General features: G+C 46.1%; 1 protein-coding gene and 5 long non-coding RNA genes across 13 annotated transcripts; 4 read left to right on the top strand and 2 right to left on the bottom strand.

The window, feature by feature from the left end:
• Window positions 1-11,249: 11,249 nt before the first annotated feature.
• LMO2 (LIM domain only 2) lies at window positions 11,250-41,756 on the bottom strand. Of its 3 annotated transcripts, XM_040638936.1 has the most exons (5): window positions 41,619-41,756; window positions 33,310-33,405; window positions 21,742-21,967; window positions 17,235-17,450; window positions 11,250-12,247 (listed from the first exon to the last, which is right to left on the bottom strand). In XM_040638936.1, the coding sequence occupies exons 3-5, from the start codon at window positions 21,780-21,782 to the stop codon at window positions 12,028-12,030; spliced, it is 477 nt and encodes a 158-aa protein (XP_040494870.1). In that variant the 5' UTR covers window positions 21,783-21,967; window positions 33,310-33,405; window positions 41,619-41,756; the 3' UTR covers window positions 11,250-12,027. The 3 variants fall into 3 exon arrangements, with proteins under 3 accessions (XP_040494870.1, XP_040494869.1, XP_040494868.1); XM_040638935.1 differs by lacking the exon at window positions 41,619-41,756 and having other exon boundaries at window positions 33,310-33,621; XM_040638934.1 differs by lacking the exons at window positions 33,310-33,405; window positions 41,619-41,756 and adding an exon at window positions 22,090-22,140.
• On the top strand, window positions 36,370-39,606 carry LOC121104756. Its single transcript, XR_005837076.1, has 2 exons — window positions 36,370-37,840; window positions 39,012-39,606. It is a non-coding gene; the product is annotated as an uncharacterized LOC121104756 (long non-coding RNA).
• Window positions 41,757-42,206: 450 nt separating the features above from the next.
• Window positions 42,207-47,469, top strand: LOC121104755. Its single transcript, XR_005837075.1, has 3 exons — window positions 42,207-42,345; window positions 42,725-43,596; window positions 46,975-47,469. It is a non-coding gene; the product is annotated as an uncharacterized LOC121104755 (long non-coding RNA).
• A 1,505-nt stretch (window positions 47,470-48,974) lies between these two features.
• Window positions 48,975-54,350, top strand: LOC103659330. Its single transcript, XR_567461.2, has 3 exons — window positions 48,975-49,234; window positions 49,382-49,496; window positions 53,570-54,350. It is a non-coding gene; the product is annotated as an uncharacterized LOC103659330 (long non-coding RNA).
• A 614-nt stretch (window positions 54,351-54,964) lies between these two features.
• On the top strand, window positions 54,965-68,567 carry LOC103659331. Of its 5 annotated transcripts, none has more exons than XR_005837078.1 (5): window positions 54,965-55,196; window positions 56,288-56,468; window positions 59,039-59,193; window positions 62,403-64,904; window positions 68,213-68,567. It is a non-coding gene; the product is annotated as an uncharacterized LOC103659331 (long non-coding RNA). The 5 variants fall into 5 exon arrangements; XR_005837080.1 differs by lacking the exon at window positions 68,213-68,567 and adding an exon at window positions 65,211-66,067; XR_005837079.1 differs by lacking the exon at window positions 68,213-68,567 and having other exon boundaries at window positions 62,403-63,826; window positions 64,632-66,067.
• A 4,045-nt stretch (window positions 68,568-72,612) lies between these two features.
• LOC103659332 lies at window positions 72,613-75,758 on the bottom strand. 2 transcript variants are annotated; one of them, XR_567465.2, is made up of 3 exons: window positions 75,449-75,758; window positions 74,740-74,939; window positions 72,613-73,850 (listed from the first exon to the last, which is right to left on the bottom strand). It is a non-coding gene; the product is annotated as an uncharacterized LOC103659332 (long non-coding RNA). The 2 variants fall into 2 exon arrangements; XR_567464.2 differs by lacking the exon at window positions 75,449-75,758 and having other exon boundaries at window positions 74,740-75,382.
• Window positions 75,759-143,816: the final 68,058 nt, after the last annotated feature.

Here is a 143,816-nt window from a genome sequence, read left to right on the forward strand (position 1 = left end):
GAACTGAGATTCTGCGTCCTTAACAAGCTCCTGGTGATGCCCTGATCCTAGGTGCTTGCAGTAGCAAGGGTCTAGATTTCTTCTATGATTTGGAGAATTACTATAAATATGAAGTACCAAAGCTGGGTGAAAATGTGTAATTGAAATTGACTGATGAGCATTATTAAAGAATTTTAGACATTCTTCATCAATGTATAAAAACTAACAATCTAAAATTACCTTTTTAAAAGCTACTACCTCCCACCAAAATATTGCAATGTTTTGTGACAATAATTTACTGGATCCATTTTCAAATAACTGAAATTTTCAAGGTACAATTAATTTTGCCAATATCAATATCGGTGAAGAAAGTGGCATCTCGAAATTAAATGTGTTAAAACCAAGGTGAAGTCCACAATTCCATAAGAATGACTACCCATCTGATCATTTCTATAAAATATGAGCTATAAAAAAATAATCATTGGAACTGTCAAAAACAGTTATTTCTTCCAAGGCAAGATGTCTATTTTATGACAGATTATTAGATCCAAGTGACTTTAAGCTTCAATCATTTACTTGTGTAATTTACATAGAATAACTTTCTCTTTAGTAATTGTTACTGTTGAGAAATAATTAATATAACTTTTTTTAAAAAGTTAACTCTACCTTCAATGTGGGGATCGAACTCATGACCCTGAGATCAAGAGTGGCATGCTCTACCAACTAAGACAGCCAGGTGCCCCTTAATATAACTTTTTTGAACTTGAAGAAGGGGTAGCTTTTTCGAACTTGTACAAAATGCCGTAGGACCAGGTGGGGGCCCTGCTTTGGACAGTGTACTTAATAAAGAATAAAATAATAGGCGAAACCCATTTGCCCGGTTCAAGGTTTTATAGCCTGAGATTCCGGTCTTGTGCAGTTAAAAGAATCAAAACATAATCTGGCCTCCACATAGGTGGTCATAAGGATACCCATGATACGAAGGAAACAGGATTCTTGGCCATGGGTCTGTCTCCCAGATACCCAGGAAGACCAACCACCAAGACCTCATGGGGAAAATAGGAATTGTGAGCCTGCATGGCATAGAATCCTAGAATGGAAAGCTAGTTCGGGACTTGGGCAGCTCCGGGTATCAAGTTTCTCGATTCCCTTTCCAGCCGACCACACTCCAGCCATGCGAGTAACTCATTCTTTGCCTCTCTCCTTCCTCTTTTTCTTCTTCTGCTGTTGCTACTTTCTCTGTATGGGTCAGTTCAAGGGAGAGAATCTGATGGGACTAATGCGGTCACTGCTGGTCCTGCAGGACACAGCTTCTGACCTAGAACCCCAGACTTGTGCTTGGAGAGCCCCCTCCTGGCAGCTCTTCCATGCAGGGGGCTTCCAGGCCGACTGTGCAGTGAAGCTTTTGGAAACAGTCGTTTTGTTTAAAAAACACCCTTGATTGAAATGTTCTCTATATGCAGCATTTATTTTCCTGAATATAAAAGTCATACCTATTTCTTTTAGAAAATGTAGGAAAAGATAAAGAAGAAAAAAATAATCAGTTAATTTTGATGTCTTTTCTTCGAGTTAACTACGTACGTAGGTCTACCTACATGCATATATGAAACATACATAAGATTCAGAATTATACAAATTATATTTTTTGAATTTCTATTGTAAGATTTTTCCTAAGTCACAAAAGAAATATTTTCAAAAACAGGGAAGCCTGGATGGCTCAGTTGGTGAAGAGTCTGCCTTCGGCTCAGGTCATGATCCCAGGGTCCTGGAATCAAGTCCCGCGTGGGGCTCCTTGCTCGGCGGGAAGCCTGCTTCTCCCTCTGCCTGTCGCTCCCCCTGCTTGTGCTCTCTCTCTCTCTCTGACAAATAAATAAATACAATCTTTAAGGAAAAAACCCCCCACGCTTGCTAATGGCTCCCTCATATCCCAACAAGGCATGAGGCCATCATCAGCCGCTTCACTATTCTAGGACAGTTGTTCATTTTAGCCAGATTCTATCTGTATGAAAATGCTGGAAAGGTGGCTGTGGGGACAGTTCAGTGCGCTGTGGGCTGACCCAGGCAACAGAGCCGGCTTCGGTCTCTAGACCAGCACTGGCAGCCCGGACTCCATCTGCCCGAACAGAAGCTCAAAGAGGTAGAAGACCTCGCCCGGGTTTTTTTTGGGGGGGAGGGGGGCACACATCGATGGGAGGGAGCTGGTGGTAAAGGGTTACAGGATTAGAGAGCTAAGCTGAAGGGCCGCACCTGGAGGCAGTCCTGCACGCTGAATTTACAACAGGAGCCTGGGAGTCGTATAAATGAGTAATGCTTCATGATGCTCTTTTCCAAGCGAGCTGCAAAAATTGGCAGGGGCCCTTCAGTGTGCTGTCGATGTGTCTGGAATTCAAATAATTTGATTCAGAGATACAATGACAATGGGAAGCAAGGCATTACCTTGACAGGATGATGGCCGAGACAGCTGCTGCAACCCATATTCATGGAAGATGTTGTGCTAACAACTGTTCTCCGTCCTGAAATCTCTGTCCCGCCCCGGTGCCGTTGCCCTTACTCAAGGGCATTAAATTAAAAAGTCATGTAGCTGGTAATTCTCCCCCCCACCCCTGCCATTTCCCTAGTCCAGGCACTGAAGAATGGGGAAAGTGAAATAAAAGCCTTGACTGAAACGGATATGTCTCTTTAAAAACATGATGCTGACATTAGACACAGCTCCGAGGAGCACATTTGAATATCGGTGGCCGTGCAAGCAGAACTTGCTGCTGCCTCTTTTGAATCTGTCTTTGTTGGCTGAACACGTTCGTGTCTTTCCAACGTATAATAGCTGGGAGGATTCCGTCAGGAATCACAGGCGATCTGGTGAGCTGGGGCCCGTTACCTTTCAAACCACAAGGCATCTTGCTGGTGCCCGTTGTCGTTTCCGTTCCGGGAACCGACCGGCAGGTTCGGACTTTATTGGCCCCAATACAGCGCTCACACTGCCTCTTGTGTGTAGTGGGTTTGGCTTTTCTGAAGCACTTTTTTAAAAAGCCTTTTTACCCATGGCTGAGCATTCTGGAGAGGAACCCCGGACAGCGACCATGAGCTATTTGTCAGGATTTCAGGTTTGCCATTGTAGCCTTTCTTTCTCTGGTTTTCCTTTTCTCCATCTAGAATAGGAAAGTGTTGGTCTTGCCCTCTAGGTCCCCAGTTCCCGGATCCTAGTACCTCATTTGACCACTTATTACTAATAGGAGGATGGACCGTTCCCAGGTATCTTGACTCCACATTTCCTACACCTACAAAAATCATACTCCTTTAAGATGAATTTGGCAAATTTATCACTTTGACTGTTTATTAATTTAATAACTAGTTCTCAGAATGTGAACATGTAAATAATAATTGCAGCCATTTACGTAGCATTTGCTATGTGACAGGTACTGTTCTAATTTATTTTCACAGCCCCGTGATGTAGCTAGGTGGGAATTTTATTGTTCCAATTTTACAATTGGAAGAAATAATTTAAAATATACCTTGTTTCTTTTTTTTTTTTAAGGATTTTATTTGTTTATTGAGGGGGGGGCGGGGAGGGGGGAGGTGGAGAGGGAGAGAGAGAATCCCAAACAGGATCCATGCTGAGCACTGAGCCTAATGCAGACTCAATCGGAAGACCTGAGATCATGGCCTGAGTGGAAATCAAGAGTCGGAGGCTGAGCCATCCAGGCACCCCTATCTTGTACATCGGACAGTCACAAAGCGGTAACGAATGGATAAAAGTTTATCAATACATTGGTGGGTTTGCCTTCTCTCACTTAAAGCAATGCTTTTGAAAAAATAAACGCTTTTGAGACCCATTCACATGGCATATATCAGTAACTACTTACTGCTGAGTCGTCTTGCATTGTATACCTTCTTTAGCGAGTGTCTATTCAAATCTTTTTCCCATTTTAGTTGAGTTGTCCTGTATTTTTGAATTGAAAGAGTTCTGTATATATTCAGGATACAAGTCCTTTATCAGATACATGTTTTGCAAGTATTTTTCTCCCAGTGTGTACCTTGCCTTTTCATTTTCTTAATGGTATCTTTGGATACCAAAGCAAAATTTTAAAATGTCGATAAAATTCAATTTGTCAATTTTTTATTGTATGATTCATGCTGTTTATATTACACCTAAGTAATCATTGCCCACCCCCAGATTGCAAGATTTTCTCTTATGTTGTCTTACAGAAGTTGTATATTTTTATGGGTTACATTTAGGTCTATGATTCATTTTGAGTTTGTATGGCATGAAGGATTGAGACATCTCTCTCTCTCTCTTTTTTGCATATAGATTTCCAATGATTACACCACCATTTGAATTACCCTAATGAATCACCTTGGCATTTTTGTCAAAAATCAAATGACCATATACGTATATCTATTTCTGGGCTGTCTACGTTGTTCCATTGTATCCTTACACCAATATCGTACTGTTGGTGAGTGCGTACGTATGAGTAGGTGAGTCCCCGGTTTTGTTTTTTTCCAGGATTCTTTTTTATTTAGATGCTTTGCGTTTTATGCAACTTTTAGAACTACTTTGGAATTCCTATCCTCTGAAAAGCTTCCTGGGATCTTGACTGGGATTGTGTTGACTGTATACACCAATTCGGGGAGAGTTGACATCTTAACAATATTAAATCTTCAGATCCATGAACATGGTATTGCGCTCTGCATCTACCTGCGTCTTCCTTAATTATTCTCAGCAATGTCTGGCAGTTTTCAGAGTGTAGGTTTTGGACATTTTGTTAAATCTATCCTCAAGTGTTTAATATTGTTATGCTATTTTAAATGGTATTTAAAATTATTGTCAATTTCTCATTGCTCTTTGCTAGCGTATGTAAATACTGTTGATTTTTGTACTCTGTTACCTTGCTAAATTTATTAATTCTAGTTGGGTTTTTTTCTTCCTTTCTTCTTCTCCTCTTCCTCTTCCTTCTTTTTCCTGGACACTCCTTCAAATTTTCTACGTAAACAGTCATTCCATTTATGAAAAGACAATTTTACTTCTTTTCTGGTCTATATGCTTTCTATGTCTTTTCTCTTGCCTTACATCATTGGTTAGAAGCTCCAGTACAATGTCGAATAGAAGTTATGATAGTAGGCGTCCTTGACGTGTTCCCAAACTTAAAGTATTCAGTCTCTGACCACATGGACCTGCTCGTGGGGCTATTCGAACATCTTCACGGCATCACAGCTGGCTTTCTCCACAGCAAGTGAACCAAGAGACTGCATGGTAGAAGTCACAAAGTCTTTTATGACGTAACCTCAGAAGTCACACTCCGTCATTTCTGCAACCTCCTGTTGGTTAGACAGGTTAGCCCTACGTGATGCAGAATGAGACAACCTAAGCGAGAGTCATTGGGGGGCATTTTGGAGACTGGCTATTCCGAACCCTTAATCCCAATGTCCATACTTAACAGTCTGTAAATCACATCTTGAGTAGCAGCTTCCGAGAGATAATCTACAGTAAGTCCCTTGTTGTGCAAATGAGGAAACTGAGGTCTGTTTAAAGACATACCCTTCATTAGAGGCAAAATCAGATTTTTAGTGTCCCATTTCTGTGTTCTTTCTATCGCATTATATTACCTTGATATCTGTTTTACCTACTATATATCTAAGGGGTGGGCATTTATTTGCCTTGGGCTGCCATTAAGTAATGAGATGAATGGGGTGGGGTGGAAAGGCTGGGACACACAGAAGCTGCTGCTGGGGGTTTTCTTAGGATCCCCACAAAGCCATCTTCAAGGCAGCCATCAAATAGGATAATTCAGCGAGCGCAGTTCAAAAGCTCCACAATGTGACAATGGAAATTGACTTGATTTAGCTTCAAAGATTCTATTAACTCAGAGAAATGATGATTTTATGGGAGAATTAATGCATAGCTACTGGGAGAGAACGGAAGTGACCTTACTGCTTTGAAACTTCTTTTAACTCAATTCTTAGATCTGTGTACAAAACATTACAGCTTAGCTTCCTGGTCCTATCATACACACAGTTCAGAGCCAGATGATTAAATCTTGATCCTAATTACAAAGGAAATGCAGAATCTGTAGTAAGCTCATTTCAGAAGGTTGAGAAATAACCTGTTTCCGAAATTGGCATGAAGTGAATCCTTCTACACATATCATTCACATTGTATGTGTGTGTTTGGGGTCATTGCTTGCTTGAGACGCACGACCTTTATTTCTAAGGTCAAAAGTACATTAAAATTGTGACAAATGGATATAGTATATCACTGACTTTAAAATCTCTTTTTCCTCTCTTTATCTCTCCTATTCTTCTCCTAATTGAACCAAAAGCCCCAAACAAATAAAGGTTAAATTCCCGAGTTTTTTTTTTTTTTTTTTAAGATTTTATTTATTTATTCGACAGAGATAGAGACAGCCAGCGAGAGAGGGAACACAAGCAGGGGGAGTGGGAGAGGAAGAAGCAGGCTCCCAGCAGAGGAGCCTGATGTGGGGCTCGATCCCATAACGCCAGGATCACGCCCTGAGCCAAAGGCAGACGCTTAACCGCTGTGCCACCCAGGCGCCCCTAAATTCCCGAGTTTTTTTTTTAAAAACTTTTTACTTGTAAATAATATAAAACTTATAGAGAAGTTGCAAAAATACTATGCATGTATATCTTTTATGTATATTCGCCTGTTAACATTTCACCCCATTTGCTTTACTATTTATTCACCCCCCCATACGCACATATATATTTTTCTCAATCACTTGAGAATAAGTTACATCATCACCCTTTACCCCTAAACATTTCAGTGTGTATTTCCTAATAGTAGGGGTATTCTTTTACATAAGCACAGTATAATTATCACATGAGTAAATTTAATATTTGTGCAATACTTTGAACTAACCTACACTTTCATATTCCAATTTTTATCAGTTGACCCAATGATGTCCTTCAGAGTGTTTTTTCCCTCTAGGACTGGATTCAGTAAAGGGCCACGTATCAGATTTAGTTGTCAGGTGTCCTTAGCGTTCTTGAATCTGGGACATTGCCACACCCTTTCTTTGTCTTTTATGACATTGGTATTTTTGAGGATAGAGTCCACCTCTGCACCCGCCTTTTTTTTAGAGAGAGAGAGAGCAAGCATGAGCAAGGGGGGAGGAGCAGAGGGAGAAGGAGAGACTCTTTTTTCTTTTTTTAAAGACTTTATTTATTTATTTATTTGACAGAGAGAGAGAGAGCCAGTGAGAGAGGGAACACAAGCAAGGGGAGTAGGAGAGGAAGAAGCAGGCTCCTAGCGGAGGAGCCTGATGCGGGGCTCCATCCCAGAACGCCAGGATCACGCCCTGAGCCGAAGGCAGACGCTTAACATTGAGTCACCTAAGCGCCCCAAGAGGGAGAGACTCTTAAGCAGACTCCATGCTGCGCGCAGAGCTGGCTCCCTCTCACAACCCTGAGGTCAAGACTTGAGCCTCAGTCAGGAGTCCGATGCTTAACCGACTGAGTCACCCAGGTGCCCCTTTCTTCCCCCACCTTTTAAAAAAATACATTGTTCATCATTTTGAGTTTGTGTGATAATGTGTCTCATAATTTATTTTTTTATTTTTTATTTTTATTTATTTATTTATTTGACAGAGAGAGAGAGACAGCCAGCGAGAGAGGGAACACAAGCAGGGGAGTGGGAGAGGAAGAAGCAGGCTCCCAGCGGAGGAGCCTGATGTGGGACTCGATCCCAGAACGTCGGGATCACGCCCTGAGCCGAAGGCAGACGCTCAACCGCTGCGCCACCCCGGCGCCCCGTGTCTCATAATTTAATTCAGGTTACGCATTCTTGATCGGAGTACTAAAATGAGTGATGTGTCCCTTACAGAGAATCACATCTGGAGGCACATTGTCCATCTGCCCCTCACTGATCACCTGGTCAAGGTGTTACCCAATTTCTCCACTGTGTTATTACTGGTTTTTTTCCTTGCAACTAATAAATATATGGGAAGGCACTTCAGGACCATGCAAATATCCTGCTCTTTCTCTGTTGAAATTCAGCAACTGTTAGTGATTCTTGTTTGAACCTTCCAACTCCCATATAGTCTTCACATTTACTAGCTGGCACTCAAGATTCTGCTGTGAGCAAGTCTTCCCTTTTCTCTATTTACTTACTATTGGTATGAACTCACAGATTATTATTTTCCCCCCAGTGGTTTATAACTCATTACTGTCCTTAAGTATTTTGTTAGTCAAATTGTCCCAGATTTGGCCACTGATAGCTGCTTCCACCTGGCTTCTTCGTGCTTGTGACTTTCCTATATCCGCCCTCCCCATTTTTTTAGTACTTCCTTGCTTGCTGGCATAATGAGATGTTCCAGGCCCATCTTGCTCCCCCCCCCCGGGTTCCTTGGTTTTGATTTTGATTTGCCACTCGTTCTCAAAATTGCAAAAAAACTCATCTCTTCTATTTATTTCCCCCTGGGCCCCAGTCCATCTCCAGACAAAGCCTACCACCACCCTGAAAACTCAGCTTACCTGCCTACTTGCCCTGCAAGATCAAGGTCTCTGAGTCTTTGCTCTTGCCTTGTCACCCCCTTCCTGGTCCAGGGTCATTTCAAATGTGATTTCCTCTGGACTCCAGATAGCCACCCCTGGGCTGATTTAATTGTTTCCTTATCTCTGTTTCTGTAGCACTTTTTGCATATCTTTATTGTGATGCTAATCTTATACCATTATGCTTTGGTTACATTTCTAGCTAGACTGAACTCAAATACTTTCAAATAGCCCAGGGAGAAGGGTATTAATTTTCCCTATTTTGCAGGGGAGAAACTTGAGTTTCAGGGCGGTGAGCCTAAGAAAGAGGCAGCAGCGCACAGGGTGACAGTCCTCGGTTGCAACCTACTCCCGTCATTTATTTGAGGTCGGACTGTGGGCAAGTTACTAAACCTGTCTATGCTTCGGTTTCCCTGGCAGTAAAATATAGGGGATAATAAATAGAAACTACCACGTAGGGCTGTTGTGTGGATTAAAAGAGTTAATATTTGTAAAGCACCTAGAATAGTGCCTGGCACATGGTAAGTGGTATGAAAGTGTTTGTTAGGGAAATAAAGTCATGTCACTGCAGTTCAAATCCTAGTCCTCAGATGATAAAGCTCCTAGTCACTGCTCTATTTTAACTTGGTAGGATTCCAGGATTCCCTGAGAAGCAGTGGTTCTATTAGCAATAAAAGGAAGCTGGCTCAGGACATAAGACATTCATGAGGTGAGAGGAAGCAAAATATTCCTGCGAACAGCTGAATGAAGGCAGAGACCAGGGAAGGGAGCAGGTGTTCGGTTCTCCTGACTCTGAGTCTAGGGCACACGGGTTACACAGTCAGGCAAGGACCACAGGTAGGCTCCAGGAGCTGGTCCCTCATGAGGTCTCTCTACGTGTTTTTCCTCTCAAGTCCACTGTGGGTTAGACATTGAGGCCCTTGGGCTGACTTGCCACAAAGACTCTGCCTGTGCATTCACAGTTCTGCAAGATTGTGCCATCGACACATGGAAAATACGCATTGTTGCTTTATTGAGGATGGCAAAGCTATTGGCTGGGGTTTGAATCTCGTGTTGTACTACAATGGGGATTAAGAATAAAGTTTACATTTCCAAAGCAAGAGTCATTTTTATTTTGCCCTAAGAACTGCCCACAAGATGGGGCACTTGGGTGGTTCAGTCGGTTAAGGGGTCTGTCTTCGGCTCAGGTCGTGATCCTGGGGTCCTGGGATCGAGCCCCCCTTTGGGCTCCCTGCTCAGCGGGGTGTCTGCTTCTCCCTCTCCCTCTGCTGCTCCCCCTGCTTGTGTGCTCTCTGTCAAATAAACTTAAAAAAAGTAAAGAAAAAAATTAACTGTCCACAAGATAGAGACATGGCTGATATATATTATTATTGTTATTATAATGAATGTCGATATGGTTAAAAATGGTGGATTGCATTATAATCGATCAGGTAGAAGACAGTTGTTAGCTGAGTGACAAAATTATGTATAACTTTTCAGTTTAGGGACCATGAGTAGACAGTGCTTGTCTACGTGTGGAAAAGTTACTGATTAACCTTTATGTCTAATATTAACTATTAACAACCTAAGAGCTCATGATCTGTCTTACTGTGGAATGTTTGAGAATAGCCATTCTCAAACTTGAGTGTGAGGCAGAATCATCTTTAGGGCTTGTTAAAGCCCAGATTGCTGAGCCCTTTCTCCAAAGTTTCGGATTCACTCTGTTTGAGGCAGAACCCGTGAATCTTCATTTTTAATTAATAACTTTTAATAAAGTTTAATCTTTTAATTTAAAAAAATTTTAGTAAATCACTTCATTTCAAGTGATGCTGATACGGTTGGTTCAGGGACCACAATTCGAAAACCACATCCCTTTTTGTTGACTTAGAACATCTCCTCGCTGGCAGCAAGTTACCACCACCTGAGTTGCAATGCGATATAATTAGATTTCTTTTAAATAGGCCACCTTAAGCAAATTTCCCAGCCACTTTTAGTATTTGATAGACCAAGAGCCGTCCCTTAATTATTTCTCTAGAAGAAAAAAAACCCCATACAAACCTTAGTGATGGAGGTTTTAAAGGAATACCACGGCTAATGAACTGTAGCATAAGATGCATATTTCTGATGTCTTGATAATTAAACACGTTAAGACTTCTTGGTGCTCGCCAATAATTTTATGAAACAATTGAGAAGTATATCCATCTAGGTTTGGGACCGGCTTGAACTAGCGAGCGGAGAGCGGCAGGTGGCGCTCTGAGTCAGTTCATGGGGGCCCGAATAGGGTGGAAGGCGAAGGCACAAACCAAGATGGCCTGCTTTAAATCCTCAAAGTAAGGTCCTCTTAACCACTTGTCATAAAATACCCTGAGACACACGTCTTGGAAAATCGAAGTGTCAAGCTCAGCATCTTTGCCACATTTCAAGCTAGGTAATTACCTTCTCTCCCAAAGGGAATCTGTTTTATGTATTTGTGTCCTTTCTAGGTTACAGGTTTCCCAAAGGCAATGATCTTGCCTTCCGTTCATTCTATACAACGCAGAAGTGAAATGCACATTTTACAATAACAATTTAATTATTCCACATCCCTCTGAGGTACACGATGACCTGTTATATAATTGCTAGTAATACAGAAATGTGCCTGCCTCGTATAAACCCTAGCAATAAATGGAAGCTTTTATTTGACCTCAAAGTAAATAGCTTATTTACTTCTCCTTTACAGTATGAAAAAAAGCCATTTTCCTGCCATCCCAAATTAGGAGTTCTAATCAAGTAAACAACACTTCATTTCAGTCTGTCATTTTTATTGTCCTCAGAGGGTTTTTTTTTTTTTAACTACACACAACAAATACTTTGATATAATCTAAGATAATAAAATAGTTGAACAACTTTTGCTTTTAGATTTACATTTGTATAGAAACAATCTGTGGAACTCCTCACCTCCCAACCAGGGTGTCTACAAACAGCGATTCATTAGCATTGCTTTAAATAATTGTTTGGTTAAAAGTTGCCATTTCCATTCTCAACTGAAATGTGTCTCCATGCAGTTTCCCTTGGGTCCAAAGCTGAAGGCCTTGGGAAGGTGGCCAAGGAAAAAGGATGGCCGCTCTCCTCTCTGTCCTTCCTTTGTGTGGAGGACAGTGATTGGAGCAGGGTTGTCATAAAAGCCAGGAAGAAAAGAAATCAATTGCACATCTCTAGTTTTCAAGGGTCAAGGTCCTAAGGGGTCTTTACACAAGTCCCTCTCTGTAGATGTGGGGTTCTAGGATGAAGGCAAGCGCCCGCCTGCCCCCCAACACTCCTTTCCTTCACGAACTGTGGCAGTTACTATGGCTAGGCTGTGGCCATTGTCCATAAGGTCTCCCTAAAGGCTGTCAGATTTAAGTCTTGTCCCTTGCATTTTGTCATTTGGATGCCGGGTCTTGGTGCCCAGGGAGGTTCCACCATCCCCTAAGAAATGCCTCATCCCACCCTCATATCCCCAGAGTGCCCAAGAGTGAAGACCCCACGGAGACAGTGACTTCAGTGAGATACGCACCCCCCCCCCAAGAGATGCTGGGGGACTCTGGCCTAGATGATTCCATTGATCTTAGTCCACTCGTAGATGTCCTGTTCACACACTATGTCGGAGTTGATGAGGAGGTATCTGTCGCCCACACAGAAATGCTTCTGACAGGCGGCGCATTTGAAACATTCCAGGTGATACACTTTGTCTTTCACCCGCATCGTCATCTCGTAGGCCCGGATCCGCTTGTCACAGGACGCGCAGAGACCGTCTTGGCCAAAAAGCCTGGGGGAGAAACGGAAAGAAAAGCTAAGAAGACATTGGCAGAGGGGCGCCTGGATGGCACAGTGGTTAAGCGCCTGCCTTTGGCTCAGGGCGTGATCCTGGTGTTATGGGATCGAGCCCCACATCAGGCTCCTCCACTGGGAGCCTGCTTCTTCCTCTCCCACTCCCCCTGCTTGTGCTCCCTCTCTCGCTGGCTGTCTCTCTCTGTCAAATAAATAAATAAAAAATCTTTTTTTTTTTTTTAAAAAGAAGACATTGGCAGAAACAAAACTGGAAGAAAGGGCTCAAGGATGGGTTCCATAAGGGAGGCTCCCTGCCAGCCTGTCAGGAAACAAGGGAGAGGTGGGTCCAGGGAGGCTGGCGGAATCTTTCCTAGAGGGAAGGGGCTCCTCTGGGATGAGGCCGTAACCCGTGGCATCTGTATTTGCACAACCTGCCCCTTTGCTGAGCTCTCCTTGCTCTAGGCTGCCCTGGGGCCCCTCGTCTGTGAAGACGTGACTTCGCTGAAGTGATGTGAATTAAGAGGTTAAGCATGTACTGTGTGTCCCCTCCCAGGGGAGCTTTCATTTTAGAAGAAGAGCTGGAGTAAATCTCTGGGGGCCCTCTGAGGGGGAGCTGAGCAGGAATGCGGTGAAATGGGCACCTTTCTGAGGTTCCCAGATTCTTTTTTTTTTTTTTAAGATTTTTTATTTACTTATTTGACAGAGATAGAGACAGCCAGCGAGAGAGGGAACACAAGCAGGGGAAGTGGGGGAAGAAGAAGCAGGCTCATAGCAGAGGAGCCTGATGTGGGGCTCGATCCCATAACGTTGGGATCACGCCCTGAGCCGAAGGCAGATGCTTAACCGCTGTGCCACCCAGGCGCCCCCGAGGTTCCCAGATTCTATCATGGCGACAGCCACTGCTCCCACCCGTGGGGAGGGCTGGTCTCCAAGTCCTCCACAAGCTGCAACGGCCACCCCCATATGACTGTTGGTTGGGGCCCCAGCTTCTAGGAGACAAGGGATTTGACAGAAGACACTCGGTGCCGTGAACCGTGCCTCAGAGATCTGGGAGACCAACAGCATCTCTCCACATTGAACGGAAGGGTTTACTTCAAGGTCCTTGGCTGCCCCATTGGCGTGAGTCTCAGGAGAAAGTTCTCTTTTGACACTGAAATCAAGAATCCCCTGTCTCAGTCAGTCACTTATTTCAAGCAATATTCTGTGTCAAGGTGGGAGAGGCAACTCGGTGGGGCCCAGCGCGGTGATGGTTAAGCTTCGGTCCTGGGACCAGCAGCATTTGCACACCTGGGGGCTTGCTAGAAATGCACATTCTCAGGCCTCCCGGTTGAGACACTCTGGCGGTGAGGCCGGTGTGTGAAGCAGCACTTCCAGGTGAGTCCAATGCACGCTGAAGTTTTGCAATCAGCTTGCCAGAGTGGAATCATGCACGACCAGGACTAGCCCTGAGGACGGAGTGAGCACGGTGGGACCTCGGGCTCCTCTGAGCTTCTGGAGTGGCAGTGATCATAGCAGCTACGTCACGGGGCCACGAGAAGGATCAAACGGAGCATTGTCAAAGCGCCGACCATCAAAGGCTAAGCCAACACTGGCTGTGTTCCAGCACAGGTCAGGTGCACTCGCTACAGGAATGCACTTTCACACGTGCCTGACAACACGTCCCTTCCACATCGAACCTTTAGGACAGTTTTAGGTTAATGCTGCTTCTTATTGGAAGTTCTTATTTACCTCAGGATAGCAGAGAATCGATGGGAACATTCTGAGAGGCTGGAGGGGAGACAGGGGCCGCTGACAAATTTGGAAACATCTGGGCAGAGTTAACGGAATCAAGAAGAAGCCATCTGTGGATAGAGGGCTGACAGTGAGAGCCAGGGCCAGCGAATTTCTGATTCCTGCTTTGCCTTTGCGGATCTCTCAGTGTTTTCGAGGCAACACCTGGGAGCAAACTCATTGGGGGGGGGGCATTTTGTCCCAACCTAGCAGATGGAGTAGCTGTAGGAAGCTGCCACCTTGGAGGTCACAGAGGCGAAAGCCCCTTCTGGTTTCCCGACTGCTCAGTAAGTTGAGTTTGGGACCGAGCAAGGATAAATGACTCAATGAAACAGTGTGCATGGCTTGGAGCCAACACATGGGGTGTGTGACCCTTAAGGAAGGAGAGCATTTATTAAAGAGAAGTTGGGGGTAAATTACAATGCACGTCAGCCAGTTAATGAGGGGAAGGACTTTGGGGGGCAAGTTCAGGTCCCTCTAACTAGCCAGGTACCCCGGAGCAAATGACATCCTCCCTTCGGATTCTGTATCGTAAGCTGTACAGCACGGAAGCTGGGAGAAAAGGCCCCCTGCAGCCCCTCCCAGCTCTACTATCCTGAGATTCTCCTAAGGGGAAAAATCAGCCAGGGCTTGACATCTAATTTCAGCATTCACCTCTGGCACCAGGAGTTGGTGCCGTAGGCTGGAGATTCCCGAAGCAGACCATGAAGAGAGGAATTATTAAGGATATATTCTCAGGGGAAGCCGGTGAGAGGCAAGGGAAGCTGGATGGAAGGGGAGGAAGGCAAGCAAAGTTGCCATCTGCAGCAGAGGCCCTCAGAGGGGAGCGCGGGGAGGGTGGCACAGGGCCTCGGAGGCGTGTGTAAGTTACGTCTCCTCCAAGCCCGCTTGGCTCCGGGCAAGGCTGCAAGGCTTTGGTGCTCCTACAGTGCCAATCATCGGTCATTGGTCAATGTTAAGGTCCGCTGGCAGTGTGGGGGCAGTGGGCACACTTCATCTCCAACAGATGCAGGTGTTGGCTGTTGCAACTAAAACCACTGGGAGGTAGGGTGCACTGCGCACAAAAATTGGTAGAAAGGGATCCGATGGAATCTGGGGGCCCTGGACTGACATGAACAGCTACTGTTAGGTTCCCAGTAACACAATCCAGCAGCAGTGAGCAGCAGGCTTTAGATTCTGCACTGGGATCTCATGAATATTTGAGTCTGAAAAGGACTATAATGGGCGGGTCAGCCGTGGGCAATCCTCAGGAGAAGTTCCCTGAGGGTGGGGGAGAAGGACTGAACCCCATCAGAGGACCCCCCATTTATTCACTATCGCCTTTTTAAAAGATGCTGCCAGATATGTTAAGAATGTAAGTAAGCAACTCCATTGCTAAAGGACCATCCCTGAAGCAACACACACACACACACACACACACACACACACAACGGTTTTTCTCCTCTGTCAAGAGGTGTCAATGTCTTAAGCTTTCTCCTGCCCATTTTAATAACAATAATATAAATATTAAAGGATGGCTGGAAACGCCTGCACTAACACAGAGTTAATTAACATGTTGCCTAGGAATGTAGCAAGGAGAAGAATTATTTCATGTCACCAAGACGCAAGTTAATTAACACTGGGTTCTCCCAGACAATTTTTTTCTCTTTCTTTTTAAAAATGCAAAAGATGAACAAGACCAGGCGGCAGCGGGTTTATTCCTGAACGTTATATAAAACCATAGAGGTAGGGAGAAGCCGGGCTCTTCTGACCTTACTCTATCTGCACTTCATTTAATAAGATTCAAATGATTTGACAGGGATGTAGTCAGGGGGCCCAATGGGAATCATTTACCCGTCTGCTTTCTGCATGGACTTGGCAAACTGGTAGCCAGCAAAATCAGGTCTCTATTTATCCCAGTTCCATTTTCTTGTAACTTAATAAAAAATGGACCAAAATTATAATCATGATCATTGAAAACTCTACTTATTTTCTCTGAACCAACAAATTTGCAAGGACTTTATCAGAGAATTTGGTGGGGGGGGAGGCGTATTCTATCTGTCTCTGGGTAAACAGATAAGCTTCCTTCACCGTGGAATTGCCTTCATTTTTTTTTTAATGTAAAAATGCTCTGAGGGCAGGTTTGGGAGGAAGAAGCAGCCTGGCAGCCAAGGGCACTGAAGTCTAAACAAGCTTCCCTGGGTTGGGTGGTCCTAATGCATTAGGGCTGCATGCTCGACAGACCCTCTGCCACAGGAAGATGGCAAAACACTGACAGCTCTACAGCTGAGCAGATCTGACAGTAGAGGGCACAGAGTTACCTCCGCAGCAGCTAATATGAAACTGGAAATGCTAGATCATTCCGGGCAAAGGCACTCGTTGAGCGCCGGAAAATTCACATGGCCAACAGTATGACCCGGAGCATCAGACATGTCCTCAGCTGCTGTCTCATGGGGTGTTGTAGCATTCCTATTTTTTTCCTTCCGTTCTTCCATATCCTTGTTCATTAGGTGGGAAACGACTTAATGATAATGTCAGGAAGGTTAGTGACAAGGGCAGCTAACATCTAACTGGTGGTAACGCACCAAGCCAAGTAGTTTCCATGTGTTACCCCATCAAGCCCTCACCTCCTCATTGGAGGCAGGTGCTGTTATTAACCCCATTTTTATAGGGGAGGAAATCAAGGCTGAGGAAGGCTAAGGAATTTGCCCAAGGTCACAGAGCGAAGAAAGCTATGGTGCTGGGACTCCAACCCACAGCTGACTTCAGAGTCAAAAGCTTGGGCCTTTTAAATCACAGAATATTAGATTCCTACAAGAGAATCTTTTATAACCTATATGTAGGTTTTGAAGCATTAAGTGCGCACCTAAGAACCCACCGTCCAACTGGTCAACTCCAACGTTCCTGGTTCCTCTGGAGCGCCCAGTGTATCCCTCCCCAGCCCCCTCCCCTCGTGGCTGCCCCCCCAACTACTCTTCTGAATTTTGTGTTTATCACTCTGTCATCTCTAAGAACTTAGTATTTGACCACAAGGGAATGTGTCCCTGAGAATACGCCCTCTCATACAGGAAGAGATGCCAACTACTTCTCTGCAGGTGGCAGCTGAGACGCAACCTCCCGCCTGGACATCTGGGCAGGTGGCAGGAGCGGAAGGGCTAGACGGAGACCCTGCTATCTCGCCGACCCCAGCCTGTCCCCCTCCCTGCTCAGGGCCCCGGGGCGTGGAGGGGGGCTACCTGAGATAGTCCCTCCGGCAGAGCTTCCGGCCCAGCTTGTAGTAGAGGCGCCTTCCCACCTCGCCCAGCCGGCACCCGCAGAGGTCACAGCTGAGGCAGTCCTCGTGCCAGTACTGGTCGATGGCCTTCAGGAAGTAGCGGTCCCCGATGTTTTGCTGGCAGCCGCCGCATGTCAGCAGAGATGGGGGGATCTGCAGCACCTCATCCACTGGCTCCCTGGAAAGGAGACCCCGCATTAGGGATAAGCTCGCGGCGAGCACCAGGGGTGAGGGATCTCTCTGGGCAATTCAGGACAGTTCGCAGAGAGGAGAAAAGACAGGACTATGCATCCGGAGGCCAGACGGCAGAGGGGGCGCCAGCTAGCTTGGGTCAGGACAGAAGAGAGGTAGGCCTCCCACCCTCGATGCTATGGAAGTAAATGCACGTGGTTCTGCACCCCGGCCCACAGCCCCGCACCGTTCTGGGCCCCTCCGCACCCACCCTTTTTCTCTTTTTTTTCCCTCTTTTTTCCACTCTCCCTTCCTACTCTCCTTCTGTATCTCGCCATTTCTCCTTTTTTCCCCTGCTCCCAGGCCTAGACTCAAGGGCACTGCTGAACCCCACAGGAGGCACTCCGGGCTGGAAGAGTCGCTTGCTTCAGTCCACTACCCAGCGGGCTAAAAACCTGCAAGTTTCCTGTTGAATCTCTGTGCCGTCCTAACCCAAGCCCTTCCCAACTGCATGAAAAGCAGAAGTGAGCAAGAAAGAAGAAAGTGATCAAAGGTGATCTTAGGCTGTTTTCTTGTTTCCCAAATAAAAATTCCATCAGGATGTAATAGGAATTCTTCTTATTATTTTTAAAATTATTATTATTATTATTAAGTTTTTTAACAGAAATTCACAGCCCATCCTTACTACTGAGTGAATCCTTGAAGAAAAATCCCAGGTATTAGGGCCATTGTTAGACTTATAAAGGACACTAAATAGATCTTTCTGCATGTGACAATATTTACAACAGCAAAACTGATTTGGACAAAGCTGATTTAGGGAAGAAAATGAGGAAGGGCTAATGATTATTTTCAAGAGAGTGGAAGGCAATTAAACAGACTCTGGAACCTCTCTCCAGGCAATTGTTAATGGCGAGACTGTGAGATGTGTTCCTTCGTTAAAAAGTCAGCGTCTCCAGTTCACTTTGCTTCACTGGAATCTGAATACTACTGTTGTATGTTTTAAAATAAGTAATTTTATTTGCCAAAAGAAAATAAAAGAGAGTGGAAAGAAACTATTCCAGCACCGAACGGGACACGGGAAAAACCTAATACCTGTTGATTTGTAACAATTAATGAGTAAGCACTCTTTTGAACCTTACTCAAACACAAATCTTTTTTTTTAATCCATTATGTTTTTGTTTTGTTGTTTTGTTTTTTAAGATTTTATTTATTTATTTGACAGAGAGAGAGACAGCCAGCGAGAGAGGGAACACAAGCAGGGGGAGTGGGAGAGGAAGAAGCAGGCTCCCAGTGGGGCAGGGAGCCCGATGTGGGGCTCAATCCCAGGACCCTGAGATCAGGTCCTGAGCTGAAGGCGGACACTTCACGACTGAGCCACCCAGGCGCCCCCCCATTATGTTTTTAAAAATGGACCTGCTTCCAACCATGGGATTCCTAAAGGGAGTTTCCTCCTCTGTACCTTGAGGGTATAAATCTGTCTCCTATTTCTCGCTCACGCTGATTTACCAGGTGACCTTGTGTCCTGACTGGTCTGTGCCCACAGAGCTCAGCACCCATTATACTTAGGGACGATGAGATGCAGGTAATCAGTGTGGATCACACACACTGACAACTTCAGTTGTCTCTTTCTAGAAAGCACACACCTCCCTGAGTATTTAGGAATACTGAAGCCAAGTCCACACTTTGTAGACCAAGGGCCAGGGTCTTTCCTAAGATGATCCCTTTTTAGAATTAGAAAATGTGAAACCGAAGTCCGTTTTCTTTTAAAAATTCAAGACTTAAAATAGTTTTAAGAATTCGCTGAAGCCCGACTTGCTTTTCTTTGTTTCCACAGGTTATACCTAAGGACTCCCAATCTCCCTTCTGAAAAATAATATCCCCAGCATTTTCACATGCGTCAACTCAGAAATGCATGTCTTCTCTTTCCACGGCCCACGGTCTGACTTCGGGCTTTCAGAAACACTCGTGGAACCTCGACCACCCTCGATGCTCTGATGCTGGTGCTGCCAACCAACTGTGAAAGAGGAGAATTTGCACTTTGCTGGTGCAAAACTGCCTGGAACTAAAACGAACTGCTCGTGTTACTTACAGGTGGGTGGTAGGGGCCACCCAATGCATCGTATAGGAAATCTCTATATTCGCGAATTCTGGCAGGCTTTCCGTCTCTATGTTTCATTTGCAAATGCCTAGGCAAGCTTGTATCTGCACATTGGAGATGCTAATCCTCATGACCCAAGTTGGCTTTGAGTACGTACACCATGAAGCGTCTGGGAGGACAGCGTTCCACGGTAGAAGTGTGAAGCAGAAGAGCCACTGTGACGGCCCGAGATGAGATAGGAAAGGACAGGATAAGATACTGGCTCTATCTAGCTTTCTGTAATTAATGATAATATCACATTATCTTTCATGGATGTTCCAACGTAATGAATGGGTGGGATTCACCCTCATATTAATATTTTATATTCTCCTAGAGCCTATCCTGAATATTACAACTGAGTATCACTTTGGCCTGGATTTCTGGGATCATGTCTCAACAATTTCCAATAAAAGAAGGGAGTGGGATGTGCTCCAAGTAATTTCCCAACTAGCTTGTTCGGGTTAGAGCCTGTCTTTATGGGGCAAACAGTGAAGTGAAGGAGGAGTGTTCTTTTCAGTAGGGTGCCTGCTGTACTCTGAGGTTAGGATGTTTCAATTTTCTAATCTCAGTGAAAAAGCACAAACTTTGAAAAGAGCTAACCTCCTTCAGGGAACTGAAACCTCCAGATTTATCTTCTAATAAAAGGATTAGTGACTAAGTTCTGCTGATGGAAAAGGCATTAGGCACCAATTCATCCCATTCACTCTTATTGCATTACTATGGTCTCGCCCAGGCTCTGAAAACTCAGGGCTAAGTTGTCATCCTAGGTTTATAAAAAAGTGTGCAAACCACCCTTTAAACCCAGTGTCTGCCGAGATATAGTCTTTTAAAAATGAATGGTCTTTTTCTCCTGAGCATTTGTTGAAGGAAGCTGTGTTTTCCTTAGTACAGACCTGGCCCCTTATAGAACTGGTGTCTGAGCCTTCAAGATTGAATAGTGATGTTTATATTCTCACCGGATCATGGGACTTCCTGTATTTTATAAGAGCATGCTGAGTGTTTATGCTGGTAACTGAGGGTAAAGCCCAGGTATATAAACACCATAGATGGCTGAAACTGGGGGAGGGAGAGACTTCAATCAGGAAAGCACAATTCCTTTAAAGCAGGAAAAGAAAAGAAGAGAAAACAAATGCCTCTTAAAAGCACAAATGGACAAGTCATTAACCAGCTCCTTTGGTCTGTGTAACAAATCCCTTCAAAGGATTAGATGGGGACTTCAAAGGAATAAAAATTCTCAATACCAGACAGCTAATGAATCTTAAAAGGGCATTTGCGCTGACGGGAAAATGATATCTTAAACAACCCTTTCTCCCCTTGTTAACGCTAAAGAATGGGTTGGAGGTATAGGTTGGAAACAGGGGAACATTCCAAACCAGTACAAGGCTCAGGAAACAAATGCGGCAAATGCTCATTAGAGCTCCGGTTCCCTGACCCCAAACCCTTTTGAGAGTGTGATAAATGCTATGAGCCACCGCTCCCAGAATTCACCTAACACAAAATGGTGCACTAACTTTTGAGGTTCACAGGCCCCCATCAGTGGACCCCAAGGGAGGGGGTACATGTACCCAAATTAACTCCGGATTTAAGGGCTCGGAAGTCTCTGGAGGCCAGAGAGAGCTCCTAGGTGGACGCTCGGACCCCCTCACGCGCGCGTCCCTAGCACCGCGAGCAGCCGCTCCACCTGCGCACCGCGACGGGGGCCGTCGGGGACTCGGGAGGCCTCCACTTGTTATGTCCCCCTTTCCAGGATCAAATGGACAAAGAGAACGGGGACCGCGAAAGCGAAAGGGGAGAAGGGAGCAGAACCAAGCCCAGAACGCTCTCGGGACTGCACCTGCGCGCCTCCGAGCTCCCCCTGTGCCTGCTCCCGTGCAAACTTTCTGGCCCGCGGTGGCTTTGAGGTGCGTCCCAGGTAGCCGGGAGGGGCCCGCGGAGGTGCCAGGCCGACCCCCTCTCCCTGCCGCCGGGCGCCCAGCCCCTCTCCCAGTGCCCCCGGAGCCACCCGCGAGGATGGGGGAGCCCCGCGCGAGGCAAAGGGAGCCAGGGGCACGCTGCGGGCGCGCACCTGGAGCCTTCTTGCCCGCCGCCCGCGCCACCCTGCAGCCCCGGGGCGGGAGGCCGTGGTCTCCGTGGGTGGCAGGGGCAGGGGAGCCACACTTACTCAGACGGGTCCAGGCTCTTCCTCTCGATGGCCGAGGACATTGGGGAGGGGGGTGGCGTGCCAGGCGGCGGGGGCGCTCCCTTTGTGGCGCGGGGCTGGCCGGCTGCCGGGGCTCGGACCCCCTCGGGTGCTCGGGCGCCGCCGCCGCCGCTCCTGCGCCTCCTCTTGCTCCGGCGCTCCGGCGGCGAGCTCGCCCCTCCGCGCTCAAGGACAGTCACCGCGCTCCCTTCAAACGCCAAAGAGAGAGAGCGAATCACCGGGCTGCCGGCGCGCCGCGGCCGAGGCGGGGACCGGGGCGCGCAGCCTGGCCCCGGCGGCTGCAGCTGCTGCTGCTGCTCAGGACTTAACCTTCCATCCCGGTCCCGCCGCCGCCACCGCCGCCGCCGCCGCCGCCACCGCCGCCGCCGCCAGGTCCGGCTCGGCTCGCGCGCTGTCACCGGCTCCGCGCCGCCCGCGGGGATCGTGCGCGCCCGCCCGCCCGGCCGCCCCGAGTCCCTCGCACCTTCGACCCGGGTCGCGGCGCGCAGCTCGCGGCCGAGGGCAAGGAGGGGGCGGCGGCCTGGGGGCGGGGAGGGGACCGTGCCTCTCTCCCCGGGCTCCCTCCTCTCTCGGGAAGGTCTATTTTCGCTCAGCTTCCCTCTGTCTCTGGTTTCATTTCCTTTTTCCTGATCACGATTCAAATACAATAGAAGGAAATCACATTTAAAGAGACAGCTGCCCGGTCCCCCCCCCTTTTTTAAACGGGGCTCCTGGGGATTAGCAATACAAACAGCAGCAGCATCAGGACTGACTTGGCTTCTTAAAGGGGCCAGCGTCGGGGACGGGGAGAGTCTCTCAGCGAACACCTCTCCTTGGAGAGGCGGCTGGGTTGCCTCTAAATCATTCTTTAGGGCTTCCCCTCTTCGGCGTTTCCCTTTTGGTTAACTAAGACTGAAAGTAACCAGCAGGCCGCTCAAGGAAGAAAGACAAGACAAAAACGTGAAATCAGCACATACAGAAATGCAAGCGTTCCGGGTGGCTTTCGCGCCGGTCCGGGGTTCGAGGTCCCAGGTCCGCGGACACCGTGCGCGCGGATGCCCCGGACAGCGCGGCTCTGCGGGCCGCGGGCTAGTGAATGCGTCCGCGCTCCAGAGAGGCGACTGGTGCTGTGCGAGCAGGGACCGCACGGGCTGGGTACGCCTGAGCAGTGCCGGGGGCAGCTAATCCCGGAGGGAGGGTGGCTGGGAGGGACCACGCTGGTCTGAGTCTCCTCTCCATCTGCTGGAGGCAGCATTCCATCTCTCAGCATCTTTCAAACATCGGACTCCTGCGGTAGAAGTGCCCCCATGGAAAGTGCCAGTAATACTCTGCACAGAGAAAGTGCCTTTCCAATGATCAACAGCAATACTTGTGAGATTGCTTTGCCCTGGGTCTGGGAAAGAAAGAAGCCAGAATTGATTTTGGAGTTCAAGTTTCCCCTCCAACCACAAGGGCAAAGTCTAGGAAGAGGAGGAGGCTAATAGTCTGTCCCCTACAGAAAAAACTTTGGGTCTCATCAGAATTCCTTGAAAATTATTGTATTCAGAAATTATCTTCTTCAGAAATTATTATTAAAGGTCTATTTGGGCATGATGCCAGTTACAAGTCTCGTAAAGAGGAAATCACCAAGTATTTTCAGAATCCATAGTTTTATATAGTCTGGATCATGGTCATAGACATTTTATTCCCATTTTAAAGATGACATGAAAGGGCTTGGAGGAGTTTACCATGAAAAGCTGGCGGTGGAAATCAGAAGTGAATTCCTGATTACTTCATTTTCTGTGTTCAGAGCTAATCCTCACTGACTTTTCACAACTATAAACCAGAATTTACTATTGTCTGCACGCTTTTGTCATTTTCTTGTCTCCCTGTGTCCAAGGTTGGATCCCTAATGGGTATAATTAAAATGTGTGTGTGTGAGTGTGTGTGCATGTGTGTGACCAAGAAAGCCCTAAGGGCAGCTTTGGTTCATGTCAAGGCCTTCAGTATATAAAAAGATAGTCTCCTGATCAGACCCTTGCTTTTAATTAAAAAAAAAAAAAACCAAAACCAAAAAAACCAAAAAACCTAGACATTTTAGGCAAGCCTAAATTATGTGATCAATATGTACCTTGCCACTCTATAATCAGAAATGAAAATTAACCTATAGATCCTGATTAGCAGTATACCTACTTATAGCCAGTCCGTGTAGTGCTTAAATGTCAGGGACTACCTGGGTTTCACTTGGGCCCTTATCTGCTAGCATGGCCTAGGAACGTTACTTGATATGAGGAGACAGTACTGGGTAGTAGCTCCAGCATCAGTCGGCCAACATTCTAACCCCCCATTTCCACCTGTGTGAACTTGGGCTAACAGCAAGAACTTACACTCCCCAAATCCTCATCGGTAAAGTGGGGATGCCAGAACCTATTGCCTCAGCTGTTCTGAGGATTAAATGAGTCAATGCATGCAAAGTGTGGCACAGAAACTTATAATGGGGTGGGAGTGAGCACAGATACGAGATTAAATGCATGGAAAGCACTCAACGTATATTAAGTGCACGTAAGAGGCAGCTGCTATGTTATAGCAAGAGACATCATTGCGAGAGTTTAAAAAGACCTTGAATTCAGCAATTCCTCTGGGTATTTATCCATCGAAAATGAAAACACTAACTGGAAAAGATATATGCACCTCTGTGTTCGTTGCAGTCTTCTTTACAATAGCTGGGATATGGAAACAACCTAAACACCTATCGATGAATGAACGGGTAAAGAAGAGGAGTTTGTGTATACACACACACATGACACACGGTGGAATATTATTCAGCTATAAAAAAGAATGAGATCTTGTCATCTGAGACAACATGGATGAGCCTTGAGGGCATTATGCTAAGTGAAATAAGTCAGAGAGTGACAAATTCCATATGATCTCACTCATATGTGGAATCTAAAAAATAAAAAACAAGCTCTTAGATACAGAACAGATTGGTGGTTGCCTGAGGGAAGGGAAAGGGGTAGGCAGAATGGGTAAATGTGGTCAGAAGGTACAAACTTCCAGTTATAAAATTAGTCCTGGGTTCTAATGTACAGCATGGTGACTATAATTAATAATACCATGTTGCCTATTTGAAAATTGCTAAGAGAGCAAATCTTTTTTTTTTTTTTTTAAAGATTTTATTTATTTATTTGACAGAGATAGAGACAGTCAGCGAGAGAGGGAACACAAGCAGGGGGAGTGGGAGAGGAAGAAGCAGGCTCACAGCAGAGGAGCCCGACGTGGGGCTCGATCCCATAACGCCGGGATCACGCCTAGAGCCGAAGGCAGATGCTTAACCGCTGTGCCACCCAGGCGCCCCTAAGAGAGCAAATCTTAAAAAAGTTCTTATTATAAGAAAAAAATGTATAACTGTGGTGATGGATATTAACTAGACGTTTTGGATATTAACTAGATCTTTTGCAATACATGCAAAGGGTGAATCATGTTGTATACCTGAAACTTATATACTGTTGTATGTCAATTATACCTCAATAAAAGATAAATTAAAAACTCAAAACTAAACACAAAGAGCTTGAAATTCAATTCATACGTGAAATGGGGGTTTAAAATAAGAGCTTCCCACCCAACTTTAAAAACAATTCCCTGTTTCTTCTGTTTTTTGGCTTTTTTAAAGGTTTTATTTATTTATTTGACACAGAGAGAGAGAGAGAGAGAGCACAAGCTGGGGGAGCAGCAGAGGGAGAGAGCGAAGCAGGCTCTCTGCTGAGCAGGGAGCCCAACGCAGGGCTCGATCCCAGGACCCTGGGATCATGACCTGAGTCAAAGGCAGGCGCTTAACTGACTGAACCACCCAGGCACCCCGATTCCCTGTATTTTTTCTTTTTTAAAGCAAACGGAGCACCTTACTCCCTATTGCTCCTAAACATACGAGCATTTTCCATTTCAGTATTCACTAGCTTGATGAGTAGATGATATGTTTTTGCATGTGTTTGCTTCTATTAAATCTGACAAGTTGCTGCTTCCTTGTTACAGTTTTATATGGGGCTCAAGTTAGCTGTGAAAATAAATATATCCTTGAGGTAACCTCTGAACCACCAACTTTTGGGCATAAAGTTTCCTATTAATAATATGCTCCTGTTTTGACCCCAGGATGTAAAGAAAGAGAGATTACTGCCTATGACTTTGGGTCAGTTTCTTATCTTTCACAACTCTTTGGGGAGAACTTCCTTAGAGAAAGTGAATATTTGAAATGGTATCTTAAGATTTCAATTTCACACACAGTGGTTGTAAGAAATAACTGCCTACCGGTGGGATTTCATTTCTATTCAACGGGCAATTAAATTGCTCAAATTTCAGCTTAACATTTAGAATCGGGTCTCAAAATGTGTTTTTATTATGAATAATTTTAAAGCAATTGCGACCTTATTGTATCTTTCCATAGCAAGCCTTATGCCTTATGCAGAAGAGGAAATTCGATCGTTCTCAAGACTTGGGGAAATCTGCACTTGATCCCTAGCTGGGGGGACTGCAATTTAATTCCATCTCCCTCCTACCCCCCACTCCTTGCAAATCTTGAATACCTTCAAATTTAGAAATTTTAATTTCTAAATTAAAATTGAATGCGGATGTCAGAGGAAGACCTAAGCAGTCTGTATGATGAGTGTGACCCCAGGTGGATTACTTTTTTCCTGTTGGCATTTTCTATTCTTTTTGCTTATCACATTTACAATTGTTTTCTAAGGAAGAGCAGTTTCAAGTGACTAAGGCTACATTTCTTTGCTAAAATGGACTTCTAATAGAAATGAAAATGCAAATGTCATTGGGAAAATGCCACGAATGACAATTTACTTCTTTTATTTTTTTCCTCAGTCACTAGAAGCTAAGTTGTATCCCATGCCTGTTAGCGGTGACATTCACACATGGCAACAAAAATAAAGATTTGTCTTAACAAATCGGCTTCAGTTCCCAACCAAAATTCTTTACTCCATTGTCACAGACATCTGGCTCCCAAACTCATTTCAGGACATTTCAGCTGGTGGATGTGTTTTCACAGAACGTTAGACTGATTAGAAATCTTAGTGATAAATAAATCAGGTTTCCTATACAGTAGAAAAGATCCCCCAAAAAGTCTAAAAAAATATCCATTTCAGCTGAGGCTCAGGAGAATGAGCATAGGTGTTAGACACAGCTCGGCTGTTTGTCAGCTGTGTGATTTGAAGGAAGTTATTTCACCTCTCTGAGCCTCAGTTTCTCTATCTGTCCAGTGTTAAATACTTGTCAATAGTAATGCTCAGCAGGGCTGGCCCTAGGGTGAGGCCGCCGCCATGCCTGTTCACCTCATGGGAGTTTCCAGAGCATTCAATAGCACAATGTGTGGAACAATGTTCTGCACAGTGGTGGTACATGGTAAGTACTCAGAAATGATAGCTGTTGTTAGTAACCCATCTTTCAGAAGTTAGGGCCACTGTATCAGGAGACAACTAGCTGGTCACCCACCTAGCCAGGACAGGCGCCGAAGAATGCTGAGGCCAGAGGCTGCGGGAAGAGCTGAAGTGTATGCAAGACATCAACCGGCCTCAGGCGTGGGGGGGGCCCATCCGTCGGCCGGCGATGCAGGACTGTGCCCGTTTAGGCTCCGGACAAGCTGCTGACAGCTTCATTGCTTCTCTCCACTACATTGCTTGCCTCAGCCGCTTCCCTGGTTTTATCTATCTGCTTTTCCCCCTTCCAACTACTTCTAGATCCACTTTTACAACGAAGACGAGAGGCACAATCAAGTGTTGAATCACTGCCCCCGGATGTCACAATTCCACAGCAAGGGCTTAGCAGAGTGAAGCTCCTAGCATGTTCTAGAGGAAGGGGCCTCAAAAATGTGATTTCTTGGCTTGCTCTTGGGAGCAGTCGGGGTTCTAAGGCAGCTCCCCAGCGGGCTTCACCTGCCCCTGTGCCAACCGCAGCAGAGCCATCCCTGTTGACCTTTGACATGCTGCTCGACCTCTCTGGACTTCGGTTGCTGCATCTGTGAAGTGGGCATATTCAGAGTACGTATCTCACGGAGCTGTTACAATAACCCCGAGGAATGAAACACATAAGGTGCTTGGCAAGGACACCGGTGCATAGTAAGTTTCCACAGGAAGATTTTCCTTGTACGGTGAGATTCCAGCTTTACGGTATTTGAACAGCCACTGATAATTCAGGCCCTTTGATGGGCAAGGCAACTGAGACATAGAGCCAACAGCTCTTTCTTTCCCCTCTGCCACCAACAAACCCTCCCCCACCTCGGGTACTGGACCCTGACCTTATTTGCTGCTCTGAGTTAAAGCGGGGGTCAGAGCTGGGTGAGCTGCCCTACTGAGCTGTCCTTGTGCTCTTTGTTCGTGCAAGCTGTCTCCTCTCTGCGGCTGCATGAGGAAGCCTCACCTGAGTGACACACCGCAGGGCCTGGGACTCAGCACATTTGAAATCCGAACTCCTTGCTGGGGCCTAGAAAGCCTTATACTATCTGGTCCCTACCTCTCCTGTGACTGCACAGCTCCCTCGCACTCTCTGCTCAACCACACTGACTTTTTTTTTTTATTCCTTAAAACAAACCCAGACAATTCCTGTTGGAAGGCTTTTGCACTTGCTTTTTCCTCTGCCTGCGATGCTCTTCCTCTGGATCGTCCCACGGTTCCCATGTACTTCATTCAGGTCTCTGTTCAAATGTTTCATCCTCCTAAGAGCCTTTAAAAATTCCACTTCTCATCATTCTTCATCCTGGATGCTGCTTTATTTTTCTTCCTGGTATCATCATTACCTCCACTTTACTACATATATATTTGTAGATTTTTATGCGTTGTCTTTGGCCTTTCTTCCCAGCTGGAATGTAAATTCCGGGAAGACAGAAACCCTTTATGACTTGCTCCCAGTTGTGTCTTCAGCACCTAGAACGTGCCTAGCACATGGGAGGCCCTCGATACGTATTCACTGAGCAAATGAATGTACAAATGGTCGCCCCACTTCCCCCGGCCAAAGCACGCCTGCACCCCGCTTTCTTGGGAAATGTCGAGAAGGAACTTGAACATCTTGTCCTCTTTGAGCATCACTTTTAGGGGAAGATCAGGTCTTGGATGCCGTTCAGATTTGGGCCCAAAAGTTGGTTTGGGAAAGAGATCGCGCTCCTGGCTTCTAGGAACACTCAGATATGGGGAGCATCAGGAAGCAAGGCCACTCTCTGAAGCCGGATTCTCTACTGCAGGGCCCCCCTGCCCACAGGGAGACGTGGCTATAGTGAACTGATGTGTAGAAAGCAGTCAGTTATAGGAGCAAAGACACAGGCTTTGGAGATAGCCAGGCTTATGTTTTAGTCCTGGCTTTTTTAACTATGTGGTTTTAGGCCAATTATTTGACAGCTCTGAGCCTCAGTTCCGTCACGTATAAAATGGGGATAATTATATCTTCATCACACGGGGTTGTAGGGATAAAATGAGATCATGCATGTCAAGTGCTTAGCATAGCGCTCGATGGATGGCAACTATTATTAGAATTAATTAAGCAAAAAGAACCTCAGAGGAGGATAGTCAACCAGGGCAGGGCTTTCTTGGCTGAACAAGGTGGATAACACAGGTGTTTTCCTGCCACAACAAGGGCTCAGCTCAAGCAGGGTGGGGTCAGCCTCCTTGCCCGGAACTCTTGTCTTATCTTACCTGCTCCGGTGACCCCCATGGCACAGATGGGTGGGGCTTACAGACACCTGGCTCAGGCCCACGCTCAGGAAAACGGCATAAGGAGATGGCATCAGGAGCCTGTCCTGGCCACTAGCTCTTCAGAGTTGGGGGGGGTGTCTCCGGTCTGAGGTCTTGCGTCTTGATAGGCTTTCCGTTGGAAGGAGAGGCCAGGCCGCTTCTGGGGAAGCTGTGTTTTCCGGCACTCGTGGCTAGCTGAAGGCCCCGAGCCTGGCAGGGGAAGGCAATTCTGACCTTCCTAATGATACTTGCTGTCCCAAGCTTCAGACCTCAGTAGAAAGGAGTCTTGTCTATGATGATCCCTAGAGATACCCATTGCCGAAGGACGTATCAAGAAAAGAGCTGTTTGCTCCTTTCTGCCAGTTTTCTCTGCTTCCCTTTAGCTGTCCCTCATGCTTTGGACTGCCAGACTAACCCATCTACAATCCCGTTTTCTTCATTGCCACCACCCTGCTCAAGAATTTGCAATGGCTCCCTATTGTGTGTGACCATTGGCAAGTGGCCCAACCCTTTGGGACCCCAGTGCTATCGTTGTTATGGAGCGAAGAGCTGGACTGGAAGGTTGAGTTGCAGTTCCGTCCCTCTAGCAGGTCAAGACCAAGCTCTCCACGCTTCCATTAAGGCACCCAGTGATCCTGTCCTCTCCACGGGTTCAACTTTATATCCCACAACCCTAGCCCCTGAACTTTCCTACCGGGCCAGGCTGCTCCTCTTTGCTCTCAAACACCCTGCCTGTGCCCATTTTTATGCACTGTCTTATCCTGTTCTCTTTCTCTGGGAGGTCTGTTTCGTCTGTGTTTCCGGACTTCGGTGCTCAAATAGCAGAGTGGTTAAGAATAAAGGCTTTGGAGAGAAATCAACCTCGTTTCCAGCCTCTGCTTCATAACTTACTATCTGGGTAATTAATCTGAAGCAAATCTCTGAGCTTCAGCATTTGCAACGATAACATAGAAACAATGATAAATCTCGGGTTCGAAGGAGTAACGGAGATGATACGTTCAGCAGGCAGAGCACTGCGCCTGGCACGCAGGAAGTGTTCAGTGAGTGGCGGTCATTACTGCATCCCTGGTCCTCTCTACTTCCAGTTGGGTCCATCACCCCGGACCGAGCTCGAGCCATATCTTTACCCTGGAGTTTTCTCTGTCCCCTGAAGCTCATGGTGGCCACTCCCATCCTGAGTTCTCAGGGCTCTTGGCTCTGGGGCCAGGAGAAGCGCTCATCAGACTGCCTCGTGGAGCAATGACTTCACGTGCGTGCAGCGTCCGGCCACCTCAGGAGTAGAGGCGCCATGATTTTCATTTTCACCAGCCTCCAGGGTGCTGATAGAAATTTGGAGAGACTCACTAGTTCCTTTTGAATTAAAGCCTTCAAATATCACATCCATGTTATCAATTTCCCAATTCCTAGATTCACGTTGACATTCAGGAAGGCATGAGGGTCTTTGCGTTGGAGACAAAGGTCTCCCCAGAATCAATATTGAGGACGGCCCATGCATTGTCAGTCACAGACCTCCTACCCGGTAACTAAAGCTATAAAACTCTTAGAAGACAACCTAGGGGAGAATCTACACGACATTGGATTTGGCAACGAGTTTTTAAGTATGACACCAAAAGCACAGATGTCATATTTTATTTATATTTAATGTAATTGTTAAATTGAAAATAGAGAAGTTGGGTTATGTCAAAGCTAAAAACCTTCATACCTCAAAGGACACTATGAACAGAGTGGAAAGGCAACCCATGGCATAGGAGAAAATATCTGCAAACCATAGAGCTGATAAGAGGTTAAGATTCAGAATATAAAAAGATGTCCTATAATTCAACAACAACAAAGCCAAATAACCAAGTAAAAAAATGGGCAAAGGACTTGAGTAGCCATTTCTCCAAAGCAGATACACAAATGGCCACTAAGCACGTGAAAAGATGTTCAACGCCACTAACCAGTAGAGCAACATGGATCAAACCACAATGAGGTACCACCTCACACCCGTGAGGATGAATCCTGCCCCAAACCAGAAAAGAAAAAGCGTCGGCAAAGACGTGGAGACATTGGACCCCCACGCACTGCCGGGGACAAGGCAAAACGGTGCAGCTCCTGTAGGACACGGTATGGACGCTCCTCAAAAATTAAAAACAGAATTACCAAATGATTCAGCAAGTCCACGTTTGGGTATATACCACCCCCCAAAACTGAAATCGGGAGCTCACATAGATATTTGTATGTCGGCGTTCATAGCGGCCAAAGACCGCGAGCAGCCCAGGTGTCCGTCCGCGGGCGAGTGGGTTTTTAGAAAGCGGCCCGTGCATCCAAGGAAATGTTAGTCCACCTCGAAAAGAGAAAATCCGCACACAGACTACAACATCCAGGAACCCTGAAGACGTTCTGCTAAGTAAAAGAAACCAGTCACAAGAGGACAAAGACTGTATGATCCCACTCACACGAGGCACCTAGACTCGTCGGACTCATGGAGACAGAAGGTAGAAGGGTGGTTGCCAGGGGCCGAGGGGGAAGGAAGAATCATTTTTCAACAGGTACAGTGCTTCGCTTTGGGAAGGTAAAAAAAAGCCCGGAGATGAGCCCTGGGGATGGTTGCACAGCAGGGGGAACACGCTTCCTGCCACCGAAGTGTGCACTTGAGAGTGGTTAAAATGCGAAGTTTTAGAGTATGTCTATTTTACCACCAAAAACACTGGTCAAAGTTCAAGGTCACCTTGGGCGCCCATCTGGGCTAACATGCGGGATTTTACCTATTATTTCAGGAAGCTCACAACCATCTCGGCCTCATCTGTGGACCCATTAAACCCCAAAGCCAGTCCTGCGCGTCCTGAGACAATCTGCAGGTGGCAATCCCAGCCCACGTGGGCCTCTGTCAGGGGTGTTGGTCCCGGCACTCCCACTGACTTTCTTTGCAGGAGCCCACTTGGCTCCAAGGAAAGGGGGAGAAGGATGCAGGCTGTTATTTGGTAAAGCCACATCCTTAAAGGAACTCAGGGCTCGTATAGATATCTATCTGCCCTCTCCTCTGAGAATCTGTCAGTTAGAATACAACAGGCACAGGCTCCGCTTTGGGGGGCGGTGGCAGGAGCAGGGGGGGGGGGTCTCGTGTAAGTAGAGCATCTTTAATGTTCCTTCAGGCCGTTTCCAAAGGCCCCGGGGCTGCTTGAGGGCCAGCTCAGCTCCTCTCAAGCTTTCAGGCCGTGCTTCCCATCATAACTGCAGAAGGCTGCCTTGGGTCGTATCTTGCAAAGGAAGAGCTATTAAAAAATATTCCATTTGTATTTCCTGCGTGGCCCTCCATCTGGAAATATCTTTTATCTGGCAACTTTTGCAAAGTGAACTGAATCTTGAAGGAGGTCCTGGCAGGTTTATGCTGGCTTCTCTATTATTCCAATAAGTCATTTCCATCCTAACCTTCACAAGGGCCGAGGAATCGTGACTTGATATCGGAAACAGCACTGGCATGGGATGGCAGCAAGTCTTTCGGGCCCTGAGGCATCTTTTTAACCCTGAAAACACCCACTCGGAGGGCAAGGGTAAAATCCAGAAAATTATTATACACACTCTCTCTCAGCTCAAATGTTACTTCTCCAAGGAGACCCCCTGCCCCTACCCTCCATGACTAGATTAGGACTCCTGTTGTCTAATTTCACTCCCCGCCTGGATCACGATTTGTCATTCCACATTTTGGGATTGTTAAAGTACTGTCCGGCTCCCCCAAAGACTGCGAGCGCCTTCTGCTCAGAATCCAATCCAAGAGCCTCGATTAAGATTTAGCACATAGTAAGGACCCAATAAATATATACCGAAAGAATGAATGCATGACCAAATGAATGAATGAAATTCGTCTTACCTGCGTCTCCACCAGTTACTTCAAGTTTTGATTGAAAATTATCTCCTCAGAGCTGTTGTTACTGAAAGACAATGACAGGAACCCTCTGGTAGGTAGCTAGGAGCAGAATGAAGGGAGGGAGCAAGGGGGGGAGGGGGAGAGAGAGAGAGAGAGGGGAGAGGTCTTTATCGTCAGTTAGAGAAATGTTTCCACTGGTCCTTGATAAAGTAGGGACAAATGTCCCCAGGGCCCTCTGATAGCTGTGTGTCCTTGATAGTGTGGCTGGGTGGGGCAGGCGGAGCTCTGGCACCAGGGCAAAGGGATGGATTCTAACGGTTTCTTCACTGGTTGAAAAGGCTGCTTCCTGCCCAACTTTGTTTTTCTCCGCTATGTACCAGCTCAGCTTATAAATGGGAAGGAGTGGCCAGCTTCTCCCAACGTGCGGGGCTGGGGGCGGGGGTGGAGAGGCCGGTGCCTCAGGAACCATGACCTTTCAAGTTGGGTGCTCTGGCCGGTCTGACATAGCGAGGGTTCTGCCAGTGTCTCACACTTCGCAAATCTCACATCACTTTGGGTCGCAGAAATCCTCCCCCCACGCCCGAATTAGAAAGGGCAAGGAGCCAGGCTCCCATCTGATAGGGGAGGAAATGAGGCCAAAGTCCTTCCAATTCTTAATCCTGCCGAAGCTAGAGAGCTCTAGGACACTCACTGATTGAACCCTGGCATTCTTGCTCAGAAGAAGGTCTTTTGAGAATTCATTTTTCAAGACGAAGTGTTTCATTAGGCAAAAATCTACTCGGAGGCCGTATTAATTAGATAGTAAGTCGCATTTGTGGGATTTATCTTTTGAGTAATTTAGGCAAAAGATTACAGTTAGGGATAGATGAGATGGGCCTACCGCTGCAAATGACAGCTACCTTTTATTGAGCACGTATTATGTGCCAGGCATTTTATATGTTTTATCTTATTTAATGTTAAGAACAACCCTCTGAGATCAATAATAGTATTATCCCATTTTATAGATAAGGAAACTGAAGCTCAGAGAAGTTCAATAACAGTTCCGGGGCACGCAACTACGGAAGTGCAGGAAATGGGATTTGAACCTAGGTCTTCTGACTTCATACTCTCACTCTTACTCACCATGTCAGTGTTTCCCAAATTTCCTGCCTTTGCTTATTAACTACACCTGTCCATAGGCCCACACCGAATCTACCAGATCAAAATCTCCAGCGGCCTCAGAGAGTCTCTCTCTGGGCACCAATCTAAAGTAGATATCTCCCCAGACACTAACACACCATTATTTTATTGTCATCATTGTACTTACCACTACCTGATATTTTCTTATTTGCTTATTGTCTTTCTTCCCCACTGAGTGAGAAGTTCCTTAAGTGCAGGGACAAGGTGCTCAAAGTTTTATCTCCAGACAGTACCTTGTAAGTACTCAATACATACTTACTGAATACATTAGCTGACATAATAAATATGTCTACTAACATAAATAATAAAAAAAATAAGTTCTATTAAGCAGGATACTGAGTCTGGAGCCAGGTTCTGGGGGAAGAGAATCATTATTACACACCAGTGTCTCCCAAGGCTGTGGGATGTGGAAATGGTGGCACACAGGCCATGTATTTGCCATCAGAGAAAAAACTCAATCCCAAGATAATTAAGTACAAGATGACACAGCAAGTCAGCAGGTGGGCCAGGTATAAAGCAGTCCCTTCCTTCACGGATCTTTACCTTTTCCTTGGGGAGTCCAAACGAATACATACGTGATGGGGAAGGAGCACATGACCACCAGCGAGGTGCTGGCCAGAAAAGCAATCTGACTGGATTAGGGAGAAATTAGAGTGCGAACAGCAATGGAAGGCTTTCTGTGGGAAGGATAAATTTAGTTGTGCCTTGAGTGAATATCTGGGAATCCCCTTGGTGTCAGACTTCTACTACGAGCCTTACCTAGAGTGGGTAATTGCTTTCCCCTTACAACACCCTGATGAAGTAAGTAGCATAGTCACAACTCTATGGATGAGTCACAGAAAGGCTAAGAAACTTGCTCCAGGTCACAGAGCTGTAACGACTGAGTAGGGATTAACAGCTAGTGATTCCAAAGCCGGTTCCCCTCATCAAGCCTGTAAGCAGAGCAGGTGTGCCCGGCAGAAACAGCCCGAGTAAGGGTCTCGGGGTGGGGTCAGGTGTTGGTGCTGTAGTTCCGGGGTAGCAATGGAATGACGACAGGTTCAGGTTTTCCTTGATATCGTTACAGCCTAACGAGGCCACCTATTTGCCATATGCACCACACCTGAGCCATGATTGCAGGCAACTCAAAGGTTTGTTACTGACTCTAGCATTCGCAAAGCTGGGGGAGTCCCTGGGCAAGGGGCCCAGTGACAAGAGGACTCCTTAACACCTGTGGGGAAAGAGAGCCTGATCCCGGGGACACCGATACAGGACAGGAACTCACTTGTTGAAAAAGACCAGGAGGCAGTGGAGGGGCAGATTAATTTCAGGCTGTCTTTTGTTAATCTGCTTGTCTGTAGGCTGTTCCCATTTGACATAGCCTGTTCAGTATATTCAGTCTCCTTGCTGGAAGAAGCGCCCCCTGGAACAAGGTCACGCCAGCCTGCAGGGGACATCCAGTTCCTGGGGAGTTCAGGATACCTCGTGCAAAGTTTGGTTTTGGTTTGGTGTTGCATTTGCGGGGCTATTTAGATGACTCTGCCTGTGATATTTACCCACATAGAGCAGGAAGGTCCTCTGAGGGCACGTGCTCCTGGGCAGCTAGCAAATCACCCGGAGCTAGTGTGTTACCTACCAGGCTGGCTCTTAGGGATTTTTGCCCTTCAGCGGAAGCCTCAAGGGCTGCCTCTGTTTATGTCACATGGGCCCATAGAACCTTGGACATTTCCTCTGCTGCCTCTGCTATTTTCCTGGTGTAATCATGTTGTGAGCCCTTAGTCCCCGTTCTCCAGCTCCCAACGTCACTTACACGCAGGTTGGTGGGTAGGAAAATGGCTCATCATCTCCGATTAGGGACTGGGACCAGCAGGGTCCCATGACGGGGTGGTCGGTAAATGTCAAGGAGGTTGTCAGAGTTAGTAGGGTGTGCAGGTGACTTTGGCCACCAGGAGGGCGTTATCTAGGGGAGTGGCGCAGGTGGACCAGCTTCCCTTTGGGGCTTCTAATCACTCACGTTTCTTTAGTATCTGGGCCAGCGTAGGGCCATAGGTCTTGACATGCGGTGCAGGGCCAGGAAGACACAAACACACCCACAGGCATTTGGATAATTGCATGATCTGGACTCATGGGCCAGGGACCAGACTTGATACCATCAATCAATGTCCTGTCCATCTGGTCCTGGATAGCAGGGGCCTAGACCAGTAGCATTACTATTGCTGGTTTTGTGGGCCTTTTCCATGAGCGTGAGGTCATTCAGCATGGTGCAAATAAGAGGGTGGCTTGCTCATGGGGTCAGAGCATACCTGACATTGCATAAGGTCTAGCCACTGGGATGTGGCCTTGACCATGTACGCATACAGATCAACCTGGGGCTAGCCTTAAGCAGTAGGCTTGCTTTGGGAGGTCTGGGAGGGGAAGTCTTAGTCATAGCGGAAGTAGGGTTCATCGTGCCCTGTGGGGAGGATGGCAGAGGAGAGAGTTATAACTTTGGGGGTCTGTCTGATGCTCACCTCTTTCCAGCGTGTGGTACATGCTGAGTGAGGGATCCCCCAGGGGGAGATGTCTACGCTCTGGCAGGAGGCGTGTTGGCAGATGAAGCGGGTAATAGGGTCGTTATCCTCTGAGAAGCAATGGTTGGCTGGGCCACGGTCATCACCTGCCATGTGGCATTTGACTCCCTGGCCCAGAACAACTCTTGAGCCACGTCCAGGTCATGGAGGCATGTGTTGATATTGGGAAGGCTGTCACAGAGATGCAGTAAGCAGGAGTGCTGAGGGGACATTGACCTACGTGCCGGGCAGCGAGCTGGGCGTGAGAGCTGGGGCAAAGACAGCCTGGGCTGGGGGGAGCTGAGAGTGCAGGGCCACACTCCCTTTTGTTTCTCCTGCTCAGGGTAACGTAATGTGCCTGGCCTGTGGTGCTGTGGAGGAAGAGTTATGCACCCCAGACAGACAGAGATTAGACTGTGGGTGCCATACTGCCCAGGTGGCCTGGCAAGGAGTGTCCCAGACCGCAGCCAGCAGCCCTATCAGGCAGAGCCAGCTAGTGACAACCTAAAGGTTCCACGATAACATTTTCCAGAGTTTAGACTCCACATTCAGGACAGCCTTTTTTTTTTTCTTTTAAGATTTTATTTATTTATTTGACACAGGGAGGGGGGAGAGCCAGCACAAGCAGGGGAAGGAGCAGAGGGAGAGGGAGAAGCCGGCTCCCTGCTGAACAGGGAGCCCGAAGGCAGCCGCTTAACCTCTTAACCGACTGAGCCACCCAGGTGCCCCAGGACTGCCTTTTATAAGGCTGGGGGGGGCATCTGTACCCCCCAGCTGTGGACGCTGGCCATGCTTCAGCGTCCTCTCAAGGGAGTAGAGAACCTCAGGTATGCTATTTTAGAATAATGCTGTTGGTGTTTGGCCTTTCTCCGAGAGCCACACGGTGACAGGTGTCCATCCAGGTGCAGCTAATACTTCCCTGTGAGAAGGTCTTGAAATTAGCCAGTCTTTCAAGCTATCCTAAGTCCCATCATGGCGGATGTGTGAGGGGATGGTGGTGCCTGCTCTCTGGGCTGGTCGAAAAGTAATATCAGGGATTTTGTCGTTCTGTCTATGGCCGAGAGGTCCCAGGTGATTCTCTGCCCTCAGTCCAGGAACCAAACATCTGTGGACTGAGCTCAGCTAGGAAAAGGATAGAGTAATGGAGGACCCAGGAACTGTGGCAGGCAGGTGAACATGGGAATCCATGACCTGGAGGCTGGGTCTCCCATCAGAACCAGGAAAGGCAAAATGAGGGCATTTCGTTCTAGGTGAGGGGTTCTTAGGGGCAGGTGTCTAGGGAGATAAGAGCAGTAAAAGGAAACCGATTTGGGAAACTATGGGCCATTTTGTAGCTCTAGGAGAAGACCCATCGTTGTGGAGTCCCCGGGACCGTGGTGGGAGGGGTGAGCCAGTAAAGGCATCCATGTCTGCCATGGCTGGGGCATCCTGGATGGCCCAGGGAACTTGGGGTAAGGGCCCGTGATCATCAGTTTGCCACTGGGAGAGCAGTGAGGCTCCTGGGTCATTCTGCTGGGAATGGCATACTACACCCAACTCTTTTCTCCACAAGTATTCAATATTTCTGGGAGAGAAGTAGAGAACAGATGGGAATGGTTAAGTGCAGCACCAGATTGGGGGAGGCCTTGAATGTCAGCTTCCAAGAATGTGGATTTAATGAGCTATTGACCCTCTGAAGACTTCTGAGCAGGGAAAGGATAGGACTGGAGTTGCATTTGGGTTGGATTGGGATGGGAGAGGTGGGAGGCAGGGGCTGCTATTTGAGGACATTCACCATCAGTGAAGGGTTGAAGAAAGGAGGTATGGGGCAGAGGGAATGAGCAGGTGGGCAAGGGCAGGAGGGACACTGCATGACTGGGCAAGACTTATCTGCAGGAAACAAGGGAGGAAGAGCCCAGGCAGCTCCAGAATCATCTATAGCAGCCCCCATGGACTGAGCACTTACTCCCTGCCAGACCGATCCAGATGCTAATATATAATATATTATTAATTTTCCAGGAAGCTGGTGGGGTACACATGGCTGGCCTGCTCCTGCCCTGTCCCTACAAATCATTCTCCATGCAGCTGCTAGAGGGATCCCTTTATAACCTGCCTCACGTCACCTCCCTCCTGTGCCTGAAGCCTTCCACAGCTCTCCTGCTTGCCCAGGGCAAGAGTCTAAGTCCTGTCAGGCCCTCCATGCCTGGCCCCAGCCATCTGCACGTCCTCTCTCCCACGCCCCCCACCCCTCTGCTTCAGCCACACAGGCCCCCTTTGTCATTCTTCAACCTGTAGCTTTAGGGCCTTTGCTCCTTCCCTCTCCCTGGAATATTCTTCCCCAGGTGTTGGGTCCCCTTATTAGAAAGGCCTTCCTTTACCACCTGAATGAGACACTGCCAGGCCTGACCACTCCACCGCCTGTCCCCTCACGCCGCCTGTCACCATCTGACATATTGTATGTTTGCTGGCTTATTTGTCTGGCATCTCTCTCTCCCTCTCTAGGTTGGAGTTTGCCATTCAGGCACGAGCAATGTTTGTTAGGTTCTCATCTATGGGTTTCTAGGGCCTGGAACAGTTCTTGCTGCGTCTTAGGTTCCCAATAAATACTTAAATGGATGGATAGTGAGTATTATTATCCTGATTTGATGGAAGGGGAAACTGAGGATCAGAAGGGGTAAGCAATTTGTCCAGGCAGGACAGCCAGTAGGGGCCAAAGAGAGGATTCAAGCCCAGAAAAGTCTGACCACAAAGACTATTCTTTTCCATTAGGGTACAGCACTCCCGAGGAGTTTTAGACCTTTGTCACCAAGAAACCATGTCTTTTGTTATTGTTTTTTTTTTTAATTTTATTTTTTAAGTAATCTCTACACCCAACGTGGGGGCTTGAACTTACCACCCTGAGATCGAGAGTCACATGCTCTACCGACTGAGCCAGCCAGGCGCCCCAAGAAACCAGGTCTTTAATCGACAGACACGGGACACTTCTGGGGAAGAGCAGGCTTGGGTGGTGATGGGGGGACAAAACGACGAATTCATTCTGGACTCTGCTTTCCTTTGAGTCCCGCTGGATCTAAGAGTCCACGGTAGCCATGTGAGCATTTCCTGTATGCCACGTGCTGTGCCAGATACTAAGGATTTAAAAATCAGCAAGACGCGGTCCCCATGGTGGGCTCGCCATCCAGGGGCGAAGTGCCGAGGGCACCCGTACGGAATTTCTGGAGCAGGAGCGCGGGGACGGGTGCACACACGCGGTGGGCCGGGTACCGGCCCACGGGCAGCTTCCACAATCCTGTTCGTTTTCTCAGCAGTCACTGAACACTTGCGTTGTGCGAGACGAAGCGGTGACATTAGAAATACAAAATTGGTCAGATAAGGGCCTATCCTCAGGAGCTCACAGAAGCGAGGAGGCGGCAAATACCTCCTTCTTACTCATTCACTCCCCAGCTAGGCAACGAGTGCCACGTGCCGAACATTCTAGACTCTGGGCACCCGACAACGAACAGAGTAGGCACTAGCCCTTCACTCAAGGCACTGACAACTAACAGCAAGTCATGAAGTGGTATTACCAGTACTATTATTAACAATAACAACGGCAACTAACGAAGGCTGAGTGCCAGCCACTGTCAAAGCACTGACACGATTTATTTCATTTATTTCCTCATGATGACCCTGCCGTCGCCCCAGTGACAGATGAGGAAGCTGAGCCTGCCGTCTCCCTAAGCCACATGCTTTTCTGAGAGCACAAAGGACAGCATCACTAATTTACCGATAAGGTCAGGAAAGGTCTTCCAGGAGATTGGATTTTTCAGGTGGAGTCTAAGGAAATACGGGCTTTCTCTAATCAGAAACACTGGGGGCAAGGGCTTGGAACAATGAAAGCCCGGTACCCGCTTCAAAGCGTAGTTGTGACGTGTCCACAAGAAAAGACGCGTGGAACCTTAGCCCCTTGACTGGCACAGAGCAAACGCTTTCATGTGTGTGCCCCCCTTCGCTGGTCTCCATGGTGGTAGGAATGTGTGACCTCTGTCTCCACATACCCTGGTTTTTTAGAGATACCCTTCACGTTAATAACCTTCTTGGAGGCCAAGGCCTCTCTGAGGATGTCCATTACAGAATTCGAATGTGTTTGAAGATGCTAGCAAGGGTGGTGCCCCACCCCATAGCGTAGGTCGTTGTGCAAACACACACACACACACACACACACACACACACACAGTTGCTGGGGAGATCATGGCAAACACCAGCCTCAGCCTCTCTTTGGGATTGCAGGAACTGAGTGGTCTCCCTTTGTGGCTGGGGCCGAGGAGCAAATTAGATGGTAAATTAGTAGTTCCCAAAGACGTTAGCAAGCACCCTGCTCACCCAGCAAGTGTCTGAGTCACGGCGGGGCCTCTCCACATCGTGGCCTATGAATAGATGCTCTTCCTCCCTCCGACAGAAGCCGGACTGCCCAGAACATCCTGGGGCGAAGCTTGAAGGCTCATGCCCCTTTCAGAATAGTTTTCTTTTAAAAGACTAATTTAACAGCCACCTCTGGCTCTCTGAAGAAGCAGACGTTCCCTTGCCATACCGCGATCGTCCCCTTGCCATACCGCGATCGTCAGCGGGTTGGTCAAGCCTACTCACCAGCCGATGAGGCAGTCCTGGGGGCTTCCTGGACCGGATCTAGGCGGCTTGCCCCGCCCACGCCCTCTCAGCTAATGGGCCTGCTGTGCACCTGTTCCTTCTTGGGAGGCCCTGGCACCCCAGTGCCCGCTGCCTATGCCACCTCATCTCTCTGCCAGACACCTGCACGCCCTCATGCCCAGCAGAGTCTGCTCCACGGCCCAGGGCTGAGGGGGGGTTTCCTTCTTCCTTCTGCTCGAGGCCGGTTGCTATTTGAGCCTGTTGCAAACCCACGGTCTGGAGCCCTGGACCTGTGGGTGGCCCGGTCACCTCCTGAGAGGGTGGAGCCATCACTCTTGCAGCCAGACGTGCTCCGTGCAGAATCCCTAGGTCTCCGGGGGTGGTATTCTGCGCTGTGCCAAATCGCAAGCCCTGGATGGCCCACATCCTAACTCAGACCCTCAACCTCTGGTTCAGAAAGTAGAGAATAGTCTGGATCCACGCTTTGAACTGGCTCCCACGGACCCTCCAACTGCAAGAAGCCATCTTGGACCTCGTTCATGCATCGCCCGCTCTCTCTCTCCCCTGCACCAGCAGCCAGTCCTTAGTTTTCCTTCCTGCTCAAGGCAGGACTGTATTTATTTCAGTAAAAGGATGCTGCAGGCTGTACCCCAACGTTTGGAGGCTCCCACAGACCTGGATTTGAATCCTGGCTCCATCACTTATCAGCCAGCCAACCTTAGATGAGGTACGCAGGCTTTCTGAACCCCAGCACCCTCATTTCTAAAGCAGGGACATCTGTACCCACTTTGCAGGGTTGTTGGGTGGGTCACATGAGATAATGCAAGGGAAGAGCTTGCACAATTGCCACTATTGTGTAACGCGTGCCGAATGGGTTCACCCAGCAATCATTTCAGGGCCTGGATTTGATCACCTCCTAATTAGATATTAAATTCTAAGCTGGTTCTTCTTTCGAAGCCCTCAGGGCCCTGAACAATAAGCTGGTTCTTCTTTCGAAGCCCTCAGGGCCCTGAACAATTAGAGGCACAGAGAAGTCACTCATCAGTAGCTGAGCGTGCCGGCTAAAGCAGACTCCCGCAGTTCCTTCCCCTTGTCTTTCCCACCAGGCTCTTATCAGCTGCTCTCCTGCTCTGCCTCTCGATCCCAGGCTTCGGGGCCACTCCGGGCTCTCCTTTCCCAGCGCTCCAGCCCCTAGCACTCGCTGGCTCTTGAGGTCCTGGTGTGCACGTGATTGTGGCCATTCCCCGAAATGGCTGCTTCCCCGCATGGGCCTTGTCTGTCAGCTGCCTCCCGCCGCCGGCATCGTCTGTCTGCGGGGCCAGGCCCCATCCCAGGGTGACAGCTCACCAGGCCTCACCCCGAGTCTCTTCCAGCATTAGCAGCCCACCCCGGCCCAAAGATATCTTTTATAGCTGATCTCTGGCGGCACCTCCTACCTTCCAATTAGGAGCTTGTCAACACCCTGGCCATCACTCTTCCTGCAGCGGCTGACAACACAGACACCCGCCAGGGCTGCTCTGGGAGAACGAAGCAAAATTATTTCCACGGTGGAGGTAGTGCGGAGCACAAAAGTTAGAATCTGGGTGACTCTGAATAGAGTCCAGCCTCCTTCTGCAACGTCTCATCCTGTTTGAATCCGCAGCACCAAGCACAGTGCTTGGCATACAGTTGGTACTCAATATATGAACATGCACAAACTGTAAGGGCCAAGGAGACATTCTTTAGCTAGTAGATTCCCTTCCTCAATGCTTGTTGATATCCAGTTCAATTCTGCCTTGTACATGCAATTCAGAAACTTAGCTCTTGTCTAATATTTCATAATGTTGGCTTTGCTTTATTTCTGTGGTTGAAAAGAAATTGATACCAGAATAGAGAACTGCCTGATCCCTTTGTCCACCCTCTTCCACCTTCTCTGAATCTTTGGATCCTGGCGAAGCTGTCTGACATTCAGAGCCATTTTCAGAAAGTGGAGCTGGAGGTATGACACAATCTAACATTTTTTTTTATCTGGTAGTGTGGTCTGGTGGTTTGCACGGCGGCTCTGCAAGTCGGAAGTCTGGCTTTCTATTTCTGGGGCTTAAGGGAAACCGTGCAACAACAGTCTTTGCAGCCCCACTCACTCTTGCTTTCTCTTTCTCTTGTTCCCTGTAATGAGCGGGACCTGGGAGGGCTTAGCCACAGTAGTCAGTAGTTTAACCAGGAAAGGAAATGCACCACCCTTCTGGCCCCTGCTTCAGCCTCCAAACAGTGGTAAACAGAGGAAAGCTATAATCCAGAGGCATGGAAAGTGAAGGTGGTGGAGAGGGGTTTGGGGCAGAGAGTATGAGGATGCAGTGATGGCAGACGGGACCACATCAAACTAGACTTTTCCTCCTGCCCCGGCTCAGGAGCCCGAAACCTCAAGGGCCCACAGGGGAGCAAATCCAGAAGTGGGGAAATGGGGAAGTCCTTTGATCTGAAGTAGAAAACCGTGGGGCGAGAGGGAGAAAGAACCAAAGCAGCAGCAAATTCGATGAAACCAGAAAGGGACCATGAGAAGCAGAGGGCATTAAGAGCTCTGGAAGGGCAGAGGGCTCTAACGGCACACTTGCTTTACCCTTTACCCCTGGCCTCGGGCCATTCACACAGCAGCTCGGGAAAGGCCTCCTGAGGGGGTATCTGTGTCCAATCAGCCTAGCAGAGTTAGAAGCACACATGTCCCAGGATTTCCACTGCACCCCAGACTTCAAAGTACATAGAGATTTGAACAGCCTTGAAATTGACAGAAAACTTTTGGCATTTGATCAAATTATCCCACTGTAACTATGCAAGTTCTGGGCTCTATCTAGAAAGAACAGGGCGAGCTGGGGAGGAAAGAGTCATTTAACATGCCATTTCCTTCCTCATTTCTACTCCACTGATCTGTAGGTCTCAATTCCTGCTACTGTAGTTGCTGTTTTAACAATCAGGAAGCCATGAGACCTTTTGGGTTATCTTTAGAGTGACAGCCTGCAGAAGGTTTGAGGCTGAGCCTTGGGCTGGGCGATCTGATGGCATTTGCCACGGGCTGACAATTGCTTTGGGGTTCTGGGGGTTTCTCTCTCCCAGCGTGGTTCAGACAGTAGGTTTTCCGGGTTAATGGTATGTGTATTATGCAGAGCCTCCAACGATGGTGGGAATAGCGTGCTTTGTGAGATCCCAGTAGTAACACACAGAGAAGGCCAATTATATTGTGTGATTTGGGGTGTTTTAAAGAAAAAAGCAGGGGCAGCTGGGTGGCTCAGTTGGTTAAGTGTCTGCTTTCAGCTCGGGTCATGATCCCAGGGTCCTGGGATGGAGCCCCAAGTTGGGCTCCCTGCTCAGCAGGGAGTCTGCTTTTCCCTACCCACTCCCCGCCCCCGTCCCCACCCCCTTCACCCCCACCCACTCTCGTGCGCGCTCTCTTTAATAAATAAATAAAATCTAATAAATAAATAAGAAGAAAAAGAAAAAACGATCTCTCTGGAGGGGCAACATTAAGAAAAGGACATAAGCTTTGCAGTTAGAAAAACCTGGATTTGAATTCTGGCTCGGCCCCTTACTTGGGCAAGTCACTTCCTCTCTCTACCTCTACTGTTCGTCTCTAAATGGGGGAGATTAAGACCGTCTTCAGGCTGTTGTAAGGATTTAATAAGATATACAATTGGTATAACTGCTGGCACTTAGTGAGTTGTAATTTATTGCCCCCGCATCCTAAAGTGCACCCTGAGACTTATTTTTTAAATATTAAGAGACAGGTTTTCACTGTGGAGATTTCTCTCCAGCCTGTTGATGTTTATGGAGGAAAAAAAACCTTGCAATTGGCAAAGGCTATCAAAGTGGCAGAGCCCGTTTTAGGACAGTGATCAAGACCAGTGCTGTCCTCCCGTTAAGTGGAGCCAATATTACCCAAGGAGCTCACACCGCTCCACCAGACAGCAGCAAAGAGCAAAGCTCTTGTCTCATTTTCTTTCTGAAGTGTTACCATCTTTACGTAATAGACAAGGTAACTTACACTGGGTGCAGACATGTCCCAGCCAGTCTGGAGGACCCATGGGGCACCTTCTCCACCCCAGGATTGAATTACTTGCAGGATCAAGTTCCCTGTCCCAAGGAAAGGCAAACTTGAGGGACATTCATCTCTTTCAAGGACAAGGATAACAGTGGACAGAGGGAGGGCACAGACGTTTCTGAGGACAATTATGGCTCCCCCAATGGAGTCCTAGAACAAGAGAGCTGTAGTAAAAGGGAATGAAAATCGAATCAAGGGCTTTTCCCTGAAACATCTGCGGGCCAGCAAGACACAAGGTCCTGGGGCCAGCTGCTTGGCTATGAGCCAAGATGGCCTTGATAGCTTCACAAAAGCTCTTCGGAAAGGGCCAGTTTCGGTTGCCTTGGTTTCAGATAGCACCACCCAATTACTTTTTTCCTGTTTTCCCATAGAATACAGTTAAATTTTGTTTGGTTTTTATTTGGGGGCAATAAAAATATTAGTGTTTTAGGAGACTCCAAAATACATCCAAAATAAATAAATAAATAAATAAAAGCCTGATGCTCTGATCCACGACTTCTCTGAATCAGAGCAATCTTGCATCTATTTTTAAGAGAACAGATTATAACTGACATAGATATTAGTGTTTTGTCAAGATTCATTAACAGAAGTTGGGGTAGATTATACGCTTAAAATAATAATATGTAGAAGAAAGCTGGATCCAATCTGAAAGTCATTCATGGACTCTCTCGCACATCCCTTCATTCAACGCATTCCCTGAATGCCTATTACGTGCTGACGTGGATAGCAACGTGTTTGGTGCCCTTGGCATGTGTGAGTCCACAAAACATTCCTGCGGATTTGCTCCCCAGACTATTGGGGCTGTGTGGGGGGCTGTTGATAGGTCTGGAGGTCTCACAAAGCAGGAACCAGGGGAACCAGTCAAATCCCGCTTGGTTCCTACCTCCAAGCCTTTATGGGCAGGCCGGTGTGGTTTAGAACCATAACGTTCACCTGTAAAATGAATTGGCTCAACCAAATGATCTCAAGGATCTTTATTTGGTTTCAACCTCTACACCCTGAAACTCTTAAGTCCTTACAAATAAGCAATAACGACTTATGAACCAGGTGTTTTAAAAGCAGCTTCTATAACTTTGGGATCCAGGTCGACAGCTTTAGCGGAGAGGCTTCTGAAATGTTCCACCTCTCTCATCCCTCCCCTTTACTGCTCTTTGCGGCCGGATCAGGCCCCCCTTGCTTCAGGTCCTTGCTGCCCGGTGCACTTACAGAAAAGAGAGCGAATCTGGATTTCCAAGAGAATTCATCTGGTTTTCAAATAGAGGCAAATTATTCAAAATTATTTTTTAGACCCTGCCTGGACCAACACTGTGTACCTTAAACAAACCAACAAAACCCCCAGATCAGCAAGCCGACTTGGACCAGTGCTACCTGTAACAGACAACACCCAGCACGCCCCGCCTGAGCCGTGCCCCACGTGTGCTCACCTGGCCCAGAGGCTCCCGAAACTTCGGAGGAAGCAGGGCTGCCAGCCCACGTGATGCCTTAGAAGGAACTGGAAAACGCTGCCCCACTTGCTGTAGGCAGACACGCCGCATCGCCATGCATAGCTTAGGGAGCAGGAGACAAGTCAACCCAGCTCATGCAGTCAACGGCACAACTACAACAGTGGCCGGTGTGGAAGCTCCTGTTTTACGGGCTGAGGACAGAATTGCCCAAGGTTGGGCGTCAAGGGCTCCCTCCGCACACTCAAAGTTACTGTCAGAAGTTCACGGCTGAGCTCTCCAGGGTGGCAGCCAGCAGTCGTGTATGGCTATCTAAATTTATATTAAAATGAAATAAAACTAAAAATCTCATCCCTCAGTCATACTAGCTACACCTTAAGTGTTTAATAGCTATGTGTGGCCAGTGGCCACCATATCGGGCAGTGCGACTATGGAACGTTTCCGTCACAAAAAGTCCTCATAGCGTTGCTCTATGAGACCCCTTTCAGTTCTGTTAGCCGCTTCTAAGTCTTGACCAGCTGACCTTCCTCGCCTCCCTCTTGCCACTCCCCATCATGGGTCGCGTTCTCCAGCCCTTCAGACCATTCACCACGTTCCCGATATTCTGGGTCCTGTCCAGTCACCCTACTTTTTGTTCATGTGCCCCCCCCTTCCTAAAACATCCATCCTCGACCAATCACTGCCCATCCAATAAAATCCTGCCCTCTCTTCAAGGCCCAGGTCACATGCTGAGTCCCAGTATCCCCTGGGTAGACGCTGTTTCCTCTTGAGAGCTTCCAAAGAAGAGAAGCACTGATTCTAATCAGATGTTTGCCTCTCTCATCTCACCTGCTCTCTGTGTGCCCTGGAGGCAGTCAGTCACCCGCCTTGTTCATCTCTGTGTCTCCAGGGCCTAGGTGAGAAAGACCCTCGGAGCTGCATCTCTGGAAGGATAAGCTTCTTGAACACTATCACAAAGGCTCTGTGTGTGACAACCGTGGAATAATATTTGTTCGTAAAATGCTTTGAACCTTGCAGGGGGTGCGTTGCATTCACCTCTGAGCCTCGGAGCGCTGGTAGATAGGCACTATTTCCCCCAACTCTCGGGGGAGGGAACAAAGGCCCAGAGATGGGCAGTCATCCAAGATGACTCAGAAATGACAAAGCAACATTTGGCCAGAGGTCTTCCTGCCTCTGGTTTGAGGGAGTGGTCTGTGGACGCGGCCCGGCAGACCTGCACTGGCTTCACGGAGCTGTAGGACAGGAGCCAGGGCACGTTGGTCCAGGGAAGCAGAGGGTTCAGGGCAGCTGCACGCAGACACGTGCCCCTTGCCACCCACACCTCCCTCCCCAGAGGGAGGACTTGTCGATGGGATGCTTGCACAGGCTTCATTCCTCTGGACGGGGCCAGAGCAGGCCAGGAACCCCCATTGGACCTCTGCTTTTCCTCCCTGACTCCCATGTGTCGCTTTGTGCTAACTCGGGCGCAGCAGAAAGGCCAGTTTGACTCTGGCTGGGAGAGAGAAGGCATCCCCAACCTTCGCTTTTGCCTCAGCTCCAGATCAGATGCTCTCATCTCCCCTCTGTCCTCAGAGCCGCTGTTTCCGCAGCAGACCTGGGTGAGCTGGGCAGTTTTATGATGACATAAAAAAAAAAAATTCTTTCCTGCAAGAAGTTTGAGAGTCATGACCAACTCTGGCCATCTCATTATGAAAGCTCTTCCTGCCTAGGGAGAGACACTTTGTTCTCAAAACGCATTAAAAAGAGTGGACAGAATAGGGGAAGGAGGCCCAAGTTGAAAGGCACAGCCTGTCCCCCACCACATCCCCCCTTCTCTGCACAGGCTTTTGGGGGCAGCACCGAAGGGCGACAGCAGTCATTGTCAAAGCGTGGGTCTGACCTCCGGCCACAGTCACCTCCATTTCTGTTTTTCTGCCCTTGCCCTCCTTCCTCTTTTCATTTTCATTTTCTTGCTTCCTATTTCTCTCTTCCGCACACACCTTCAGTCTCCCTGAGAGTTCCCCAGGTATTGCTTGGCCCCATGGGGGTGTACTCAGTGCAGAAAATACTTTGATGTGTCCTCTCGAGGCCCAGCTGACCACCTCTGCCTCCCTCTTCAACCCAAGGTAAAGTCTCTGCTTGATGCTTTGAGGTCCAGAGTCTCTGGGTACAGAGGGGTTGAACAGTGAGCCAGCACGCACATAGGAGGAGGGAAACACCTGCATGAAAGGAGCCGGGTCGATTGCTTGCTCACAGATCACCTTTCTCTCCAGCCCTGACCGCCCAGCCTCAGGCCTCCTGTGCTACCTTGACCTTGGCAATCTGATTCTGAGTGCTGGTGTTCCTGGTTTCTCCCCATATGGGACATCGGCTGAGCCTGATGTCCAGGTGAGGACCAGTCTGACAATATAATACCCATCCCATGCAGATGTTGTAAAGATTCAGTGGAATGAGGGTGCCTGGGTGGCTCAGTCATTGAGTATCTGCCTTCGGCTCAGGTCATGATCCCGGCGTTCTGGGATCGAGCCCCACATAGGGCTCGCTGCTTAGTGGGGAGTCTGCTTCTCCCTCTCCCTCTGTAACTTTCCCTGCTTGTGTTCCCTCTCTCACTGTCTCTCTCTCTCTGTCAAATAAATACATAAAATCTTAAAAAAAAAAAAAGATTCAGTGCAATGAGATCTAGAAAGGGCTTCTAACAGTATCTGGAACATAGAAATGGCTCAGTAAATATCAGCCATTATCATTATTGTTATTTTCACCAATTTCCAAATAGGTAAACATTTTCCCTTTTTCCTAAGATCCAAAAATTTCTTCAAGAAGGTTTTCATGAGAGACCACCCATTGAAGGATCTTGAATTTCCCCAAGATTGGTGGTAGGAGCCATGCGGGCTGGCTCCTACCATGGACCTCTGGGAAAGCCATACTACCTCTGCTTTTTGCAACCAGCTCAGGACTCAGGATGTTTTCTGTCCAGGAGCTGCCATCAGGCTTGGACACTGGTTAGCCACAGACACATCTGCATTAAAAGCGACTTCATTCTCAGATCCACAAACAGCACCAGCCTTCCCACTTTCCAAGGCCAGAGAAGGGTCATAAGGTCAGAACTCTGGAGAATGTTCCCCTGGCCTGAGGAGGTCCAGAGGACACTTGACTCTCCCACTCTTTGTTGAGAATCCCCAGCCCTCACATCCAATGAGCCTATGGGGCCGATAGAGTCTCCGGACGACTCAACTGCTGAGCAGGGCTGCCCGTGTGAGCAGGTGGGACTGAGGTTGGGAGAAGAGGGAAAGCAGGAACCAGAAACAGCACAAGACCAAAGAGGTGGAAACTTCTCTCTTGAGAACTTGACAATAAAGACCAAAGGAGCATGAGGGGGGTCGGGTGGCTCAGTCTGTTAGGCAGCTGCCTTCAGCTCAGGTCATGATCTCAGGGTCCTGGGATCAAGCCCCAGGTGGGCTTCCTGCTCAGCGGGGAGTCTGTTTGTCCCTCTGTCTCTCCATCCTCCTGGCTTGTGCTCTCTCTCTCTTTCTCTCTCACTCACTCTCTCTTTCAAATAAATAAATTAAATTTAAAAAAAAAAGAAATTCTGCTAACGATCCCAAAACTGCTGTTCCCACCCCCTATTTCCCCTGGGATATGGAGCCAACTTCAGGTTAGGAAAGCCTAGAAAGCAGCCCTAAGTGAGGGCGTAGGCAAGTGGGACGGAATTTGTGGCCTGCTGCTGGGGTTTAGCGCTAGGGCTCCAGTCTCCCTTCCAGGTTCCGGAGGAGTCAGGCAGGTGGGTCAGCACCACAGGGACCGTAGAAGTAAGAAGGTACAGCACAGGGCTTTGCCCTGAAGTTCGTGCCCTTTACCTCCTGGTACCCAGGGTGGTTTGCCTTCCTTGCACTCATCTCCTCATTGTTGGTAATAGCCTTTGATATTCCCTTGGGAAGCCATTTCATCCCTATTCTCACCCACCGTGCTCCACATAGAGTCCCGACCTCCAGCCTCCAGAGTAGACCATGTGACCACACCTGGCCAATCACAGCACTCTGCCTCCCTGGCCAATGAGATTGGCTCAGAGCAGAGCAGTCTCCTTAGGTAGCTGATGTGGCTGTCGCCGTCTTGTCACCACGCGGAGTGGAGACTGAAGGATGAAAAAGCGCAGAGCAAAGGGGAGAAGTAGAGGGTTCTAACGGCATCGTTGCAGTCCTAGGGTCCAGCTATGCTCAGGGTTAGCCCCTGCCCCTGGGTTTTGCATTGTGATTATCAATAAATTCCCTATTAGTTTAAATGAATTTGGTTTGGCTTTATTATCACTTTCAATCAAGGCATCCTAACTGAAGGCTAAGACAGCTGAAGAGAACCTGTTTCCAGAGCCCGCTTGCTCAATGATACAATAGCCAGTCCCTGGTGTGTTCTGAGGCCATGTTCCCATTGGCCCAGGGCCTGGGTAAGGCTCAAGCTACAGGTTCCTGACATTACCATGGGCACCGTATCAGGCTCGGGTTGGCAGACGATGAGGAGACATACAGAAAACCAGGTTCTTCCTGAGGCCTTACATCCTGCTTTCATATCTCCATCTGTCCTTGAAGGAGTTCAATAGGTTGCTACCCTTTTGGACCAGAATGGTCACACTTCACCTTAAAAAAAAAAATCTATATCTATATATTTATATTTTATCTATATCTGTATCTAAGTATATATATAAACTCTTCTTTGCGTGTAAGAACTAAGGCAGAGAAAAGTATAAAGATGATCCTACGAGAAGGCATGTCCCTGGGATTATCAGAATGAGAACCCCAAACCCTTTGAAACTTTTTATGACAAATAGCAAAGGCATCCGTTGCTGTTAAATCTTGCTCTACTGTTCCTTCTCACAGGCCCTAAATTTGAAGACTTAGTTGCCGTTTTTATTAGTTAAACTAGGATAACCACTGAAACAACCTACTTCCAAATGTATAATGACTCAACATAACTGAAACGTATTTCATGCTCTCCTAATAGCGTTAAATGGGAGAACAGGGCAGCTCCTTCTGTGCGGTCACTCAGGCATCCAGGCTGATGGAGGCTCTGTCACGTTCAACACGTGAGCTCCTTTCAATTTCAGGCAGCTGCATGAGCAAAGGAGGGTTGTGTGGGAGGCTTTCATGGGTCAGGCTTGAAAGTGACTCACGTAACATCTTGTTCCATTGACTAGCGTTCAGTTACGTGGCCATAGCTAAATGCACGGGAGGCTGACGTGTCATCTGTCCACGTGCCCAGGAAGGAGAGGAAAGCTTCGGCAGCCATCAGTCACTGCCCCTGCAGCTCATGTTCCTTTTCTGAATCCTGAATGGCACTTTGATCTCGTAATGTCTTTAGTTTCTTCTTGTGGATCTTTGTAATGCACCATGGGTTTGGGACTAGCCGACCAGCCCCGGAGAAGTGAATTATTTCTTCCTCGTACATCCAGCTGGCTAGTCAATGCAGATTTGTTGAATGAATAAATGAATTCACTAAGATAAAAAGAAATGGAGCCTGTGAAAGGGAATATATTGTTAATCAGACCCAGCAGTTTCAGTTAACAACTGGGGAAAGTGAGATAGAACTTATTATTTAGCCTTAGAAAGCTAATTTTCTTAGAATTTTTGCATAAATTGTCTTATTTTACCATCTGAGTTTTAATAATACATCAATAACATAAGAAAGGAAAAATTTAGGAAGTAGAAACAGATTCTCTTTCCCATTAAACTCAACTATTATCAAGTACGTCTTTGGCAGTCTTTTGTATGCTTAAGGAAACTGCATTCTTTTTATCTCTCAGGGCCTCCGATATGCGAAAAGTCCGGGGTTCTCAGCTTGTCTCCTTCATGGCTGCTGGAGCTTGGATGAGGAAATTCCTCACCAGGGCTTTTCAAGAGTATGGCTTGCGCCTGCAATACTGAGACTTACGCTCATTTTAAAAACATTTGAGGGATGCCTGGCTGGCTCAGTCAGTAGTTGGCAGTTGGGGTTATGAGTTCAAGCCCTACGTTGGGTGTGGAGAGTTCTTAAAAAAATAATAAGTAAATAAAAATTCAAAAATAATAAAATACAAGTTTCTTGTTTAGATAGATAGATAGATAGATAGATAGATAGATAGATAGATAGATGATAGATAGATAAAAACATTTGAGCATATGCTTTTCAAAGTGTTTCCATAGCCAGGGTTTTTCTAGATGCTCCTGACAACTCTGTGAAGGGGGAGGAAGTCATCATCATCCCTAGTCCCAGAAAGGTGACTGGTTCACGCCCTAAGGTGGGTGCAGAGCTAGGCTAGCCCCCAGTTCCTCTGCCTTTCTACTAACCCATCTCCTGAAGGAGTGCTGCTTTATTCATCTCTGATAAATCCCCCCTCCCCTCCTTCCTCCTGTTTTCTATTTCAGATAAGAAACGGGGCGGGGGGGGGGGAGACAAAAGGTCAAGATCAAGATTAAGATGTATCTCTTTTCCTCTAGTCAACAGATTCTGTTTCCAACACGGAAGGCGGTCCACCAGCAAGAGATGAGTGAACTGTCCGTTCAACTTCCTCCCCACCTTATTTGTCAACAAGAAACGTGCATGGATTTTCCTCATTGTCAGCTACGAGGCTTTCCATCATTATAGGCTGTCTTTCCAAGGAGGGGAGCCTTTCCCCTCTTAATGTTTAGAAATGGATTTTGAATGTAAGAGAGCAGGGTTTTGATTTGTTTTGTTTTTTAACGTATGCCACGGTTTCCTCACTTCTATAATCACACTTGAATCACTTGTTGGCAATGTATCACCACGGGCTTAAGGAAAGAAACCAGGTTGATTTCCACATTAACGATCCAAATAAAAAAGGCTGAGAAATGAGCCCTGAGCCACTAAGCCCACTGCAGCGTGCATAACAGGTTTACGTTTAGAAGTGGCCACGGGAAGCTTCCCTGATTGGCGAGCATAAAAATAAAGCATTTTCCTGTGGGTTATTTCTAACCTGCAGATTTTTTCCATAGCCAGATTTGCCTTGACCTCAGGGGTGAAACTTGAAACTTGAGAAAGAAATGCTTCTCACTAGCAGTTCCCATGATGCTATCAATCCCATTGTAAGACCAACAATTAATTATAACAATAAGAAAGACATTATTCATCCAGGCCTCCCTTCCTGCTCTTAAATTCATAAAACTCCCTGCCACCCGGACAGTTGATGTGTGTGTATGTGTGTGTGTGTGTACACGAGTGTGCTTAAAATAACCTGATTAAAATTATGTGTAAAATACACAGTGGAAAACTCTAAAAGGAAAAATAGAAAATAATTAAAGTAGCTATATAAGAGTGGTGATATTAATGGGAGATGGGTCTTTCACTTTACTCTCTTTTTCTAAAATAACTATATTGCAGTTTAATTATTTAACTAAAATTAATATCATTAATTCAACATAAAAAGTTTTAAGTAGTTTACTCTTCACTGTGTACTGAGTGCCTACTATGTGCAGGTTTTGTTCTGGGTTCTAGGAATACAGGGAGAATAAGACAGACACGGTTCTTTCATGGGAGTTCTAGTCAAATAGGGAAGACAGGTCATAAACAGGTAATTATATAAATTTATTAGTTAACGTATTCAACAAGTATTTATTAGACGCCAACTTTGTGCCAAAAATGTTCTGAGCACTGTGAATCAGCAGGGAACAAAGAAGGCAAAGGTCCCTGACTTCGTGGAGTTTATATTCGAATTGATTTGGATATTGATTCGGTTCTAATCAGCATGAGTATCATGGAGGGGAAGTACAGGGGACCTGACTCATCTAAAAGGTCAGAGATGACGTTCCCAAGGAAGTGACATCAAATGAAATTGGGCTTGGTTTCGCCCTCCCGGACTGAGAGAGCTCCCCCAGACAGGGCAGGAGTTCCCCTAGGTGACTACATTCCGGCAGGTGCTCTGTGTTGAGGTCTCACAGTTCCAACTGCTGTGTGCCGGAGATGTCCCCGGCCCCAGGTTGGCGGCGGAGAGGGATTTGGAACCAGATTTCACTTAGTTACCGCTGTCCATTTGCGCACCAACACTTTGTGTCCGGGAAGTCCTGATACAGAAAATAGCAAGGCCGTCCTTCCCTCCTGGTGCAGACAGTAAGTAATGGACCCTCCTGTCCCCAGATGGGAAACCCGGAGCTAAGGCGACACATCCAGCAGGAGCCAGAGGGGCCTCTGCTTCGTGGGTCGGCGGGGGGGGCGGGGGGGGGCGGGAAGCACCTGCTGGATTTCCGGTCCGCCCCTCACACTGCAGAGCAGCAGGTCACCAGCCTAAACCGCTTAATGCACATCACGCCCGGGTCTAAAATGGCGGAAGGCACTTAAATGGAACGTCCAAACTTTGTCCTCAGCCCCCAAACCACAGGTAAGGATTTAGGTCTGTGTAGTATTGATCCTGCCTCCCACCGGCACCAGGAAAAACGTCGTGAAGCCAGTCAGCTTCCCAGTGACAAGGAAGTCATTCCCCTAATCCGCTCTCACTGGACAATCAGGTTGACAAAAACCATTAAGTTTTCTGAGATTAGAAATTCACTGTCAGAGGGAGTCATGTATAGAGTTTTCCACTCCATTACACCCAGGACAATAACCAGAGGCCAAGTGACAGGAAAAGGCTGGGGTCTGTCTTTTTAAAGTTTCCTGTGTCCTTGGGTGGAGGGAAATAAATTAACAAGTGCCTCCCTTTTGTAGGACATGGGATATATATTATCTCATTAATCAACGCAACAGCCTAGGAGGGGAGTTCTGCTGATTGCATTTGTCAGAAGAATAAGCTGGGGCTCAGCAGGTGTGGGTCACTAGCTAAGAACACCCAGCTAGTTAAAGTGACATGGGGCCGAGAATCAGAATCCTTGAGCCGGAGGGTTCCAGAGGCTCATAACCTACTTTCTTCTAAGCAGAACCACTCTTTAACCATCATGGCCTGGTTCCCTCTGAAAGGTGCCACAGTTCTGGGGGCACCTGAGTGGCTTAGTTGGTTAAGCGTCCGACTCTTGATTTCGCTCCGGTCATGATCTCAGGGTCATGGGATCGAGCCCCACGTTGGGCTCCATACTCAGCTCTGAGTCTGCTTCAGGATTCTCTCTCACCCTTCCCCTCTGCCCCTCCCCCCACTCACATGTGTTCTCTCTTTTTCTCTCTAAAATAAATACATAAAATTAAAAAAATAAATAAGTTGCTATGTTCTGCAGCCACTGGATGCGAGCTGGTGCCATGGTGAGGACCACAGACTATGGCAGATTCGTGTCCACGTGTCCACTCTGCCTCTCACTGTGTGACCTGGGGAAGTTCCTTCACCTCTCTGTCTCCTTCTCCTCCATTCCTGAGATGATAACCTGATAACGCCTATCTCCTAAGAGCTCTGGGAACTAAGTAAGTTCACACATGGAAAGCATTTAGCACATTGCCTGAAACAGGCAGGTCCTGAAAGGAATCTGTGAGGAATCGGATGTGGCTGTTTCAGTCATGTTTTTCCTCTAAGTTTATAGAACCACATTACTGAAGGCTTGGGAAATAGAAAGAAGAAAAAAATCACCCATATTCATAACTACTACTATCATTATGGTATATTCCTTCCAGTATTTTTCCAATGCATTTATTTTTTTCTCCACAGACAGGAGTGTTTTTCTTTGCAGTGTCCTGTTCTTTTTCCGCTTAACGTTGTACTCAAATCATTTATTCCATTCACAGTCTTTATTTTGATAACTGTAAAATAGTCCATCATACGCATGTGCCACAATTTACTTCTTTGTTCCTCCTCTGGCTGACATTTAAGTTGTTTTCAACTTCCCACTATTATAAATAATGCTGGCATGAGCATTTCTGTACACATAGTGTTTGTACATACCTCCATCTGAACATTTGCCACACTGGACCACAATGCTCTATTTATATGGCTGGCTCCCTGAAGAAGGCTTGAAGCTTCTATCCTATTTTCCAGCTATAGCAGCTGTGGACCAAAAATAAAAAAATAAAAAAAGACTCGAAGTTTCTGGAAGGTAGGAGTAGGTTTCCTCTTCATTGTACCTCCAACATGTAGCTCTGACACTGAGTCTGTTGACTCAAAAACTTTTCCCCTGTTTTGAATTTTGGTTTTGGATATTTCTTTAGGCTACATTTCCAGAAAGGGAATTAGCTGGTTAAACTGTATGTCCTTTGGGGGGAGGTGTAGGTAGAGAAAAGGTTCAATAATCGGAGTATCACCAAATTGCTTTCCAAAAAGGTTGTACTAATTCACCTTGCTACCAGTTGGCGACTTCCCGCTGTCCATCGACTTCATGTTTTTTTGTGAACAAATGAACGGGAAAAAACCTTCTAGAGACAAAAATAGCTGAAACATTGTCGAAGAAGAGAAGAACAAGGAGGAAAGATTTGCTTTATCTGATTTTTAACACATACAAAGCCACAGTAATTAAGTGTATGTGGTATTAGTACAAGGACAGACAAATAGACCAGTGAAGTAAGACCAAGAGCCCATAAACAGACCCGTATATACACATAAATATTTGCTCTATGACAAACGTATCCTCACACAACAGTGTGGAAAGTGTTCTTCACTAAATGGTGTTGGGAAAATTAATTATCGGTAAAATGGAATTAGATCCCTACCCCACACTCTGCACAAAAAGTCAATTCCAAGTAAACTAAAACCTAAATGTGAATAGTAAAATAATAAAACCTTGAAAAAATAAAGAACAATATCTTCATGATTTCCAGGTAAGGAAAGCTTCCTTTTTTTTTTTTTTTTTAAGATTTTATTTATTTATTTGACAGAGAGAGAGACACAGCCAGGGGGAGAGGGAACACAAGCAGGGGAGTGGGAGAGGAAGAAGCAGGCTCCCAGTGGAGGAGCCTGATGTGGGGCTCGATCCCAGAATGCCTCTCAGAATGCCGGGATCACGCCCTGAGCCGAAGGCAGACGCTTAACGGCTGAGCCACCCAGGCGCCCCTAAGGAAAGGTTTCTTAAACAACGTACAAAAATATTTGATAAGTTTGACTACATTGAAATGAAAACTTCTGTTCATGTAAAAACACAATCATAAGGTGAAAAGTCAAGCCCCAGAGTGAGAGAAGCTATTTGCAACACATATCAAGGACAGAAGAATTGTATCCAGAATGTGTAGAGAAAAGGACAGATAACCCAAAAGGGGCAAAAATTTGAACAGGTATTTCCTAGACCAGAAATCCAAATAGCCAGTAAACACTCGAAAATACACTTAACATTAGTAATCAGGAAAATTCCAATTAAAACTACAATGGGATATCACTGCACAACAAACAGATGGGTTAAAATTTGAAATCCGATAAAACAAAGTGTTGGTAAAAATGTAGAACAATAAAAACTTTCTTCCACTGCTGATGGAAATGTAACACAAGCACCTTAGAGAACTGGCGTTGTCCAGGAAAGGTGTTACGGGGCCACACTCTATAACACAGTAATGCCACTCAAAAGCATGCATTCTAGATCATGCATCAACACAATTTTTCTGTAAAAGACCAACAAGTAAAACGTCTCTGCCACATCTATTCAACTCTACTAAGCATTGAAGCAGCCACATAGAGTACATAAAGAAATTGGCACGGCTGAGTGCCAATAAAACTTTATTTATGGACATGGAAATGAGAATTTCACATGATTTACATGTGTCATGAAATATTATTCTTCTTTGAATTTTTTTCAACCGTTTAAAAATGTCAACGCATTCTCAGCTCACGGACCATACAAAAGCAGGTGGTGGGCCAAGTTTGGTTCGTGGGCTACAGTTTGCCAACTTCAGCTTTCCAGTGCTACTCAAGGGGCGGTCCAGAATCGGCAGCCTCATTAACACCTAAAAATTTGTTGGAAATGAAAATGCATGGGCACCACCCTAGACTTGCTGAATCCAAATCTTTAGGGATGAGGACCAGGAATCTGCATTTTAACAGGCTCATTTTCATGCAGGCTGAAGTTTTAGAATCACAGCTGCGGAGGCTCATATGTGCGTGTGCAAGGATTTACATACAAGGATGTTCAGAGCAGCATTATGTGTAATAACCTCAACCTGAAAAGAACCCAAATGTCCAGGAACTGTAAAATGTCCCAAAGCAGCAAAATAGGTAAGTGGAATAATATTCAGGAATGAACATGGACAAACTAGAGTCTTGTGCAAGATGAATAAACACTAAAATGATAACATGGAACTTGGAAAAACAAATCCAGAGACAAAAGAATATAGACTCTATGATTCTGTACAATAAAAAGTTCAAAAACAGGCAAACTAAGTTATACCGTTTGGGAGTGAATCCCTAAGTGACTGTACAGTCAAGTGAGGCGAGGAAGTTATTAAAGTCAGGATCATGATCTTTGAGGGGGGGAAAGAAGGCAGCGTGTTTAGGAACAGACACACGAGAGGCTTCTCCGGGGCTGGCAATGTCCTATTTCTTGACCTGGGTGATTGCTGTGAGTGTATTCACTTTATGATAATTTGTTAAAGTGTGCATTTATGTTTTGTGCACTTTTCTGTAGGTGCGATGGGTTTCATGATAAAAACGAAAATTAAAAAGAAAAGTAAGTGTCAGGAATGGTGACTTTCTGAGCTAGCCCTGTGAGTGTGGAACCTGCCAGATCCACTTCACACCTTGACTTCCCGCTTGGCCGATTCCCTGTAGCCCACCCAACTGCAAGTTGCAAATTTATAGGCCAACTGAGCCCAGATGGTTTCCTGTGATAGCTGCTAGGGGCATAATAATGAATACACGTCTCCCCACACGTTCCTGAATGCATTTTGGCAGGATTTTTACTGCAGGCAGTAAAACCTTGTTACAAAGTCCCTCACTGTCTCAGGGGCTTGGCCACATTGTGGTTGAGCCATATCGCCTCTTGTTACAGGCAGCCCATCATCGTTGTCCCACATAGCATCCTTGAGGGCTGGCTTTCTCTCTGTTGTCCTACGAGGCTGTTTGATTGATTGTTACTAATAATCATTGCATTTCAGAAACCCGGATTCCTGTCCTCACAGCTGGAACTTCCTCTATGCACTAATTGGAAAAACATCCTCCGGGAAATGGGGCATCTTTATTGACTCAGTCTTTGGCGATGACTATGTCAACTGGCAAGATGAAGTTTATAGCAGGGAAGTGAAGGCTCTGAAACCCTCCAGTGCACTGAGGTCCCAGGCCTCAGTCCAAGAAGCCACACTGACTTGACCCAATCCCCATATGGAAAACACTAAGGGTCACATTAGGGAAGGGCTAGCTTGAGAGGCTGGGGTCAATCCATAAGTTCAAGAGCCAACCCAGCTAGAGGTCTCCCAATTTTCTTCCCTTTCTTCCTCATTAACGGTATCCCTGAATATTAGCTGCATAATAAAGACTACATTTCCCAGATTCCCTTGCAATTAGATAAAGTCACACGAGGAAATTATGACTAACTAGAAAGCAAGCAGAAGGGGTATATGGAATTTCCATGACGGGTCCTTAGAAAAGGGTATGCGTCCTTCTTTTCCCTTCCTTTCCTTGCTTTTGGCTGGAATGTGGCTGGAGATTTAGCAGCCATTTTGAACAATGAGGTGACTTTGGAAATGGGGTCCATGCCAATGGATAGAAAAGCACTGTACCTTCCTGGACTCTTGCAAAAGAGAAAATTTAAATCTTGGTTAAGCCATTGCTTTGGGAGATTTTCTGTCACTTGTAGTTGAAACTAATCTTAACTGATAATAACTGCATTTTTTATAATGGTAGAGAAGCAGAAGCAACCTCAGTGGCCCTTAAGAAGGGATTGGTTAAATTCGTTCACTCATTCGCTTACTCATTCATCACATTTTAAATGACTGCTTACCACATATCTGGCTCTGTTCTAAGCATTGGGGATATAGTGGTTAAAAAAAAAATTATTGTCTCTGCCCTCAAGAACTTTGTTAGAAGAGGAAGCAAGAGGCATAAATAAATGGACAACTAAAATATAGTTTAATTAGTGGAACCATAGAGGCTGAGAGTTTAAAAAAATATTTTAATGAGATAAAGAAAATGTTCATGGCCTCTTGCTAAAAGCAGTAGGTTATTCAAGATCATACATGGTAAGTCTAATTTGTAAAACAGCATCTATATTTGCACCGAGAAAGAACAAAACTGATGTACAATTAGTCTGAACACCTTGAACTGCATTTAGCAAGCAAAAAAGAAAAAGTTAATGAATGTAAGATTTTATTTCAAGGTGGAGGGACTATTTTTTTCCTTTGTATTTTTATTTTTACATTTTTTAAAGATTTATTTATTTGAGAGAGAGAGCGTGAGTGGAGGGAGGGGCAGAGGGAAAGAGAGAGTCTCAAGCAGACTCCCTGCTGAGCACAGAGCCTGACTTGGGGCTCGATCCCACGACCCTGAGGTCATGCCCTGAGCCGAAATCCAGAGTGAGCCACTTAACCACCTGAGCCACCCAGGTGCTCCAGCCTCAGTATTTTTATATGCTTTCCAAATGTTACCCCCATAATATGTATTACTTTTGTACTAAGGAAAAAATATCAACGTGAGCAATGTGCATTAGGAAGTTTAGAATCAAGATGAAATGTGCACAGGGTCATGATTTCAGTAAGATTGCAAACTAAGTTGTGCTAACCAGTCTTAAAGAGAAACTCAAGTCTGAGGTCTGAGGTTGGCCTCTCCCTAGGGGGAGGACACTGGAAGGGTCTGGTTCTCTGCCCCATGCCCCGTCTGGAAGCATGCAGGGAAGTTTGCCCAGGGCTTTGTTCTACATTTTTAGTGGGGCAGGACCCACTGCAGCCAAGTTATTAAGCACTAGCCCTATCACTTCTCTTCCCATGGCTCCTCTCTGCTGGGCCTCTTGCCCAACCATTAAAGCAGCTGTTGTTGTTTTGTAGAGGCTAATTAACTCCACACTGCATGAAGCCAGACGCTAATTGGCCCACTCACTTAATCAACTTTAATGTCTCTCTTCTGGTGGACCCGGCTGCTGCTTTTTGTTCCCCCGATCACCCACAAATGCAGAGCCTGAGAAGTGGCATTAATGGCCTCCGGTGGGCAAAAGCAGCCTTAACCCTGTCCCCTCCCACAGGGCAGGGGCAGAGGATCATTGTGACTGTCAGGTCAGTGGACGTGCTCTTAAGTTCCTGATCCCTGGAGCGTCTTGGGACCTGAGCTTATTGCTTCTTTTCCAAACATTGCACGATGAGATGAGTCATCAGATGGTTGGTTCCTCAAGAGAATTGGCCTCATCTCTGTCTGTTGCTGACACATATTTAAGGCTCTAAAACCTAACTAACTTACACAATTATTGCAACTACATTTTCCTGGTGTCTTTCGTGTCGCAGGTGCTGTGGCCAGTCCTTTCCAATGCAACATGAACAAACGTGGCTCAGGGTCAGTAAGCGACATGTACTCTTAACCGAATGAAGAAGAAGCATCACTCATCCCCATTTGTCAGATGAAGAAACTGAGGCAATTATAATATTTACAAATGTGATTGCAGTGAACATGTATGGCATTCCAATCACAGCCCAAAAAGATGGAGACCAAGAATTATTATAATCCCCATTTTGGGGAGCACTAGAAACTTCCGGAAAGAAAAGTGACTTTCCTAAGGTCACAGAGTGTGATTGACAGAATAATCCCCCTCCCACCTCCTAAGATAGGTATATCTTAATTCCCAGAACCTGTGAATATGTTCCCTTACAGGGCAAAATGACTTTGCTGATGGATTAAGTTAAGATAGAGAGACGAGGAAGTTATTCTAGATTATTTAGTTGGGCCTAGTATAATCACAGAGTTTCTTATAAGAGGGAGACAGGAGGCTAAGAATCAGAGAGAGAAGATGTGAGAATAGCAGAGGTCAGACAGGAGAGAAGATGCTACATTGCTGACTTCAAAGACAGAGGAAGGGGCCATAAGCCAAGGATTGCAAGCAGCACCGGGAAGCTGGAAAAGGGAAGGAAATGGATTCTGCCCTGAAGCCTCCAGAAAGCAACATGGCCTTGCCAGCACCTTGACCATAGACGTCTGACCTCTAGGACTGTCAGAGAACACATCCATGGTGTTTTAAGTCACTAAGTCTGTGGTAATTTGTTACAGCGGGCATAGGAAACAGATACGCACTCTTAGAAGCATTAAAGGGCTCGAATTTAGGCGTCATGACACGAAATCCCTTTCTGACTGAATTGACAAGATTTCCGCCCACCTGATCAATACGTGCTGATTTGGAATGCTAGCCTCCCTCAAGATGAGGACAAACTGTGCATGTGGGTCTGTGGGCCTGGCCTCTCCTTCAGCCCAGCAGGGCCTCTGCCCCTTTCCCAGTCCATTCCACCCTCTTTTCCTTCCTCAAGTATCTGAAACCCTGCTGCACAATACACGTCATCTGGCAGAAGCCACGGCTCTGTCTCCAGCCGCAGATCAGTGCCGCCCAAGGCAGAATGTGTCACAGAGCTTGCGGGAGTTTGGTGGTCGGGACCCCTTGGAGCAGCATGGTTGGGCTCTGGTGTTCGAATTCTACCCACCCCCCTTACTTTCAGTGTGCCTCCGTGTCATCTGTCACTAAAAGGGGTGTTGTGAGGATGAAATGACACAATCCACCTGTCATGCTTCGTACAATATCCGGCAATGATAAATACTCAATGCAAACTGAGCTCCCGGCTGGCAGAACCCCGAGGCTCGCTCCTCGGGCAGCGGTTCTCAGACTGTGGCATGCATCAGATTCACCTGGAAGGGATGGGGCCCCACTTCCAGAGTTTCTGATTCAGTAAGTCTGGGGTGGGACCTGAGAATCTGCATGCTAACACACGTCCAGGCAGATGGGGATGTTGCTGTGCCAGGGAACATACTTTGAGAACCACCGATGTAAAACACAGAGGCAAAGGATATGCTTTCTACGCTGTTTCCCCCAGTGCCCAGCACAATGCCTGGCACAGAACAGACATGCAGCAAATATCTGTGGAATGAATACATTTCTTTTCCACTGTCTTCCTGAGGCTTTAAATGTCCAGGAGGCTGCCCTTCTCCATAAAAGAATTCCATTCTCTATCTTTTTTATCGCCATCATATTTACTACAACTTGGTGCTGACAATCTCCTCTTCATAGACTCCCTGTTTTCCCCTTGAATACCCTCCATTTCCCCAGCGAGCGTCTCTCCCCTGGATCTCAACCTTTTCCATTAACTCCATGCACTGCACAGCCTGTTCCAGGACATCAAACTTTAATTTAAACAGAAAATAATCAATAAGCTTAGCAAATTGCCCATGGCAACCTCTGCTGAGTGAATCAAAGGGTTTTATAGGTAATTTAAAGGGTGTCCTCACTCATCCCTCAAGGTAAAGCTGTGCACATTGACAAGAGCTCTTTTCCACTCTGGCCCAGGATGCTCTGGAAGAAAATGGAAGAGAAAAGACCGAGGGTTGGGGTTGGGAGTGGTTGGACCAGGAAGGAAAGGTCTGCCATTTAGGATTAAAAGCTTCTAAGAAAAAAAGTGCTGACATCTGATATTGAATTCGATGCGAGAAAGAGTTCTGGTTTTGTTTTTGTTTTTGTTTTGTTGTTTTTGTGACAGGCGACAGAAACAGTCTCGGGATAACTTCAGGAGATAAAAGTGCTGTCAGGCTAGGAGGTGTAATCGACAAAAAAGGCTAAATTGCTGGGTCTCAGAAATATTCGAAACCGGAGTTTGCTCTCTTGAAGGTGTTGTTGGGGATGCGCCTGCATTTCCATCCAGGATTCGTATTCCGAGAGAGCATCTGAGCAGCCTGACTGGGTCACGTGACCCTCCACCCGTTGGACAGTTCCACTACGAAAGGAAGAGCTAATTCTGCGAAGAAAAGCCAAGGTAGAGAAACTAAAGAAGGGAACGGGGAAAGCTGGGCTGGCAAAAACAGGTTTCCCCTAGAGAACTTTGTGTTTACTTATCTTTGTGGTTTTGACTTATCGTTTTCTCCAAACAAGAGTGGCCAGTCTAGCCATGTTGATGAGATTCTGGGGCCTGGGCAGGACTTTGAAGGGCCATCCAGTGCCTGGCCTGGTTATCTATACAAGCCAGAGAGCTGTCTATCCTTTTCTGAGAATCTCCCCAGACTCCTCTGAGAAGATTGTCCAACTCTTAAATCCTTACAAACAAGACAGTTCTCTCTTCCAGGGTGATATTGAATATTTGACAACCAGCACACCATGGGAACGGGCTAACCAAAACTGTCACAGCAGGAAACAACCCATAAGACCAAACAGATCCCTGCCAACTGACCACCAGTCCAGCATCTCCTTAACCTAAGTGGGGCATTGAAAGCCTGTTCTGATCTCCACAAGGGATGCCCAGAACAGCTCCTCATTCCTTGGGAGAAGTACTGGGGTCTTCTTTCCTGAGTTTCCCAGACCTGTGGCTTTGGCAGGGACTCCAGGAGTTGATGTGGCTAACGTAGGATGGATGTTGCCTTCTTAGAGAGCTATACTTCAGTGCCATGCAGTCTGCTCCTTCCTCCTGTTTATTAAACTCTGAGGCCATTCTGCCTGAGTTCGAAACGCAGCTCTGCTACCTCCCAGCTCTGTGACCTCCAACAAGTGATTTACCGTCTCTGAGCCTACCTTTTCATTTGTAACAAGGAGATAATAATAGACCCCGCCTTATAAAGTTGTAAGAATTACATGAATTAAAGCTTTGAGGTGCTTAACATTGTACCTTGTTCATAGCTGACACCCAGCAAATGCTGGCTGTTGTTGTAACTACATTATTAACTTTCGTCTTCTGAAAACATCAAGGGCACAGTATCCTTGGAAACCATGTGTTCAATCCCTTCCTTGGACAGAAGGGACAGTGAGGCCCTGGAGGGTAGTCATTTGCACAAGGCCACACAGCCAGTTGGTAGAGCACTGTGACTGTGACCCAGCCTGTGGCAGTTGAATGGGTAACATCTGTGCATAGTGGTCTATGGACCCCGTAGACCAAGAAGATAGTGACTTCTAGGGGTGGCATTGAAGGTCTGGGAGATCTGAGCATGGAACCTGCCTCGTCATTGGCTGTGAATTGCACCTAGCTGTCCCAGAACCTCCTTCCACCCCTGGTCAGGGCGGGGGGTAGCAGGGAAGGCAAAATAGAGAGTGGAGGACTCCAGGGAAGCAAGTCAGAGAATCTGGCTTTTGTCTGTAACTTGGCTTTCTGCTAGCTCCATCCTGCTGGGAGTGGCTGGCATTTCCGCCTGCCTTTATTCATCTCAAAGTATTTTTACATATCCTATCATTTCATTTAATCTCCACTCCACCCTGTGAACTAATTATTATTAGTAGTCCATTTGAGAAATGAGACAGAGGTTAAATGACTTGTACCTCATCCTTTTTTTAAAAAAAATTATTATGGAAAGTTTCAAACATGTATAAAAGAAAACGAAAATAGGATCACAAACCTCCATTTTCTATTCACAGCTTCAACAGTTATCCGCACACGGCCATTCTTGTTTTATCTATGTACCCCCACCCCAACATTGTTCCCCCTCCACTGTAAAGCAAATTCCAGACATCGTAACATCTCATCCATAAATATACCACCAAATGATAAGGACTCTTTTAAAAAGATAAACAGAGTACAGTAATTCTTTTATAATATCAAGTAGCTGTTCCTCTTTTATGGTTTTTTTTTTTTTTTTTTTTTTTAAGAAAGAGAGGGCGAGAACGGGGTGGGGAGAGGGAGAAGGGAGAGAGGGAGAGAGAATCTTAAGCAGGCTCCACACCTAATGCAGAGCCCAACTCAGGGCTCGATCTGACGACTATGAAATCATGACCCGAACCAAAATCAAGAGTTGGACACTTAACTGACTGAGCCACCCAGGAGCCCCTTCTTTTATGGTTTTTATAAAATACCTTAATTCTTTTCTTAGAAAAGCAGTCATTTCTTTTTTACTCAACTTAGTACCATAAACATTTTACCATGTTGTTAAATATTCTTCTAAAATGTAGTATTTAAGCATGCATGATATAATGAATCAGTTAATTTATTGAGTCAATCATGTTTTCAGGTTTAGATTATTTCCAAATTTTTACTATTTAAAAGTACTTCCAATGAACATCTGTGGTAGACTCTAGGTGTCTCCAAATATCCGTATTCCCTCATTCTTTAGACTAGAACCCCAATTTTATTTGGGGTGACAAAAGATAAGCTAAAAAATTTCATTTCCTAGCCTCTCTTGCAATTAACCGAGGCCAAGTGAGATCTAAGTAGGCATTTCGTGGGGTTTCTGGGAAGGCTGCTGGGAGGAAACTGACCTGGCTGGAAAGAGCTCCATTTTTGCGCTCCTCCCCTTCCTCCTTCCTACTGCCTGGAACACAGGTAGAGCTGCTGGTGGTCCAACGCCATCTTGAACCATTCAAGTGGAAGATACACTCTAAGGTGATAGAGCAGAAGAAAAGCAAGCTGGGTCTCTGATGACCCCCAAGTCAGAGGTCTGTTTACTTCCAGACCTCCCATGGGCGACAAAGTAATAACTCTTTTATTTGAGCAGCTGTAAGAGTTTATCATTTAATGGGACAGGGGAGCAGAGTGATGAGAAGCCTTGAGGCTGGCACGTGGTGGTCCTGACACAGAACGGCAAGAACATGCTGTGGCTGGAGCAGAGTTCTAGAGTGGAACAGGGGCAGGTATGAGGTTGGAGAGGCCATGGTGAAGACACCCATTCTAAGTGTCCTATGTGCCTCATGATGGCATGAACCTTCTCAAATTACTCTGAGAGGGTTCCGTGACAGTGTCACCACAGTGCCCGCCACATGGTAAGCATTTACTATGTGGTAGTTACGTGTTGTCGTTATTAATGACAGGGCGAGAGTGTTGAAAGAGAATGGGACAAGGAGTCAGAAAAGTAGGGCTCCATTACCGGTTTGGGAAGTTACCAATCTCAAGACACCAGCCAAGTATCCTTGCTTCTCGTGATGTCAGTTGCGTCATAGGTAAAATGGGGTTGCGGAAATGTAAGACCAGGTAAATAGCTGCTGAATTTATGGGAGCCTCAAGGCCCCTGCTCAGGCGGAATATTGAATACGTCAAACATGCCCAGGAGACGTGAGTGGAGTGACTGTGGTGGAAGAGGACGTGGGGGCCCTGAATACTATTGCTACTGGTTGGGTCTTCTCCTCTTCCTTACCATGGTGATTCCTCAGGGGGCTTCTCCAGGCGCTGCAGAAAACCACTAGACTGAAGCTGAACGTCACGAGTCACCAGGGAAACACAAATCAAAACCACAATGAGACCGAGCGTGGAGGATTTTGAGGGCAGTGAAACTACTCTGCACGATACTACACGTGTCATTGTACATTCGTCAAAACCCAGAAGACATACAACACGAAGAGTGAGCGCTCATGGAAACCATGGACTGTGAGTGATAACGGTGCGTCTGTGTACGGTCGTCAATCGCGAGAACGTACCAGCGTGGCGGGGGACGTCGTGGTGGGGAAGGTTGTGCACGTGTGGGGACAGGAGGTCGACGGCAACACTCTGGACCTTCCGCTCGATTTTGCTGTGAACCTGAAACGGCTTTAAAAAATTAAAAATTAAATGAAAGCATTTAAGTGTATAATTCAAAAAACTTTTTTAAGAAGCAAAATGAGCTACCACTTCATACCTACTGGGTGGCTATCATTTTTCTTTTTTTAAACAAGACAGAACAAATGGTGGAAAATAACAAGGGTTAGCAAGGATGTACTAAGGGTAGTAGATACATGCAATGCAATATTATCCATCAATAAAATGAAATGAAGTCGTGACCCATGCAACAGCATGGACAAACCTCAAAAGCATGAGGCTAAGTGAGAGGAGCCTGGTGCCAAAGGTTCCATCTTCCATTTCCATGGACGCTCCTGAGCAGGCAGATCCATGGAACAGAAAGCAGAGAACAGTGGTTGCCAGGAGCTGGAGGGAGGGGAAGACTGAGGAGTGACTGCTTAATGGGGCTAGGGCTTCCGCTGGAGTGATGAAAACGTCTTAGTACTAGATGGAGGTGATGGTTACATAACATGGCAAATGTACTAAATGTCTCTGAATTGTACACTGAAAATGGTTAATTTTATGTTATGCAAATTGTACCTCAGTTTTAAAACACCAGACTAAGAGCTCTCTAAATTCTTTCCAGTTCCAATGCTCTTGCTGTCCTGCCCCGTGGCTACGTGTTATCTGTAATTTTGAAGCAGGTTGGTGCATGCTAGGACCCAAGAAGGGTACCAATAGCCCTTATCATCATTATCCCCTGAGCCCTGAGGAGGGCTCTGAGGGGGAAAAAGCACCCAGGAAAGGTAAGTTTCAGAAGGATCAGTACAGAAAACGTCAGAGCATGAAACACAAACAAAATATGAATATAACATAAACAGGGGTGGAGGGTGATAGGTACCCTGATGGAAGATTCCTGAATTTGCCAGATTATCTCTGGGAGTAATGGAGATAATTATGCAGTTGGAGGGTTAAGTAGGGAGCTATTCTTATTCAAAGCCAAAGGGTTGGGCTCTTCATTGCTTATAAAGGTTGAAAGAAAAGACCCTCCAGGGATTCAAGGGTCTGCAGAAGGATCGGCAGAGAATTCTAGACCTGTGCTGTCCAGTAGGGTTGTCACTAGCCACACGTAGCTATTGAGGACTTGAAATGTGGGTACTCCGAATTGAGATGTGCTGTAGTATAAAATACATACCAGACTTGGAAGACTTCATTAAAAAAAAAAAAAGAATGTAAATATCTGATTAGTCATTTTCATATTGTCTATGGCAAAATGATCATGTTTTAGATATATTGGATAAAATAAATACTCTATTAAAATTAATCTCACCTGCTTTTTTTTTTTTTACTTTTTAAATGTGGCTACTAGAAATTTTTAAATTATGTATATGGCATTATACTTTGCTTGGACAGCACTGCTCAGTGGACCATTGTATTACTCCTCCAGGGCAGAAGCGGCGCTGTCCAGGGTCTCTTGGCAGAGACCGCCCAGCCTAAAGCGCCATCTGGGCATTCAAGCTCCCCAAATAACTGCTGGGGAAATGTGGGCACGTCTTATCCCAACACGGCACAACAAACAGAACCCATTAAGCAAAGCAAATTTTGCTTGTGGCCTGGATACAAACACAGGTGCAGCGAAAGCTTCAAGTCTTTTTAAGCAATTCCATTTTCTCAAAAGGATGGTATGGCCATAGGCATAGTGTCAGGGCAGGAGGGAGGTCCTGGCATGCCCTTCCCCAGCATCTCAATATGTCTCTCAGAGTTCCAGAGGGTTGATGGAATAGCATTTTTGAAATCGGCCAGGAAAATTGTGAAATGCTTATTTGATGGCAGGGTAAAAATAGTACATTTTTCTATCAAGACAGAAAATAAGAACAAAGATCCATCTAGCCAGTCCCTTACACCGCCATTTTAGTCACAGTCGGCCTGTGCTTTTGGCTGTGTTACAAAATGAAATAAATCCCTTCATAATCCCTCACACTGGTTCCAAAAAAAAGTATTTTCACAAGCACCAGAGCAGACCCTTTGGGCATTTCTTCCCACAAATGCTCATCTCTGCTCAAACCTCTTCCCCACCCCACCCCCCACCCCCATCACATCCTTTTCCAATATGGTGAACTGAAATGATTCTAGCTCTGGTTCTGTCAAATGGGGACAGGAAGTGGGGGAATATAGGGAGTGGTCCAAAAAGGAATCCCTCTCGCAAGCTCAATACCCTCCCCAAACTCTCCATGATCCTTCCCAGGTCACTCACCTTTGTTGGTTTCTTCTTCCAACCAACACATCGAATTTCCCTTTTTCTGCCTGGCAACATCGTCCCGCATTGAGGTTATCTAACACTTCACGCAGTTCTTAGGGTCTTCGAGCAGCATGACCCTCCCCCTTTGCCCTCACCCCCATACCTAGCTCAGTACAACTTCATGTAACACTCAATAAATATTTGTTGAATGACTGAATGAAGTTGAATCTGGTATTTGCCAACTCCGATAAAATAGAGGAAATCGATGTCAGCTTTTCTAGCTAGCTAGAGAAACAGAACAGCTATATAAAATGATCTGAAGGAGGCTGTTGTAACAATGGACTGTAAATACGGGGTGAATGCTGCATCTATAAAGACCAAATTCTAACAGTGGTCTGGAAGAGCCAAGAAAATCCAGCTTCTTCTTCCCGAGTATATACACAGGTGCGCGGTGTGGAATGAAATCCACTTAACTTGATTTTATGGACAGTGATTCATGCAAACTCAGTTCCAAACTGCTCAGCACGGCTCAGTTAAATAAATTACAGCAGGAGTAAGCCAGCCAGCAGTAAAGGCAAAAGACAGAAAATAAACTTGAGGTTGAGGACTGAAATTTTAGGAGTGCCTGCTGTGCCAGCATCATCTTTCTTCTGGGGGTTCTGAAGGGACCTCAGTGGTCTTCAAGGTCAAGGCCCTGATTTGACTGATAGGGAAACGGAGGCCCACGGAAGACGGAGTACACGTCCAAAGTTACTTAAAGAGTGACTGGCAGAATCAGGGCTCCTGGGTCCCAGGTCAGAGCATTTCTTCATTTCATCAGGCTCCTGAATGTCTTGTTCACTGTCCTAGTGCCAGCCACATCGAAGAGACTCGATAAACATTTGTTGAATTAATGAATGACTGAATCTGCTAGGCTGGGGATAATGAGTCAGCCTAAGGGTTAGAGATGGGGAGAAGGATCGAAGATGACCTTCTAGAATAAATACCGTGTGTTTAGGGATGGAAGGGGTCCTCCCTAGAGGCTGTGTTCCAACTCCCACCTCGGGAGACACAACCAGCCCCCTACTTTGGCCTTCTTTCTGTCGTGGTGACAGACCTGCCACAGTGCTCCATCCCTCCCATTAGTGACACTCCCTGAGGATTCCAGTTCCTTCCTTCAGGACTGGGGCCTCACTGCCCAGGAATGGAGATACATCAACGAGGATGAATCGACCTCATTAACGCCTTAGCACCTACTGGCCCTGAGCACACAATAGTACTATAGTGACATCCTTGTGGTGTTCTGTGAGATACCATCAGATCCTTATAATAAATTCCCATTTCTTTTTTTCTCTAAGCTAGCTTTAATTATTTTTCTACCTTGTAACCAGGAGATCCTTACACAAAATAAAGGCTCCTAGTAACTGACATAGTGAATAGATCAATTTAAGGTATGGCAGTTTTCCAACATGGCTGCAAATTCTTTGACAATTGTCTCATCAAGAAGTGAAATCTACCTACCCTCCCCTTAAATCTGAGCAGACTTGAGACTGTCTCAACCAATAAAGTATGAGAGATACGAAGGGTATAGATGAGTCCTGAGGATAAGCCATAAAAGGCCATGCAGCTCTCACCCCATTCTTGGAGCACTGAGCTACCCCATACTGTACTGTGGACAGGCTGCATGTTGGTGTCAACAGTCCCCAGCCTGGGGAACTAGGCATATGTGAAGGAAGAAGCTTCCAGATGGCTCCAGCCCTTGCCATTCAAGTCTTCCCAATCGAAGACCCAGATATCCAGGTGCCATCCCACCATGCCCTCCCTAAACTCTTGACCTGTGGAACATACGCACAGAAGAAAAAAATCGTAATTGTTTTATGTCATTAAGTTTGGGATAGTTTGGTACACAACAATGTATAACTGGAACAGAAGTGTATAAAGGAATAAGGAAAAGGCCAAGAGTATGGAATGTTCAGCTGGTGAGTACAGAGGGGGCACCATGGAATTCCAGTTATCAGTCGGAAGACACAGGAGGCTGGTAGCCTTGGCGCAGGGACGGGGCTTGGCAAAGGTGGTTTGTTACAGAGAAACATTGTCTTCTTTGGTCTACACCTGGGCCAGCTCCGGGAGGAGGCCCTCTCGGTAAGCTGAGGAAGCTGACACAGAGAACAACCAGCCTGCTCTTTGAATGTGCTTTAGAGGTTCCAGCCACACTTTCTCAGCCACACTCCTCAGAACCATGAGCATCAGATGGGAGGGGAGGCGTTGTCGTTCTTCAAATGCTCCCATCCCTGGAACCTGAACTCTTTTGGTTGCAAGGGACAGAAATTCAACTCAACTAGCTCAACCAATATATGAACAATATATTGCAGCTTGTGATCAAAATGCAACTTTAAATTGTACTCAGAAGAGGGCGATGGCATCGCACTATCCCTGCGTGGTCCAGCAGCGCAAGGCTGCTGTTGGAATGAGGTGGGTACTGTCTTGACCATCTTCTTGTATATACTCCCGGGGCATAGTTCTCACATGCTTCAGTAAATGGGTACCTTTCTTAGGTGGCAGCTTGACATTTTGCTGTGCTGAGGCCAAGTTATACCGGCGTCTCTCCACCATCATGACCTACTAGCTCATATTCTGTCCATTAGATACAGACACCATAGTATGTATTATCTATTATCACAATCATGCTATACAACAAATAACCACAACACTTCGGTGACGTATAGCAATCCACATTCTGCTCACGAGTCTCTGGGTCAGCTGAGTGGTTTCACCGGGCTTAGTGGGATCATTCACACATCTACGCTCAACAGTAGGTTGGCTTAGGAGGCTTGGCTGATCTTGGCTGGGTGGCTCACGGATCTGGAGCTTTGGACTGGCTTTGCTTCCCATGTCTCGTTTCCCATCAAGCTAGTGCAGGCTTGTTCCCATGGTGACAGAGGAGCAAGAGGTAGAGCAAAAGGAAGCAATGTCTCTTGAGGCCTAGGCATGAGACAAGCACACCATCACTTCTACCACATTCTATGGGCCAAGGCCTATCACAAGATCAGCTCACGCCCAAGGGGTGGAGAAATAGCTTCACTTTTCCGTAGGGGGAGCTGCAAAGGCAAATTGCAAAAGGCGTGTGTCAGGAAGAATTAGAGCCATCTCTGAAATCAATTTACAGTATGACATAATTTTATATGTAAAATTTAGCAACATGCCTAGGACAGGTTTGCAGTACACGGGGATGCCAAAGTACGCAGTTGAGGATTAGTAGTACGATGGTTGAGACCTGGGAATATGTAGTCAGACGGCTGGATTCCTATTCCTACTCTGCCACTTACTAAGTGAGCTTGGGCAATATTTTTAGCCTTTCTAATCCTCAGTATCTCCGCCTAAAAAATGGGCCCAATCATAGCCATCCAGATCATTACGTTACAAAAATTAAGTGGGAACATCTACTATGAAATGCTAAACACAGTGTTTGCCATAAAATACATGTTTGGTAAATAATAAATAATAATCACTAATTTCATCATCAGGAGCCAAAGCAGGAGGTAGACTGTCTAGATCTACCCTGACACCATTGCCACTATCACTCCATTCAGCTCACCCTCAGCAAAGCCACTGAGTCCTGTTCAAGGTGGTAGGCAGATTCATGGAAGGGAAAAAAAGTATGAAGGATCAGTGCTCATACTCATTCATTCATTCATTCATTATATGTCCCTGTATGTGCTCTCCAATTTGCCTTTAAAATGCTGTAGTTTTCAAGTGTGCTGGTGTTAGCAAATAATTAAAGATGTGCCCAGAGATTCAGTCCCAAGGATTTTTAGTGCATTATTGCTGATAATAGTGAAAACCAGAAATCACAGGAGACTGACCAAATGAATTATACCTTCATATAGAGAAATACAACGTAGCCATTAAGAAGTCCCGTGTAGGATCTCTAATGACATAGGCAGATGGGGAGGAAGTATTGCTTAGAGAAAAAAGCAAGGCACTCACTGTGTGTGTAGGGTGATCGGCTGTTTCCAGTTCCCCCACATCACCTAGTGCAATTGTAGGTCCACTGTGGGGATTCGATCATTCCTTTTTGATCCTTGCTGATTCAGGAGATGGAAATTTGGGCAACCTCTTCTCCAGTGAAAATACCGTTTTCCAGATTCTGATCATTTAAATGTTTCAGTCTCTATCTTATTCGAAATCTAATCGTGAATAAACATAGGAAAAAGTGCTCAACTTCATCGATGGTCAAGAACAAGCAAATCAAAGGTATCCTGAGATACCACCGCACATTTAGCCATGGCTAAAATAAAAATACCGACACTTCCAAGTGGTGCTGAGGAAGGGGTGCGGTGGCAGCTTATGTGCACCACTTGGAAATCGGTTTGGCTGGGGCTGTAAAAATCAAATATGCACACCAGCTGTGTGCATGACCCAGCAGTTCGTTCCCAGCTGACACTCAACAGAAATGCGTGCACATATACACTGAAAGACACACACACGGGAATGTGCACGGCAGCATTTCTCATCAGAGCCCGACTGGAAACAACGCAAATGTCTGTTTATGGTAAAACTGACCACTTGTGATATAGTCATTGCTATAGAGTAATGACTCAGCACGAAAATGAATAAGGTACAAGCAACAAAGGGAAGTAGAACAAAAGAAGCCAGGTGTAAAAATATATCCCCAGGGCCCTGCTCATGTACGCACGTATACGTAGTTCCATTTACGTGAAGTTTCAACACCTAAGACTGTAGTCCTCGAGGTCAGGGTAGTGGCCAACTTTGGGAAGGATGGCGGGAGTGGTGGTTGGGGAAGAGCATGAGTGGGGCGTCTGCGGTGCTGGTAATGATCTATTCTTGATCGGGATGCTAGTCACATGCTGTGTACTTGACGAGAACTCGTTGAGCAGTATACTAATAATTTGTGGACTTTCTATGCATGGGATACGCTTTTGCAATGGACATTTTTAGATAAAATAAATTTAGGGGCACCTGGGTGGCTCAGTCAGTTGAGTGGCCACCTCTTGGTTTCAGCCCTGGTCATGATCTCAGGGTCCTGGGATCAAGCCCCACATCGGGCTCCATGCTCAGTGGGGAGTCTGCTTGTGGATTCTTTCTCTTCCTCTGCCCCTCCACTCAGCTCACACACTCTCTCTCTCTTTCTAAAATAAATAAAGAAATAAATCTTAAAAAAAATTCAATTTAACATGGCTCATACAATAAGACATGGCTTTAGAGGACTTTCTAGGAGTTGCTGTCTAACGAACTGAGATTGGCTGTGTTTGGGATTCTCTAGGGGACAAGAGACTGTCCCTCTGGGAGTGGCCTGAATCCCTGGGAGACTTGGAGTGTTGCATAAACAGCAGGAACAGTCCGGCTCCTGATGAGAGAGCCCAATCTGGCAGCAAACGCAGCCCAACGGAAACCGCAGTCACGGAATTTCTTGGAGGAGCCCGAACAAGGTGGGAGACCCACCCCGGGCGCAGGGGACGGGAGCAGGGTGGCTCATGGGGGCCCCTCCCTCTGCCTGCGTTGGAGAGAGGCAAGCATTTAGCCTGAACAAAGCCCTTCCCAGCCCCACTGAAGGAGCTGTTTGTTTCCAAAGGCCCCGTGGAACAGCTAACTGTAAGCTAGGGAGAGGAAGTTACACAATGGATGTTGAAATGTAGGCTTGTTGAAAAGTTGTCACTCGAGTAATGAATGCCCTATTTCCTGTTTTTTTGCCGAAAGTTAAACGCTGGGCATAATTAGCTAGTAAAAAAGCAAGCTTGGCAGAAGAACAAAAATAGCACATTTTGGGAGCCCAGGCCAATTAAAATTGTTTATGCAGCCATTTAGCAATATTTTTCTCCAAACTATTATGACCGGGAAATATGCAGCATGAGACTGTAAGGCAAGCTCCTCAAAAGAAAAATGGCCCACACACTGATCCTTTCAACGGCCGGCTGTTCTCAGGGGATTTTAGAGTAAGAATGAACACGTCCATCCTCCTGAACTCCCCGGGCCTCCTCAGGATCCTGAGAACAGCATCACTCACCCTCTGTAGCAAACAGCCGTCCAAGACGTTCTGCGACCTGCTAATGTTAGGATCAGCCGGGCTCCCCTGCGTGTTAGAGAGGCCAGCAATGCACCCGTAGCTGCCGGGTGCGGTCATTGGAATCATCTGGCTGACGCCGCCATCAGAATGAGAGTCCGAGACATTCTTTGTTAATAACTGGACATTCCGCTGTCAGGATGAGTTGCTAGAACTCGGCGAAATTGCCCTTGGCAAAGTTTGTCACAAGGCCAGCTTCTCCTCTCGGCGTTCCCTCTCCCGCACTTTCTGTCTGTGTCTCTGATGATCTCCCACCTCCGGGACTCAGGTTACCTCTTCCTTTCCCTCTCCGGCCTCCATGTCAAAACCTGCTTCTAGATTCTTCACTTACACTAAGGTGTAACGGACTGATAACGGCTTTAGAAGCCATCACAGCTTCTTCTCGCTGAGAGATGACACTCTGATTATGGAGTTTCGGGCCTCAAGGGAAGGGATGGGGTGAGCACTTGGGAGGCAGAGAGCCTTCTCAACGTCCCCAAAGTTTCGCCCAAGGGAAATAGGCTATTTTCCTCAACTTACCAGGTTAACCGCTTGGCTGAATGCCTCCATTGGCTGACAGGAAAGAGATCTTGGGAGACCTTCACTTGGCTGTAGACATTGTCCCAGACGCCGCAGGACAGTTACTGTCTTAGTCCGGCCACCTCCCCTGCCAGAGTTCTCAATTTCCCCAGCCCTGGGGCACCTCGAGGGGAGCGCCACCCACCCGGGAGGCTCACTGTGCCAAGCCTTTGGCCACCGCTGGATTGGACAGGAGTACTCGAACGGCAGAAGGGCCATCTCTCGTCTTCCTGCTCACGTTCCGTTCATTTCACATTCATTCTTTTGTAGATAGTATTTATAAAATATGTATATATAAATATATAAGATAGGGGCGCCTGGGTGGCACAGCGGTTAAGCGTCTGCCTTCGGCTCAGGGCGTGATCACGGCATTGCGGGATCGAGCCCCACATCAGGCCTCTCCACTGGGAGCCTGCTTCTTCCTCTCCCACTCCCCCTGCTTGTGTTCCCTCTCTCGCTGGTTGTCTCTCTTTCTGTCAAATAAATAAATAAAATCTTTAAAAAATATATATATATAAAATAAAATATATAAAAAAGTGTATGTGTGTGTGTGCACCCAAAATTATAATTTAGCTTCATACTAAGAGCTCTCCGTGGCTTGATCCCAGCTTCCCTGTCTCACCCTTCCTGACTAGTCATTTTCCTGAGTTTGCCAGGACCATCTTTTCTCCGAAGCCCACACTGTACTTTTCTACTTCTTTGCTTTGTTCAGACTCTGTTCCCTGCCTGAGCTCCTTTTCTTCCATGTATCCGAATCTCTCCCAGGATGGGAGGCTAACTTGAACCCCCCTTCTTGCCCATAAAGCCATCTCTGACCACTTCTGGCCACAACGATCTACTACACGCCTGAACTCCCACGGCATTTACTCCCTCATCCCGCACAGGCCTTTAGTCAAAAATTGCCTTTGACATGCCCTGTATTCTCTTGAACATTTTCTCTTTGGGTAGAAGGTAAAGCCTAGAGTTGGCCTCCCTCCCTGCAGCTTATAGGTATTGGAGTCAGGAGGGGACCTCTGGTCAGCAGTTTCCGGGTCAGAACTAAATGCAGTTCCTTGCAATGGAGCTGCCCCTGGGTCCCCACAGGAATTTCCTGTCAACACCACCGCCCTCTGCCTTCCCTTTCCTCTCCTCCAGGCCTCACCTCTGAACCATGACTCCCTGCTAGTCCTTCCATTCTCTCTCTCCCCTCCATCCAATAAGCATTACAAGGCTTCAGATAAGAACACCTGATGAGCTCAGCTCCTGGAGACCGTATTCTGCGTCTATAAGGACATGTGGTACAGTGGCTGTAACTCTTTGCAGTTAGCCAACCAGTGACCTTGAAAGGTCATCAGCCCCTTGTCCGTCCATCCGTCCGTCCATCCATCCATCCATCCATTCATTCATTTGTTCAATATGTTCTCAGTGCATACTGTGTGCCATGCCCTGTGCTGGGCACCAAGGACATAGCAATGACCACATCCCAGCCCCTGCTCTCCTTCTTCAAGGAGCTGGCCATCTAGAGGCCTATCCAGGCAAGTTAACAAGCCATGATGGTACACAGTCTGTATGATGGGAGAGGTTTAAGGTAGCCCATATCGAGGTAATTTTGTTCTGTTGAACAATATTTGGTGAGAAGCAGGATCCACAAAACTGTTCCGTAGACCTTTCCAGAGACCGTGGTTCCTTTCCAGTGCACCCGAGTCTTCAAAAATCTCCAGTTTTTCCCATTGCCTGTTAAACTTTGCCACAATCCTTTAAAAAGAGCTGGTCACATCACTTAGCAGGATTCTTCATGTATTGCAAGATAATAATTAGGTCATGCTTCTAGCATTCTACCAGGTGCTTTAACTTTGCCTAGTGTTTAAAATGATGCTAGAAAGTAATAATTCAGGCACTGCTGGTCCTAGCTATCACTGACTGAACGTGTGTCCAGTGCCAGGCACTGTTCACAGACCTCGTGGAGAGATCTGAAGGTGAAGGGGGGGCTTTCTACCATACCCCAAGCCATTAGCACGTCCTTTGGGCCTACGGCTCCCAGATGTCTGTTCACCTGGTGAACTTCCCTTATCCACTTCTGGTGTAATCCCTCTCTGTTGGGAGGGACTGACCGGCCAGTTGCCCCACCCTCCTCTGGCCAAAACCTTGTGCCTCAACCTCGGCTCCACTGACATTCTCTCCCTTAAACTTGAATCTTCACAAGCGTCCCTGGTGCTCATGTCGCCTCACTGCTGAGTTCTGAAGTAACTTCCCACTAGGCCCTACTCTGCTTACATTCGCACGGTTGATTACTGTGGCTTGCAACCAAAGAACCATAACCCAAAATGTAGTTCATTGCAACCTGGTACAATCTTCCCCTTCCTTTGTTCCGAAGCCATCAAGCTGATGCTGTCTGGAATTTGCAAATTCTGCTCAGCACTCTGTGGAAGGAGGAGAGGCTCAGACGCCAGGGCCATGGACCGTGGGACGTTAGAGAGAGGAACTGACAAACAGCAAACGTGCCAAATGAATGCTTTCAGAGACACGAGGGTTGCCTGAACACTATTGATTGTAGGCCCACTAATGGTTCAGGCTGTGGGGCTGGGTATGACAGCTCAGCCTCCCTCAGTGCCGTAATACACCGCCAAGGCAGGCCTATTTTCCGGTGTCAGCAGGGAAACGGGAGACTATTAAGGACGCACCTTATCAGGAACTGAGCTCAGTGTCGCTGGGGAGATGGAGGCAATTAGCATGATGGAAGCCATGAAGCAGCCCCAGCTCCGGGCCAGGTGCAGAAGAAATTAGTAGGAAGCCTCTTAACGGACAGGTCAGCTTGGGCTCCAACAGGAAGAGGGCCCCAAGCAAATGCTGATGCTCCCTTTTCTCTGGCTGGAAAGATCTCCACCCGTTCTAGTTATCTTTGGATCTGCCCTCTGCACACACATTTGCGGGGGGGAGGAGCATCTATCTAGTCTCCCTGCCCCAATTACAAAAGCAGTTAGGACCCCTCTCATTTGAATGGTGCTCTCACATTTAGTGTGTCAGGCAGGCAGTAGGGTCAAGGGCCCAAGCTTTGGAGACTGGAGTGTCTGGGGCAAATGGGTGAATAAGTCAGCCACTATCTTTCCATCTGGGGCTCTCAAGCTGGAGAGAGAAAAGAGTGAGCATGTGAGGGGCCTTCTTTTGAAGAAATTACCACATGAGTGTCATCGCTTCTCTGCCCTCCCATTCCAAATGCACACAAGGCCAAGGAAACGATTATGGCCTAGAAGCGAGGAGATCCATTTCCTGCTCTATTTGAGTTTGTTTTGTGGCGTCAGAAAAATCCACTTGCCTCACTGAGCTTCAATTTTCTCAACTACAAAATGAGGCAATTACTAGATGATCTCTGAGTTAATCCAGGTCCTCCAAGAAGCACACTCCAAGAGTGGTTAAACATACTAGGATATTATGAGGAAAAATGCCTGTGAGAGAAAACGCGGAGGAAGCTGAGAAGGGCTGGGGGAGCCCTCAGACCAGGACTCTGAATCAAGAAGAGGGAGGAGGATGCTTTAGTGGAAGCATGTCAGACTAGCCCTAAATCTAAGGATCCTTCAGCAAGGCCATCGGGGAGTAGTCTGGCCGAAGAGGAGCCCAGTGTCTCCCAGGGACGGGTCTGCCTTAGTATCTGTACTTTCTCTGTCCCCAGGGAGCAGCCAGTGGGAAGTGTGGCCTCAGAGTAAACACAGGGTTGGATTTCAGAGCAAGCAGCTGTGGCCTCCTGTGGTGGGAGGTCTACAAGGTGCATTCTTTCAGCCACAAGAAAGTACCCGGTAGGCTCTGCTGCCCGGTGTTCTAAGAACCCTGGAGATAGGCCAGCAGACCCAGACCCACATCACCCTGAGGGGGTCTGGCTGGGCCCTGTGTACAGCAGCTGCTCTCGGGCACTCCCTGATGGCAGAGTGGGCAGGATGTTTGTGTTCATGTGACACGTTGGGATCAAATGCTTCCTGTCTCTCCTATTTTTGGCCTTGCTTTGGTCTTCAGAGAAGGGAAGTAGGGGCTCCAGTTTCCCTGCTGTCATCTTTGTTTGAAGTGAAGCCAGACAAATAGAGGCCCTACCCTGATTACGTCTGTCCTGACTTTCCTGGATGCCCCCCAGCCTGGACCCTCCATGCACATGGCCACACAACCACACGTGGGAAGCTGTATGCCTTTGAGTTCTGGATGGGTCTGGGCTCAGAAACACCTAGATCTGGGGGCGTCTGGGTGGCTTGGGCATCTGCCTTTGGCTCGGGTCATGATCCCAGGGTTCTGGGATCGAGCCCCGCATCGGGCTCCCTCCTCAGCGGGAAGCTTGCTTCTTTCTCTCCCACTCCCCCTGCTTGTGTTGTCTCTTTCTCGCTGTCTCCCTCTGTCAAATAAATACATAAAATCTTAAAAACAAACAAACAAACAAAAAGCCCACCTAGATCTGAGTTTCTGTTCCCCGTCTTCCTGGCTGCATAACCCTGAGCAAATGACCACCTCGGTGAGCCCTGACATTCTCATCGATAAAAGGAGGGAAATCATACCTACGTCTTAGGGTCATCGTGAAAATTCAATAAGACAAGGCACATAAAGTCTTCGGCACAGCGTGACACCTAGTACATGCTGAGTAAATGACACTTATGCGTGGCGTCATCTCCTACACACCCACTGTCTGTATCACCATGATGGCCCTCGAGGTCATCCTCTGGTGAGAGACCCTGTGGTCTCAGAAGTTTCTCCTGCGCCCAAGAAGCATTCCGACAAGGGCAAGAACACATAGAAAGCCACACTGAGATTAGCGGCGAGGTTGTGGGGCTGGCTCGGGAAGGTTGTCTCATTCATTCCATGGACTTCTACAGGACTTCCCCTCAGGTCCGGGCACCTGGCTTCCTGAGCTCACGGGCAATGTCTTAGGCCCAACACACCATGATGTGCAGAGACAGTGCTCCTGGCCTGAGGACTGTACATTCCAGTCACGGAAAGAACCAGAAAGAAGAGTGCAGGCCAGGGTGATGACAGACAGAGCAGGAGGAAGAGGTGGGCTGGCGAGGCCGGGTGATGAAAGGCCTTGTAAACCCTATTAAGGAATTGGACTTGATCCTGAGGGAAACGGCCGGTGCCCTTGATGGGCTTCAAGTAGGAGAGCGATGTAATCAGATTTGTCTGATGGCTTCAGAACAATTTACCCAAGTTAGCCCCCTTCCCTGGGGAAAACCTGTGCCCTGGAGAGGAAAATCTGAAGAGAAAGGATTGGAATTGCACCCACCCCTTAAAAGCACCGCCCGCTCCAACTTTCCCTGACCTGTCCTCCATCTGGACAAAGGCCCCGCGGCCAGCTGGAGAGGGGCCTTGTTGATTACTCACAATTCCCTTCCCGAGAGGACGGGCGCTGATGTGTTTTCTCTTGATAACACTGGCTCCTTTCGAGCAATAGGACTTCCTGTCTGATCCGAGAGCAATTACTGTACCTCCAAAGAGAAAATGCTTTAAACAAATCCAGTTTTAGCCCTCCATGATAACGGAGACGTTTGCTCACGGATCTACCATGAGCCCTGAGTTTAAGGAAGAATGGGTACTTAGGACTCCCGGTGACCAGAATGATGTCTCCAGATCTGTTTGGTAAAAGATTCCAGGGGCCAGAGGGAAAGGGGATTTTTCCCCAGGGAATCTGTTCCATCCGCATCCCCCTCCCCCTGGCCAGCCTGGGCCTGGGGCTGCTGGCTTTCCTGCTCCCCACCCCTCACTCAGCAGGGGCCAGGGGCCTATGAGGAACAAGTTGCTTTGATCAACTCAGGGCAGGTCCGAGCCACTCTGGCCAAACTCGGTGGCCCTTGGTCTGTTGACATCAGTGGATCATGAGGAAATCTGCACGAAGACGAACTGTTACCCAGCAGCCATCAGTAAAAACTGCCTTGTTTCATACCTTAAGAGAACATGAAAACTGAAAATTCCGCCCCTAGATGAGCACGCCTACCAGAAACCAGTAGTGGTTTTCACTGTCTTTCCAGTATCAGCTGGAATATCCCTCACTCCTTGCTTGCTACTTTAAGACCGAGAGAAAGATAGTGGATAATAGTAATTAGTTAATACTTGCATAACACTTGCACTGTGCCAGACCCGGCTCTAAGTACCTTATGTATAAGGTACAGTGTAATTCTCCCAAAGAGCCTATGACACAGGGACTATTTTTCTTTCTCTCTCTCTCTTTCTTTCTTTCTTTTTTTTTTTTTTTAAAGTAGTCTCCATGCCTAGCACAGACCCCATGTGGGGCTCGATCTCATGACCCTGAGATCATGACCCTGAGATCCAGAGCTGAGCTAGAGCAAGAGTCTGACACTTAACCAACTGAGCCACCCAGGCCCCCCAACACAGGTACTATTATTATTCCCATTTTTAAATGAGATAACTCGGGCATATTCCAGAACCCATGGATGTAATATGGTAGAGCAAGGGTGGGGGTTAAGTTTGCAGTTGGAATTAAGGTTGCTAACCAACTGACCTCGAGACGCGGAGAGTCTCCTGGATCATCCAGTTGGGCCCAAAGTGATCACAAGCTCCTTTATACGTGAGAGTCAGGGTCAAGTTTGAAGAAGCAGCCCTGCTGGCTTTGAAGGTGGAGGAAGAAGACCACGAGCCAAGGGACTCAGGGGGCCTCTAGGTTCTCTCCCAGAGCCTGCAGAAGGCATGCAGCCCTCTACCGTTGATGCTCGACCCTTGAGACCCATTTCAGGCTTCTGGGTTCCAGAACGGGAAGATAATAAATTGGTAGTGTTTTAAGCCATTAAGTTTGTGGCCACTTGTTACAGCAGCCACAGGAAATGAACACACTGGTATTGAGTGTACAGCAGCAAACACAATAAACATGGGCTCTGCCCTTAAGAGCTGGCTGGATATTGCCAATGTTTGTGGACTCCGGGTTCCGTCAGCAGTTCCTAAAACACATTAGGCGGTGGGAGCTCTGCCCTTTCTGGAGCCCAGGGCCCTGCTAGTGGTGCTCTGTGCTCTCCTTGCCCTATTTAACTTAACTCCTTAGGCCTAATAGAAAATATTAAGTATTTTCTAGTGTTTGGGACCATACTAAGTGTTGTGCATATATACCTGATTTCACCCTGACCACAGTCTCGGAGAGGTATTTTTATCCCCATTTACCAGATGTAGAAAGAGAGACTCTGAGAAGATAAGTGACTTTCCTAAGGGCACACGACAGTTAAGGGGCAGGCATGAGCCCCAGACATCTGACTCTGAAGCCATCCACGCTGTCAGTCAGCCGAGCAGCTTCGGTTCCACCCGCTGTGGCAGTCTGCATGCCCCGCACGCACGGCGGCTGCACCCCTTCGCCCCCACCCCCATTCACATCTGAAGGCAGTCGCAGGGCCCACTCATGGGTTCCAGTAAAAGGGTGGAGTCCGCCCGGCCGGGCGAACGCTGTTCCTCCCATGAGCACAGGGGGTGTTTTTCAGACAGAAGCCTGGCGGAGGCTGAGATAAGCCTGACTCAGGACAGTTCATGAGGGGCTGTTCTGGATAAAAACCCTTGGCAGAGTGAGTGGACTAGGGCAGCTCTGCGTGGTATTGGAGACTGCATGCCGAGCACGGGGCAAGAGAGGGGTTCTGCTTCTCTGGGAGCTCTGGGTCCAGAAATGGCCCCCGAGGAAGCTGGGACTCAGAGGTACTCTACCCCAGGCCTTCGCGTCTAGTTGGCCTCATGCCTCCCCAGCCTTCACCTCTGGGGTGGCCGTGTTCCCACCAAGTGAGGGCAACTTGATCTGGCCCTCGGCAGACTGTTGCTTGGGAGGGGACGCTGTGTCATTATTGACAGCAACAACGGCCACAGTCGTAATTACAGTGGCTGCTATCGATTACGTGCTTAGAAACTTTCATTCCGGGGCACCTGGGTAGCGCAGTCGTTAAAGCGTCTGCCTTCGGCTCAGGGCGTGATTCTGGCGTACTGGGATCGAGTCCCACGTCGGGCTCCTCTGCTGTGAGCCTGCTTCTTCCTCTCCCACTCCCCCTGCTGTGTTCCCTCTCTCTCTGGCTGTCTCTCTGTCACATAAATAAATAAAATCTTTAAAAAAAAAAAAAAAAAAAAGAAACTTTCATTCCACCCTCACGACAATCATTTGCAGTCAATTCTCTTCTCGCCACTTCACAAATGGGGAAACTGAGGCTCAAGAAGGGGCCTTCCCAGGGCCACACTGTGGCCCATAAACATAGAGGCTGGTCTCCCTGTTCCAAAGCACGTGCTGTTGCCCAGTCAGGGACGCACTGACCACTGAGATCATCGATGAGGTTGCCTGTCTCGTTATCTAAAAAGGAGATGGGGGGAGGGAGGGGTGATCTCTGGCTGCTCCCATTGCTCAGGTGATCCTGGCTCTGAGCGCTCCTGCTTGGGAACCCCGCCGGGGACAGGGGACGGCTCCGGCCAGCAAAGGGTGTGTGTCTGTGGGGCGAGCTGCACTATCACACTGAAACGGAGCGGGGAGGAAGTGACTCAATCATCAAAGGCCTGGTCTTCCTCGGGGAACTGTCCCTAATCACAATTATCCCGCTACAATAATACCATTTCAGAGAGACTGTGAGCCGGGGCACTGTGTAGCCATGTAAACTGCTTCCTGTATCTGCCAACCCCAACAGCATTGGGCAATTAATAGAATCCAGCTAGGCCTCCCGCTCTGATAAGGCCAGAGCAGCGCGGCCGCTGGCCTTGTTGTTCTAATGACGAATAGGCCTCACGCTGCAGAGTCATTCTCTCTCCTCCCTGGCAGCGCGGGGCCACAGCGGCCTGGGGCCCCCAGGAGGCCGCGGAGAGCCACGCACCACCTCTGCTCGGTTTGACGTTTCATGGAGATAAAAATGACTTTCATCTCCAGCTAAACAAAAAGTCATGACTCTTCAGGTCACCCCCGGACCCTCGGTGGGGAATTGATGATTTGGGGTTGAGCAGGACCCCTGAAGCCTAGAACAAGGACCCACAGACAAGAAAGCACTTCATGAGGTGGCTCGAGAGAGGAGGCATTAGAGAAAGTTCATACAGCGTAACCTCTAGCTCAGCCCCGGGCTCCAGGAGTTGAAGAGTCGCCTCAGATCCTTACAATACACCGCTTTGCAGGGCACAGAGAAGGGCTTTAGCAAATGGCCTAGCCCCACACAAACGCTCTGGGCTCCTGGGCTACAGTTGGGAGGCACGACTTCACAGGGCCAGGGCCCCCGAATCTCGGGATGAAAGTGGTTTGACATGATGGTGACCCACGGGCCAGGCCTCGGTTTTGCCGGCCAGAGCTCCAGGTCCAATGGGGCGGAAGCACGTGGAAACATCGGAATGCAAACTGGTGTAGCCACTATGGAAAACAGTATGGGGGCTCTTCAAAGAGCTAAAAATAGCAATTCCACTCCGGGTGTTTACCCAAAGGAAATAGAAACAAAGACTTGAAAATGCACGCACCCGTGTTCCTTGCAGCGCTGTTTACAATAGCCAAGATATGGAAGCAGCCCGCGTGCCCACCGAGGGATGGAGGGATAGAGATGTTTTCTTAATTATTTAGTTAGTATATATTTTTTTTTTTTTGAGGGAGAGGGCGAGCCGGGAAGGGGCAGAGGGAGAGAGAGAGAGAGAATCTCAAGCCGACTCCGTTGAGCACAGAGCCCCCAGTGGGGCTCAATCTCATGACCCTGAGATCATGACCTGAGTCAAAATCAAGAGTAGGACGCTTAGGGGCGCCTGGGTGGCACAGCGGTTAAGCGTCTGCCTTCGGCTCAGGGCGTGATCCCAGCATTATGGGATCGAGCCCCACATCAGGCTCTTCCACTATGAGCCTGCTTCTTCCTCTCCCACTCCCCCTGCTTGTGTTCCCTCTCTCGCTGGCTGTCTCTATCTCTGTTGAATAAATAAATAAAATCTTAAAAAAAAAAAAAAAAGAGTAGGACGCTTAACCGGCTGAGCCACCCAGGCGCCCTGAGATGTTATTTATATACATTTGGCCATAAAAAAGAAGGAACTCTTACTCTTTGTGACAACATGGCTGGACCTTGAAGGCATCATGCTAAGTACAAGTCAGGCAGAGAAAGACAAATACTGTACGAGCTCACTTTTACGTAGAATCAAAAACAAACAGACGAATACACAAACTCAAGATCGTAGACACAAGAACAGATCGGCGGTTGCCAGAAGCAGGGAGTGGGGGTGGGCAAAACGGGTAAGTGTGGTCAAACGTACAAACTTCCAGTTATAAAAAAAAGTCAGTCCTGGGGATGTGATGTACGGCATGGTGACTATAGTTAATGCGACTGTATTGTGTATTTAAAAAGGCTAAGACTAGATCTTAAAAGTTCTCATCACAAGAGACGCCTGGGACGTCTGGTTAGCTCAGTCGGTAGAGCATGCAACTGTTGACCTCGGGGTCAGGAGTTCAAGCCCCGTGTCGGATGTACAACTTACTTAATTAAAAATAAATAAACAGGTACATAAATAAATAAAATAAAAACAAGAAAAAAATCTGTAATTACATGTGACGACAGATGTTAACTAGGCTTACCGTGGTCATTTCACAGTACATACAAATATCAAATCATCACATTGTAGACCTGGAACTAATATAATGTTATTATTATATTGTATTATGATATGTTATCATATGTAATATATACTAATATATATTATTATATTGTATTCTGCTATGTATTGTATGTTAACTAATCTAATATTAATACAATGTTCACTAATATGTTATTATTGTATTATAATATGTTAACTAATCTAATATTAACTAATTTAATGTTAACCAATACAATGTTAACTAGTATAATGTCAATTACATCTTAGTTAAAAGAAAAAAACACTGCTCTTCCCACTTTCCTATTTTCTTTTTGGTGACCAGCACCCTCACTTCTTGATGTGAGTAGGGCGCACTTGTCTTCTTACAAAGGATCAAGTGTCTGCATTCTCTGGGGTAAAAGTTGACTAATAAGTTTGACCCGTTTGGGACCCTTAAGCCAAATTCCCAAGAAGTCACGGCTGGTTGAGTTGAAGGTGTGACTCTGTCTTCTCAGGGGGAGTAACTGCATGGTTCTCTCACTTTCCTCCTCCCAAGAACAATGCAAATGACGGCAGAGGGATTTTTGCCTGAGCTAGGCCAGATGAACCTTTGGGGAGGAGGGAGTGAGGCCAGAGGATGTGGGTGTTTTAAAATTGGCTCTCACTTTGCGGGAAGACTCTCTCCCAAGGTGACTTGCAAATTGTACTCAAATGTAGTAATTTCCCCCAGTTTCGGCGTTTGGTGTTGTTAGTTGCTGTTCTGTGCTGGGGCCCATTCTGATGAACTTTCTTGGGAGAAATTTCTTTCAATGGTCTAATAATGGTTATGCTCTAATAGGAAGGATTGGGAAGGGAGGGGGAGGCAGAGGGGAGCAGGGTGCTGTAACAGAACAGGTAATAGTTTGGTGGTTAGGATTTGAGTCCCAGCTCTACACTTCCTAGCTGTGCACCTTGGGGCAAATTATTTAACTTCTCTCAGTGTCAGTCTCCTGGTCTCTAACAGGGTGGTAATTATAGGACTTAATGCCCAAGATTGTCGTGAAGATTAAGTGACCATGCCTACAAAGTACTTAGTTCAGTCCTTGGTGCGTGTAAGTGCTCGATACTCACATATTGAGCTCCTAATGGCTTTTAATTGTTCTGTTATATTAGATTTTCTCTCTCTCCCCTACTCGCAGCATCCAGATCTTTCTCATGAACAGCGGGCCTATGCAACATCCCTCACTAGATGTTAGAATGCAATCTACAACCATGCCCAGGCCAGTCTTGAACACCTCCAGAAACAGAAGACTCACTACCTGACCAGGATAGCTCATTTCATTTTCAGAAAGTTCTGGCTGATGGACATTTCTTCCCGTCATTGAGTCAAAGACTGTCTCTCTGGGGCCATCATTTGGTTCTTGCTGTGCTCTCCGGAACTGTAGGAAATTTAAGTCCGATCTCTGTGGTTTTCTATGTGGAAACGCTTCAAATAGTTGAACAGAGCTGGCACACCCCTTCTGAGACGTCTCCACCCAGAAAGTTTGAGTCCTTGACGAAACTGGCTACTCTCATTGGAACCTGTCCACCTCCCCCCCCACCAGAAGTATCACTTTCTCTCTAGTAGAAGGGTGAATTCAAAGAAACCGGAAGACTCACCCAGTTAGCTGGAAACACATTGCAAGTTTCACATCTTTTGGTTTGGAGGTGAATTTCCATGTCAATGGCACCAAAACAGCTGGAGGTGGCTGATGAATGGGAACTAGCTCTAGATATCAAGTGCGCCCCAATGTCCTGTGGCTGGTGGAGCATTTCCTTCACCAGAAGCACTGGAGGTGGCTTGAATGGAAAGATGAGAGGGCCCCTCGGAGGTAGAGCTGTGGCTCAGCCTCCCCAAGGCCAGGCAGCAGGTGGGGCCAGATAACCGCTAGATAATGGCCTCAAGGAGCCACAGGAAGGCCAGCGCTAATCTCTCGGGCCCTGTTGTGTGAGCATCTGGAATCTGGGCAAGGGATGCTCCAGTCTTTGAACCTTCCAGTCGCTGCTCTGCATACGACAGTTGGCTGCTTCAGAAGATAATACTCAGTCGCAACTCTGTCACATCTAGTTCAAAGGGGGTGGCTAATCCTGACTTTCAGCTGCTACCTAAGGGAGATTTTAATCCAGATCCCTTGGCCCAGGGACATACGGCCCAATAATTACTATCACGCATATTTGAGTCTCAGGTTTACTTTGGTGTTTTGCGCTGTCCTTCACTCTGGCACTAATACCGTGGGAGATGGGACTGAAAGTTCTAAGCGTCTAATCATGGCTTGGTCTTTCTAGTGACCAGTCCCCATCGAGGAGCCCATCAAGAGTCCCCTTATTAGGACAGAAGACATTCCTATCACCCCAGAAATTCCTAGGGACTTAGGAGCTCTGTGTCCGGAATTGGGATCAAAAAACGAATATTAGAGCAAAAGGTGCTCCTAGTATTCTTATCACTTAGGAAATTACAAGGGTTTTAGGAGCTTAGTGTTGGAACCAGAGTCAGAGGCCAATACATATATTTTCTGTGATTTCGCACACATCCTGGGCACTTAGAAAGCAATTATTCATTCATTCATCCATTCATCCATTCATTCAACAACTCGTTTCTGAGTCCCAATCATGTGCCAGGCACTGTGGTGCACGTGGGACTATGATGGTGAGCAGGACCAGGGCACCTGGGGGGCTCAGTCAGTTACGGGTCTGACTTCAGCTCAGGCCATGATCTTGGGGTCTTGGGATGGAGCCCAGTGGTGGGCTCCCCGCTCATCAGGGAATCTCCTTGTCCCTCTACCTTTTGCCCCTCCCCCGCTCATGCTCTGTCTCTCTCTCTCTCAAATAAATAAATAAAATCCTTATTTTTTTAATTAAAAAATTTTTTTAAAGATTTTATTTATTTATTTGAGAGAGAGCACAGAGCAAGAGTGAGAGAGCACAAGCAGGGCCAGGGGCAGAGGGAGAAGCAGACTCCCTGTTGAGTGGGGAGCCCGATGCGGGGCTCGATCCCAGGACCCTGGGGTCACAACCTGGGCCGAAGGCAGATGCTCAACCGCTGAGCCACCCAGGTGCCCCTAACTAAAATCTTTAAAAAAAAAAAAAGTGAGCAAGACCAACCAGATTCCTCCCGAACAGAACTTAAGATCCAAGTGGCAGAGAAAGGTATCGATTAAATAATCATTAACATGCCACAGACCAACAAACTACTTGAAAGATTATAATGAAAAGAAGCAAAGTTCTTTTTTAAAAATTAATTAATTAATTAATTTAGAAAGAGAGCGTGGGAAAAGGGGAGGGGCAGAGGGAGAGGGAGAGAGAATCTCAAGAAGACGCCACTCAGTATGGAGCCCGACACAGGCCTCCATCTCAGGACCCTGACTGAGATCATGACCTGAGCCAAAAGCAAGAGTCAGGCACCCAACTGACTGAGCCACCCAGGCGCCCCAAGAAGTAAAGTTCTGAAAAAGCTACTTATAAGGGATCTAACCTGGGTCTGTAGGATTCAGAGAAGGCCTGAGAGAGTCCCCAAGGAGACAGCAGATATCCAGGTTAATCTCCACTCTCCACATTTCCCAGAGGCCTCACCTCATCCTCAACACATAGTCGGTGCTTAATAAATATTCATGGCTGCAGGAATGTATATATGAACTAACCATGTTTTGTTGTTGTTGTTGTTTTAACCATGTTGTGCTTGATTAAAGTGATAGCCTGAATGGAATTCTGTATCTGGGTCGTTCTCTAGAGATGATGTCGTGCTTTCACATGCGTGACTTTGTGATCCTCGAACACCCTGAAGTAGTAGGAAGATGGGTATTTTTCTCCGTGTTTCATGGGCACGAGAACTGCCAGGGAGGAAGTAGGGTGGGTAAGGCATGCTCTCGAGTCCTGCAGTCCTAGCATGAACTCCACCTCTTAGCAGCTGTGGGAGGCCTGTGGGCAAACATGGAGTGTAACATCTTTGCCATATTTATCCACGGGCCTGGTGCTCTCCTGAATTAAAGTTCATGCTGAAGGGCTCCGGAGTGATGACTGTTTGGGGCTTTCTTAGGGGCTTGTGAGAACAGCGCCCCACATGCATACATTCTGAACCAGTGTTGGCTTCCCGGGAAGAAAGATGTGGTTCTTCAGTCTTGGCAGAAATCTCTCTAAACTCAACAATCCAACAAATATTTATCCTGTGTTTACTAATCAAAGGCACTAGACTGGTGTAAATAGGCTTTCATATCTTCATAAGAGGAGCCACCTTCCAGAAATTTCTGTTTTAATAAAATTAATAACCACAGCTACCAATTGTTGAACCATCAGTATATGCCGGTCAATGTGCTAAGCTCTTTACATGTATTGAATCCTCACAACTCTGTGTCCTTGGTATTACTTTACTCCCATGGTGATAGTTAACTTATGTGTCAGCTTGACTGGGCCATGGGATGCCCAGACTTTTGGTCAAACATTATTCGGGTATATCTGTGAGGGTGTTTTGGGTAAGATTAACATTAGAATTAGACGGAGTAAAGCTGATGGCGCTCATGAATGTGGGTGGGCCTCACCTAATCAGCTGAAGGTCTGACTAGAACAAAAAGGTTGACCTTCCCATTAGTAACAAGGAACTCCTGCCTGAATGCCTTCAAGCTCAGACACTGATATTTTTCCAGCCTTTGGACTGGTACTACACCATAAGCGCTCTGGGGTCTCCAACTTGCTGAATGCACTTCTTGGGATTTGTCAGCCTTCATAACCACGTGAGCCAATTGCTTATACTATATTGCCTTTATATACACATATTTACAAATATATGTATATATATGTATGTGTGTATATATATACACACATATAGGAGTTCACACATACATATACACACACATTTATATATATATATATGCACACACACACACACACACACACACAACACACATCCATATCGATTCTGTTTCTCTGGAGAACCCGAATACATCCCCTTTACAGGTAAGGAAAATGACACCCTAGCCCTTCCCCTTACTAATTCCCAACTCAGCCCATCATCTTCCCTCCCAACCCCATAACCCTGGAATCTGAAACGAAGCAACCCTTTGTCCTCCCTAGATTTCCTTTATCTCCTGGGTCTGAAGAGTCCCTGTCTTTGAACCCTCTGTGGCTTCCCCTCTCTTTCTTCATGCCTGCTGCTGATACCTACCGCCAGATCCTCAACATCTTCCATCTGTGGGGGGAGGGGGTGATACAGTCTGAGGGGTTTCCAGAACAGCACACCCTCCTGCCAGCACACGGTCAAGATCGTCCCCCAAACTCAGCTCTTCTTTCTGCCCAGGCCCTTTTAGTCATCAGTGGCTTTAGGCACGAGGCCCAGAGCCCATACCTTTTGGGGGGGTTCCAGGATAATGCTTCCAGCCTAAAATATATTTTAATGGATAACAAAATGTGAAAGAAAAAAGAATGGCAATGCATAAATGTTCAGGAAGTTAATTGGTTAAATTGTGGTGCCTATAAAAATTTCATCTTAATTGAAAATAACTTTTAAGTTAGTTTTTTATAACTTTGCATGAATTTCTGTGTATGCATGCTGATTGTTAATTTACCACAGCCAATTATAAAATAAATGTGTTAAAAGATAAACTGAGGCATACTAAAAATTTGGGGCTTATCTGAGCAAAAATCAGTTCAAATCAGGCAGCTCCCAACGTGGTTAGGAGAGCTCCTCCATCAGGAGCTCAGGGTGAGACTTTTATAGGAAAATGAGGCAGCGAAGCAAGTAGTTGACTGACCATAGCTTCAATGATTGCCTCATTGGGAAATCCTCGTTGGCGGCTTCTGATTGGTTGTCCTCAGGTTTCAGTGTTGTAACGTTGAGGCATTTACAGGCTTTGGTTGCAGTTTGCTTACACAGGCCGCTAAGGCATTAGAACACGTCAGTCTAGCGGCCTCCTTGTTTAATTAAATTAACAGATGTACTTGTAACCAAGTCATTTCAGAAGTGACAATTATCAAGACCCTGTCTGCTTCTTCTCTAGCAAAAGTATGTATGCTTAGTGTGGGATGGATATGCCTGGATCCTATAAAGGTCTCAAGATATTCTTCTTTATCTCAAGATTTCCCTGCTTCAATTCCTACAGTCATTCCCTCTCCCCACCCTGGACCCCCTGCTCTTCAGTACTCACCTCTGGTAGTCAAAGCTCTCCATAACCCAGTGCATCCTGAACCCGAGCTTGCTTGCTTGCTTGCTCTCTTCTTCCCTTTCTTTCATTCATCCATTCACTCCTTCAATAAATTCAACTGAATCATGTTTATCCAATTGAATCACTGATTATCGTTGATATTTTAAGTTAAGCATGGTTCTAAGGGGGATACACCATTAAGCAAGACAAACAAGGACCCTGCTTTCCAGAAACTTCCACTCAACTAGCAGAGGCAGGGGTAGTCGGTGGACTGGAGATAGCCAGTAAGCAAATAAACAAATAGATACCAACAAACCACCAGCTCTTTTTCAAGAAAAATAAGTGAAGGTAAAGAACTTGAGGGCAGGTGCTCTTTTTAGATAGGGTGGCTGGAGAAGTCCTCTCAAGAGGGCACCTTAAGACAGAGACATGAATTAAGTCAGGGAGTCAGCCAGCCAAAGGTCTGATACAGTGTTCCAGATAGAGGAACAGCCAGTGCAAAGGCCCTGAGGTAGGCATGGGCTTGGTGGGTCGGAGAAAAGGCAAGGAGGTCAGTGCAGCTGCAGCAAAGTGAACAAAGGGAGAATGTTAGGAGTTAAAGTTAAAGAGATGGAGTGGGCAGGATATGAAGGACTTGGTCAAGACAACTCCTCTGCTTTCCAGTATGTTCCTTCAGATGCTTCATTTGCAAATGCTGCCATTGTGTGGGAGGCACTTAATGGCTGACTGGTTCATTGAGCAGCAGCAGCAGTTTACAGGACACCACGGGGCATCACAGATCTGCCAACACCTCCCTGGGACAGACATCTCTGTGGGCAGGGACAGACGGGCACAAATTGCCCCAAACCAGCCACTGCCTGCCAGTTCCAGCAAAGACCTTCTTGCCCACCCCCCTTGGATTTGCTGCCTGAAGAGTCCCACTTGCCACCCACTAGTTTCCTCCGAAATGTCCCTTGCCCCATCCTCATCACCCCACACAGCCATGAGCTCGATGCACTTCACCCTGACTTGTACTGCGGTGGACAGACCAAACGGGACGTCTGCCTTCCTCCTGGTAACGTCCTCAGTATTTGTGATTCTGAAATCATGGAGGGAGCAGGAAGTAACTGAATACAGGACGTTTCAGAATTCTCCTCGTTGAGAAGTCTGTGGTGAATTAGAAATATGTTCCCCATGAATGGAACTTGTTTGGCTTTTGCCGAAAAGCATTAGGGGTTTGGGGGACTGTGGTTAGACTTTCTATTGAGCACCTCTCAGGGGCCCTGGGAGAGCTGCAGACAAGACACACCACATCCTTTCGGAAGGAATTTCTACGGCGGAGAGGAGAGGGATGGAGAGGAGAACAGCCAACAGACAAGTAAACGATAAATGATCAAGGTACATTCGGAGAGTGATCAACAACACAGGGGAAACATGACGAGGTGAGAGAGAGCAGCTGGCGATTGGGGGGTGGGGTTGGGTGGCCAGTACCTTGGACTGGGTGGCCCAGAGCAGCCTCTGAGAAGATGGCTTCTGAGATGAGACCTGAATGAAAACAGGGAGTGGGCCTTGAGTTTCTGGCAGACATAACAGAAAGTGCAAAGGCACTGAGGTAGGAATGGCCTAGCCTTTGGTGGAACAAAGGAGCGTGGATGCCTGGGGCCAGGCTGTATAAAGTCCAGTCGGCCTCAGTAAGAGGCTTGGATTTTAAGTGCAATAGGAGTTTTAAACAAAGGAATGATTTGGGGAAAGGGCCATCGACACTCAGCCCTTATGTCCACACAGCGCTTTTCCATTTACAAAGGCCTTCCTTGTTGGCAATCTCATCACCATCACGAAACCGAATGAGATGAACAGAACGCATCCTGATCCGTGGATGAAAAACTGAGGCTCGATGGTTTCAGGGACTAAGGCCAGGTAAAATAACGAGCAGGCGACAAGGCTCGGTTGTACCTGCGGCTTCTTAGGAGACATTCCCTGCATCTGGGTTGCAAGGAATTTAACCAGCAACTCCAGTTCTCTCCATCTGCTTCCTTACTGTGGCCAGCAAACGGCACAATCACACCTGCTTTGGTCCCTTGGGGTGTGGCTTCCCTCACCTGGGACTCATCCCCAACTCCCTTTGGCTTCCACCCACCGCTCAGCCCCTTCTCAACAGTTCCAGCCAGAGGAGCGTTCTCCCCTTCACCCACACACCGGAATACACGATTCCACGTGTATCTGTACATCCTTGTACTTATCTCATAACCGTACTCTGCAGACGCCCATCCCCCCAACCTCTGTTACTACCCACAAACACACACCTAATTCCTGTGACAGAGCGAAGCGTGGGGGAACGGCTCAATATAAAACGGAATTCTCTCAGCTGAATCCGATTTATTATAAACCCAAGGGCTTTCTATCTGCCAGGCACGGAATTATTGGTATTTTCCAAAAATCATCAAATTGTAATAGCAACCAACTTTGAGAGAGGTACTATTATTATCATTTTATACATGAAGAAACTGAGGCTCAGATATGTCAGTAAGGAGCAAACGACTCCAACCCTATGTTCTTAATCTCTACCATACTTCCTTCTTACTGGAGACAGAGGAGCTCTGCTTTTTCAACCTTGATATTTGACCCTTATGTGTGAAAAGTGAGAGTCTAAAAACAAAGCAAAATGTTTTCTGCAGCAAACACATGGAAGAGCCTTGCAAAACACCCTGAGATGAACCACCGATCCATTGGCCCACCCGTCCACCCATGTGTCATAGCCACCATCTTTCCCTCCAGCTTATGCCAAGTGTTTGAGGAGAGAATGGGTACGTCCTACAGATTGGTGAAGGGCTGAAACAAGGATGTGTGCACGAGGTCTGGCTTGCTTAATTCTGCCCTGCTCTTCCCTCAATTAACTCCTTTGCACCTCTGGAAGAGACAGAAGAGTTTTAGGTAGACTGTAAAAACACACTCTTGACTACCTTCTCTCCTTGTCATCTCTGCACCTCGTCACCCATCTCCAGTCCTGTAAAAGCAGCTGTGAACTGGGTCAGGCTGGGCTTCTGCCTCACTGGTCACCCTCGGAGGCAAAGTGTCTTTCAGTAACTTGCGGTCCAGCTCATCTGGATCAGGCATGCCCAGTAAGGCAGAGACGACCACAACGGCCGCGCAGTGGTGTGGACGTCGAGAGTGCGCACGGATGTTTTCTTCCTGAACTACACCTTGACCGGTTCCTTAACCTCAGGGCCTTGGACTCTGCCTTTGTCTAATAGGACAGGATTTTCCTTTTCCTTCACCTCCTACGTCTTCTCCAGTGCAAAGCGTCTAGTATGGAAGAGCTGTTCAGTGAGACACAAAGATTGAGACTTTGAGCTAATAATATATCAAAATAAGAAAATGATCATAGAGGAGGGTAATCTTAGCAAGAGACAGGTTTGTTAGTCGTGTGGCTACCCCACACTAGATTTACGCAGGTCAAATAGAGGCCACCAACTAAAATGCCCAGACGGACCAGGCAGGTCATACAAATGAGCAAAATCAGAGAGAGCAATATCTACACGACATGGCCTGGGGGTCCTTAATGAGCTCAAATAAAGCACACAGACCTGCCTAAAGGGGCAGCCGTGACTCAGCTCAGAGCTATTGTTCCCACATGGGAACACAGGTTCAGTGCTGAGAAATCATTCCACTTTCTGGTTTTTATGCCAAATCTTATTTTTAAACATTACCTACTACATCAACGTTTTAAAAACAGTGTAGGTCAATAAAACATGCTGTGTTGAGGGGAAATACTTCCGACCTTGAGGATTCCTCATGAGAAGAGACATCTATGGGAGTGATAGCTGGCCTCTCCCACTCTTTACTTATTCCTCCCCAGGTGGGGGAAAGGAACTTACTGATGGATGGGTTTGGAGGAAAGAACGGGGTGTTCATAACCCAATACCTTCCTCTCCCTTTCCCTTGGGAGCTGCCCACCCACAGTGTTCTGCCCTGATGAAGGGCAGCCCAGCCCGGTCCAGCAAGCTGTGTTTCCAACCCTGGGACTCCTACAGCTCTCAGCTATATTCTCCGACATCCACTTTCCAGTAAGGGAATACATCACCTCCATCAGCTTCTCTTTGGTCTTACTTCTCAGTCAGTTCACCAGCTCAGGCAGAGAGAAGAAGCCCTATTTATCGGGTCAATGTTAAACTCCAAGAGTCAGCTCTGGTCCCAAGTTGTATGTGTGCTCCCTCTAACTACAAAGCAAATTTTGGGATGCAGGATTAAGGCCCACTATATCCCACCGAGACAAGGGCAGGACCCATGCTTAGGACCTCGAGAGTCTTCTCGGGATGCTCCAGGTTGGCACTCGGAGAGACGGGGATGGAGGGAGGGAGAAGATGGAGTGGATTGTGGGCAGTAAGAGAAGAGGGAAGGGAGGTCCAGAAAGAGGACTGCCCAGATACCCATCAGGGGAGGACAGTATGTGGACTGCAAGGTGACTCTGCGGAAAATACGAGATTGTTTTGCACCATCTTCTTTTTTTTTTTTTTTTTAAGATTTTATTTATTTATGTGACAGAGAGACAGCCAGCGAGAGAGGGAACACAGCAGGGGGAGTGGGAGAGGAAGAAGCAGGCTCACAGCGGAGGAGCCCGATGTGGGACTCGATCCCAGTACGCCGGGATCACGCCCTGAGCCGAAGGCAGACGCTTTAACCACTGCGCTACCCAGGCGCCCTGTTTTGCACCATCTTCTGAACATCATTTGCATTCAGAATCACTTAATGGTAAGATTATTTGCTTTTAGGGAAGGGTCTGTACTTATGCATCCTTCCTGGGGGGGTCACATGAAAATAATAACATCTCCCGTTCCTCTTTCACAAGGTTGCAAGGACCAAATGAGTTATCTCTGGAGAATCTGACCACGAGACCGTGTTATCTGTATCATAAACAATATAATTCAACATGTCAAGAAGAGTCAAACTTATCAATTCTGAAACTTACTTTCCAAAAGCCCAGAGAACTAAAATCGGATGTTCGCTTCTTGAGGATGATTTAACAGCCATTGGGAACAAGAGAAACTAATACCTAGAAAAAAAATATCCAGTAGCAAAATCAACCATTTTGAGGCTCATTCATTGAACACTTACTGAGCATTTACTATATGCCCGTCGCTGGTCTGAGAATGGGGCGTGCAAAATTGAGTATGTGCTCTGAGCAAAGAGAGTTTATAGTGGTGGCAATTTCCGGCAATTCAACGTGCTGTGTTTTTGTTTTGTCTTATTTTAACTGAAAGTACATTTTAAAAGAATGTTCGGGAATTATAGCTCTACAATAAAATATGTTCTGTTTCACTTCCTTTGGCTGTTACTTTATGACAGCACTGACCTTCTGACCAGAAGCAAAATTCTGGCCTTTCTAAATATCCCATATTGGCTGGGCTTAATGGGTTTTCAAAATAAATGGATTGGATTTCTCAGCCTGTCAAAATACAGAGCACGAGGGCTCTTTTGAACTGGAGAGGCCTGCTCTGCGCAGAGACCGGAGTGCACCGTCTGAGCAGGGGAGCTGAGACGCACTTTATCAGCAACCTGTTATTTTTGATGGAAGCAGAGGTGACCGGGACAAAGAAATGAGCTCAGGGAGGTCAGACTAACTTAAACATGATGTCACCTGGGGCCATCAAGGCATCAGCCATCGTACACTTTCTCAGAAGGGAATTTTAGAGGATTTTCACCCAGACATAAAGCTAAGCCTCGCCTGACAGCTCCCGCAAGACCGTCCCTGGGAGGGGGCCGGAGTGGAGGGGGCACCACCGGGAAGGTGATCACAGGTACCCATGGTGCAGGGTCGACTATAAAATGACGGGTTGTGTTATTGTGAATAACAGAAGCATGGAAAGATGCTTTGATGTTAGACCAGCTCGGATTTGTACCCCAGCTCTACCAGTTTCCAGCTGTGGCCTTGAGCAAGGCATCAGTTTCCCCGTCTGTGCAATGAGGCTGATAACAGGACCAAGTTCACAGGACTGTCGAGATGGTCAAACACAACAGCTAGTAGAGTAATTCCTCTGGTAGAGAGAAGCCCAAACTAGTCGCTCCTGACAATCAGTCTGGTGGCTTCATGGCCATATCCAGGGTCTCTCTGAGATCAAGAGAGGCTCCTTGTAGATTAAGAAATGCCCAAACTGGGTCAAATGGAAATTGTGATGTCTCAATGGGTGACTTCTGCCAGCGCATTTTTGTGGCTTTATGCCAAATCTCATTAGAGATAATGTAGAACATGGAATTTGAGAACTTTTGTGACTGGAAGGCCACTGCACAATGACCCCCTCCCACTTCCCCACACCCAAGGCCCTGCTCTCTCGGTATGAAAGGGCTGTAGGAGTGTTTACGACGTGGCTCTTCGTACCTTCTCCCCACTGTCTTACATGCTGTGTAACTTTTAAATACCTGATCCCAAAGGGAAAAGGGGAGGAGAGGATCCCAGAGGTCATTTCCTATGTGAAGGGACAGCCAAGCCCTTCCCGGAAGCGGGCCTCCTCTACAGGAAGTATTTTTATTTTGCAATTAACAAAGGCAAAGAGAAACCTTTCCAGAGCATGTTGTTCCCTCAAAGGCCACAGGATTTAAACCTCCCTGCCACCCAGGCTTTGCTCTGAACGAATTAGAGGAGACAATTATTCTGGGAGCATGGCTGTCTTTGCTGGAATAGACTCCGTAGAGCTCTTCAGCGCCTTTCCCTGAGGCAGGCGGGGGGGGGGGGGGGGGGGGGGGAGTGGGGAGCTCTTGTCTAGGTTGGCCAGGAGCATCTTCTATGACTCAGCACAGACCCAGAGTCTTCATAAAGGTGGGTGGGGGTGGTGAGCAAGAACAAGAAAGGAAGGGAGGGACCGAGGCGGTGGAATTACTAACCCCACCTGGCCACAACCAACAGCTCATCTAAGACCCTTGCAGAGTGGGTTTGGGGATCAAGGGACACATATCAGAAGAGGGCCCAGTGGAGTCCAGCTCACTATGCCATGCCGGACTACCGGAACCCGCTGGGATGATCCCACATTTCCATTTTGCTGGCTTCAGGTCCTAGCAGATTATTAAATGGACATCAAGAGCTGTCCCTGGTGTTGGGAATTACAAGACAGAAGGGTTTCCCAGCCAGGATGTGAAATAAATCGTGGAAAGAGTGCCCAAGCACAAAGGGAAGGGCCTATCAGCACTAGGCCAGTAAACGACCTGGGAGCAACAACGGCGTGAACCAGAGAGGGTTGACGTTGCCAGTTTATATGCTTCTGTCTAACTGTTATACGAATCGTGAGCCAGGGAGCGGTGCTGGCAGATTATTGAACCAGCAAGGGATAGTCCTCGGTGTTTCTAAGTTTTTCTTCTTTTTCTTCTTTATTATCACCATCACCTTGACCGTCAGCACTAACATTGTCATCATTATAATTGATCATTTTTACCAGCATTCCTTGCCCATGCGCAGTCTCTCACAATTTCCTGATAACTTCTTCATCCCCATGATAGTTTGATCATCACAGTAACTCTTTGAAGTGGACAAGGCAATATTAGCGTCCCCATTTTCCCAACGTGTAAACCGAGGCTTGGAGAAGGTAAACCACTGACCCTAAGTCATACTCAAGTCTAGGTCTCTTGTAAGTACTGCTCTTTTACAATGCTACAACTTTACTCTGAGAATGATATCAAAATATTTAACAACTGATAAAGCATGGGTACTGACTAGTCAGTCGTGCGCAGTGGATGGGTCCTAGAGATCTTCAGGGCACTGCTCTACATACCACGCCTTTTTATCTTTTGGTCCAACCTTCTCTGCCATTTTGCATTAAGTTCTGTTCCCAAATAAGACTGAAAGATGAAGCATTTAGAAGTGAGATGGTGGGGTTATTAAGACAAAGCAAAAGCTTTTGATCTTGTCTTCCTTGACTATCTTGATACAAGGAAGTGGGGTAAGTAGTTGGGGGTGGGGCATGGCTATTACTTGGGTTTGTAGGCTGTAGAAAGACACCACTCTTCAGAGCTGGAAGTTTGGGGTCAGGCCAAGTCTTTAGGGTGTCCTGTGGGAATCACGTGGCTTTAGACAGAAGAAAAAGTCAGGGGAAAAAAAAGAAGGCAGGAATTAGAAGTCAGGTGGAAACAGGATTGGAGTGGGAGCCAGTTGGGAATCCAATGAGAAGCCTATTTTCCCACTGGGAAATAGGAGGGTCTGCTCCTTGCTTCTGCTGGCGTGGGGCATGCAGACTTAGTGGTCTGCCCCAAACAGGGATGGGGGTAGACAACAGGTAGTCCGCGTCTTCATCAGAGCTAATGAAAACGGGCACAATCTGAACTCAAAAATTTAATAGAAGATAAATCAGGTTTTCACTTTCTCAGAAGCTATGCTCCCCATTTTCCATTCAAGAATGTTATTTATTCCATTTTTATATTTAGTTTATCAACTCTTCTTATGTACTATTCTTTTATTTCAGAAATAACAGACATTCACAACGAGAAAAAAAGTAATATGGATAAAGGCAAAAAAAGAAAAGAAAAATATTAAAATCACCTCCGAGAAGTAACAGGGTTGAATGTGCTGATTCACGTACTTCCAGACCTCGTCCCATGGATAAAACTCTCACTGTCAGGATGGTGACTTACAAATACGTAGTTACTTTATGCCTGATGTTTTCTCTACCTATCGGTCTTGAAGTTTAGGGACATTATCTTTGTTTGACAATAGAGGCAATACCAGGAATCTGAAAATATTTTACTGCATGGGTATCTTGTTGATATCATAAAATCAGAGGCAGAATAATATTTATTAGAAATATCCAAGCACAGGGCTCAGAAACAAATCGTTTGTGCCTGAGCGGCACTCTGTGTTTTCAGAGTGGCCATGTAAAACAGAAAGCCCATTGGAACCATATATCACTGCTACATAAACAATAATAACAATTCTTGATTTATATCTTCATATTTTCTGCCTTGTTCTTGCAGAAAAGTTGGTAAGGGCTGATTAGACTGTTACACCTACTTTTTTTAGAAGATGAAAGATAGGAGAAAATATTACCACAATGAAAGAGGGGGAGAAGCCCAAAGGAAAATCTGTTTTTTAAAAATCTGGGACTTGTCAGCATGATACACAGCTCCAAAGATTAGAGCAAAGCAAAACAACTGTGTGAGTTATTTCTTGGATCAAAAGTTTCAATCATCTTTTGGGCTCACTTCTTAGGTATTTGGGTATCTGTAAATGATAAACAAGATGGCAAACAAATTATAAAAAAATCCAGAATGTGGGCTTTCAGGTGAAATGGTCTTTAACCGTGTTCCTGGCTACAGTCTTCATCAAAAGAATTTCTATCAGCAGGGGGAGCAGAGCTTAACGTTAAGATGAAGGTGTGTTCCTGCTGAATTGATATGAAGCAGAAATGTGTGCAGAAGTATGTCGCCAAACAAAGGATGTCAGTTCCTCCATTTAAACAGGGAGTCATCCGCAAGAAATTATTCTGCAGGATTTTTGACAACATATGTTATTACTTCTCATAGAACTTCTACACAAAAGGTGCTTGGTTAATTCCATTTTTGTATGCGGTAGGGTAGTAACAGTTTCAGAATACACTAAGTTGGAATTTTTTGATACTTAAATCACAACGTACCCGAGTGTTATTGGGTTTTAAAAAGTGCAGCTTAGGGGCGCCTGGGTGGCGCAGTCGTTAAGCGTCTGCCTTCGGCTCAGGGCGTGATCCCAGCGTTCTGGGATCGAGCCCCACATCAGGCTCCTCCACTGTGAGCTTGCTTCTTCCTCTCCCACTCCCCCTGCTTGTGTTTCCTCTCTCGCTGGCTGTCTCTCTCTGTCAAATAAATAAATAAAATCTTAAAAAAAAAAAAGTGCAGCTTAGAATGCATTGAGATTTACTTGCCCAGAATTCAACAAAGTACTCTCTGAGTTAGAAACGAAATCCTATTCTCTCAGAGCCTACCTCTTCATTGAGGGGGAAAGTCTTATTCATTTGAAAACACAGGAAAAGACCAGGACAGCTCAATGTTGAGTTGCTATTGAAAAGGTTTCAGAAAAGAAAACAAAATTGTTGTGAGCTAGAAAGCTAAATCTCGGCCCCGATTCTTATGTGCTAAAAACAGTAAGAAGAGAAAGAGCCGTAAGAAAAGAAAACAAACAAACAAAAAAACCAAAAAACAAACAACAAGGCGGAAATGGCTCTTCTCCATAAAATCATATTCCATGAAAACAGGATATAAAAGAAAATCCAGGCAAAAGGTGATGAAAGAGGGAGGTCATAGAATTGGCAAAAGCGGAAGGGAAGCTGGGAATGGAAGAAACATTTATCATGCCCCTTTCTTTTCATTTCTTAAAGCAAACATTTACAGAGCACCTGCTCTTTGCCAGGCACTGTACTAGGTGCTGGGGATAAAGGTGATTAAGACACATGTGGTCCTGGCCCCCTTGGGACTTCAGGGAGGGAGGGGCAATAGCCAAGTAAGCGGATAAACAAAGTGAATACAGCCTTTGTTAATTACTGCGAAGAAAACGAATATAGAAATGAGGCGTGGTGGAGGAACCTACATTAGTACAGTGGTCAGCAAAGGTCTTCCTGAAGAAGGCGCTTCTACACTGAGCTGGAAAGAATGGCAGGAGCCACCAGAAATTCTGTTTCCAGTGTAGGCAACAGCCATGCAAAAACACCCAGCCCGAGTGGTTTGCATGACTAAGAACTGTGAGAAGACAGCCGTAATTCCAACAAACTGGGGCCAGAGGGGGGGGGGCATTGAGATGAGGATGAAAACCTCGCAGGAGGGACTTGGATTGTGTTCTAAGAGCAGCGGGAAGCCAGTAAAGAATTTTAAGCAGGGGAGTCACAGAGTCTGGTTTGTTTTTGAAAGATCACCCTGGGTCCCCCTCACACCATATACAATAATTAACTCAAAATGGATCACGGGCCTAAGTGTAAGAGCTAAAACTATAACATTTAGAAGAAAACATTAATCTTTCTGACCTTGGCTTGGGCAATGGTCTCTTAGCTATGACACCCAAACACAAGCAAGCAAAGTCTCAACAGATACACTGGAGTTCTCAGATTTAAAAACTTTGATTTCAGGGGGCGCCTGGGTGGCACAGCGGTTAAGCGTCTGCCTTCGGCTCAGGGCGTGATCCCGGCGTTATGGGATCGAGCCCCACATCAGGCTCCTCCGCTGGGAGCCTGCTTCTTCCTCTCCCACTCCCCCTGCTTGCGTTCCCTCTCTCGCTGGCTGGCTCTCTCTCTGCCGAATAAATAAATAAGATCTTTAAAAAAATAAATAAATAAATAAAAAATAAAAAAAAATAAAAACTTTGATTTCAGAGTACACCATCATGAAAGTGAAAATACAGCTCACGGAATGGAAAATAATATTTGCAAATCGTATATCTGATAAGGGACTTGGACCCAGAATATATCTGTATAAAGAAAACAAACTCTAACCACTCCATATGAAAAAGACAAATAATCCAATTTTTTAAAATGGCAAAAGACATGAACAGAATTTCTCCAAAGAAGCTATACAGGTGGCCAACAAGCACATGAAAAGATGTTCCACATCACTGATCACTAGGGAAATGCAACTCAAAATCACAATGACATATCTCTTCACACCCAGGAGGAAAGCTATTTTAAAAACAAAACTAAAAACAAGAACACAAGAACAGCAATAACAAAACAGAAAGGAGAATAGTTGTTACTGGGGACTGGAAGGAGAAAGTACTGGGCTAGGGTTTCAGTTCGGGGAGATAAAACACGTTCTTGACATGGACGGTGGTGATGGTTACACAACCCCGTGAAAGTACTTAAGGCCACGGAACTGAAGTAGTTTAAGACGGTAACTTTTAGGTTATTGTCTATTTTATCACAATAAGGAAAAGTCAAAAGGGGAAGGGACAAAGGATTTGAACACACATTTTTCCAAAGCAGATACGTACATGGCCAACAGACACGTGAAATATGCTCAACATCACTGGTGCTTAGGGAAATGCAAATCGAAACCACAATGAGATACCAGTTCACAGCACCAGGACAACTCTATTCAAAAAAGCAGACAATGACCAGTGTTGACAAAAACAGGGAGAAATTGGCACCCTCGTACATTGATGGTGCCGCTCAGGTCAAGATCCCAGGGTCCTGGGATTGAGTCCCAAGTCCCGGCTGTCCGCTTCTTCCTCTGCCTGCAGCTCCCCCTTCTTGTGCTCTCTCTGACAAATAAATAAAATTTTAAAAAAATAAATAAATGAAATGCAAACCTGTCCATTTCATCATCTGCCTTAAAACCTTCAGGGACTCTCAGTTGTGCTCAGGACAAAGTTCAAGTTCCTCAACACAACTTACAAGGCCCTTCGCCATTTTGACTCTTTGTACCTCTGCAGCCCTTCCTTACTCTTCCTCCCCCACCCCTGCCCAGCATGACACACCCTCACCCTATGCACCAGCCACACTGAACTATTTTCAGTCCCCTAACGTACCATGCTCTTGGGGACCTCAGGCCTTTGCATGTGCTGTTCTGGCTGGAAGAGCCATCCCCGCCATTGCAGAGCTAACTCCTACACATCCTTCCGTCTTCCATTGCCCTCCGAGTCAGGGCTAGGTTCCCTTCAAGATGTCCTGGGGCCCTCTGCACAGCCCCCATCAGCACCGGGGAATTAAGGGGGCTGAGCAAGCACCTGGAGCAGCAGTCTATAAGAGAGAATGAAAATCCTAGGAAATGTAATGAATTCAGAAAAATTCTCTCTCCCAGAATCCTCTCGGGGGACTTACCAGAATATTCTTTCCAACCACATAGTGCTATTAGGCCCATCCTGTACAAGTGAAAAGCAGATGGATTGATTGACTGGTTGATAAATAGATGATAGATGGATAGAGGGATAGTTAGAGAAACATTTCACATGTATTCATCCTTGGTCAACATCTTGTTTCGGTCTAGCAGAGCACTCAGATACAGGACCTGGGTTGGATTTCCAGTTCTGCTTCTCCTAGTAGCAGGACCTACCTCTTAGGATCAAAAGAAATCATGGAGGAAATTATCGGGCATATTACCAGTCCCAATAGGTGCTCAATAAATGCTAGTGGTATTTATTGGCTAACTGGTTCATCACGATTCTTCAAAACCTGGGTCCTACACCCAACGTATGAGGCCATGCCTTCACATTACACCAGCCGCACACCTGACAGCGTGACTTCTGGGTTTCAGTCATCACTCCCTCCCAGCTCCGTTCCTCATCCACACCTGCCACGATTTTATTAGCCTTCCTTGGCCCAAGCCTCAGGCTCTCAGGTTGACAAACCCACATCGCCACCTGGAGGACAGCATGAGAATCTGGGGAAGAAAACAATTCAAAGCACCAAAGAAACTAACTCAGCTGTCTTGTGCTGGTGCTAACGAGGCCAAGTTCACAGGTTCATCCCCAAAGGGGCCAATTAGCTTTACACACAGCGACACTTCAGAGCACAGCCCCAGCCTCTAACCTTGGCCCCTGATTCACACGCGTGTTGGTTAGAAAGTGGATTCATCAGGCCAATCCCATTTTCCATAATTTCTTAAAAACCCATTTGTAAGGCCATGTGGAAATAGTGAAGACGAACGAGACCTGCTCCTTACTTTTAAGGAATCCTTGCCTGCAGGAGTGTTTCCCCAGATGATTCCTGAGACATCAGTGGGAGTTATGAGGGTAGATGGCTCCACAGTATTAAATTAGTTTGGGAAACACTGTTCGTATCCAAGTCCGGCAGGTTCTCTATGGAAGAGCTTCTCGGAGCCATTAATGTGCTAATATGCGCTGTTAATTTTCCAACAAGGAAATGTGTGTGCAGTGTTTCCCAGATTTGGGTGGCCATAAGACATCCCCCACCCCACCCCCAAGTTTATAAAAAAGAAAGATAGTCATGAATCTGCCGGCCCCGGGTCTGGCTGCTTCCACTGGAACATCTATTTTAAGAAGCAACTCATCCATGGGGAAAAGTTCACAGTCTATTGCTAGGTTTAAAAAAAAGCACAGTATAGAACAGTATCCCATTTTGAAAAGATAGAAGAACAAAGATGTCCATACACTCTGGAGGAAAAAAAAATTGAAAGACATCAACCAAAATGTTAACATTGGTGATCTTTCTGTTGGAGTGGCTGTTGTCTTTCTGTGTTCTTTCTGTTTTTCAAGTTTTTTGTTTTGAATATATAGGTAAATTTTTGCAAACATTTATTTATTTTGGAGAGAGAGAGCATGGGGGGAGACAGATGGAGAGGGAGAGAGAGTCTCAAGCAGACCCCATGCCGAGTGCGGAGCTCAAGGGGGGCTGGATCCCACCACCCCAAGATCACGACTGAGCTGAAACCAAAAGTCAGACGCTCAACCACTACGCCCCTACATGTCAATTTTAAAATAAAAAACACAAAGCACGTGCTCTGGGAGAGTATGCCATCTTCGTAAGACTATTAGAAGAGAATATTAGCAAAAGCTAACACTTTCTGAAGGCTAAATGCCCAACGTATGAATTATCTGGATTATCTTGTTTAAACTTCAAATAAATCGTATGAGATGAGGTTCTATTTTTTTGTCTCAATTTAAAGACGGAAAATTAAAGAAAGAGAAACAAATCCTCTGGAACCAGAATTTGAACCCATTACATTCCTCTTTGCTGTCTATCCTGCTCCCCCAAGACACACACACACACACACACACACACGCACACCATGAAAGAGAGATGACACTATTCCTCTCAGGAGAAGGGCTCTGAAGACAGCGATGCTGTCACTTTGCTACATGGCTACTAGCTGCTATTTATTAAAAGCTCACTGGTGCCAAGGATCAGTCCCAGAGCTTTGATGTATATAAACATGTAAACCGAAGAGCAGCTGGGCTCTCCAGGCCCTTTAAGATCTGCCCTTCTGCAGTATTGCTTGGATCATACTCTCTCCTCTTTCTCTCTCACTGGCCACTAGAAACCCCAGAAAACTATTTATTGGGTAAAGCAATTCAGCCCTCTCCAGCCACTAGAGCTCCAGCCCCACCGTGCCGAACGTGCTCGGTTAAACAGCAGACTTTCTACCCAATCGTGTGCCAGTGCTCTCTCTCTCTCTCTCTCTCTCTCTCTCTTTTCCTTCTCTGGGGAGGGGCCCAAATGAAAAATCTATTTCGTCAATGGTATGAAGCATGCCTACCCCCCTTAAAAGGCAGAAGTGTTTATAGTCAGTTGGGGGTTTTAAATACTCTTTTTTTGTCCATTACATGTACATTACCAAAGTAGTTTCTTTCATTGATTCCATTTTACAGATGAGGAACCTGAGGTCAGGTGATCTGCCCAAGTAGCAATCAAGTACATGCTAGACCACTATTTGAATCAGGCCTGTCCAGCTCCCCCTGTCACCAAGATTTAGAGGAAAACGGGCCCACTTTGAGCTGCAGGACACAGAAACTTCCCTGAAGACGTGGCTGATACACTATGAAAAATATGTCAGGCTAACTCAGTTTCTCTAGTGCAGGTGACAACATGCTGGTTAGAACAGACTGGATTGAAACAAACACATGATTCTTCACGTTCAGGTCAAGAAATCTGGTCCTGCAAACCTGTTGTAGGTGATTTAACTCCTTCCCTCACTGACAACAGTAACCCTCTAATGGGAAACCCTTCATTTTTCTCTGTTGCTCGCCCCCACTCCTGTTGCCTTCTTCTGAGCCAAGCAATCACCCGCATTCGAAAATCACTCCATTATGCCTATTTTTTTTAAACTATGGGAGATCTTTTCCTTTGTGCGACTTGGGTCTGGAGGAAGATAATTACTAGACTCTTTCCCTCCCTGGGTGGTGTCTTTTACCCCAGGTCGAGGTCCTGGGCTCCTGCAAAGTTGAAGGACCCAGTTCTTTTGTCTTTCCTTTGCCTTCCAGGTGAGCTAGCAGCTGAATTTTCCCGCCAACTGGGCCTTAAAGAGCAAGCAAGGCTCAGGGCAGAAGGCATCACAGAGCAATCTTGGACAATGTGGGTTCTTCATTACGTCTGCAAAATGCCACTTGCACCTCTGACCAAACGTTAATACCACCCGACGTTGACATCTTGTGATATAGCTGGAGTTTGAGAAATGGGGCTAAGGGTTGATTGGGGTCCAAAAAATAAATCTTTTCTATTGCCACGAAGCAGTTACAGTTGCACAACTGAAATACCAGCCCTTTGGAAAAGCTATCAAACCCACTCATGCAGGTGGGTAATATCATCATCTAGGGCCCTTCCTAGATGCCTGGTGTTCGAAGCACTGCGCAGAGTGAGTTGGGCAGACACAATCTATTACGTGAGACGTTTCCAAGACAGGATATATGTTTCTGATGCTGGCAGGGAAACTGGTTCGGACACAGGCTGAACTACTCCTCACGGAGGCCAGCATGGCATATATATTAAGTAACTAACATTTATTGGGTCCCCTTCCATTTGCCGGGTCCACGCTATGCATCTCACGTAATCTTCAGAGCAACCTTTGAAAGAGGGGCTATTCTAACCCTCTCTGTTACAGATGAGGACACACAGACTCCTAGATGCTAAGTAACCAGCCAAGATGATACAGCTAGAAAATAGGGGAGCAGGATTCAAATCCAAGGCCCCCTAACACCATGGTTCACACCTTTAATCACTGCACCCTACCGGCATGATTCATGTCTCAGAGCGGCTCCAGCATGGATTTGGGGGTGTTGGAGTAGGCTAGCCCTGGATTCACATTCTTACTTCATCACTCAATGGGACCAAGTAAACAACCTCTCTAAACTTTAGTCTCCTCGTCCCCAAAAAGGTAGCTACATTAATGTTTAGCTTTCAGGGCTGTAAAGAAAGAAAGACTTTTGTAACCATACTGCATCCAAAGACCTACACAGATCAGTCCCAGAACCGGAATCCTTTTGCACAAGAGGAATAGTAAGCAGAAGAGGAACAAAAAAGCCTCCTATGTCAGTAACCGCTCTGTTTCATTGACAAAGCCTCTCGCCCATGGTAGACATGCAGTTCGTAGTAGCTACTGTCATTCTTATTTTTATATACTTTCAAGTGACATCTTTAAATAACTAAGTCAGCATTTGAAATGCTACTTCAATCAATCTACTTCTCTACCCCACCCTCTGCATTTTCAAAGACTCTGAGGTGTTTCTCCTCATTTGTACTAAAACAGAATGAGATGTGTAGCAGGAGCCCCGTCTTGGCCTCAAGCTATGTTCCCTCAAAATTTTAGATTGGCTTGTACATATTTGGAAGCCTGAATGAATAAACCCCCAGGACCAAGATGCTCCTGGCAAAGAAGTCAAGAGGTGAGGCCCGCCTACCGGCCTGGTTTAAGTACAAGGACAACCTCAGGGCTGGAGAGGGAGTAGAGCTGTGACACCGAGATTGTCCGCTGGCCCAGCTCCTGGGAATCTCTATCCGATTTGACTCAGCGGGACCTACTTCTTCCTTGATCCAAGAATTTTCCTCCGTAAGACTCCTGTCTTACTACAATTTTTCAGATTTATTTATTTATTTATTTATTTATTTGAGAGGGAGAGAGAGAGCATGAGGGGGAGGCGTGGGGGAAAGGCAGAAGGAGACAGAGACAAGCAGACTCCCCACTGAGCAAGAAGCCCAATGTGGGCCTGGATCCCAGGATCCTGAGATCATGACCCAAGCTGAAGGCAGATGCTTAACCCCGACTGAGCCACCCAGGCTCAGTTTGGCTATAATTTAACTTACACAGGGAAGCCAGAGGCGTCTTTCTAAAATGTAAATCAGATCCCACCAACTCCCCTGCCCTATTTAAAACGTCCAATAGCTTCCCAACGCATGGTTAAAATCCAAACTCTATCACGGCTTACCAGATCCTACGTGACGTCGCCCCTGACTACCTCTCTAAACCCATTTCTTCCCACCTGTCACGACATGCACAACACTGCAGCTACAATGGCCTTCTTCTGTCATGCCTTCCTCGGGGCATTTGCCCTTGGTGTTCCTTCTGTCTAGAACACCACTTTAGCTAAAACAGCCTCCCCAGAAACGCCTATTACACTATCTTTGCTATCCATCTTTATAATACTTACCGGCTTGGGGAATTAGCTTATTGGAATACAAGCTTCCAGTATCGGGAATAGGACCTGGTGAATAGGAGCTACTCACTGTCCCTTGCATTCATCCTCCCCCCAGCTTCCAAACCCTGTTCTGCACCTTGGATTTCAGGACAGCTCTGCCCACTTTGGCTTGGTAATCCATTTGAATTTCACCGTCTGGCTGTCTGACCTCAGCCCATTTGCCTCTTTGACTCCAGTTGACTCTTTGTGCTGCAGAGTCCTTGGATTTTAGCATCCCTCGGAGTTTTGCTTGAGAAACCCTTCCTCTGCCATCCTGGACTGGCCCCATGCCCACTTCTCAATGCAGAGAGTTCCGTCTGCTAGCTCACGTGGGAATAACCGTCTATACTGGCTCTCAGGACTATATAGGGAGTCTTCACCCGAAGAGGCCTGCTTTGACTACTGGACCTTGAAGCACTTAAAGGAAAAACAGAAACACACGCTACTCCAAGGGAGGCAAGATCCCTTCTCAGTGGTTTTCTATACACCAGGCAGCCCAAACCACTGCGCTATCCAGAAAACTGGACTGTCAGGATGTGACTGAAGCTTGCCTGACCAGAGCAATCGTCTCATCCTGGAACAATGCTTCCATCTCATCCTGGGGGTGGCCAGCTGAGACAGCCTATCACACGTGGCATCACACAATGATTCCCTGCTACACACAGAAAGCCACAATAATAAAAACCACCACTTCTACCATCATTTACTAAACTCCATAATCAATACTAACTGTCAGGTACTTTATGTTCATGGTCCTACTTAATTTTCACAATAAAATTAAGGTAGATGACTATTCCCATTTAACAGATAAGAAAACCAAGGCTCAGAGACAGGTGAAGTAATTTGCTCAATGTCATATAACAAATGAGTGAGAAAGCCTGAATTTCTGTCTCCAAAGTTCACGCTCTCAATCCTTATGCTCTAAATATTCTATTATGGCTCTCTTTATACACACACACACACACACACACACACACACACACACACACACACATGCAAATTATATACTCCTTAAGAGCTAGAATTTATTTCCTGTTCATCATCCACATAGCACAGGGACTGATCCTTAGGGAATGGTCAGCATATTTTGCAAATGCATTCCTAATACTATTGCATTAGTGTTATAATTTAAATATACTATAATTAATAGATTAATATAAATATCCACTGCCATATTTGGCTTTCCTACTCCCTACTACTGGTCATTTGGACTACTTTCAATTTTCAGTTTTACTGTGCAATACAGTAACTTGCTCTTACTGGAACATGGAGTGAGAAGTAGAAATAACCTAATGACGGAACAATAACACTGCGTCTTTCATGAGACTATTCAGAGGGGGACTCCAGTGAAGTAATATACTAATTACACATAACAGAGAAACAAGTCGGGGATTATGATAATAAAATTACAAGTCTTTCTGGTAAGCTTAAATACAACTTTCAATAGAAAAGCTCTTGTGTTTAGTATAGGTGAAATACACAGTTTAGGCAAGATTCACAATTTTTTCAAAAGTTAATACCAGTCTACAAAACAGAAGTGTCAAAATTCTATAACTTAGAGGGGAAAAAAACCACGTGACTGTCTTTCAGCACACTGAATTTGGTTAATGTGTGCCAGAAGTATTAAAATATATATACAGCACTCTCAGTCAATGTTCAATGTTCATTTGGTTTACTGAGTGCTCTCACTGAACAACCCTTAGGTACCCTCTAGTGGATGAGATGAAGAACGGTTTGGGGCCAGAGGTACCATTTGTCATCACTTTGTATACCATATGCCTAAAAGTAATCATAACTTGTGCTTCTGGGGCTACGTGAAGGATATAGGAATCGTGATCATTTTTAAAAAAACACTTCATATATTTAAGTCATCCCTAATGGCAGACTTGACTTGTAGATTTATTAGTACTAAGTTTTTTGGTCTGCTGGTTTATTGTATTTTAAATAACCGTTACTTTCCCCACTCTCTCTTTTTTTTTTTTTAAGATTTTTTATTTATGTGACAGAGAGACAGCCAGCGAGAGAGGGAACACAAGCAGGGGGAGTGGGAGAGGAAGAAGCAGGCTCATAGAGGAGGAGCCTGATGTGGGGCTCGATCCCCGAACGCCGGGATCACGCCCTGAGCCGAAGGCAGATGCTTAACGACTGCGCTACCCAGGCGCCCCCCCACTCTCTTTTGAAACGTGAGTAAAAAATTAATAGGATGGGTTTAATCATCTTAAATAGGTCATTAAATATTTTTTCAAAGAACCGATAGGTAAGTTAAAGAAAGTTACTAATTTTTACACAAATGCAAAGAATTTTAAAAGGCACAGTATAACCCATAATGATTTCTGCTTTAAGGAGACCTCAAAATGATGTAGACAGACAAGATCAATATTTTCCAAAATGTGGTCCGATGAGATACTAGTTTCCCGATGCGTTGATGGGGGGGGGGGTGTCTTTCAGCAGAGAGACATTTCAGAAGATTCACTCACTCCCCTTTTTGTTTCCACACTCGGCTCATAAATTTCTGATAATTTGCCTTTCTGTGCTACTTGCTCATGGGAAGGGACTCTACGGGGCCACATGACGCAAGCTTATCAACCGGCTTTACAGCTCCGGTTATCGTTGGGAACGTAAACGTCGGCATTCCTATTTATGTAGAAATACCCACGCATGTACTCCTGAACACTGTAGTTATTCGCTAGCCCGTTAGCGAGTATGGTCATAGCAAACTTACCGAACTCTTAGCGCTGTGGGGGACAGGGAGGGGATAGGAAGGGGTTTCACTTTCAAAGCTGTACTTTCCTTAATATTTAAAATTTTCACAACAGGCGTGCTTAACTTTTATAATCAGAAATATATATATATTTAATCAGAAATGTGTATATATATAGATATATATACACACCTACATATTAATTATCATATTCAATTGAAGAATTTGAGAGATAAAAACATTTCCCTAGCAATGGCCCCAAACGCACTTCCAGAGCTCCACATGCTCAGACTAATCCCATCTCTCCTACGCGCAGCCCACCCGGCTATCCTCCTCCTTGTTCTCTCCAAAAATCCCGTGGGTTTGCTTATACCCAAAACGCAAGACCTGGCTAGATGCGCTTGCCTCGTTCCTGGCGCTGAAGCTTAGAGCGCCCCCTTGAGGCGTAAGGCTCCACAGCGCTACCCAGCTCTGGTTGTTGCAGATGATGCAACCCACCAAGGTGACTTGGTATGAGAGCTGAAACCAGAACAGTCCCTTGAGACCGTCTTGTCACTGCTGGTGTTGTTCCTCCCCGCAACCTTCAAGCTCTTTGTAGAAATAGAGTCTCTCACTGAAAAATATAAAGGTCCTCTTCACCAGACTCTAAACTTCTACTTGTTCTGTCTCCGTTCCTCTCCCTCTCCTCCTCCCCCTACACCTTCTCTTTCTCTGAGCTCACACACGCGCGCGCACACACACACACACACACACACACACACCAGCAGCGTCCAGTATTGTAAGTACATCCCCCAATTACCACTGCACTCTCTGGGCGCTGACGAAATCAGGTTTCTGCATCAGTAGAATGAAGACCAAACCCCAGGTCAAGATGAACTCACTACAATAAGTACCGTCCCATGGGGCTCTGCCTGGGAACTGGGCAAGTTGCCCTTGGGACACCCTCTCTGTCTCATTTTCCACTTTCTTCCAAGTGGAGCAAGAACCGAATCTCCAGGATGTAATGATAAGTCAATGTTTATTGAACACTTAACATATGCCAGGAAATGCTCTCCGTGTCTTATTTTTATTTATTATCTCACTGAATCTTCACCACAATTCTCTGAAGTAGTACAATTCGTCTCCCCACGTTATAGATGAGAACACTGAAGTGCGGAGAGCTTCAATAACTGGTCCAGAGTGATACTACGTGACTGCCCAGCCTCTTGCAAGACATGGCGTGATTCTGTTGAAACCATTTAATCAAGGGCTCTTTGGTCTGCACCTGGGATAGGCTACCCCCTCAGGCTCCATGCACTGGGGATCGTGTGCTTCCTGGATGGTCAGTGTGCCAGGGGCTGTTGATGCTATAGGTAAACAGAGCGCATCCTCCGAGAGTATCCATTTTCCTTTCAGGTTTCCTTGGAGGACTATATTATTTTATGGTAAGACCTTAAGGAGTATAATGCAAAATTTTTGTATTTTTAAAATAAAAGGCAAAAAGATTAAATAAAACTGAAAGTATCCTTCTAGGTTAGGGCTGCCACACAGATCCTCTAGGGTTATGCCTCTCCCGCTTTCCCGAGCGCATGTATCACCTGTGGGCAGGGCTGGCTCCATGGGTGTGAGACCTGCGTAGTCCCACCCATACTCGGTTTAATGCTCTGCTGCCCCTATCTTGAAATTCTTACTACTTTTTAAACTAAGGCCTTTGCATTTTCATTTTGCATGGGGCCCTGCAAATTATCTAGCCGGTACTGCCTGAGGACCTTGTTAGAACACAGATCCTGATTTGGCATGTCTGGGGTGAGGCTGAAATTCTGTGGTTCTAACTCCCAGGAAATGCCTGCTGTTGGTCCAAGGACCACACTTTAAGTGGCAAGATCCAGCCTTTCACTCCATTCCATGGTTCGTAATACTTAACTGGGAAAGTTCAAGAAGCAATGGGGAAGGGGTACTGTGAATCCTAGTAGTCAAAATCATAGTAGTTAAAAGCATGGGTCTTTACTGCCACTTACTCTGCACAATTACACAGAATTACTTATCCTCCTTATGGTTTACTTTTCCCATCAGCAACATGGGAATGATAACATCACCTCGGAGGGTAGTTGTGACAATTAAATGTGTGAAACATCTCACATTCAGAACGTTCAATAAAGATCACTACCTCAGGGTGCCTGGCTGGCTCAGTTGGTTAAGCCTTGACTCTTGGTTTCAGCTCAGGTCATGATCTCAGGATCGTGAGATCAAGCTCCACGACAGGCTCCACATTCAGCCCGGAGTCTGCTTTGGATGCTTTCTCCTTCTCCCCCCTCCCCAAATATAAATAAAATCTTTAAAAAAGAGAAAGAGAGAGAGAGAGATCACTACCTGAATGCTGTAAAGGGTAACTAATTGCAGGACCACGATGGAAAAGAAAACATGTAGGATGTCTCTTTCTTCAGTATTAACAAGCTCTCCCACTTCCCAGTCTCTCCTCCTTGCATCCAGGCAGATACTCTTGAAGGAAGCAATTCTGGTAAGGAAACGTATAAATATTGCTTATTCTTTATGGGACCCTCCTTTGCTGACACCATGGGAAATGCTATCAGTAACAAGACTATAAAAACTCTACCCGTCTGCTGGGGTTGTCATAACAAAGTGCCACACACTGCGGGGCTGAAACAACAGACATGTATTTTCTCACCGTTCTGGAGGGCAGAAGTCCAAGATCAAGGTGTCGGCATGGTTGGTTTCTTCTGAGACCTCTCTCCTTGGCTTGTAGGTGGTCTTCATCTTCCTTTGTCTTCCCATGGTGTTCCTTCCATGAATGTCTGTCTGTGTCCCAACTTCCTCTTCTTATAAGGACACCAGTCATACTGGGTTATGGCCTCATTTTGCCCTAATCACCTCTTGTAAATCTCTATCTGCAAATATAGTCACATTCTGAAATACTGCGGGTAGGACTTCAACATGTGGATTTGAAGGGGTGGGGGGACAAAATCGAGCCCACAACAGATACAGAAGACAAAACCAAACAGAAGTAACATGGGTCAGTGGGACCGTGTGAAACCCATTCTTGATTTCAGCATTCATTGCAATGGCTCCTTTATTCGTAGGTGAGTATTAGGCACTGGGGATGAGGAGGTCTTCCCGGGCTGGAGGGCAGGGGCTTTCGAGTCCCACGGAGCTGGCTCGGAACCTCTGCTCTGTTGCTGACCACCTGACACCTGGGCAAGCTACTTCATGTTGCCTTAGCACTCTTCCTATAAAACGAGGATCACAGTAATGACTACCTTATAGGGTTTTTGTGAAGATGGAATGAGGTAACCTATGTGTAGCCGGTCTTTTCTTTCTTATTCAACAAAAGAATCTGCTGGTAGTTTGGCACAGACTACCTTCGAAGGAGCCTTTAGAGTCTTCCCTACCTAAGGAAATGTCAGGGGGACCTCCTGTTTGAGTGAAGGCCCCCTCCTTGTAGGCAGTGCTCTGAGGAGCGTTAGGGGCCAGTTTGCAGAGTGAGCCCGGGGATCTTCTGGGAGAGAAAAGACTGATTCCTTTCTCTGTTCCCAGACCTTCTCTCTGAGAGTTGGAGCTAGGGAGATAGAAGGAGGTGAATGTGGGCCACCCAGAAAAGGGTCCAGAAAGGGGGGAGTCAAGAGATGTGGGACTTGTGGCCTGCCTTGGCAATCAACCCGGAAAGGAGAGTATCAGATGGGGATTCTGGGTCCTTTAAGTGTTTGAGCTATAATCGGTTCTGCCTGTCCCTCCAGGCCGGTGTATTTTAAGAATGGTAACCCTACAAATTCAGCTCTATTAGGAATGACAAGGGCCTTTCAACTGAGCCTAACCCAGAGGCATCCCATTTGCTTGAAAAACTGCTCACGAGGAACAGCGTTGACGAGCTGAGACTCCGCCCCTGTAGCATCTCAGGCAAGGATTGGGCTACACGTCAGCTCTGAGGCTACCATCTTGTACAGCTGAGAAGCTGGGTCCCATCCTCACCATCCCGGAGTAGCCTGGCTTCTGGTAGCTGTGGCCATGGGGGAATAAAATGAGAATCGCGGATGATTTGGCTCTGAGCCCCCTTCAGGGAGTCTTGTCCTGGGGGTGTACAGCTCATCGATAGAGGGCCCCTCCTCTCCCTCTGCATGAGATTCCACTCCAGCAACGGGCCACTACAGGAGCAGCGACCTGGAGCCCAACCCCCATGCTTTGGCCACCATGACCAACTTCCGAAGCACCCAGAGCCCTTCACTGCAGTCAATCCATTGAAACAGGACCAAACCCATTTACACTTCTTGCCACAGGACACATGTCAGGGCTCCTGGACACCTAAAAGAAAGGCAGGTGGAGCCCTGGGGACAGGTGACAAGACTTCTGAACTTCCTGCCCTTACCAGCAGGTGGGGCGTCAAGCCGCGGCAATCCGGGAACCGAGACCACGGTACCCAGTAAGGGGGGACCCTCTGGCACCGGGTGCAGCCTCTAACATACAGTAACTACCCTAAAGAAAAAATGGTAGTTATTACTACGGGAAAGGTAATCACTCACATAATCCCCGCATTCTGTTTTCACGAAATGGAAAGAAGAGAAGGAATGTCTCCCAAGTGGCAGAAGAATGAAACTCTGGGCCGGAATAGAACTTTTCCTCCACCTTAAAGGATTTAGGAGAGGGTATGAAAATGCTTAAGTACCCTCCCTTTTCCTGTCACCTATCTTTCTACCCCTACTCCTTAAGATTCAGTCACTATAGCTATAACCATGGCAACCCAGCTGGTGGGGAATTACGGAAACTCCTACTCATTTTTATAGATTCAGGTAAGTCTTCACCTCATCCGTGAAGCCTCCTTCAATCCTTACTTCAGCCTCGGAGAGACCATCCCCAGCTCGCACGACATGGCTGTCCCGTGCACCCCTGTATGAGAAGCCTTATTGCATGGTTTCGGAATCGGCTTACCTGCTTGTCTCCATCCCACTACCATGATCGTCTCGGGCCTCTCTGTGCCCCCAGGGCTTGGATTCGTGCCTGGCACATAGGAGCTGCTCAGTGCCTTTCCACTTGTGAATGTTGGAGATTTAAAAGAGGAGGGTAGGAGACCGAGCTGATGTGGCTCCCGTGGAGGTGGGAAGCAGGTTGTCCGAGGAGTGGCGTTGAGCCAGAGTTGAGCCGAAGAGCCACTAGCAACACAGCCAGGGAGGAGACGGAAATCAAGTCCTCAGCCAGCTTGCGGGCTGTCAAGGGGAGCGACAGGAGCTAAGAAACTAGAGAAAAGGAACGGGGGATAAGGCCCAGAGTAGAGGTGGAGGGATGGAATGGGGAGGGAGAATTGAAATCAGGATCAGCGTGCAGCCCTTGCAACAAGTCAGGACGAGAGGTTCAGGACTGAGATTTGGTGGGAGGGGGCTCAAATCCTATTCTTAGCTGGCGAGGACTGCGGAGTGGGGGTGGAGGGGGCCTGCAGGACTGCACAGTTTAAACAGAGGAAAATGTCTGTGCAGAGTTCCTCTGCCTTGGTTCCGGGAGGTGGGGAAAGAATCGATCCAGAGTGTGTACTTCCTACTCACACTTTCAACCTTTAACCTGCTAAATTACAGACACCATCTCATTTAAAAGCACAACGAACTGATAGCCAAGCAGTGCTGGGTTCAAATTCCAAAGCCTTCCACTAATTAGCTACGTGACAAGGAAAATTTAAAAGAAATGTATGTCAAGGGCTTAGCACAGGACCTGACCGAGGGAGACATTTAATATTAATTTCGTCCTTGGTCTGGGTCTCACTTTTCCACTGCCAGCCAGGGATGTGTTTCTCAAATGTTTCCTTCTGAATCCATTTCAACCGCCCCGAATCTTCTCTTGATTTCTTTTTCAAGTGAGGTCTGAGCGCTCAATATGATTGCCCAATCCCGAATTAGTACAGGCTTCTCCTTTCAGGGTCTGCAGAAGCTCATGGGGGGGACTTGTGAGCTTTTGAACTATATTCTTCTTCTTTGCCTCATCTGTTACCTGCTGGCTGCAATCCGTGCCATTTTATTTTCCTGTTCTTTCACCTTTGAGTGATGAGGCAATAATCATTGTTGCAGGACCACTTACTCAGCCAGGCTATTCCACTCTCCTTTCGCCCTCAAATATACTCTTTGTTCCCCAACTGAAAATTGGACTGTCTTTCATGAACACAGATGACACTGTGACACTCTTCCCCTTCAACGGGCTTTGTTAGTTTTCTTACAATAGCACGGGGTTGTAAGCCCTCCGCAAACTGTTTCACTTGGGATCTCAGCCTTATTAGTAAGAAACATGATTGGAGGACCAAAGGCACGAGCCTGGAAATTTGTGCAATTACAATTCCAACCCTCGCCATAAAACTGTCACATATCAAAGGATGGATGGCTGGACACAGAGACGGAAATTTCAAATAAGAAATCTCAAGGAGGGCTCTCTTTGTATGATAACCATCTTACACCAGGAAGGAGGGAGTGGCCTCCTCTATATTATGTCGTTAATCTACTCTCAGCACATCCCCTGTCATTTGTCACTCCTTTAGAGTAATAATGAGATTCTGTAAACACACTGCGGAACACAAGGTGCTTACAGAGCCAACTTTCAATTTAGGGCCAAAATGAAGGGCAAAACACCCATCTTATCCATTTCCCTGTTGAGAGAAATGTGGACATACCCAATAACAGTTTTTGTACCTTAAAGATCGTCACAGAAAGATGAGCCACACAGTGACATGGTCAGGATATCCCAACTAATTCAAGTCTACAGAGGTTTCACTCCCCAGTGAAGGTGGGTTCTAGACGGATTTTGCTGCTTGTGAAATGTGTGACCTTAGACGAGTCACTGAGCCTCAGTTTTCCGGTCTATAATTTAGGAAAAATAATAATAATTAAGGAGAGAAGACAGTTTACCAGAAACGATAGAACAATGATGCTACATAACAAACATTTGGAAGATAGATAGGTGGTTGCAGTTGAAACATTTTAAGGTCCTTTTATTTGTTTCAAAGGAAGATAAAACTATTGACTACCTCTGTACGTTAAGATTGTTACACCTTTTATCGAGTAACCAGTATAAGAATGACAATAGGCTGGGGCACCTGGGTGGCTCAGTCGTTAAGCATCTGCCTTTGGCTCAGGGTGTGATCCTGGGGTCCTGGGATTGAGCCCTGCATCAGGCTCCTCCGCTGGGAGCCTGCTTCTTCCTCTCCCACTCCCCTTGCTTGTGTTCCCTCTCTCATTGGCTGTCTCTCTCTCTGTCAAATAAATAAATAAAATCTTTTTTAAAAAAAAGAATGAAAATAGGGTATGTAGATTTCAAATGAGTAGAAGAGAAAAGGGTCGGAGGGGAGGGGCAGGGAGAGGAGAGAATTCAGTCAACTCAGTGGAAGGCAGGAACCAAATAAAAAGAAATAAAGGATTTTTTTTAAGATTGTATTTATTTCTAGAGAGAGAGAGGGAGCAGGGAGAGGGGCAGAGGGACAAGCAGACTCCATGCTGAGCACAAGCCCGATGCGGGGCTCAACTCCACAGACCTGAGCTCATGACCTGAGATGAAACTAAGAGTCAGAGGCTTAACCAACTGAGCCACCCAGGCACCCCAACAAAGAATGATATTTTTAAGAAGGCAAAATAAGAGAGTAGAAATAACCCAATATAGGTCAATAGTAATAATAGATAAAAAAGGATTAAATTTACCAATTGGAGGGCAGAGATGCTCAGATTTTAAAGAAGGAAGAATACAGTTCTCTTGGAAGAGATCCTATTTTAAAAGAATGAAAACCATGTGATTAAATAAGCTGAAACTAACAGACAAAAGCAAACTGAAAGAAACCTGATGTAGCTACTTTGCCATTACACAAAATCGACTTTAAAGAAATAAAAATATCACTAGAAAGAGAGAGAGGGTTATTATGGCATGATAAAATGAGTAATTTGCTAGACAGTTATAAACATTTCTGGACTCATGTGTACCTACAAACAGAGCCTCCAAGTTCTTATAGCAAAAACGGACGGAATTTCAAAAAGAAATTGATAATTCCCAATCATAGTTGGGAAATTTTAATATACTGCTTTTAGTAACTAACGGATAAAACAGACAAAAGAAAAGTAAGACTGCTTAAAATGTGAGCAAATTTAATCAAATGACCTGTATAGAACTCTGTGCTCAGTAATTCAATATTATACATTATTTTCAAGCACACATGGAACATTTACAAAAACTGACCCCAGCCTAGATCACAGAGAAGTATTAACAAACACAAAATAGTTTATCTCATTCAAACTACCTTATCTGTCTAAAATACAATGAAATTTAAAATCCTTTAGCAAATATCACAATTCCAGACTTCAAGTTATATTACAAAGCTGTAGTAATCAAAACAGTTTGGTACTGGCATAAAAATAAACACACAGATTGGGACACCTGGCTAACTTAGTCGGTAGAGCATGCAACTCTTGATCTCAGGATTGTGAGTTCGAGCCCCACATTGGGTGTAGAGATTACTCAAAAATAAAATCTTTAAGGGGCACCTGATTGGCTCAGTCAGTTAAGCGTCTGACTCTTGATCTCAGCTCAATCTCAGGGTTGTGAGTTCAAGCCCCATGCTGGGCTCCACACTGAGTGTGAAGTCCACATTAAAAACAGGAACAAAAACAAAAGCATTAAAAATTTTTAAACTTAAGTAAATCTTAAAAAAAAAAAAAAAACCTTAGACACATAGATCCATGGAACAGAATAGGAAATCCAGAAATATACCCACAATCGCATGGTCAGTTAATCTTTGACAAAGCAGGAAAGAATGTCCAATGGGAAAAAGACAGTCTCTTCAACAAGTGGTGCTGGGAAAACTGGACAGCAACATGCAAAAGAATGAAACTGGACCACTTTCTTATGCCATACACAAAAATAAACTCAAAATGGATTAAAGACCTAAAAGTGAGACCTGAAACCATAAAAATCCTAGAAGAGACTGCAGGAAGTAGTGTTTCTGACATCAGCCAAAGTAACATTTTTCTAGATATGTCTCCTGAGGCAAGAGAAATAAAAGCAAAAATAAACTATTGGAACTACATCAAAATAAAAAGCGTCTGCACAGCGAAGGAAACAATTGACAAAACTAAAAGGCAACCTACTGAGTGGGAGAAGGTATCCGCAAATGACATATCCAATGCAGTGTTAGTATCCAAAATATATTAAGAACGTATACAACTCACCAACCAAAAACCAAACAATCCAATTTAAAAATGAGCAGCAGGGGTGCCTGGGTGGCACAGCGGTTAAGCGTCTGCCTTTGGCTCAGGGTGTGATCCCGGCGTGATGGGATCGAGCCCCACATCAGGCTCCTCCGCTATGAGCCTGCTTCTTCCTCTCCCACTCCCCCTGCTTGTGTTCCCTCTCTCGCTGGCTGTCTCTCTCTCTGTCAAATAAATAAATAAAATATTTAAAAAAAAAAACTGAGCAGAAGGCATGAATAGACATTTCTCTAAAGACATCCAGACGGCCAACAGACACATGAAAAGGCGCTCACCGTCACTTACCGTCAGGGAAAGACCAATCAAAAACTTCAATGAGCGATCACCTCACACCTGTTACAATGGCCAAAATCAAAAACATAAGAAAACAACACGTGTTGTTATATGAACATATGTGAATATATAAATATTATTCAGCCATAAAAAAAGAACAAAATCTTGCCATTTGCAATGACATGGATGGAGCTAGAGAGTATAATGGTAAGTGAAATAAGTCGGTCAGAGAAAGACAATTACCATATGATTTCAAATAAAACAAAATGAGCAAAGGTAAAAAAGAGAGAGAGTCAAACCAACAAAGAGACAAGCTGATGGTCACCAGAGGGGAGGTAGGTTAAGTAGGAGATGGGGATTCAGGAGGGCACTTGTCGTGATGAGCACTGGGTGATGAATGGAATTGTTAAATCACTCTATTGTACACCTGAAACTAATATAACACTGTTTGTTAATTACACTGGAATTAAAATAAAAAATAAAATCCTCTAGCAAAAGCATAATCAACACCCCATCATACTCTAATACAGTCAGAAACTTTAAAACACTTTAAAATAAATACATTGGTCAATTATGAAACTATGGTAGACTGGGCACCTGGGTGGCTCAGTTGGTTAAGCGTCTGCCTTCCGCTGAGGTCGTGATCTCGGAGCCCCAGGATGGAGTCCCCTGCTCAGGAGGGAGTCTGCTTCTCCCTCTGACCCTCCCCCATTTCATTCTTTCTTTCTCACTCTTTCTCAAATTAATAAATAAAATCTTTTTTTTAAAGATTTTATTTATTTATTCAATAGGATAGAGACAGCCAGCGAGAGAGGGAACACAAGCAGGGGGAGTGGGAGAGGAAGAAGCAGGCTCCTAGCGGAGGAGCCTGATGTGGGGCTCGATCCCATAACGCCGGGATCACGCCCTGAGCCGAAGACAGATGCTTAACCGCTGTGTCACCCAGGTGCCCGTAAATAAAATCTTTTTAAAGAAATAATAAACTATGGTAGAAATTATTAAATATTTAAGACAAAATCATACCCAAAGAACTATCAAACAGCTAAAGCAGTTTTTGAAGGGAAATGTATAAACTTAATGCATGTATTAGAAAAAAAGAATTAATTTACCATGCAACTAAAGCAGTTATGAAAAGAACCACAGAGAGCATGCCCCAAAAAGGGAGAAAAAAGAAAGACTAAAAATTGGCACAGAAAAGAATGAAATAGAAAATAAGGAAACAAGAAAGAGTAATACCACCAAAAGCTTTTTTGGTGGGAAAGATTAGCTTAATAAACAACCTTCTAGTGAGATTTGATGGGGTTTTAGAATACAGGTGAGGTTAGGTGGGGCGAGGTCCAGAGGCCACGACCAAGAAAGAATTCTTGAGACGTCTTTAGTGCAAAATGATGGTTCATTAAAACCCACAAAGAGGACCTACGGGCAGAAAGAACTGTTGCCCTGGGGCTTGAGGAGCATTGATTATATACTCTGAATTGGGGAAGAATAAGGGAGGTGTCAAAAGAACTTTCATATGCTAAAGAGGACCTATAAGATAATGGAGACCTTGCCATTGTCAAGTTAAGGTTGTTTTCCCCACTAGCAAGGTATTAACATTAAGACAGTTGGGAGATCCCTGGAAGAATGTCACACACGTCCCACCAAGGAGTGGGAGGTGGGGGGAGGTCGAAGGGTGTCAGCTTGTGCTTTGTCTTCAGCCGGCCTTCTGCTCCCTCATCAAGATTTATTAAATAAAAAGAGAGAGAAGACATAATATCAGGAAAGGAGTATATATTACAGTATATTTTTTAATTAATCATAAAACATATCAACTTTATGCTAAGATATGTGAAATGTAGAAGAAATGAACAGGTTGTTTTTGAAAAGTATAAATGACCAAAAATGAGTCAAGAAGAAATAGAAAACCTCAATGAAATTTATAATAAGGAAATTGGACCATTAATTTAAAAATCCATGATAAAACAATGAGAAATTATCTTTAGCAGACAGATTGGTAAAAATCTGATACATCTGATAATGCCAAGAGCTATGAAGGCTGGAGGGAAAGGGAATTCTCAAACTCAGATGATGGGAGTGTAATTTTTTACAACCATTTGGGAGAGCAATTGGCAATGTCTTCTAAAATTATAGATTTGTGTATACCTTATGACCGCAATTCCACTTCCAAGAATTTGCTCTAGAAAAAGCCTGTGACACATCTACAAGAGCAGGTGCACAACACCCGTCATTACCATATCTTGATATGGTACAAAACTTAGAGTTACGTAAATTTCTATCAGCAGGAGACTAGATGAGTAATATGCATATGCATAGAGAGACACTGTCTAATAAGTGCAGTGAACAAACTCAGATATATTTCAATGGAGAGAAATCTTAAAAATGTAATTTAGAAAAAGTTACGAAAGGACACATATAGAATGACATTATATAAAAGTTTTAAGAACACACAAAATAATAATATCCATTGTGGATGCAGATAGATCAATAAATTGATAGAATTTTAAACCTGGATGGGATGATTCAAACCAATTTAAATACAGTGGGTTCTCTGTGGAAGGAGGAAGGGAAATGGGGGGGAAATGGGATGGGAAAGTATCCAGTCATATCTTTAACATTGTATTTCTTTAAGGAAAAATACATGTAAATGTGTCAAATCCAGGCACTACATCCACGGATGTCTCTGTATTATTCTGCGTATGCCTTTTGTAGGCTTGAAATGTTTGTGACATTAAGAATAAATAGGGAAAATAGCACCTGCTCTGTCTTCTTCTATAAACATTAGAGGAGATTTTTCAAGTGTTCTGTAAACAACAAAGCTTTATACAAACATGAAAGGTGTCCTCTTCCAGTGGCCTGCCAGGGCCTGCCCCCTGTGTGGGGGTGTCCGAGGCAGAGGTGGGGAGTCAAGCCTGGGCCTCTCTCACCTGCATTTCCTACAAGGTCAATGTGAAGATTTAGTCAAAATTCTTGCTCAAGATCAAGTGGCTTGTCGAAATGGGTATGGTCAGAAGTGTGGAGAGCTAGAATCAGGAGCTAGGAAAGGGAACCGAAAGACAGGAAAGTGTACTGGGAAGACGGAAACGAGCACCTGGGGATGTAACCAGGCAAAAAGAGAAATGCTGTAAACAAGTTTTGGAAAGGAAGGCTGAGATCCGCAGCAGGGCTTTCCGTGGGTTGTGACGTAAGAAAGAACATTAGGGTTCGAAGCCAGATGGCCCAGAAAGAATTCTTGAGAATCTTTGGTGCAAAAGGGTGGTTTTAGTAAAGCAAGGGGACAGGACCCGTGGGCAGAAAGAACTGCACCAGGGTCATGAAGAGTGGCCCATTATATACTTTCTAGGTGGTGGTGGTGGTGGTGGTTAGGGATAGCCTAAGTCCCTAAGGAATTTGGAAGCAAGGTGTCCAGGACCTTGAGGGGGCTGGCTATTGTTGGGAACTGGTCATTTACTACTGTCTAATAAAACCTTAGTCACGAGACCCTTAGATGTATATCAGTGGGCCATATGCTTGGGGGATGATTGCCAACACGTATCTGGGGAGGTGTAGAGAGAAAGGAAGTTTCCAAAAGAATTTTTATATGTGAAAGTAGACTTACAGGATCCTGGGTTTGGGCTAGGACTGCCTTTTGCCCTTAGCAAGTGTTACCATCAAGACAGTTGAGTCCCTAGAGGAAGGTCACTCTGCCTGTTTCAAGGACTTGTCAATGGGCTGTAGGAAGTAAGGAAATTTCGTAATTTTTCTTCTGCCTTTGTCTCCCGCATCAGGTTGGCAGGTCATCTGTTGGTGAAGAATGGGGCAGACAAGGGGCAGAGTTGTCTTTGCTTCTAGAAGATGCGCTGCCTGCCAGGCTTGCGGGGTCGGTCCCACTTGCTCGCGCGGCTTTTCTTTGATGACGCTTCTCGCTCTTGAGACTCAGGCCGCCTGTCTTGGTCCCGTCTGGCTTTGCATCGCGGCATAAAACTTGTATTCGCTACGAGTTAAGAGCACAGGCTCTGGGGTCAAAGAGACTGGAGTTTGAATCCTGGTTCTACAGCGTACTAGATGTCTGCTCCGGGAAAAGTCGTTGAACTTCTCCGAGGCTTCATGTTTTCATCTGTAAGATGGAGCTAAGGAAGGGCCTTCTCCACAAGGGTTAATGAGCAGCGACCATTTCCTGTAAATACAGACAAACTGAAGTAACAATTCCATCAAGCTTCTACAAAGAGTGCCAGTCATCTAAAAGCAACGACGCATTTCAAATGTAGACCTTTTTCCTGCTCCAGAGTAGTGTCAGGAGAGGTGATACTCCTGACCCAAGTAAGGGAAAGAAGGTTGATCCTGTCCAGGGTGTCCCCTTGCAAACAGCACGTGCAGTAATGTGGGGTTTCCAGGCAGCAGGGCCCTTGCCCTCTGCGGACAGTCACAACAGATCCCTCAGCCTTGTCAAACCAGTCCGATCAGGACACACGGCTTCAAAGAATCTCCTTTACTTCCTGCTCTAGCTGGGTCTGTACGGTAGAGATGACCAAGGAAGTTGGTTAAAGAAAAACAAAAAAGAACGTAAAGGAAAGACGTTCTGGGGCTGGATATGAGGGTTGCACAAAGTTATGAATATACTAAATGTCACTAATGGTAAACTTATGTTCAAAGTATTTTACCACAATAGAGAGAGAGAGAGAGAGAATGATGTGCGTGTAACCCCAAGATTCACAGGCCAATCCACCAGACGCAAACCTAGGCCTACAATTCCAGTAAAGCACAGAGGAGACAAGTAATCACTTTGTGCATTGGCCGAGATATGTAAATGATGTAAATATATCGTGCGTAACAGACAAAAGTATCCCGGGTCAGACGAGGGAGCTTCAGCTTATCAAGGTGAACCGCACCCCAGATCTGCCTGATGTCTAAGAAGCAACTGTGTATGATTTGAATTCAGCTTTCTGGAAGTAAACAAAATGTGCCAGGTTCCAACGGTGCCGCTTTCTTGGTGTGGTCATAGTCACGCTGTTCTTCGTCTATCAAAGTTGTCTGGCATAGGACTCGAAAATCTTAAGAATGGCATAAACCTTACGCACTGTTCTTGTCCCCAAATTAAAGTCTGGCATTCGTTATTTTTGGCTTCATTAAAGATGAAACAAGAATGTGTTCATTAGAAGGCTTCTGACGTAGAAGATCTTTTGCTGTACGTTGCAGGGTTTCCAGTGCAATCTCACTTGGATCGGGAGGTCACTGAGACCTTTAAGGAGCAGCGCAGGAGGGAGAGTCTGCGGGGGAGGGGCTCCAAGTGCGTCTCAGTTTTATGTAACAGTCATTTGCTGAGGGCTTATGCTGAGCCCGGCACTTTGCTAAGCTCATCACAAATGTTATCCCAGTTAATTCTCCCAACAGTCAGGTGAAGGCAGGTACCATCATCATCCACATTCTACAGGAGATGGATCCAAAGCTTGGAGACATTGACTTTCTCGAAGTTAAATGGCTAGTAAGGGCAGAACCAAGATTAGAACTCAGTCAGGGTGGTAGGACACCAGATCTCGAGCTCTTAACCACCAGCTCTTCAGCCTCTCTGTTCCACCTGAGTGGAACACTGAGTTTCACCCATTTTTCTCCACCTCTTGCTTTGTTTTTCATCTGGGCTGTTCTCAAGCAGACTTTTTCCACATGGCAGCAGGGACGGCCCCAGCAGCTCTGGGTTTGCAGGATTCCTAGCATCTTTGCTTTTCAGAAGGACACGAGGTATAGTAATGGCCCTGGGGAAGGCTCTGCGGTAAGTTCCCAGCACAGTGCTCACCAACAATGCTCTTGCTGTGTGAGCACGGTGGAGTCCATTTCTTCTCCTCTGGCATCTGAGGTGGTATCCTCTGACCAACCTAATGTGACAGAAGTGACATTCTGGGACTTCTGAGTCTAGCCTCCAGACGACGACAGCAACAGAACACCAGCAACCTTGCTGTCATTGTCATGCCGTAAGGAAGTCCAGGCTATCCCACCAGAGAAGGTCACACAGGAAGGCCCTGCGAGATGAGAGGCTGCACGGAAGGCCCACAGAGGAAAATGGAGGCATCTTAGCTCAAGGCCATCAATCACCATGGCCCCAGACCTTCCAGCTCAGCCTGGTGGCCAGCTAAATGCAGCTGTATGAGTAAGCCCAGCCAACACCACATGGGGCAGAAGAATGCCCAGTCAACCCACAGAATCATGAGAAATAAGAAATCATTGTTTAAAGGTGCCAAGTTTGGGGATGGATGGTTATGTGACAATTATCTTGGTGTAGGAGCATCGCATGCCCAGGGGCGCACCGGCCTCTGATCGGAAAGGTGTGCTTTACCTGTGTCTCCCCTTGAACCCTCAATGGCCGCCCAAAGAAATGCTAAGCAAATGGGAAAACCCTATGTCCACTTGCTCTGCGTAGGTTTATATTCATGTAGTAGAAAGAGCAAGGACTTCAGGGGCCAAATACTTGGATTAGAATACTCGGCTCTGCCTCTTTCCAATGAACCACCATGAACAAGACATCTCGCCTCTCTGTGTCTTTCTAAAAACTAGAAATAACCTCAATTTTTCATACAAGGTTCTTTTGTGAAGATGAAGTGAGATTTATTCCGCAAACATTTACCGAGCTCTTTCAATAAACCTGACACTACCCATTACATTGTCGGTTCTTAGAGAACAAGCTCTTTGTACTATCACTTTTTCTAAAGTTCCAAAAATATTTATTGAATGGAAGCATTGTGACACATCTTGGTGACACAAAGATGAATGCAGAATTGATTTCTGAAAAGTTCAAAGGTAATGGTAAAGAATGTATACGAAACTACAAAGTGGCATACAAAATGTCACTAGTATGTAATCTTGTAAATAGAGGGACTCACTAATTCATTAATTAGACTTACTGACTCTCCCACCTCATTCATAAGAGCATTTGCAGAAGCTTAAAAAATATCGTCAAATATAAAAGGATAAAATACAGATGAGAAAATTAAGGCAAAGGGAAAATAAAGGTTGAAACAATGATTAATCTATAACTTAATTTCAACTTTGTTTTCAAGCTGCTGGTTTCACTTAAGATAATTTATCACTAGTACCAAGATTTCTAGAAGCAATAAAATCTGTTAAATTAGCCACCTGTAGTTTTGCCTTAAACAGATCCACTCAGATTTCACCGTATGTTTCAAATGATTTTAATTGGTAGTAAAGATCTTAGAAAAACTGCCCCTCCCCCAGTTGGGTTAAGTTGGTTAATTCAGTCAAGGAATATAACTATTATGTACATGGTGATCAGGTGGGAAGCAGTGGAGACTAGTAAGTAAAAACTAGAAAGCAGTTGGCAACTAAAAACCAAGCTTCAGACTCCTGACTCTAACACTTACTAAATATGTGACCTTGAGCAGGTGACCTTTCTAAACCTGTTTCCCTGTCAGTAAAATAGGTGGGTAACAGCACTTACAGCATAAGGTTGTTGTAAGAATTAAATGAGATAATCTGCATAACATACAGTAAGATATCATAAATGTTAGCTATATTAGTTATCACCGTTGTAGCAGAGAGAGGATAGATTGCGGAAAGGAGAGAGTCTCCAGTTCGTGGGCAGCTGTAATTTTATTGTGGGTGGGTATTAATAAGGATACTTTGGTAGCAAGTGGAATGGAGGTAATACTGGTAGTTTGAAAATTATCAATGTGCTTTTATATTTAGCTTGTCAGAACACGTGATCTTCCCCCTCGTCTTCCTGAAGCATCCTTCTGCTTAGGGAGATTAAAACTGTTACAGAGGAATGCAAAGAGGACGTCCAGCTCCTGGCACTTGAAAATAGGATTTTTCTGCACCACTCTAGCTTTAGCAAGTCAGTCTATTAAAGGAGGATTATGTATCTTCCTTCCTCCATTTTTACTTATCCAGGTCCATCCAGGCTTGTAGAGTTCCATAGAGGAAGTCCCATATGGGGGTGGGGGGGGGAGGGATGGGAGCTGCCCTTTCTTGACCCCAGAGGAATTGTAGCAAGAAGGATAAAAGAGTCAAATCAAGTGTTTCAGTGTGAGTCCCATTTTCTCTCTCTAGGCCTCAGCAGGAGTCTTTCGCCCTCTTGTCCATTTGGGTCTCTGGGAGGGAGACGCCATGATGGCTGCTCTAAAGCCGCAAGGGGAGCAATCACACACATCCATTAAATTTGGCAGCTCAGCTTGATCAGGCAGAGGCAGTCTTGAGGGTTAGGTTTTCTGAGCTGTTCTCAAGCACTGAGGGTGCAGTAAGCCCGCCATGCTGGAGCAAGGCCACTCACCCCAGCCCAAAAGTTGGTGGCACACTGGTGGAGCAGACCGCTGGCTGGAGAGCAGGCAATGGATGAGGCAGAGGGTCCTCGGTCCACAGCCAGGAGCAATGAAGGGAGGCCGAGACAGCGCAGGGGACAACACATCCTCCGCTTCAGCTCTCCGTCAGCCCTCTGTCAGCCCCCGTCATGTTGCTGGAAGAAGCCTATTCTGTGGGACCTTGGACGGACCCCTTACCGCTCTGGGCAGCTAGCTCCTCATCCAGAAAATAAAGAGGAAGATGGGATAATCTCGAAAGCTCCCTCTTATCCTGAAATTCTGTGATTCTGCAGTTTTTTTTTTTTAAAAGATTTTATTTATTTATTTGACAGAGAGAGAGACAGCCAGCGAGAGAGGAAACACAAGCAGGGGAGTGGGAGAGGAAGAAGCAGGCTCCCAGCGGAGTAGCCTGATGTGGGGCTCGATCCCAGGACTCCGGGATCACGCCCTGAGCCGAAGGCAGACGCTTAGCGACTGAGCCTCCCAGGCGCCCCTGATTCTGCAGTTCAAACTGATGTCAAACTTCTTCCTAATGCATACAATTTGTAATACTAACACAACTTAATTAAAGTCATAGGTGAACCTGGTATCCCAGGACAGTTGTGACAGAGTTATGAGGCCTCCCATTTAATGCATATCGGACATACTACCTCAACAAAAATGTCCTCTGTCATTATATTCAATAAAAGACTTAACCGAATTAGCAAACTTCTATTTTATGAATTGCAAGAGCAGATATTAAAACTCTATATTCCTTACTACTCAGCCATAAAATGCAACAAACTACTGATCTATGCAACAATATGGAGGACTCTCAAAATAGTTATGCCGAGCGAAGGAAACCAGGCACGAAAGAGGACGTTTTGTAGGATTCCATTTGATTAAACTTTCTGTCTATGATGACAGAAGGCAGATCGGTGGTTGCTTGGGATGGGCATACACAGAGGGGATTATAAAATTCACTATCTTGATTATTGGTGATGGTCTTACAAGTGTATATGTTCGCCCAAACTTAGGAAATTTGTATGCTTTAAATATGTGCAGGTTTTTGTCTGCCATTTATGCTTCAATAAATCTGTTTTTAAAAAGATTCAATTTTACAGAGTAAAAGAAACTATATATTCCTTCATTTGTCAACTTCAGTAGGAAATACATGCTGAAATGAAAATGTTCACTCTTAGTTATTATACATGAGGAGAAAAAAGTGAGAGTGCATCTGTACATATAATATATGCTATATAATATACAACATGTAATGTGTAGTATGTCACATACATAAATATATCTATATGTAATACATAAATATGATCAAATAAGGCCTCACCCTTTGATGGTCACAACACTGAAATCAGATTGACTAGACTTGACTACAAAGTTGTCATCCCACAAAGTCACAAAATGTGAAATCGTAAGATGGCATACTTTTCTAAAGTATACATGGTTTGAGATACTTAAACCTCAAGGACTTAAATAATAATATTATCATTTGTTTAGGTTTTGCTCAATCAGCACTTGAGATGCTGTTTACTTCCTTTTGGATGCTTTGCCTGCAATGAAAGTATGCTGTCACCAGTGAGCAGTTATGTCTTAGTTACAGCCACCGGCTGTAAACATCAGGTCTACCACCTTGGGAGGCTAAGTGAGAGAAAGCAGCAGAAATGAGCACTCACCTTTAAAAGACCAAATGAGGGGTGTGTGGGTGGCTCAGTTGGTTAAGCATCTGCCTTTGGCTCAGGTTGTGATCCCAGGGTCCTGGGATCGAGTCCCACATCAGGCTCCCTGCTTAGCAGGGAGCCTGCTTCTCCCTCTGCCTCTGTCTCTCATGAATAAATAAATAAAATCTTAAAAAAAAAAAAAAAAGACCAGATGAAAATTCTTAAAACTGTTGCTCATCAGTATTGCTTATGTTCGTTTATTTTAATTTTAAAAGCAATTTTAGAAATTAATATAGAAGCACAATTTGATTCTTTCCTTGCAAATTCCTAATTGTTATACCTCTTAGTCCTCTTCTTTGGAGACGAAAGTTTTTTTAGAGAAGTTTTTTAGAGAGAAAGAGGGAGCAGGGGAGGGACACGAGGAGAGAGAGAATCCAAAGCAGGTTCCATGCCTAGTGTAGAGCCCAACCTCATGACCGGGAGATCAGGACGTAAGCTGAAATCAAGAGTTGGATGCCTAACTGACTGAGCCACCCAGGTGCCCCGAGGAAAGTTTTTAAGGAGCAAACACTGCAACTCAAAGAGAGAGCATGAGAAAAGCGTGTCAGAGTACCCAAAAACAGAAATCCCTTGTTCTGGAGAAATCTGTGGATTCGATAAGATTAGCAGAAGACCAGCTCAGTTCACATAATGGCATACACATGCTTAGTAAAACTTCAAACTGCTTTTTGTTTTCAGGTGTTAGGCTAGCGGGCACCAGGATTAAGGCCGTATCCATTAGACTTTGCTCATGTGAAGTCTAAAGTTGACTTCGGATTCTGAAATTGACTTTTGTCTTACGGGCAGTGAGACTGTCACAGCTGAGATTCAGGGCACAGAGTGACAACATTTCCAGCTCTATTTCAAATTCACTGAAGGCCCCCTTCATTTTGGAGTAGTTGAAAACTTGAACTCGTAGGGTCAGTGACTATCCATGTTTCATGGTCCTGTCATTATGCGAATAACGGTGGAGAATGAGGCCAGAATACCACCAGCAAGGGAGAAGAGCCTGCTGGAATATGGATGAGCTAGAAATACACAGGAGATCGTTTTACTGGGGATGGTGGGTGGAACTTCTGGCGGGAGGCGGAGGGCAGGACAAAGTGTTTGTAGTGGACATTTCCTCTCCTGGTGATAGGCCCCCAGGTTTTACTTTGAGAGAAGCACCCCTCTCCCATCACCAGCCATGTGGTTTGGGAGGGATTGAACCCAGCTCCATTTTAGGATGGGCTGTTATTGGCTTAAGCCACCCTAGGCCCCTTTGTCACCATGGTCTTTTCCAAAATAGGCACATAGTGCAATTGAAGGCAACTAGACGCAAGGAGGCATTGGGACATCTGGGGGAACCGTTTGCTCTCCCTGCAGTGGCAATATCACAGGAGACTCTCTTCCTCTGAAGAGCGCTGATAAGGACTGCATACCCGAGCCACTTGGATTCCGAGCATCCCTAGGGTCCCTGGGCACATCCCCCACTTGTTCAAAATCTACCTTTGCCACAGTCCTCTCAGGGGGCTTTCCCCTGCAGATGTGTGTAGGCATCCCACCTTGATGGAAGCGGCTTTTATTCATTTATTATTTCCAGACCATTTGGGCCCTGGTGAAAAAATGGCAGCTAACTCTCAATGGGGCACTTGCTCCGTACAGGCGTTGTGCTGAGTAATTTATGTGTCTCATCTAGTTTTCCTTTAGTAGCCTCTATTCTTACTCTCATACCTATTTTATGGATGGAAAAGACGAGTACTAGGGGAGTTAAGAAACTTGCCTATGCTCACCCAGGTGGCAATGTCAGGGCCAGGACCCAAACTCTCTCAGGGCCACACTGAAGGGGAAAGGCTACCACTAATAACGTTAGGGACTAGTGGGAAAAGCCAAAGAGGCCGGTCTGAAGTCTCTGAGGCTTAGAGACGCTGGAGCCAACACTTCCTCCTCGCCAGGAGACGAAAGCAGGAAAACAATGCCTAGCAGCACACCTATTTCCGCATCAATTCCATGAAACCCCAGGATCATTTATTTCTGATTAGAAATTTCCCAACGAGCTCTACTTTGGGGAAATGACCTGAAATTTCCTCTGCTCGTGTCACTTGTGCACTGTCAGCGTGTGTGATAGATATGGCGGCGGAGCAGGACAGGAGCTGGAAAGGGAGGCTGAAGGGAAAGGTGGAGGGTCCTGAAGGACTCGTTGAAGTTGAGTTTTGAGCAAGACAGTGACTTGGACATTTGTCTGAAGGACAAAGGTGAATCTGAGATGTAGCATGAGCTGAGCTCCAAGGAGGCAGACTGGGAGCACCTCAATTCTAAAATGGGCAGATTCCACAGCAGAGAATGGGCAGAGACTGGTGTCCAGATCTCCACCTCATGATAACGGCTTTGAAATTTGGTATCTCTCTCTCTTTTTTTTTTTTAAGATTTTATTTATTTATTTGACAGAGAGATACAGCGAGAGAGGGAACACCAGCAGGGGGAGTGGGAGAGGGAGAAGCAGGCTTCCTGCTGAGCAGGGAGCCTGATGTGGGGCTCGATCCCAGGACCCTGGGATCATGACCTGAGCAGAAGGCAGATGCTTAATGACTGAGCCACCCAGGCGCCCCGGAAATTTGCTATCTCTTGCATCATATGTAAACGAACTGATTCATTTGACAAACATCTACCGATGTCCTGCTATGTGCCAGGCACTGTCCTAGGAGCTAAGAGTATAAGGATAAACAAGACAGGGCCCCTGTCTTCAGGGAGCTTACAGGTTAATGAAGAAAATAAATATTTGAGAAAATAAAATACTATATGCTAAGTCCTAAATTAGGGCTATGTGAATACCCTGACAAAGATGCTTCAAAAAGATAATAGTGGAGCTGAGTCTTGAAGGAGAAGTAGGGATTTTTCAAGGACATTACAGGAAGGAAACATTTTAGGCAGAGGCACTGAGGTTTGCAGGGGTGTAGAAGACTGTGGTCTGCCTATAGGTGAGCCTCATTAATTTGTGAGGCCGCAGTGTAGGGTGTCTCAAGAAGGATTTGGTGGGGGTGGGGAGCAGTATGGGAGAAATAAAGCCTCAGGACAATTCAGACGTCAAAAGGGCATTAACATGGAATGGATTTGTTTCTCTTTCTTGAGTTGGCTGAGAGGTAGGATAGCAGGAAGTAAGCGATGATATGTACGAAGGTGTATCAGTCAGGGTATAATCAGGGAAGAGAAATCATATAGTCGTTGTAACAGGGAAAGTATAATGTAAAGAATTATTAACCACGACAGGGATTTGCAGTAATGAATGATTAACTATACGAAGTAAAGAGAACTCTAAAGAATATAATAGCAGTTCTATTTTGTGTATTATATTTAATAGCGATTACCCCTACAGTTGAGTTAGAGCAATGAAGGAAGAGCCTTTGTGGCCCCTAAGGTGGGGACTTTATTGGATCTATTTGTTTTTTCTTCTTTTTTTTTTTTTTTAAGTAGGCTCCACACCCTACATGGAGCCCAGCGTGGGGCCTGAACTCATGACCCTGAGATCAAGACCTGAGCTGAGATTCAGAGTCGGATGCCTAACAGACTGAGCCACCCAGGCACCCCATGACCTTGTTGGAGAGGGTACGGCCATGGCTCACTAGATGGCAAAGAAGTCTCTGTGGTGCTGGCCCTGTCAATCTGCCCTCTGGGGTGCACACCATGATAACACTGCTTGAGAGGGGGACCAGGGGGACCTGGCTGCCAGACCACCAGGCACTTGAGGGGCAGGACGCTAGAGAACCTGCCAGGTGATGGGAGCTGGGTACCGGGGGTGGGGGGGGTGTCACCTGCACTGCGGGAGCCTGGGCTTGGAGGAGGGCGTACAGGAACTCAGGTATGCTGCAGGAACCAATAAATAAAATCCTCCTCTCCTCTAATGTCTCTCCAGCACCCTCTACTGACAAAGCTCCCGTGTCCTCTGGCAAAGGACAAGTACTAAAGGCCCAGACCCATTTTCAAAGAACAGGCCAAAAGGTGGAATTGGAGCTGAGAAGCAAGACATCTGTAACCGGCATGCAAGGACAGCCGAAAACACTTCTGACATACCTGCGAAAATTATTTCCAAACCAAATTCTCACTTTCAAAGTGTCGTGCCTAATAAAATCTTTTCTAGAGGGTACAAATCTGTCCTGGAAGATTTGTGCCAACACACCCCACTTACTAATATGACCTTTCTGTTGTTAATATGGGAGAAAGTTGTGTCAATTTGTATTTGTGATTAAAAGTGGTGTGATGGACCTTATGTTTAAATGGTAGTTAAGAACAGGAGCTTTGGAGTCGACACGTCTGGGTGTGGCCATGTACTTGACCGCTGGGTACATGTAAATATTATCAGACCACTAATAACAGCAGCTCAAAGACTGATAGCTGCTATGGTAATAACACTTAAGATAATTTGCTACATGCTAGGCATAACAATGGCTTTAAGACATTATCTATTCATCCAAGATTATATACCAATATTAATTAAACGTTGGAATTTGGGAAAGAGACTGGTTAAAGATGTCATGAAGTTCTATCAATATGGCAATTAGAATGCATCCCTCTTTTCTCTGTACTTCCGAGATGCCTCATTTGTGTACCTGTTAGAGGACTTACTTCATTCTCTCTGGCATCATGGGATGACAGAAGATGGTTTTCACAGTGATTTCTTCGTGATGAATACTGTTTAGTCATTTTCCTTTTCCCTCCAGACCTTTAAAAATTATGTATTTTGCATCATAGGCACTCAGATCATTGTTAAAAAGGAATTTTTATTTTGCCAGCAGTCTCACCTTATTCTTGCATGTCTTGAAATTCTTACAAACTCCTTGTGAAACTGTAAAAGGAACAAAAAGTTTTAATAATCTTGTTTTACAGAAGATTCTGAGACCAGAGTGTCACCTGCCTAAGGTCGCATAGTTTACGGACAGGCCCAGGACTAGAACCTCATTTTCATTTATGTGTTAGTCATTTGTCAAATATTCGGCTAGGTGCTGTGCCGGGCTCTATAGTTCTGTGAATTAAGCACAAAATCTTTGCTTTCAAAGAGTTGGCAATACACTGGGGTGGGGGGCAAGTAAAAATAATCCTATGAATACCAAGCAATGTGACAAGCGCACTGCAGGGGAATGTGGGAGGATATTGAGCTGATGGCCAAACTAGCATGATGGTTCAAATCCTGAAATATTTTTATGTCTTTGTTCAATAGCCACCTCCCCTGCTATCTTCTCCCAGACAGTCCCATGATCCAGAAGCTAAAAGATTCATGCATGAGTATCCAGATCTCTCTTCCAGTTGTTGGGATCAGGCTGCTGTTCTGATTAGTCATTCCCAAAGCAAAGTCAGGTTTTTAAATATCTTTACATATTTTCAATATCACCCCTGGGAATATGCATAGAGAGTTAGAATTCGATGGGAGTGTAGCTCAGGAGAGAGACCTAATTCAGAGCAAAAGTTTAAAAAACACTTTCAAGAACTGAGAAAAGTTTTTAAAAAAACTTTCTTTAAATTCAAAAAAAATTTTTAAATCTGATTATAACATATTATAGAGAATTTATGAAATCCACATATTATGTAAGATGATATCCTGGGGTAAACCGAGTGAAGGGTACAAAAGACCTTTGTGTACTATTTTTGCAGAAGTAGTATTTAAATCTTTAATTATTTGAAAATAAAAAAGTTTTTTTTTAATGTGAAGGAAGCCTATCTACCTAGGTGGGTATTATTAATACAAAGAAATTCAATATGCCATTGCAAATGGAATTCTGCTTTTGCTTAATTAAAACATACAAATTTTAGTGGGAAAAAAAGATCAAGTCTAAAATAGACCTGAAATACTTCACGACACCAGTTTGCAATATAACATAGGCAAATCTTTCGATGGTCAAAAATAAAGGACTTGGGGGCGCCTGGGTAGCGCAGTCGTTAAAGCGTCTGCCTTCGGCTCAGGGCATGATCCCGGCGTTCCGGAATCGAGTCCCACATCGGGCTCCTCTGCTGGGAGCCTGCTTCTTCCTCTCTCACTAGCCTGCTGTGTTCCCTCTCTCGCTGGCTGTCTCTCTGTCACATAAATAAATAAAATCTTAAAAAAAAAAATAAAGGACTTGGATTTATGGGAAGTCCCTCCTTCCAAGGATCTCCGTCACAGATGCCCATTCCCCACAATGCCTGTGGCACCTGCTGCCCGGCCCAACCCTGGAAACGGAGGCTGCCAGGCAGTCCCGGGAAACACTGATTCACAGCTGCTATCACCACTTCCTTCAGCAATCATTTAGAGGGCTTGGCCAGGAAGGTTCTAGAGTCCACCACTTGCACAACCTGGAAGTATTCTGTCCAAGCAAGGATGCCGTCATTATCCTTAAATTCTCCCGAACTAAAGGCAGACCCCACCACGCGGATGAGGCACGAGAGTCCACGGGACTTCCCCTTTACTCTCTGAACAGTCTGACTGAAATTACTAGAATTTTAGAAAGCCATTTCTCCTTCTTCAAAGTCACGGGATTTGAGTTACTAGACAGAACATGAAATCTCAGTCTGTGGCATCAGTGTGTAGATTTAAGTGAGCTGCACAGCTTTCTTAGAGATCAGTGGGTGAATGTCTGCCTTATATAAAAATAAATAAAGAGCCCATTGCGGTGAGTTTCCAAAACCAAGGAGTCAGCTCCAAAGGCAACTCCAGAAGCTAAGACAAATGACAGCTCCCGTGGATGAAACGACTTTACACACAGCACACACACAGGTGCACACATGCACCCCTATACACACAATTGTGCACATACACTTACATATTTTCGTCCAAGATTCGTCTTACTTTGTATGTACATGTATTTTTGAGTTCTTCTGGTACCCCACAAGATAATAAAAGAGATCAGCATAAACACACAGTTACAGATAAACGAAATTAAATTTAAAGAGTATCTTTTTTTTTTTAAAAGATTTTATTCATTTATTCGACAGAGATAGAGACAGCCAGTGTGTTAGGGAACACAAGCAGGGGGAGTGGGAGAGGAAGAAGCAGGCTCTCAGCGGAAGAGCCTGATGTGGGGCTCGATCCCATAACGCCGGGATCACGCCCTGAGCCGAAGGCAGATGCTTAACCACTGTGCCACCCAGGCGCCCCTAAAGAGTATCTTTTTAACTCTCCTCGCAGTGCATGTAAATACACATGAACGAACGCATATATGTCATTCTAATGCAACCACTAAGTGAGGTGTGTGAAAATCATTCTTTAAATAACATGTGGGGCACCCGGGTGGTTCGGTCAGTTAATCGTCTGTCTTCAGCTCAGGTCATGAACCCAGGGTGCTGGGATCAAGCCCCGCATCAGGCTCTCTGCTCAGCGGAGAACCTGCTTCACCCTCTCCCTCTGCCTGCCGCTCCCCTTGCTTGTGCTCTCAATCTCTCCCTGTCAAATGAACAAATAAAATCTTTAAAAAATAATAAATAAATAAATAAATAAATAAATAAATAAATAAATAAATAACATACGTTAAATTCCCTATTTGCCAAAGTGCAGACGTGCCGACGAGAGGAGAGGCTGGGATGGAAATAAGCCATAGGGTGTTAGTGTTTGAAGGTATGGTAGCTGGTCTCCAAAGAGGGCCCCTACGAACCACTTTTCCTAGTAGTGACGCCTTTGTGTAGTCCCCTCCCACACTGAATCTGGGCTGACCCTGCTACTTGCTTTAACCAACAGAACACGGTGGAAGCGATGCTGAAAAACAAAAGCATTTTGTAACAATCAGTTGCTATAGAGAATTTAAAATAAAAAGTATTGGGGTGCCTGGGTGGTTCAGTCGGTTGAGCGCCTGCCTTCAGCTCAGGTTCTGATTCCAGGATCCTGGGATCGAGTCTTGTGTTGGGTTCCTTGCTCAGGAGGGAGTCTGCTTCCCCTTCCCCCGCTTGTGCTCATGCTCTCTCTCTCAAATAACTAACTAACTAAATAAATAAATAAATGAATAAAATCTTTAAAAAACAATAAAATAAAAAGTATTCTATATCTTACTGTCTGTTGTGTCTATTCATCTTTTATAGTGATAAGGTATAAAATACAACTAACACATACGTGTGTGTGTATATCTCTCTCACACACACAATTTTTCCCCAGAAAGCCGGCTGGTGACCGTTCTCCAGCACCATTGGACTTGCCTCATCTCAACGTACCTTCCTGGGGTTGTCCTCATCTGGCAAAAAAACCTAAGTCCTCAGTCCTTTTAGTCTGAAATTCGAAGTTACTAAAATCTGCCAGAGTGGAACTTGGGTGACCCTTTGATTCCTGTGATAGGAAATACAAAAAAATCCTTGTAGTAAAACTCCCGGCGAGGAGAGAAAAAGCAGGGAGCAGGGGGCTCGCTTCTGCCTCACGCAAAGGAAGAGGAAGGTCCTGAGTCTCTGAGAAGCCCTGGCCCAGCCTCCCGAAAGGCAAGCTTCCAGAGAACGACCGTGCTGCTGGCACAGGGCTTCGCCATGATCTTGACGTTGAGCCCCTTGGCATAAAGACCATCAGCCTCTGTCCCAAGTCTGGCCTGCCGGAGTCTCAGCGGGCAGCGAGACCAAGCCCATCACCCCCCGCCCCAAGACGATATTGAGCAGAAACTTCTCTGCACACAACACAGGTTTCAGCTGAGTGAGCGGCAGCATCCGGGAGCCCACGCAGAAGACGTCAGCCTCCAGCAGGTCAGCCTGACTTTGAGCTTCAGAAGCCAAGCTGCGCTAATGCCCCAAGTCCCAGAAGGCTTTTGGCTCTAAGTAAAGTTTTAGTGTCAGATGAGATTTATTTCCTAGAGAAGTAGCAGAAGCTTAATTTTAAAAAGGAAGAGGGGAGGGGGGAAGAAGAGGGAGAAGAGAAGGGAAAAAAAACGCTTTTGCCTGGTCTTTGAAGACCGGCATTAAGTTGGGTTCAAATGTAGCACCACAGCAAAGGACATGACATTCCTCCTTAAAAAGGAAGTGGAGTGGGGATGAAGGTTCTCACAGAGTCACATCTTGTTGGGTCGCCAAAGGGCAATGTCCCAGCCTACAGGAGAGCTTGCCATCAAAGCCAGAGGTGGGGAACTGAAGGTAGAGAGTGTTTCCTAAAGGAAGAAGGGACTTTAAAATGTATGGCCTTTTTTTTTCCTTAAGATTTTATTTATTTATTTGAGAGAGAGAGAGAAAGAGAGCATGAATGGGGAGGGGCAAAGGGAGAGGGAGAAGCAGGCTTCCTGCCGAGCAGAGAGCGGATGCAGGGCTCAGTCCCAGGACCCTGAGATCATGATCTGAGCTGAAGGCAGATGAAAGGCACCCTGAAAGATGTATGGTCTTTTTAAAGAACTGTCTCCATTCTCTCATATTGGTAAAATAACACCCACCTCACTGGATTATTGTGCAGGTTAAATGAGAATACAGATGAAGGGCTTGGCATATAGAAGATGGTCAATAAATGATAGCCAGAATTGTTTCTACGGAGACCTTTCAATCAGAATGAGATTAGCAGTGCTTCATACTAGATGTTTAGGTCTAAGAAAGTGTTCAGCTTTACTTAGGGTTTCTTTAAATTTTTCTCTAAAATTAGGAATTGCTTCATTAATGGGTTCTACAGAGAGGTTATTGAGA

The sequence above is a fragment of the Ursus maritimus genome, unplaced genomic scaffold, assembly GCF_017311325.1.
Source record: "Ursus maritimus isolate PB19 unplaced genomic scaffold, ASM1731132v1 scaffold_23, whole genome shotgun sequence".
Taxonomy (NCBI): Eukaryota; Metazoa; Chordata; class Mammalia; order Carnivora; family Ursidae; genus Ursus; species Ursus maritimus.

Excerpts from the sequence above, each read along its gene's own strand:
- LMO2 (XM_040638934.1), bottom strand. Across the intron at positions 17,451-21,741 it reads AAGAGCCTGGACCCGTCTGA|GGAGCCAGTGGATGAGGTGC; the intron begins GTAAGTGTGGCT and ends TCTCCTTTCCAG. Across the intron at positions 12,248-17,234 it reads TGCCGGAGGGACTATCTCAG|GCTTTTTGGCCAAGACGGTC; the intron begins GTAGCCCCCCTC and ends TTTCTCCCCCAG.